The sequence below is a fragment of the Perca fluviatilis genome, chromosome 15 (assembly GCF_010015445.1).
Source record: "Perca fluviatilis chromosome 15, GENO_Pfluv_1.0, whole genome shotgun sequence".
Classification (NCBI taxonomy): Eukaryota; Metazoa; Chordata; class Actinopteri; order Perciformes; family Percidae; genus Perca; species Perca fluviatilis.
In genome coordinates, this window is record NC_053126.1 from 38495159 (window position 1) to 38639337 (window position 144179).

A 144179-nucleotide genomic window follows, 5' to 3' on the forward strand; every position below is an offset into this window, starting at 1 on the left:
AGAGTCATACACTACAGTTACAGACAATTACATAGGACTGCTCTATGTTCTCCACAAGTTCAATATACTACTGGCCACTACTCCAGTGGTTCCAAACCTGGGGTACCCCTATGCAGAGGTACTAGAGGGGGTTTTGACCGGAAGGGGAGGGGGAAAATCATCAATGACTAGACTTACTGAAATGTTATAGTAAAACCCACAGTATTAGATAGATTTACATGGGAGGCACTAATTGAAGCTCTTTGACCCTTTTTCTTATTGTATGTTATATTCTTCAAAATAAGGATTATAATGATAATTGCATCATACAGTAAGCTGCAGTTTTTAGGCAAAATGTTGAAGTCAGATAAATCAAATACTTTCATACCTGGATTACCTGGATTCAAGAAATCAGGTAAAGTGGGTACTGAAACCAAAAAAGTTTGGGAACCACTGCTTAATTGTAAAAAGGTTATAATGATGGACAACCAGTAACTGACTTACATGTACATACTGGTACCGCAGCTCTTTCACTCTATCAGAGTTCCTCTCAAATGGTACCCTGTAAATTTGCATCATTGTCATCTGATGCTTCTTCAATATCTAGTCTATTGTGGAGATGCTTATGGAGTTGACATTTTGGAATATGGCATTGTCTTGTAGGATTGCAGCGTGGATCTGTCTCAATGTGATGGCATTATTTGCAATCACCGTGTTACAGATCTCTTGTTCTTGTTGTGCATTGAGAAGTTTTCCTTTGCCAAGGTTGTCGTCCAATCCTAGACATAGAATTCAAAGGACAACACTCCAATCGTAATGTATACCTTATGTGTTCCTTACAGAATGAGTTACCAATGTAATTGTATTGTGGTTTTACCACAATTCTAATGCATCACTGCACAGTGACTGGAATACTACTGTAAACTGTATCATCAATACTGTAGAAAATAAACTATTCCATAGTTTATTTTCTACTATATTCTTCTTGTCATTTTTAGTATCATAACATCCCATTGAGGTAAGATATTACTGTAGGCCTATCACACACACACACACACACACACACACACACACACACACACACACTAAATGAATAGGTAAATGAGTAAATAAATATATTTCTTGCTCTATGCACAGTATCCTGTCCTGTACAACATATAATTCCATCATTGACTGACTACATACCTGTTTTCCCTGTGAAAGGTTTGGATAATGGAGGAGACCGTAGAGCGAGGCACATTAGGCGGCACTCAGCGACCTGCCTCCGCCATTGTGAGGCCATGGTTGATGACATGGTCTATAATTGTGGCCCGAATTTCATCCGGGACAGCATGGTGTCTTCGTGCTCCTCGTCCTCTTCCCCCTATTCCACCACCACTCACCCTTACTCCTCCTCCTCTTCTTCTTCCTCTTCCTCTTCCTCAAGCAGGCAGTTGCCCTTGTTCATTTACTTGGCCAGGTGCCTCCATGTTCAGAAATTGTACTGGTCCTTCATGGTCAAGCTCTATATATACATGTTTGGCAGCATTCACAATCATGGACAGCACCTGTCAGGTAACTAAACATACTGTTTGATTGGTCATCTGAGATGTGTCAAACTCCACCTTTGTTAGTCAAGTTCTAGTTTCACCTGGCTGTCAGTTGCTGTAATCAATTTATCAAATGTTCCAAGAGATTCATATATGGTTTTCATGGTATTATGTTCTTGACTCATTTTGACAATTGAACAGACTATTGTGCATGTGATGACTTATACAATGAAATGACGCTGACACGTTTTGGAGAGAACCATTAGACTGAGAATCAACAATCAGTTTAGATCAACAAGATCTATTCACTTGGAAATTGTGCTAAACCTAGATCCATCACTCCTGCCACAGTATCGACCATCACAGAATGCCTCTCTGCAATAAAAACCTGGATGACTGCCAACTTCCTTAAACTCAACTACAACAAATCTGAAATCATCATCATTGGTCCAAAATCACTACTCGCCTCCTCCCAAGATTTCGCTCTCCCCATCGCTGGACATACAGTCAACACCTCACTCCAGATCCGAAATCTTGGTTTCATTTTTGACCCCACACTCACTTTTAAGCCCCATATCCGTCATATCACCAAAACTGCCTTTTTCCACCTACGTAACATTGCTCGTCTTCGCCCCACCCTCTTGACATCTGCTGCTGAAACTCTCATCCATGCATTCATTACATCAAGACTTGACTACTGCAACAGCCTCCTATATGGTCTCCCTTCATCTGTTTTACAAAAACTGCAATACGTTCAAAACTCTGCTGCTCGCCTCCTCACCCACACCGGTTCAAGACAACACATCACCCCTGTCCTTCAACAGCTTCACTGGCTCCCTGTACAACAGCGCATCCATTACAAAGTTCTACTCATCACCTACAAAGCTCTCAATAATCTGGCCCCTCCATACCTCACAGACCTCTTACAGCACCATCGCCCCTCCAGACACCTTCGCTAAGCTGACTTAAACCTCCTCAAACCCATCACCAAATCAACCCACCGAACTTTGGGGGACCGAGCCTTTGCAATAGCTGCCCCCACTCTCTGGAACTCACTCCCCATCCACATCAGAAACTCGGACTCACTGAACACCTATAAAAAACTGCTCAAAACTCATTTGTTTCAATTGGCCTATCCATAATTTACAATAATCACTCATCTTGTTTGTTTGTTTGTTTCTTTTGTTTGTAAAGCGTCTTTGAGTTTCATGTAAAGCGCTATATAAAACGTATGTATTATTATTATTATTATTATTATTAAATGTAGGCTACCTGTACTTAATCATTTGAGACATTGAGACATGTACTAAGACATTTGCAATTTGATGAAATGAATGAGAAATTCAATTCTGTTGTTAACAATTGCCAAGTGGTTTGGAGGTTTGTCCATATTGTTTTGAGAATGTCAATTCTGTTTCAAGAAATGAGCCAAACCAATGGAGAAAAACTGTAAAATCTGTATTTTAAAATGTACTTGATTACATTTTGAGTGAAGGATTGTATTTCACTAAATTACAAATCTCGTCCGTTACTGAGTAAGAAAAAACAGTCGGACCTGGATGTGTCGGCGAGCGGTGAACTGAGTGGGAGACGTTAGCATGGACGTAAATGAGCTGTTATCCCTCAAAAATGACTTGACTGATGCAGAGTGCGCACCGACACCTGAAGCTTTGCTAGTTAAGCTGCAAAAGCAACAATGCATCCAGGGATGCAGCAGTCAAGACCAGCTTTGTGACAAACTACAAAATCACCAAAACAGTTTTCTGAAGGGGAGTTTATTAAAGAGTGTTTGGTGGACTCTGCTGCACTAATATGCTCAGAGAAAAAAAGAGACGTTTGAGAATGTGTCACCTGACATAAAATTAATATTGAGCAGAATTCAGTTTAGCCTATTGGTCCGGCCCTCCACAACAGTCTCTGATTCTCATGTGGCCCCTTGGGAAAATTAATTGCCCACCCCTTCCGTAGAACAACGTATGTAGGACACTGGCTAAATTTATTCACATAAATCTAATTAGCCCATATGGGCTACTTAGGTGTGTAGAAGCTAGCTGCTAGTCTGGGCTGTGAACATTCGGGTCTGTTTATATTAATATAATTAACAGTCTTTGGGTCTAACCCATTTATGGAGTCAAAACACATGATTTGGCCTTGATTTGCATTATAACTGTTTGTTTGTGAAGAAAAGAAAGATGGCCCTCAGAACTAACAATGTACGGTACTTTTACTTTCAATCGATTGTTTGAAAACATTTTATGGGATGGTCAGAACTAAAATTGCACGTTATACCTACACAGAAGTCGCAGCAGCACGCAGCTCTCAGTAAAGTTCTAAAGTTCTTGACTGCCCGGTAAAGTTGAAACAGTAAAATGGCAAATGGACAGTTTGTTATATTGTTCCTGCTGACTAGTTGTCAAATCATGGGACTGTATAACTTATTTGTGGCCAAAAAAGCCGAGGAAGTAGGTTGGTCTGTTGAATCGGCTGGGAATGCAGGAAACAAACATTCCAGTCAAATATCTGTTGGACACCATGAACTGTTTAACAAATTAATCTGACCATTCCATAAACAACGTAATGCCAAATGCAACAGGAGGAGTATTATTGGGGAAAGAAGGATACACTTTACGCTCCTGTTTTTTACAGAGAGTTTGCTTCTGTGCGGAGATGTTCACCCATGTCCTGGGCCACCCACCTGTAAAACACCTAAGTGTCCATGCCCGAACTGTGGAAAGACTGTGAGAGTGAATGCAAATGCAATTGCTTGTGATTTGTGCGATGAGTTTGTTCACATAAAATGTGCAAACATAGATTGTAAAACATACACCTTGGCCGTAAAAGCTCAGGCAAACATTCAGCTGGTGTGTAATGCCTGTTGCGTTATGGAAATGTGCTCCCCCGATATCCTGGATTATAAACGAGAGGATATATATTTTGGGGAGGAAGATAGTGTGATCACAGAAGAAACGTCCCTGGACTTTTGAAACCAAAGAGGATTACATTTTATTCATCTGAACGCAAGGAGCTTACTTCCCAAAATGGATGAAATAAGGCAGTTTACTGCAAGGACAAAAGCTGCAGTGATTGCCGTGACAGAGACATGGTTGGATAGCTTCATTGAGGATAAGGAAGTTGAATTGCCAGGCTTCTACTGTTACTGGCGAGAAGGAGGAGGGGTATGTCTGTTTATTAGGACTGATTTATCTTTTATCCCATGCCCGGAAATACAGATAGAGACACTGGAAGCTGCCTGGGTTGAAATTCGACTGCCTAAAACAAAGCCTATTGTTGTAGGCGTGTGTTATAGACCCCCAAACAAAATGATTTTTATGAATTATTAGAATCCGTAGGTATTGACAGTAATGTGTTGATGGAGAGAGAATGTATTGTTTTAGGTGATTTTAATACGAATTTGCTTATGTCCACAAAAAATGGGCTGTTGAAAAAGTTTTTACATTACTGTAAAGTGCTTGGTCTGGAGCAACTTATAATGGAGCCAACCAGAGTAGATGGGTATTCTAAATCTATTCTGGATCTGGTGTTGGTTACTGATAGAAACAATATCAGCTGCTCTGGGGTTTTGGATATTGGAATCAGTGATCATAAAGTTATTTTCTGTACTCGCAAAATTTCAAAAATTAAAATAGGATCAGGTTCTCATCATTCCTTAAAAATAAGATGTACAAGACGATATTCCAAGGAGTTATTGGAGGGTAACTGGCTGAACAGGATTGGAGTACAGTTATTAACAATAATGATGCCGGTCGGGCATGGGATTTGTTTAAGGAGAAGTTCTTAATAGTATTGGATATGGTTGCACCAATGAGAGAAATTAGAGTGAAACAGAAGAGGGCCAAATGGATGACTACTGAAATTATTGATTTAATTAGACAGAGAGACCACTATTTCAGGAAGTATAAGAAGTCAAATATGCAACCTGATTTTGATAAATATGTGTATAACCGAAACCAAGCAAGATATCATATACAGAAGGCTAAAGCTGACTACTATGCTGAAGCAGTGACAGAGAATATTCACCAACCAAAGACATTATGGAAAATTCTTAAAGAGTTAGGTGCAGGGAAAATAATTAGTAACAGCTGTAACACTGGGATTGACATTGATAATGCTATTTGCTTTGATAAAAAAGTGATATCAAATCATTTCAATATGTTTTTTACTACTGTTGCTGCCAACTTGGCTTCACATTTACCAACAGGAGCTGGAAAGTATGGGGTATCCTTCCTGAACTCCCTTTATCAAGATGTGTCACCAGATACATTCAATCTGAGTCTAGTATCTAAGGAGAGGATTATAGAAATGTTAGCTTCTTTATCTACTAATAAAGCTACTGGCATGGATCATATTCCAGCCAGATTTTTAAAGGATAGTGCTAATGCTATTGGTGAGGTTATTGCACATATCATAAATTTGTCCATACAACTAGGTAAGGTTCCAATTGAGATGAAAAGGGCCAGGGTACTCCGCTTGTTTAAGAAGAACAGTAGGACAGATATGAAAAACTATAGACCAGTGTCAATACTACCAAGTGTATCCAAAATATTGGAGAGAGTGGTTTTTGATCAAGTGGAGAGGCATTTGATCAAGAATAATCTGTTATATGACCACCAATCTGGATTTAGATCTGCTTACTCCACTGACACATGCCTCACTTATCTTTGTGATTACATCAGACAAGAAAGTGAAAAAAGTAATTATACTGGCATGGTGTTACTGGATTTACAAAAAGCATTTGACACAGTGGATCACTCTATTCTTTTATCCAAATTGCAATGCATGGGTTTTGGGAAGGCTTCTTTAAAATGGTTTAATTCATATTTATCAGAAAGAAATCAAACTTGTGATTTTGATGGAGTCCTGTCTGAACCCAAGAACATAACTTGTGGTGTACCCCAAGGCTCGATATTAGGCCCTTTGTTATTCCTAATATATGTAAATGACATGCCAGCTGCAGTCAAATGTAAGTTATTATTGTATGCCGATGATTCCTCACTACTAGTGTCTGGAAAAGACATCTACCAAATTGAAGACACTCTTAGTGGTGAGCTGCAAAATGTAAGAGAGTGGCTGATCAACAACAGACTGTCATTGCACCTAGGGAAATCTGAGTGCATCTTATTTGGCACCAAACGTAAGTTACAAAAGGCATCTGCATTAAAAGTTATATGTAATGAAAATGAAATTGAAGCAAAGAATTCTGTTACTTATCTAGGTATTATATTGGACCAAACATTGTCAGGATATTCCACTGCAGAGAAATTACTGAATAAAAGTGCCTGCAAATTAAAATTTTATACCGTAATACAAGACAGTTTGACTCCAAAATAAAAAACTCCTCGTCTCAGCACTCATTCAATGCCATTTTGACTATGCATGTTCAGCATGGTACAGTGGCCTAACGATGAAAATGAAAAACAAGATGCAGATTATGCAAAATAATATGATCCGTTTTATACTGTCTAAACCTTCTAGGTATCATGTGGGAAGAAACGAGTTTGAGAGGGTTGAGCTCCTGCCTGTTAAGCTTAGGGTTGAACAACTTAAACTCAATCATATGTACAGTATTATCAATGGTGTAGCCCCAAAGTATTTTGGATTTCAGATTTTAATGGTACATACTCAACATGCCCATGAGATTAGGGCAAGTGTCTGTTCATGTAAGGTGCCATGTGTGAATAGTGAAGCCAGAAAATCCTTTTTTTATACAGGAATTATTTTATGGAATAGTCTTCCACTTCATATCAAAATGGCAGTAATGAAAAGGGATTTTAGACATAAAGTTAGGGCCTACTTATGGAATAAAATAGATAATTAGGGGGAAATAAAATCTAGACTGGGGACAGGGTAATTTATTGTTTTGTAGTTCATGGTGTTTTAGCTGTTTTTTTGATGTGTAGTTTTATTTTTTTTGTGTTGTATGTCCTGTTCTCTTACATCAGGGACCATGTTGGAAAAAAGTGTTTCTCGCTTTTACATGTTATCCCTTGCATCCCCTTGTTGTCTTTCTATATCCATAAATAAACCACACCAAACCAAATACCTTTCTAAGGGTCTTAAATAACATGTGTGACATGTGTTATGTTGTTATTACATGTGTATACATTTGTATAGATGTTTATACCTTTGTATAGATTTTTCAATAGTTTGGGATTTATGACCCCTTGTCCTATTTTCACTATATGGGAGAGATCCCCCCCCCCCCCTGTTTTACAGTTTTTTTTTATGTAACTAAGTAACTTTTACTTAAAGTACATTTTAAATGAACTACTTATTACTTTTACTTGAGTAATTTTTCAGATAGGTATTTTTACTTGTACTTGAGTAATATTTAATCAAAGTATTGGTACTTTTACTTGAGTACAATATTTTAGTACTTTTTCCACCTCTGACCAACAACAACAACAACAACACGTTTTAACATGGATTAAACCAATCCAGATAACAACAGTCCTCCAAAGAAAAAGACATATTTAGTGGGAATGCTGTTCAACAGCATTCCAACTATTGTTATTCGGTTCTTTATATACTTCTTATTATTCCGTACGTTTTTTGGCTCTCCCTAACTTCTGCATACTTTCAGCTATTTAAACCATTCAACTTTTCAAATGTTCAGCTCTTTCAGCTAATGATGGGACTTCTTCAACTGTTTTTCTACTATTTATACTTTTTAAAATTTTAAGCTTTTTAACACTTTTTTTTAACATTGAAGTGAATGAGAGCAGCGTTCAACTCCTTAAAATCTTCTTCCGCCCCTAAATTTTCAGCTCCTTCATACTTTCACCTACAGACGCCAAACAAACTTTAAAATATTCACAACATATTCAGCTATCTGGCTTGTGCTTTTCAGTTTGATATCTTTTACAGTTTTTGTGAAAAAGCGGTTTAAGTTTAGTGATTATTTCAGGAAATTTTATCGATTAAACAGAGTGTGTATTGCGCTTGCTAGAGTGGATGATGTCATAGCTAGAGGGTGAAGCTTCGAAAAAATTATCTTAGTTCCTTGTCTGTAAACTGCTCTCACGCCCACAATATCTACTTGTCATACACAATTTATACATCAAAACGTAGGTATTTTTGTCTAGTTTCAGAAAACTTGCTCGGTTAAGCGATATGTCTTATACTTTGGGCTCAGCGAGCTTCCAAATGACGAGAGTATGAAATAATTCTCCATTGGCTCCAATGTTAAAACTCCTGGATATGTCCCAGCGAAAAACTCAGCGAACCACTTTTTTAAATCGCTGATATACTAACATTTTTACATTTATCCATATAAATTTTACACCGATACGTTCACAAAGGCCTTGTGTCTCTAACGGTCAAGTCGCTGTTTCGTTAGCATGTACTGTTGTGGATTTATTAAGGATTGTTTGAAGGGTTCTCTCACATTGTCTCTCACTCATTAGGTGTGGCGATTAATGATCAAAGGGAGGCTTTATAAAGACTGAAGGAACATTTCTTGTCTATCCTAAAGATAGCACAGTGGGTATGCTGCAGGGCTTTAGTGTGGAGGACCCAGGTTTGAATCCTGCTGTGGTACATCAATCAATGTGTCCCTGTGCAGGATGTTTTTGGACTTTTTCAACCACTCTCGCTACTTCAACTTATTCTTACGGATTTAAGCTATTCATCCAGTTTAGCAGACACACACACAAAGACACACACACACAGACACACACACCCAGACACACAGACACACAAACAGACACACACCTACACACACACACACACACACACACACACACACACACACAGATACACACACACACACACAGATACACTTACACACACACACCTACACACACACGCACATAGCCACACACATGCACACAGACAGACACACACACAGAGCCACGATCGTGCGATCGTTATCAGATCAAAGAGATGTTTATAAACATGGCCCAGGCCCTTAGTAACCATGACAACCCTTTCACAGACAGTCTACCTGATTACTTCAGGCTTGCTGTAGGAGTCAACTAACTAGACTAACTATGATCATCAGGCTAGATCATTTGCGTTCCACTTCTGTCTGTCTGTCTGTCTGTCTCCTTATCTGTCTGTCTCCCTCCCTCCTGTCTCCCTCTCTTTCTCTATGCCTCCCTCCCTCCTTTCTCTTTTCTCTGTCTTCCTCCCTCCTCTGTTCCCCTCCTTCCTTCCTTTAGTCTCCTTCCCTCTGTCTCTCCCTCCCTCTGTCTCTCCCTCCCTCCATCCTTCTCAATCTCTCTCTCCTTCCATCACTCCCTCCCTTCCTCTCTTTCACTCCCTCTCTCCCTTCCTTCTTCTGTCTCTCCCTCCAAGGTCATTTGTGATTTCATCCATGTATATAGCCCGTTTCTTTTCAGCCAATATATCCACCTCTCAGCTCTTTAGGGTCATGCTTGTTTGTTCTACCCAATGGATATGGCTGATAATAATACAAAGTCTTTAAACTTTCAGCCTTTTTATTCAATTTTAGTCAAAGTTGCTGTCTTTCTTTTCCTCTCCTCTCTTTCCTCTCTCTCTCCTTCTCTCTTTATTCTCTTTCTCTCCTCTCTCCTCTCTCTTCTCTCTTCTTGTCTCTTCTCTCCTGCTCTCCTTTCTTCTCTCTTTCTCTCCTCTCTCCTCTCGTCTCTCCTGCTCTCCTTTCTTCTCTCTTTCTCTCCTCTCTTTCCTCTTGTTCAGACCCATTCTTTTCACCTAATATATTTCACATGTCATCTCAGCTACATTGATGCTTTTTCGTGCTATGCAGTGTATATATCTGATAATAATAAAAATATTTCTTCTTTCAGCCTTTTCAACTTTCATCTTTAACAGTATTACAGTATTAATTTGTTTCATATTTCTGCATATGTGAGTCATTATCAGTTAGAAAATCTACTCAGACCTCACAATGTTCTACATATTTTGTCATTATTCAACCTTTAAAGCAAACAGTTCAGTTTAGCATAAACTTTTAACTTTTTAATGAAATTCATACTTATTAAACCGATTTCCGCTTTTTCAACTATTTTCACTACTTCAACTTCTTCTTACGGATTTAAGCTATTCAACCAGTTGATCTTTAGCAATTCAGCTATTCAGCATTCCCACGCATTTTCTGCAGGAAATGCATTTTCTAGTCATGTAAGTAGCCTCTCTGACCAGTAATTTTTAGCTGTCATCTAGCATGTTAAATTCCAACAACTGTTATTTTCGATCAGGGAGTGAACAACAAACCCTGCAGTTCATCCAGTTACGACAGGATCACTCTTTTTACGGGACACAGATATGCATCTGCTGATGGTTTTGTGTAAGTACAGTTTGTTAATTTCTAAAACTATTCTGGCAACAACTTAGCAATGGATAACTTGTGAAGCTAAAGGCACATGCACTACAGTGTGTGTGGCTTGGCTACTCTGCTTCTGTAAGAAAAATCCCTCTGTACCTTTGTTTTTAATTGTCATGAAATGGTTGGCCAAATTACCTGTTTTTGGCCCAACAGAGAGATCTTAAAAGAAATGGGAATGGAGAACACTGTCACACCATATAAGTATTGGGTGAATTTTTATTATTAGCTTGTGTGAATGGGCTACTGGAACACATGGGCTGTTTTATGGGTGTTTGTTTACTCAACACTGATGGTGTCTTTAACAATATCCAAGTTGCTTAATAAGTATTTATCAAAATGTTTCATGTGTTAACATATGCTTGTGTGAAAGTGAAACAACTTTAATTGTTTTACACAGGACCTGATCCTACCACGAACTGGAGAAGGGACAGAGGGTGGACGGGCAACACCTGGTACTTGGCCTTTCTTTGCAGCAATGCACAACATTCTGGGGCAGAGAGACTCCACCAGGCCTCTGAACATCATTTCCACAGCAGTGGACTCGGAGCCTGATGGGGCTAACACCTCCTCTACTGTACAGCTATCCACCTCCTCTACTGCACCACCATCCACTACCCCAAAGGCCAAGAAAAGAAAAAATGTTGTGGAGTACTTAAAGGTCTATACAGAGACACAAGAAAGGAGACAGATGGAGCTGGATGCCAGAGAGGAAGAGCGATAGAAGAGAAGGGAACAGCAAATTGATACTTTGATAGGTATATTTGGGGAATTGGTTAAGAAGCAAAAATAGGTTTTTGATGATGTCATCTTTAGTTGTTATATGAACCCTATGGTTTTTTTTTTTTTTTTTACATTTTTGTTGTTTCTCATTTCAAGCTCATTAAAAGTTTGAATTGTGATTTGCATTAGGTGGATTCTAAGCTTTTGTTGTAAGAATATTTGAGGGTGTACAACTGAATATTGTATGAACATGTAACTTCCTGGAAAATGTTGCATCCATCACAAGAACCACAGAACTCAGAAATATAGTCATACATAACTTTATGAGCCAAAGTATGCCATATTTATCATTGAACAGAAAAGGTTAAACACAACACAAGGTTGCTCAAAATGGCAAAACATAAAAGGGCATTTCACTCAACCCCAAACTTATATTTTGAATACAAAATGTAAAAAAAAAGGCTGCCACAGAACTGATGTCAGCCTTTACATGGCCCCAGGTTGTTGGGGTGCAGAAATCTGGGCACAAAGCCTGTCCCTGATGTGGGCTCCACTTCTCTCCTGGAACTGTTGAACTGGAGCAGGGGGGGCAGGATCCTCAGGCTGGATCTCTGGCTCTTCCAGGACATCCCCATAGTTCAGACACATATTGTGGAGGACTGCACAGGCCAGGATGATCTCTGAACAAAATGCAGGTTTAACCTCCAGTGCCTTGAACAAGGTACTCCGCCACCGTGCCTTCATCACTCCGAAGGTCCTCTCAATAATCGACCGGGCCCTGCCATGTCACATATTAAAGCACTCCTGCATCCTCCCTTGTAGTGGGTGTCTGTAGGGCGTAATAATGGTGATGGGGCGTTCGAGACATGGGTAGCCTCCATCTCCCAAAAGAAAATAACCAGGTGGGGGGTACAAAGAATGAACATAAATTTGGCTGTTTCTTAACACACATGTATCGTGAACAGAACCTCCATAACCAACGAAAATATCTATAAACCTCCCAGAGGAGTCACATATGGCCTGAACTTGCACTGAATGAAACTGCTTGTGATTAAAATAATCTTACTGATTATGCTTGGGGGGTTTTATTCCAATGTGGCAGCCATCTATGGCCCCCACAGCATTATTAAAGGCGTCATGCTGGGCTAGCTGGCCAAATGCCCTTCCAATGTCCCCCAGCATGTTAGCAGTAGGGAAGGAGATAACGTTGGCCTTACACCTACGAATGTCAAAGGCCACCCTGTGCACAATTCTACACACTGTGGACTTGGGCACATCGAAAGCCCTTGCGGCCACACGGTATGAAACACCGTTGTGCCAGCCAATAAACAAAAAGCAACACTTCGAATGTTGGCCCCCATCCATGATCCCTCCTCTGACGCAAGATGCTCAAAATGCCATGAAAGGCCTCTCTGGATAGTTGGAAATCGGGCCTCATGTCATTCTCCACATCCAGATACACCCCAATAGCTGGCATATGTTGGTTCACTCTGGCATACGGGGTGTGCTGGTAAGCCTATGAACAAAGACAAATACTATATGTAATGGTATGTTAGATTTTGTTTACATCACATCTAATTTATTAATCTCTTTAAATAAAACTAATTGTTGAACCTGTTGTCCAGCTTGTAAAACAAGAGTTTGAAAAAAGTTGGAATAGGCAGCTGTCTCCTGAGCCTCGGCCGTGTGGAAAGCAACAAACTTAAAATGAAAATTCCCAAACCGGCAAGTGTCAGCAACATCTTTGTTATTAAACGTCGCCAAGGTAACATGTGATCTCGTGAAGTGCTGTCCCAATCCCATTTATACCTATCTGAGCCCATGTGGCCTCACACACTCACTCACTTAAGTTTCACTCACTTAAGTCTGTGAGTCTTTAGTCTTTAGACATTTCAAATGTCTTGGAGGGCAGGTGCCATATTGGGAAAAGTTACTTAGCGACTTTCCAAGCCTACAGTGGTTAAAGTCACCTATTATAAAGTTTGGCGCGTCAGGGGCGATACTTTGCAGCCTTTGCACTGTTTGTACTATTAGCCTTGATGCGATATCAGCGTTCGCCCTCGGATGGATGTATACAACTGTGACAAATATTTGTGGAAACTCTCTTGGGAAGTAATAAGGACGGAGAGAGACAGACATGAGTTCGATGTCAGGGGCGCACACAGTTTCTCTGTGTTGCACCAGCTCTGATTGACATACAAGCACAGACCACCGCTGAGTGATTTTCCTGTTGCTGCCGGGTCCCTGTCAAGTCGCAACAGTACTCCAAAACCAAGATCCTGCTCCTTGAGCCACGTCTGAGTCAGTGCAATAAGGCAGGCATTCCTGTAGTCCGATACAAATCTGGCATTTGCTTGGAGTTCATCCACCTTGCTCCGGAGGGATTGTACATTGGCGAGGATTATTGAGGGGAGAGGGATCCTCCGGTGGCCCTCTCTTTTGAGCCTCTGGCGGACCCCGCTGCGGCTGCCTCTTTTCCTCGCCCTTGTTGGCCTTGTCCCCTGGGCTCCCTTGGAAGGACCATGCCTGATGATCTCCAGCGGCAAGGTTCCAGCTGGGTCCATGATCCCCCCTCCTGTATCCCGGAGTAGCAGTAGGAACTCACGATTGTAACGGAGGTGGTAATCCAAACAGAGCACCCGCGTTAGTGACCAAAAAGCGTCAGAATGAGCAGAAACCCAGTCAGTCTGAGGTGAGTCATCACGTATGAGCCAAGTTAAAAATGACAATGAACTATGTTAGTAGTCACACACAATCGTTAGAAAATAAACAAACAGAACATGCACAACTGCTGCTGCGTGTCGCCATAGAACAGCAAACAGCGAGAGCATCCAGCCAATTAACCGAGTTTGAAACTCAGTGAGCCGCTGGCAGTTTGAGAAAGACTGAAAGTTTTTCATTTTGAATTAAAAATGAGATATTTGATCAAATGTCCTCTGAGACCAGCAGGGGGCGCTCTGAGAGTTGATCATCAGCTGGTCCCCATGGTGACCGTCATCAGGGACACAAAGTCTGTCTGTGTGTTTGTGTCCCTGTGTGTGTCTCCGTCCCTGTGTCTGTGAGTGTGTCTGTGTCTGTGAGTGTGTGTGTGTGTTACCTGGTTGCCCTCGGTAACAGCAGGGTTCATGGTTAACTGGACGATGAACCAGGTTGCGTTCCTCAGGATGAACGCTGAGATCAGATTCCAGTGGATGATGTTCCTCAGACAGCGAATACTCCTGAAACACACACACACACAGGGACGGACACACACACACACAGGTACACACACACACACACACACACACACACACACACACACACACACACACACACACACACACACACAGACAGTGAGCATCAACACTACCTGTATTTTTTCACATTAAAAGTCGACCAATAGGATGGAAGAGTATTAATCACATGCATCAGGAATGATGAAAAAGAGAAAGAAGGTGACTAAAACATTATTCGTGTTATTCAGGTATTTATTACATTAATATCTGACGTTATCTCTTCAGACAGACAGACAGACAGAGAGAGATACAGACAGACAGACAGACAGACAGGCACAGAGAGATAGATACAGACAGACAGACAGACACACAGAGAGAGAGACAGAGAGACAAACATACAGACAAACAGAGACAGACAGACAGACAGACGGACACAGAGAGAGACAGACAGACAGACAGACAGACAGACAGAACAAGAGACAGACAGACAGACAGACAGGTTACCTGAGTCTGAGGAAGAGTGTGAATGCGAGCAGCAGAGCCCCGAGAGAGAAACAGTGACCGAGATAGTTGATGATCACAGCGACCTGATAATGAAGCTTACTCTTCCTCTGAACACACACACACACACACAGCAATTACTTTAGTCTGTTTATAACCCATTATCATATAAAAGTCAGAGCAAACTAAACAAAAAGAAAACAGTACCAGACACAAAACCAGGAGAACAAACTGTTTTTACTTTAATCTTCTGCCTCCTCTGACTGTAAACACACACACACACACACACAGGGACAAACACACACACAGGGACACAAAAACACAGGGACACACAACCACACAGAGGGAGACACACACACACACACACACACACACACAGAAACACACTAACACACACAAATACACACAAACAAACACAGGGACACACACACACATACACACAGGGACAAGCACACAAACACATACACACACACACACAGACACACAAACACATACACACAAACGCAAACACATCTTTCTATCTCATTAATTACGGCTCTCTGATTGGCTGGCAGCCAACTCTGCCGTCCAATCACAGGAGAGCAGGAAATAGGCGACAGATTCTCTCAGTGGGGAAGACAGGGAGACGTTAATTGTGTTGACAAATGGACACACACACACACACACACACACACACACACACACACACACACACACACACACACACACACACAAACATGCACACACACACACACTGACACACACACACACACACACACACACACACACTGTGAGGGTCCAGATGGTTCACACTGACGTTTTTTTCGCGCACTTTTGGATTGTTTAAGGTTCAACTGTTTGCTGATTAGTGTTTTTATATGTGTGTGTGTGTGTGTCTGTGTCTGTGTCTGTATGTGTGTTTATATGTGTGTGTGTCTGTGTGTATGTGTGTGTGTGTGTGTGTGTGTGTGTGTGTGTGTGTGTGTGTGTGTGTGTGTGTGTGTGTGTGTGTGTGTGTGTGTGTGTGTGTGTGTGTGTGTGTGTGTGTGTGTGTGTGTGTGCAGTCCAGCTGTGCTCAGCTGGTGGTTGTGTTGCAGCTGAAGTTGTGTTTGTGCAGATCAGACAGGAACAGAAAAGCTGTCAGAGGTTTCTCTGCATTATCAGGTTCAGACGCAGCAGCTAAGCCCAGTGACTTCTCAGATCTAATGATAGCTTCTCCAACGTTTGGCCAAGAGAAAACAGTGACAGGCACAGCATAATGTTGTTGTGGGTTTTGATGTCACATAGATTCCTTCAAACACCAACATGTCTGCCTCATGGTGACCGAGGAGTCTGTCCTGAGATGAGAGATGTTGACAAAGTCTATCTGAAACTCTGGTCACTCAGAACATGAAGTCCACAATAGTCAGAAGAGTCAGACAATTCTTCAGAACTACTACGGCCACTAGAAGGCACTGCCACTAGAAAGATAACACACGACTTACAGGAGCGTTTTCAGGGAAGGACAGACAGACAGAGAGAGACAGACACACACATTCTCTCTCTATGGTTCTGAAAGTGTTCTCTTGTCTTTTGAGGAAAATCACAAAGTTGTGTTTAAAGAGAAGCTGAACACTGACTCCACAGATAGACAGACAGACAGACAGACAGCTGAACACTGACTCCACTCTCTGACTCAGTACGTTATAGCCTGAGTGTGTTTCTGTAACAGCCAGTAATTCTTTAGACCAAAAATAATAAATCACGTTGGGATTCAGAGTCAATGTCTCATCTGGTTCATTTATCAGTATTAATATCATTTAAAGGGTCTGAAATGAGGATTTTAACCTTTGATATAAATATGAATAGTTCCCCATCTGAACAATGGTTTATGTTTGGTTAGTCCAGGCACAGAAATGACTTGATGAAGTTATAGATTAGATTTAAACGACTACCCTGCTAAGGTCAGGGCTCAGAGGTAGTCAGTCTCTGTCCTGTCTACAGAACAAAAGGTCAGGGTCAGTCTGCTAAGGTCAGGGCTCAGAGGTAGTCAGTCTGTCTACAGAACAAAAGCATCAGAAAGTGTGTCAAGCTTTAAAAGCATGTAAAACATTTAAAACATCCAGAAAACCTTCATGAAATGTCTAAAACCGTCCAAAAATCGTCCATACAGCATAAACAAACGTTTAAAACCCCTGTCAAAACAGCAGCAAAGAGTAAAACAAAATAGGTTTGGTTACCCACGGCTACTTGGCTAAGGTGGGGGCACCGTCTGGGTCATGTTTCTGTTGGTTTGAAACAGGAACCAAACAGTACTTGTGTTCCTGGAACAGCAGTTCCTTGTCTGTTAGTTCTTTACAATAAAACTGTTGTGTGAATGCTGCTGAAGTGCAGCTTCTTCATTGATCTTTCAAAAGTCAAGTGTCCAAAAGGTTTAAAGTCTGTAAGAAACTGCTGCTAGGCAACAAACAACTAAATCATTGCTCTGGCATTTTACACCATCGTCAGCATGAAGTCACAACATTACATTACATTAGATTATATGTCATTTAGCTGATGCTTTTATCCAAAGCGACTTACACTTGCTATATATGTCAGAGGCCGGACCGGACACATCTGGAACAGCTAGGGGTTAAGTGCCTTGCTCAGGGACACATTGGTTGATGTATCACAGTGGGAATCAAATCCAGATCTCCCACACTAAAGGCATGTGTCATATCTACTGCGCCATCACCACCCTGCAGATCACAATGATAACTAAAGATGCTGACTCATGGCTTTGCAGAATATTTTGTTTCTCTCTCAGGCACATAAGAAGATTCAGAGTGAAGTAATTGGATTTGACAGTCCCCAAAACCCTCCGAGGTTAAGGGGGGGACAAACCACCCATGTCCTCGGAGGGTTTGGGGGGGGGGGGTACAAACCACCCATATCCTCAGAGGGGTTGGGGGAAGGGGAACAAACCACCCATGTCCTTGTGTCGATATATGTGTTGATGATATTTTGTATATAATGCGTATTGTATGTCTTGATATTTTGTATGTAATATGCATTGTATGTGTTGATGATATTTTGTATATAATGTGTATTGTATGTGTTGATGATATTTTGTATATAATGCGTATTGTATGTGTTGATATTTTGTATATAATATGTATTGTATGTGTTGATGATATTTTGTATAAATAATGTGTATTGTATGTGTTGATATTTTTATATATAATGTATATTGTATGTGCTGATGATATTTTGTATATAATGTGTATTGTCCACTGGCCACTCTTCCACCAGCTGTAATCACTGTCTGCCTCCATGACATAAACTTGTGGATGACCAAAAAACTACCTGAAGCTGAATAGCAGTAAGACTGAGCTGCTAATGATTGGCTCCAAATCATCTCTTTCTAAAATGGAACCTTTTCACCCTTTCTGTAGATGGCAGCAATATCCCTTGCTCCAACCAGGTCAAGAGCCTTGGCGTCATACTGGACAATACACTCTCATTTAGTACGCACATAAACAGTATATTTCAAAGTGCCTTTTTCCATCTAAGGAAATTACACAACTTGACCCAGCGCTCACCCAGCAGAGTGCAGAAGTCCTTGTCAATGCATATGTGACATCCCGCCTTGACTACTGTAATTCCATCTTGTCTGGAATCCCTAATAAGCTACTCCACTGGCTCCAACTCACTCAGAATTCTGCAGCGAGGATTATAACATGCTCCAAATCCACTGGCCATGTAACACCAGTGCTTATGCAACTGCACTGGCTTCCAGTTGCCTATAGAATACGTTTCAAAATCCTGCTCCTGGTATACAAGGCCCTACACAATTATACCCCCACCTACCCCACTGACCTCCTGGAAGTTTACACCCCTGCCCGCTCACTGAGATCCTCCTCAGCAGGCCTACTGCATGTCCCTAGTGTGAATGTGTACTGTATGTGTTGATGATATTTTGTATATAATATGTATTGTACGTGTTGATGATATTTTCTATATTATGTGTATTGTATGTGTTGATATTTTGTATATAATATGTATTGTATGTGTTGATTATATTTTGTATATAATATGTATTGTATGAGTTGATGATATTTTGTATATATAATATGTATTGTATGTGTTGATGATATTTTGTATAAATAATATGTATTGTATGCGTTGATGATTCTCACCATGATGATGATCTCGGTGCACTGACTGTAGTTTCCTCGAGGAGCCCAGCTGCCGTTAGTCTGACACTCTCTGAATACCCGGTCTGAACACACACAGGGAGTATCATGGTTAGTATTTAACATTCATGTTTAGGGTACAATGGATTCACAACTAAGACCAGTTTGACTTGTTTTGCCCAGATGTATTAAAAACTTCTAATCTATGAGCCGCTCTCTACCAGAGTTAGCATTTCACAGCTGCTGGAAATCATTTATAAACACAATAAATGAAAAAGGCCCCAGAATAGGACCTTGTGGTACCCCACATTTAAAGTCCAGTTCAGAGCAAGATTTGTGTCGAGACGAGTGTAAAATTTAGTCTCCTTCTAAGTCTCTGGTTTGCTGCGTTCTGAAAGCTGCCAGTTTCCACCAATGAGACGAGACGGTGTATCATCTGCATAAAAACGACTCTCTGGACTTCTGTTCTAACTACAGATTTTCAGGCTTTTTTGTAGCTGGATATCATTTGTAACGTCTTAACATATGTATGTTAAGTACGTTAAGGCTCCAGCTCCACTGCTATGTTTTGGTTTGTGTTTAAATTTTTAGCCCAAAGTGATCTCTGTGCACCAAGTGTTTTTATCTCCAGTAGAAGAACTAATCTCTGTTTAAACTAACACGCCCCAAACCTCATATCTCATCAACATTCTGGTATACTGGACATAAACAGGAGGCAGCATGGAGACTCTGCCCACTGCTGGTAGTTACCATGGTAACGTTAGTAGCTTAAGTGTCAGAGAACGAGACGTTGTGACCAATAAGACCCAATCAGGAGGAGAAACGTTGGCGTCAGTGTCGGCGTTGCCAAAGGTCTCTGTTTGCGGACTGGAACAAAAACTCGGCCCTGGCATTTTTGGCCCAGGCGGCCCACACCCACTGTGATTGGTCAGACACATTCCCTGCAGACAGTCCTCTTAAAATATGCGTGCATTCTATGATATGAGTTGCCTAGTGTTCAGCGTTCATGTGATAGTTTTGGATCCTTCAAGAGGGGTGTCAAGATTTATCTGTTGATCTTACACTTAAATAATTCATTCATTCTTAGAGTTATGATTTGTATATTTATGGTATTTTTATATTTTTTTATTATTGATATTTGATATTGTATTGCCATTATTGTTATTATTACTATTTTGCTTAATATTGGCTTAGCAACTTTAAATTTAATTTTAACTATTGTAAGATTCATATTTTGTTGCTTTGGACAAAAGTGTCTGCCAAATACAATAACCATAACCATAACCCTTTCCCAAAGCTACAATAAAGCTGAGAGTAGTATATGCCCTGGAAAAGAGCACCAATACAAGATAAGCTAATTAAGCCATTCAAGGAACACTGATGCTTGTATCAACACTGATTTTATAGATCACACAGACTTTTCACCTACCCAACAGGCCAACCGCTAGCATTTTCAATGTAAGCTTAAACAGATAAGTTACCTGACAGCCACTAACTTTAATGTTACAGACAAACTGCTTGTTGTCGTTATGACGTGACACACACACACACACACACAGCCTCCTCCACAGAATCCGCCTGTAGATTCTTAATATTTTTCTCCTGTAATTTCTCTGCACCTCCCTTGCACTTTAGTGGTCATTTGTTCATTTTAACGGTGGATGCCAATAAAGAAAATTAACCAATGGGCCGCTGTGAATTCTTTATGGGCCGGCCCGGCCAAAAAATTAAAAAAGGCCTATTTATATTGGCAATTCGGCCCAAAAGTGCGTCGGCCCACCGGGAAAATGCCGAGTATGCCCAATGGCCAGTCCAACCCTGGTTGAGACTGAAACACAACCCCGCAGATTCCAAACCAAAATGGGTCAGAAGTGTTTCCAAATGTCTCTGGTTTAGGGGCTCGGAAACGCCAGAGCAGGGGGAATGAGGGGGAAACGTGAGGCAGGGGAATGAGAGGGGGAACACCAGAGCAGGGGGAATGAAGAGGGGAGAAAAGCCCGAGCAGGGGGAATTAGAGGGGAAATGCCAGAGCAGGGGGAATGAGAGGGGAAACACCAGAGCAGGGGGATGAGGGAGGGAGAAACACACCAGAGCAGGGGGAATGAGAGGGGAAATACCAGAGCAGGAGGAATGAAAGGGGAAACACCAGGGCAGGGGGAATGAGAGGGAAAGAAACGTAGCAGAAGATATTCCTTTTTAAACCAAAGCGTGAGCAGTGGCGATGTAGACTAAATCGTTATCTTCTATTTCCCTCTGAAATGTAGAAGACAAAGAAAGAGAAACAATGGAAATACTTAACTTAAGTATTTAAAAGCTGTCCCATATTGTAGCTGAAGAATATGAGAAGATTTAAGCCTCAGTGTTTCTGTGTGGACTGAACTAAAGCTGATTGTGTTGTAAAAAAGGGTACGTCCTGGGAAACAAGACAAATCAAAGATAGATCCTCTGAAAATAAAAAGCCATCAATGAATGAATAAATGAACTTTCAACTTAAAAGGGAGAGGATTGAAATAAAAATCAATCAACAACTGGGGAGTGACTTCAGAATGGATTGATGCGTCCAGTTTAGCTGATTAACTGAATGGATAAATACCCACACTAAGCTAGCTCATTAGCCTGTTAGCTGAGTCAATGCTAGCCAACTGCCAACTAATTAGAGGCAGCAGATCTTTATTATTTATTATTTACTTTAGGAGACACAACAGGGAACAGAAGAAACAAACCAGACAACTATGGATGTAAGGGGAGTGTGTGTCTGTGCGTGTGTGTGTGTGTGTGTGTGTGTGTGTGTGTGTGTGTGTGTGTGTGTGTGTGTGTGTGTGTGTGTGTGTGTGTGTGTGTGTGTGTGTGTGTGTGTGTGTGTGTGTTTGTTAGGGAAGGTGTTGTGCAGTAGTGTGTTATCAAAACTTAATTTGCATTATTAGACATAGTAATTTTGTGGTTAAGAATTGAGCCAAAGCAGTTCCACAGAGCACAGACGGTTTACCTAAAGACAGACATCAACATGTCTCCTAACTTTGGAGCATTATTTATCCTGACATGGAGTCCTGAGACCGTCTAGTTTCAGATGATATAACATCTTCACTATTTATCCTGACATGGACTCCTGATTTCAGATGTATGACATACACATGTCAGTTTTCATCTTTACTCTCGCTTTAAAACAGAGACTCTTCAAAGATCCAGCTCAGGGTTTAAATGTATTAAATGTTGATGAAATGGGACAAAAAGTTCAAACAAAGCAACAGAAACGGCGGAAAAAAACACAAAATGCTTAAAAAAGCAAATGAAGATCCATTACATAGGACAAGCCGATGATGATGAGGGTGATGATGATGATGATGATGAGGGGGAGTGAGACACGAGCTCCAGCTGGTTTAACAAACACACACATAGATGACTCATCAGTCAGATCAACAACTAAACCTCTAATTAAACAGGATATTTATCACCACCCACACACACAGACACACACACACACACACACAACACACACAGATGCACGCACGCACGCACACACACACACACACACACACACACACACAAACAAACACACACAACACACACAGGCACACACACACACTGCAGGCACACACACATGCACACACAGACAGACACACACACACACAAACAAACACGCACACAGACACTCCTGTAATCACTGTAATTTCTCCAGTTGGCAGGGGGTAATAAGCGTCTCGTCTCCTCCGAAAGTCGTTAAATGTCAGTGAAACCACAAAGTGTTGAGCTTTGATTGGCTAACACTTCAGTGGCAGCTTCTGATTGGTAGAGGACTGAGGAGGGATGCAGATTAGTGTTCCAGTTCAGAGTCAAACAGATAAAAGAAGATAGAAGTTACACTCCAACCCCTCCTCTAAACCCTCCAAAGATATGGGTGGTATGCCCCCCCTCCAAACCCTCCAAAGATTTGGGTGGTATGTCCCCCCCCTCTCCAAACCCTCCGAGGATATGGGTGGTTTGTTCCATAGACAGTAAAAGAAATGGATAATGTGACTCTGTACATTTCCACTGAGACGAGTGAAGTGAATTAGAAGCACTTTTCCGGTGATGTGTTACTGAGCAGCCTCCAACTGAGCTTGAAGACGTAGATGTGACGTGAGCAACATGTCTGAAAGTGTGAAGTCTTCTGGTAGCTGTGCCAAGAGAAATCTCAATCATTCCCAATCTTACAGAGACGGAGAGCGTAGGTATATGTAAGGAGATAACATAGGCACAGGCTAATAATTGGTAGTTTTAATTAGTAATTTAACTTAAACAGATAATGTAAGTCCAGACTGCCTGCGAGCTTCTCCTTTACTATACGGTAATTCCTCTACTGTGTCTCGTGGTTATGACACAATCGTTAGGCTATTTTTATAAAAACGTCTTCTAGGGAGCCATAACGTGAGATACAAGGTAATGGAGCCTTTTATACATTGTCGTGTTTCTTTAGAAATAAACAATGGACAAATAGAGTCTTTAAACGCTTCAGATGTAAAGTTATTCAATGTCAAAGTGGTGCCAAAATGAATGGCAGTCAATGGGATGCTAACGGGAGGTGATGGCTTGTTAGCATCAAAATGGTTCCATAGGAGCTAAGCTTTGTGGAGGCTGGCTTACCCCCTTGGTTTGTTCCCCGCTCACCCCCAAACCCTCCGAGGATATGGATGATTTCCACCCCCCTCTAATCCGACCCACAGGAGCATTTCATAACTCAGCGCCCCCTAGTGGTGGCAGGAAATATGTCCTCATATCTAAACCAGAGAAGGTAATGGTCGCGGTTTTAAACGTCTTGGTTAATGATGTGAAATGGTCCCAGTTTGGTTAGATTTAGACACCAAAACTACTGAGTTATGTTGATAAAAAGATGGAGGTTTGGGTATAATAAGAGGAGGAAAGATGGGTCCTTACTGGAGGTGTTGTAGTGGATGCCATTGAACTGTTCGGGACACGGTCTGGAGATCAGCTGTCCGGCTGCACTGAGAGGCCAACAGGTTCCTATCCCGTCCACCGACAGGTCACAGAACACACCTGAGCTGTTTCTGACGTAAACGTCTGGTTCAGGAACACCAATGTCCTCGCTGAAAAACAAAAATGCACTGAGACAGAGACAGGGGAAAGCTAAAACTAACTCAACTTTTCATATTGCACCTATAATAAACCACCTTAAATGAGAGAAATGTTTGTCTTCTGTCCTAACCGACAATTTGGAACCCGTCAGTTTCTCTACTATTTGACAATGTTAATGTAGATCCAGAGGACAGGAAGAGAGTCAAGAAGAGAGTCAGAAAGAGAGACAGGAAGAAAGACAGGAAGAGAGAGTGACAGGTAGAGAGACAGGAAGTTACCTGTCAGGTTGGTTGACAGCAGCATCAGTGTTTCACAGGTTAACTGCGTCGGAGAAACTCGTCCGCTCAGAAACAAACACACACACATCATCTGTAAACAGAGAGAGATTATAGTTTCATTTTCTGTAACAAACACACACACATCATCTGTAAACAGAGAGAGATTTTAGTTTCATCTTCTGTAACACCCATTATGATAAATATAGCTGCAAGCAGCAATGACCTACTTCCTGTGATTATAGCGCCCCCATAGTAGTCAAAGGTCACCAAATTTAGTTTACATCCTCGGAATTGGGTCTCGAGTCCATGTTCAAAGTTCGGTTTCGATACATGAAAGCGTTGGTGAGATATGAGCCTACTTCCTGTGATTATAGCACCAACCTAGTGGTCAAAAGACTCCAAATTGATTGTGCATCCTCAGGATGAAGGTCCCAAGTCCATGTACCAAGTTTGGTTTCGATATGTCAAAGCATTGCTGAGAAATTAGCTAATTTCCTGTAAATATAGCACCCCCACCAAATTTATTGAGATATGAGTTCACTTCCTGTTTAGCTGCTTCGCCGTCGATTTCGATTTGCTGTGACGGGCAAACGCTTTCGAATATCAATACGCAATGGAATAACGTTTGTGCGGCTTGGTCTGAAGATCATCTGTGCCAAGTTTCGTGAGAATCTGAGAAATTTAGTGACCTGTGAAAACTTTTAAGGGGTTTCTGATTAAATCCAATATGGCGGCCGGATCAATTATGTTGACATCACAAATTGGCATGTGTTGGCCTTAGGAGCTCCCACAGTATTAACAGACGCCACTAGTAAGTTTTAATTCCAAACACATCAAACGTTATAGGCCAAAATGTAATTTTGCTAATTACAGCGCCCCCTATAGGTCTAAGGTCACCAAATTTCTTGAGCCTCTTCCTAATTGGACCCTGTACCTATGTACTAAGATTGGTGTTGATAGGTGAAAGACTTGCCGAGATATGAGTTCACTTCCTGTTTGGCGGCTTCACCATTGATTTCGATTGGCTTTCAAAAATCAATACGCAATGGAATAACTTTTGTGAGGCATGGTGTGAAGATCATCTGTCCAAAGGTTCATGAAAATCGGACCAATTTTATGACCTGTGAAAATGTGGTGGATATTGACATCATGGGGTGGGTTGAGTTCAGCGTCATCCAGGGATTCCAACTATATCTCCATGTTCAAAATCAGGCATACTGTTTAAAAGTTAATCGCACAACTTTGACCCATTGGTGGCGCTAGACTCCCTGTGGTGCAGACAGACAGACAGACAGAGAGACAGACAGACAGAGAGAGAGAGAGACAGAGAGACAGACAGAGAGACAGAGAGACAGACAGACAGAGAGACAGAGAGATAGAACATCCTAACAGGAAATAGGCTGAAAATATCTGTTATATGAAAAATAAAAAAAGTTTTTCATGTTCAGAAAGTAGAAACCGTGTATTTATCTCCTGCTGCAGTTTCTCCATCTGGCTGCAGAAACGTTTAATATCTCTGACAGGAAGTGACAAGTGTGATTGTCATCTGATTCACTCAACACTGATTCATCAGATTCAGTAGCTGCAGATTAATCAGCTGCGATAATGTTTGTTACTTCAGTTAATTATTCATTAATGTTACTGATTCATCACACACACACAGAGACACACACATACACACACACAGAGAGACACACGCACACACACGCACACACACACACCCACACAGAGAGAGACACACACACACACACACACACAAACACACAGTAAATCTGTTGTTCTGCAGAGATTTACTGTGTTACGCGCTAACTAAAATAAGACACAACTGAGAGCAGCACTTGCTGGCTGATCAATTCAATTTTATTTATAGTATCAAATCATAACAAGAGTTATCTCAAGATACTTTACAGATAGAGTAGGTCTAGACCACACATTATAATTTACAGAGACCCTACAATTCCAAACTAAATACTGGAGACTTGTCTCCCCCAGCCCCTCCTCCCCAGCATTGAAGTTCACGGGGGGTTGCCAGGTTGGGAACACTAAACCCAACGACCCACAATGTCAGTGTTAGCTTGATGCTAGTCTTGCATTGCCAGACAGTGCAGCAGAGTAGCTAGATGATGCTATGCTGACGGTTATAAAAGCCCGTGCTCTCGCGGAGCCCTGTACGCGGCTGTCATCTTTTCTCGGCTAAATGTAACAATAATGGCTGCTAAAAAGACGCGACCTTGTGGAGCTTAGTGTTACCTTTTCAGCTTCCCAGCTCCGAACCGTAGTTGGGAGCGAGCTGGTTTCAACTAATAACTTGGCTCGTGGCAGGTAACTTGCGTCTAGTGGTCCGGGTTAACGGAGCCGAAGCACAAAACAGTGAGGCGGCGGTTGGTTACAGCAATGAACTCGGGCTTTATTACTCACAGTGGTACACATTCACGGGCATGAAAGGCACTTTGCCGGCTAGCGTTCGGCTGGAGTATGGACTGCGTTACCATCACCTTCGCGCCGTAGGCTCAGAATGATTCCCACGCTATACTTGGTTTTACACTACCCAGAACACACCTGCCCCACAACGTCACACAGAGACATCTTCTTTCCAACAATCCCCTAGGGGGAGACAGAGATTGCAACATTAGTATCCAAACTGACAGCCACCCTTTCTCGGGTTGACCGCACTGCAACAGCCGCTAGAAAGACCGCAACCTCACGGTAGTCTGTACCAGGCCTGGCGCAAGTGTAAAATGACTAAGGGGGCAGGTAAAAATTGCCAGGGGGCGATTTGTTTTTCATAAAGTAGGCTGAAATTAATTACAGTTTTTTTCGATTGCTAAACGACAGTGGGCACAACTGGAGTCACATGTGCAAAACTCTAACTACAGTCTGCACAGCAGCAGTTCATGTGGACCAAACTCTAGTTCATTTTTCATTGCTTGAACACAGTTTTCAAAACTCTACACACTTATCCCATGAGTTTAACCACAACGTGCACAACACTGTAGATCTACAGCACTTTGTTCAAATGCTAACACACTGCTGTCAAAACTGTAAACCACACATTCAAAACAGAATAGATTTCAGTCTGGTGCCTATCAAACACTGCTGATTGCAATTTTAGCTGAAAGCCTAAGCAGGTGTCTTGTTTTAGACTAGTTAGTGAACATATATGGTATTTATACAGAGAAAGCTCAGAAAGTCTTTTTTTGTATACAAACACCAAATAAGAATGAAACAATTCTACACTGTACTGTTTGAGAGAAACAGGTAAAAGATCAAAGATACCAATATGTCCAGGTAAGATGTCTGAGGGTTATATACACGGCCTATAAAAAGTGAAAAACACTATATCTTTACAATGGTAAAACTGTGTTCTTACTGTTTTCAAGAAGTAATGGAGGTGAAGCAATAGAAACACCACATTACAGTAATTTGTATTTAGAGATAATGCATACATCCAATGTGATGAACTTGCCACATGATGCTGGAGAGGCAGGATTAGTCACACTATTCGTTGGTACTGTTATGTACCTTCGGTTTTCCCCAGTAATTCCATAAATTACTAGAGACAAAATACTTTATTGAAGAAACTGATGATTTTCATTTCCTTCTTGTTTACCTTATGTAAAAATTGGTATGCTATACAATCTATATTTTTCCTTAAATAAACTGTTGAGTAGTTTCAAGTCACTCAAATTGTTCAAACTGTAAAGATGGAAAGTTTGTAATTTCTGTATTGGTGTTTGATGCTAGTGTTTTTACTCTCAGTGTGTTCTGAGTGACAGTGTGTTGTTATCTCGTGAGGGCGCGTACAATATACTGTTTGAGACGATGTGTTAAGAGTTGTGTTGCTTTGAATGAGTTTTGCAGGTGATGTGAACTGTTTAGCTCAGGTGACTGTAGGTAGTGCAGACTGTAGTTTGAGTTTTGCACATGTGTGACTCCAGTTGTGCCCACTGTCGTTTAGCAATCGAAAAAACTGTAAAATTTACCCAGTCTTTACCGCTGCACTTAACAGGGTCAGCACTTTCATAAAATATGGCATTTCTTGAAGCAGTTAAGTTGTCCATTTTTATCTTTTTTTTTTAATAATAAGTACCGACTTGACAAAGTAACTATTTCAAAGTCAGTTTATTAGCTTTTTCATCACAGATTTAACACACACACACACACACGGCTGTGACTGTGCTCTCCCAGTGCAAGCTCCGGTTCTAGGCGTTTCCCTTCTCGTAATGGTTGAGCCAACACTAAAGAATGAAATATTTATAATTAGTTTAGCTAGTGCAGTAAGCTAACGTTAGAAACTGCTAACGTTGCGACTTACATCTAACTAGGATATCACTACACTGTAACTGTAAGCACCTGTAAGTGGGCGGCCACCGTCATCAGATGAAGATTCCTCATCTGCTTAAAATGTAGGTCATTGATCTCTCCCGATCAGATTCTCCATCACTTCTGGAAATGCAGGCCTTGTCAAAAGACATTTAAACAATCACGTTACTAGGCTCGCTGCGGGTTCTGATCACAGCACGGCGGTTTTATAAAAGGGTTTTTAAAGTCATAGACATATTAATGAAGTGAGGGAGGGGCGCGGTCGGAGCACTCGCTCTGTGTGTCAAATATCGCTGCAGATGAGATTACATTCTTAGTAGTTAAAAGTCCCTTTGATGGAAGCCTGGGGAGACCTAGTAGTAGTGTTGTTTTGTTTGTATGTTTTGTTTCCAATTATGAGGAAGTCAAACTTCTGGTTTCTGTCATATATCTGTCCGGTGGTTGTAGTGCTTACCCGTTCCACAGTTTCCTGGGTGAAAGTCTTGTGTTTTTCTCCTTAACATCTTCAGGACATGAACACCTGTTTCCAGGGTGAAAGTTTGTGTTTTTTCTCTTTAACTTCATCAGGACACAAACACCTGTTTCCTGGGTGAAAGTCTTGTGTTTTCTCTTTAACTTCATCAGGACCACAACACCTGTTTCCTGGGTGAAAGTCTTGTGTTTTCTCCTTAACTTCTTCAGGACATGGACACCTGTTTCCTGGGTGATAGTCTTGTGTTTTCTCCTTAACGTCTTCAGGACATGAACACTTGTTTCCTGGGTGAAAAGTCTTGTGTTTTCTCCTTAACTTCTTCAGGACATGAACACCTGTTTCCTGGGTGAAAGTCTTGTGTTTTCTCCTTTAACTTCTGCAGGACATGAACACCTGTTTCCTGGGTGAAAGTCTTGTGTTTTCTCCTTATCTTCTTCAGGACATGAACACCTGTTTCCTGGGTGATAGTCTTGTGGTTTTCTCCTTAACGTCTTCAGGACATGAACACCTGTTTCCTGGGTGAAAGTCTTGTGTTTTCTCCTTAACTTCTTCAGGACATGAACACCTGTTTCCTGGGTGATAGTCTTGTGTTTTCCCTTAACTTCTTCAGGACATGAACACCTGTTTCCTGGGTGAAAGCCTTGTGTTTTCCCTTAACTTCTTCAGGACATGAACACCTGTTTCAGAGATATATGTATGAATGCTTCATGAGAACAGCCTGAATTTTAATAAAGGTCAACCCGAAGAAAGAGTCTTATTCTGACCAGTTGTACGTTGTAAAACACAGGGTAGGGAGATTACTCCGTCATTCAGCCCTCATCTCTGGAACTCTCTCCCCCAAACTGTCCCTCTATCTTCAAATCCACAGCCCAAACAGCTTTTTAAATTAACATTTCCCTCCTCACGTGTTCTTTGTTTTAGTTTTTATGTAACTGTCTGTCTTCCTGTTTTATTGACAGCTGTAAACCAAAATTGTTAGTGATATGCAAGGCGCCATAAAAATGATTTCTTCTTCTTTGACTTAATTTATTGCTGTGCATGTAAACACACAGAGGTTAGATGGGGGTGTGTTTCTGTCTCTCTGCGTGTTTACTTGTTTTACTGTCATTTCTCAGATTTGTCGTCTGTTGGTTGTCTGTTGGTCGTCTCTGTGTGTCTCAGGAAACAGAGCTCAGCTTCTGTTCTATATTTAGAAAGATGTACGATGCACACCCCCCTTCAGTTATCCATCACCTCTCTCTCTCTAACTCAGCATCTCTGCATTTCAATTCAAAGCAGCTTTATTAACACAGAAACAAACGTTTACATTTTACATTACATTACCAAAGCCATTGTGAAATAAAAACACATGTAGAACAAGAAAAGATCTATGTCAACAGAGCTGTGTAACATTGTGAACAAATATATGAACCAGTAAAGTTTAAGTAATATATATACACATCAGTGAAGATAATACTGGAAGGCAGGGTTGGTAACTATTTCCACTATACACTTCTTATATACTGTATTGTTTGAAATGGTCTTTACATTTAACCCGACAGCAATAAATACCTTCTGATAAAGATCAATCATCTATAGCTGCTGTAATCCTGTTAAAACTCCCACCAACTGCCTCACAGACCACTTTTTAGAGAGTCAATGACATGTGTCCTCGCCTGCGCCAACCACCCATTCTCTCTCCCAACTTGTAAAATACTGGTGCTTGGTCAGTGTCTCTCAGCGTAAGATACCGACATAAAATCCCCCTTTAAGCGTCTGTATGGAAGCACACCGGGCCGGCAGTAGCTGGACAACGGCGCTGTGAGATGTTGTGAGTATTAAGAAGAGACAAAGGTAGAGAGTAGTAGGTAGAGAGACAACAGTAGAGTGATATGTAGAGAGACAATAGTAGAGAGTAGTATGTAGAGAGACAACAGTAGTTAGAGTATTATGTAGAGAGACAACAGTAGAGTAGTATGTTAGAGAGCAACAGTAGAGAGTAGTATGTAGAGAGACAACAGTAGAGAGTAGTATGTAGAGAGACAACAGTAGAGTATGTATGTAGAGACAATAGTAAGAGAGTAATGTGTAGAGAGACAACAGTAGAGGTAGTATGTAGAGAGACAACAGTAGAGGTAGTATGTAGAGAGACAAGCAGTAGAAGTGTATTATGTAGAGAGACAACAGTAGAGTAGTAATGTAGAGAGACAACAGTAGGGAGTGAGTATGTAAGAGACAACAGTAGAGTGTATGTAGAGAGAATATTATGTAGAGAGACAACAGTAGAGAGTATGTAAAGAGACAACAGTAGAGTATTATGTAGAGAGACAACAGTAGTAGTATTATGTAGAGAGACAGCAGTAGAGAGTAGTATGTAGAGAGACAACAGTAGAGAGTAATGTATAGGGGACAACAGTAGGAGTGTAGTATGTAGAGAGACAGCAGTAGAGTGTGATGTAGAGAGACAACAGTAGAGTATTATGTAGAGAGACAACAGTAGAGATTAGTATGTAGAGAGACAACAGTTAGAGTATATGTAGAGACAACAGTAGAGTATTATGTAGAGGCCAACAGTGAGAGGAAATGCGTATTTTTTTTTTTTTTTTGGGGTGTGAGTGTGAGTTGCAGCGACTCAATCGTGTTGTTCCTTGAATGTGAGGTATATGGTCATCTTATTGTATCTGCATATTCCATATGATTTGTATTTAAGCTCTGGGTAACAAAGAAACCCAGATGAACTTTGGGCTACTTTCAGAAAACACATCTGGAAAAAGCATTATCAATGGGGCCCTCCAGGACAGAGACAGTTGGCATGCAGCCATTGGTCAGTTATCGATTCCACCCCAATTCATGGAATATACACATGTGGCACACACACAAAGAACTTTAAGAGTGACTTTTGAGAATCTGGGAAACTGGTCGCGCTCCGGGCTCTTCAGAGCTTGTAAATTGATGCTGAATTCCTTGTTGTAAATAAACCTCTATAATCAAGAAACAGTGAGTGGGCAGATTCCTCTCTACACAGCACGCACCATCGATACCAATTAAACAACAAATAAAAAGTCTGAAGGGAAATGTGACAGTTGAAGGTGTTTTCACTGATGATTTGTTTAACTGTTTCATTGTTTTTAACTTCAATAAATGTAACATCTTTCCAAAACCCAATGAGGAATCCTGTTAATCAATCCTGATTTCAATATTAAAGCTATAGTGTGTAGTTGCTGTCTCCCCCATGAGAAATTCTAACTTGGAGACAACACTGTCAGTGCATCCACATGATAAAAGCCTTGTGATCACGCACCCCCGCTCCAAACAGTTACTAGTAGCCGAGGAGGACACAGAGGATTAAAAACCATGATGGACTCTTCAGAAGAGGTCATTATCTTAACTTGAGTTTCTGCGCAGGAAAGTCACCGGACGCTAATCTTCTGAACATAGTCATACTGAGAAATCCAAGAGAGTTGTGTGGAGCTGATAGCCTTAATTAGCTTTGTAGAAACTCATTTGGCAATGGCTTGAATGTAAAGTTACTAGGGCTGTCAGTTTACACGTTATTACACGTACGCGTATAACCACCATTTAATGCCGAAAATTTTTTTCGCTAGCGATTAGCATTATAGACACTAGACACCCAAGAAGGATTAACATTCTTCCGGATCTAGCTAGACCGGAAGCAAAATTACAAATCCCACTATGGCCACACCAAGACCCGCCATACAAAGCAGCTCAATTGGTTGGGGTTAGGCATTTCACCTCGAGTGGTTAGGATAGCGGATTTGTCAGGGGATAGGACCTGAACAAATGGGGTTACGTTACCTTGGACGCGCCCTGGCCAATAGTATTGATTGAAGGCGCGGGCGTCGTCGGCCATAGTGGGATGTAATTTCACAGACTGGAAACAAAACAACCATCACCACACCCGTTTATATATGTCAATGCCGCGGCCGCAGGCACTTGTTTGGGCTTGCGACATGGCGAGCTAGTAGGCGGCAATCGCGCCGATTATCTTCGAGCGCGAGTAGTGACTCTACAGTCATAGTGAGAGAAACAAAGTGTCTCCTCCTGTTCTTTCTGACCACGGTGGAAACCTGTAGCAGGAAAAGTTAACCCTCTCCTTGATTTCATGTTGGTTATGGAGAAGGAGAACCAGGAAATGAGTCGGGGGAAACCATTGACATATATAAAAGGGGGAAACCATAGTCGCTATGACGACCAGCCACGCTCGCCTCAGGCGTGAGGCAGTACTATCTGCAGTGGAAAATGGAGGTAACAGTGCTACATTATGTGACAGATTATTAGTTCCAAGTGAGAATGTTAGTGTGAAATTGAACACTACGTATATGCCAATGTTGTTTTCAATAAAAAAAACATTTGCACAAAGCAAGCCGATCCACTTTTCCATGTTGATAGAGCATTAAAACGAAAAAATATAATGGGACAAAAAGAAATCAAGGGACATTTAGAATAGATAAAAATGTGTGATTAATTGAGATTAATCGTGAGTTAACTATGACATTAATGAGATTAATCACGATTAAATATTTTAATCTTTTGACAGCACTAAAAGTTACGCACTAAAACTTTAACCAAAATAGTTGTGATAATGATTTTCTCCAGAATCGAACAGCGCTGGGTTAGGGTTTAAAGGGATTAGGGTTAGTTCCACTTTGATGAGAATAAGGAGTCTGTTTCTGTTGGCCAAGTTAAGTTCCCACAGCGAGCAAACACAGAACATTAACACTGATTTAATGAAACATCTGTAAAAAGAGATATTAAAAAGAATTTTCCTTGTTCATCATGAAAGCAGTGTGAAATTTAGTTATCAAGACAAGAACGAATCGTACAAGTGCACACGCACACACACACTGACCTGACTCAGTAGTTTTTCCATCTCTGTCGTTCATTCATCCGCACTGACACGCACTGTGTGGGCATGTGGCACTCCGGCTGTCACAGCCTCGTCCCACACGCTCCGGTCCGGGGTTAAGTCCCGTGTCATGTCGGGCCGAGCCAGGACAGAGAAGAGAAAGCCGAGGTGCAGGTCCAGAGAACAGTCCACGGGTCCACAGCAGGAACACTGACACTACTGACAGAGTGGAGCAGCATTATGCTGCCGGAGGAGGCTGCAGAGAACGAGCCAATCAGAGAGAGGGAGAGAGAGAGAAAGAGAGAGAGACAGAGAGAGAGAAAGAGGGAGAGACATACAGAGACAGAGAGAGAGAAAGAGAAAGAGAAAGAGAAAGAGAAAAAGGAGAGAGAGAGAGAGAGAGAGAGAGAAAAGAGAGAGAGAGAGAGAGAAAAAAAAAAAAAAAAAAAAAAAAAAAAAAAAAAAAAAAAAAAAAAAAGAACTAACGGTTCTGTAATTCCTCCATGGGGAGACCGGACATCTGTCACACTTTCTGCTTTCATCTCAGTTTCTCTGAATATCTCACTCATTCTCCAAATTCAGTTCAGTTTATTTTGAAAAGTGGTCAGAGAAAATTAATAAAATGCACGATTATACTGTACATGGGTAAAAGAATTGGCCCAAATGTGGGCGGGGTCAAGTGAGACTTTATTTTGTGTTTGCATGTTTTGAACTGTGTGTTTTGCAGTGTCCATATTTATTCGCTTTTGCAAGTCTTTTCTGCATTTTGTTTTATTATTAATTTTATTGTGTTGCTTTAGGCAATCTAAGTGATTCCACTTGCTGTTTTTATTTATTTTTTTTAGATTTCTTTATTTAAAAAGACAGCACACATTAATCAACATGAGTATAAGGTCCAACATGTAAATGTGCCAGATTTAGCCATACAGGCTAATTTTCATTTGCAGTCCCGAGCAGGTTGATGGCTTAAAACAATGGATACACCACAACGTTACAACAAATACACATACAACAAGAAAGACATAGGCACAGACAAGCATAAATGATGCAACCCTTACTCCAGATCACGACAACTGGCAGGTTGATGGTATGAGAAATACACAGCTTCATACACAGTAGACACACATAGAAGTGCATAGACACACACCAGGACATCAACAACACATAAGCACACACAGAGACACCACCACAGGAACGAATACAAACACACTATTCTGTAATATGGCAGCATATTTGATTTGATAGTTTTGATTACGGAGTGCGTTCACACTGATGAAGTGTGGCCACATGAAGCTCAAAACGGTTAAAATGTTGAGTATGGATCACTGGATACTACTCGTCCTCAACGGCCACCCATCTTTGCTACGATATTGAGAAAGCAATTATCGTATCGTACTTTCCGTGGTGTACCTAGAGGGTTAGGTGGTTAGGATTACCCCTAACCCTAACCCCTAAACCTAATCCCCTAACCCTAACACCTAACCCACACCCATACCACCATGGAAGGATTCCACAGGAAAAGCAGAGGGAGAGGTTCAGTAGGGTCCACATCCTGGAGACCGCAGGCTGCAGAGATTACAAAAGACAGCTTTTATATCCAAATTAAATTGAATGGTCTCGTAAAGTCATCTTAATTTCTACAGCACATTTAAAACAACAGACGTTCGAGGCAGAAGGTTAAAGATCTGCCTCGATACAGAAGATGCATACCAAGTAAAATTTTATACAAAACTACTGACATGATCGAACCACAGTTAAAGAATGCACATGTTTAAACTTTAGGTTTGCACACCTCACTTTAAAGCAACACTAGAGAACTTGTCCCGCCGGTGTACCCCTACAGGTTGGAAGCGGAACCAAAACTACTGAGTTATGTTGATAAAAAGATGGAGGTTTGGGTTCAAATCAGACGTTACCACGTGACGGAACGTGATGTAGCTCCGTTTGTTAGTTAAAAAAAACCTCTCTGTTTCCTTTTCTTTTCAAATGGACAAGAACTCCGGTCTCCTGGGTGAAAGTACTGTGTTTGTTTGACCCATCCCATAGATGGCATCCTTAGTGAATAAATAGATAACTAAATGTATGAATGGAAGGGTGTGAACATTGGTTTGGTGGAGTCTAGGAACCATTTAATAGTTTGTCAGCTTGGGGAAGAAAACGTGTTTCAGTGTGGTACGGTCCTGAATCTCCCACCAGATCGTAGCAGCCAGAACATTAAATCATCTGGAAATGTCCAAAATAATGTCCCTATAGAGATTATGGCCTCTATTTTAACAATCTGAGCGCGCGGCGTGAAGCACCTGGGTGCAGGTGTGTTTGGGCGAAAAAGGGTCTGTGAGCCAGACGCATGGTTCAAAAGGGTTGTATTTAGTGTTTTCATTAATCAGAGGTGTGTTTTGGGCATAACATGCAATAAACCAATCAGTTTTCAGCTAGATGGATCTCCGTCACGGCCCGGCAGCCCACGGTGCTCCATACCTGTGGCTGGATGGAGCTCTATCAATGAGAGCTAGCTAGCCTCCTCTTAGACCTCTGAAATTCACAACAATTAAATTGAAATCGGACAAAAGTGTTAGCTAAGTTTTGTAAGGCCTTAGGGTAGCTGTGATATACATGCCGTGACAAAATTAAAAGTGTAAATATACTATAGTTATGCCGAAGTGTAGCTAGCTAGCTTTTACCCAGCATTGAAGGGATGCTAGCAGCTAACGAAACCCCTCATATTCACAAAAATGCATTAAATTGAAATCGGACACAAGTGTTAGCTTTATAAGACCTTGGGGTAGCTGTAATATAAGTGGCGTTGACGAAATTCAAACAGTAAATATACTATAGTTATGCCGGCGCCAGCCAGCTCCGTGAGGCCCCGAGCCCGGTAATCCAGTAAACCAGAAACGCTTGTTTACTGTTTGTTGCCGCTTTCTGTCGGACTGTGTGGAGCTCCTGAAGTCCAACAAGCGTCTTACCAAATTTGCAATTATCCATAAATTTTCGTAAAACTGCCCATATTTGAGCTTTATATAGTTGATTTCTCACATAAAAAGTCTCAGAAGTGAATTTAACAACGAAAAGCAGACAAACAATGTATAACATTGGCCGTCTGGTCTCCATTGTATGTGTATGTGGTTCCGCTCAACCATTCACCGCGCGCAGCTCACTTAAATATTCATGAGCATACCATATTTGGAAGAAAAGCTCTTGTTACAAATAGGGCCATATTCACAGGGTAGTTAAGGGCCCATAAAATAGCAAACGGGCAATTTTCAGCCCAATCAATTGTACATACCCCATTAGGAGACCTTAAGGAACAGTCGGAAATACCCTATATAATCATTCTATCACTCCTTTAAGATTTGTAAATATTTTACACACAGTCACAGAACGTCGTGAAACGAACCAACGTTTATGATAAAAAATCCGATAACCCCCACACACACACACACGCATGGCTGCACACACACACACACAAATACACAGACACACACACACATATACACATGTGCACACCGCAAACGCACACACACACACACACACACACACACCTCCTCCTCCTGTTCCTAATAGATGAACTGAAGAGGAGGAGAAGAAGAGGACAGCAGTATTAAACCAGTGTCTCTGCTGCTCTCTGGTGGACAGAAGTTGAACTGCAGAGAAACAAGTTTCAGATAAATTAAGTTCAATTTTTATTGAATTTCCAGAAAATCTAAATGCTATCAAACACACACACAAAGAACAAAAGCGTTCAAAAACATTAAATGTTTCTTGTAATGCATCTTAAAGTGTAGAAACTATATTGGCACAGACACTCTGCCGTGAATCTGTTGCTGCTAAAATGTTACTCAATTTCCTTTTTCTCAACGAGGCTGTTCTTCTCTGATAAGAAACATCTGTGTGGGTGTGTGTGTGTGCGTGCCTCTGTGTTGTGTGTGTGTGTCTGTGTCTGTGTGTGTGTATGTTGTGTGTGTGCGTGTGAATGTCTGTGTGTATGTCTCTGTGTGTGTGTGTGCGTGTGTGAATGTCTGTGTGTATGTCTCTGTGTGTGTGTGTATGTATGTGTGTGTGTCTATATGTGTGTCTGTGTGTATGTATGTGTGTATGTGTCTGTGTGCGTGTCTGTGTGTGTCTGTGTGTGTCTGTTTGTGTGTGTATGTCTGTGTGTGTCTGTGTGTGTGTATGTCTGTGTGTGTGTGTCTGTGTGTGTTTGCACTTTGTGTTGCATGACTTTTGTATGAAAAGTGCTAAAGAAATAAAGACTGATAGATTGTGTTTAGGGCGCAGTGACGGTCTGCGGTTGGCGAAGGCCTTATTGTAACATCTGGATGTGTACATAGTGTAAAACACTGAGTGTCAAACACTTAAGTTACTGCATTCGGGTGCCTTTTAAAAAAGTATACACAGTTCTAATTTTACATTTTGAAGGGTTAAACCAGAACCTCTCGGTTTTACATGTGGGGTACCACAAGGTTCATTTAGGGCATCTTTTTTTATTTATTGAGTTTATAAATAATTTGTCAGCAGCTGTGAAATGCAAACACTTGTTGAAGACTGAAGAATCTGTGTTACTGTTTCCTGGGGATGATGTTAGTGAGATTGAAAACACCCTTAGTAATGAATTAGAAAGTGTAAGGGAGCGGCTCAGGGATAACAAGCTTTCAATAAATTTGGGTCAAACGAGTCAATCCTGTATAGAACTAGGAAGAATCTGTTGAGAACAAAAAGATTAAAAGTCTCTTGTAATGCATCTTAAAGTGTGTTTTAGAGAAGTGTTTCATAACAGGGAACTATATTGTCACACTCTGCTAAAATGTTACTTAAGTGTGCCAGGAACTTATGTTCCTGTTTCTCACTACAAGGCAAATAATATCCTTAAGCCATCCCTGACACAGTGTCGTGTAGATTTTGTTCTGCTCGGTACAGTTGTTTGACAGGTGAACTCAGGAACAAACTGCAGGTAATGTAGCATAATTTTATTCTGTATTTATTAAATGTGAACCCATGTTAGTAGAGATGAGTTCAGAAGGGTAGTACTGCTGCCAGAGATAAAGTGCTGATGCCCACCTGGGGGCAAAACAAAGCCAAAATGTCAGATAGTTATTCAATCTGATGCATGAATTGAAGAGAGAGTCTGGGCTGTTTCTAGAGAATCTCACCTCAGAACAAAACCCACAGAGGAGGAAATTGTGGATTTGTGAAATTTTTACGTCAGTCAAACCAGGTGTATCTCCCATCTCCATGGTCAAATCAGTTCATTTCATTTAAATACCTTTAAGGAAAATTGCTTCTCGAGCGGCGTTCTTACATCTGGGTGCTCCCTGACACTTCCCTCTGCTCTCTGGATTCTACACAAGATATATTGCTATGTAGCTAGTCTATATATCGACAATGGTTCATTCACCCGAGCAATGTTTAGGGCTATAAATGTCAAGTTATAAAGGAAAAGTGGAAGGTGCAACAAGGCAGGCCTGCTTAAATAGCTAATGTTACTGTATTGTGTCAACAGTTAACTTCATTTATAATTGTATGTGGCGTTATCTTTACGGGGTGCAAATGTTCCCCCCAAAACAAGTTCCTTCCTGAGACTATTTAGCAGAGCCACCGTCGCTGCGTCTGGAGCTTAAGCGCCAAGACCATTGGGATTGGATTAAAGAAATGCAAACAAACCCTGACCATTTGTGTGAATGAGTATATGCTCATATAGCCAGACCTTCCTCCACGGCGCTGTGGAGGAGGGTCTGGCTAGTCCACACAGCATTCCTGGATGGGAGAAAAACGTGCTCTGGTTTATTGGTATTTCTTTAAACCAATCACAATCTTCTTGGGCGGTGCTAAGCTCCGGACGGAGCCACAGTGACTCAGGAAGGAACTTGTTTTGGTGGAACATGTGTACGTTCAAAAGTAGTTTTAGTCGGTGCAACAGAAAACTCAGATTGGACAGATAGTCTAGCTAGCTGTCTGGATTTCCCTGCAGAGATCTGAGGAGCAGTTAACCATAGTCCTCACAAATCCACCAGAGGTTAGAACGCCAACACAAATAAAGAGGAAGGGGACGGACATCCGATGGCAACGAGAGCAAATCCGAGAAATGAAATGTTGTCAATACAGACTAGGCAATGCAAGACTACTCTGTAGCTTAACATCGTTAAAGTAGCCTACAGCTCTAGCAGGGAAGTAGCTGTTTTTTAAAGTGGAATGAGACAAGTTTTCAACTAGCAAGATGTGTGATTATCGACTCCTTGATCATAACAAATTACTGTAACTTTTAGGAAAGGCCACCGCAATTCTCTGTTTAGATGATCAAACCTCCAGTGTTATCTAGCGTGCTAGTGAGCCATCCTCTTCCCAGAATTATGTCCGACGGCAGAACTGCATAGTGAAATGCAATCGATATGCACATAATATAACAAACAAACAACACATTTTCTTGCGATGGCCTTTCTAAAATGAGCAATAGGGAAAGTTGCAGTATCATGTTATGAACGAGGAGTTGATGAGCAGCGTAGCTAGCTAGTTGAAATACACACACTGATGATGATTAAAACACCGCAGTGGGTGCTTTATATGGGTCAGATGTGACTAAGACTTTCAGTTTGTATAAATATCTTTTTCTCTTTTGAGAGGTGATCTAAACACTTGTGGGTTGTGAAAGATGAAGATTTGACAGGCTTTGTGCAGCAGCTCTATGGAGTTCCCAGTGTGTTTTGCCCCGCCAGGTCTGCACACCAGTCACATGACTGAAAACTATGAATAAAGGCTCTGAAAAACACACTAAATCCAGCAAGAAAAGTTGCCGATGTGTGCATACACACATGTCAAAAACGAATGATAAAATTTTAAAAATCACATTTGTTTTTTTAGTTGATATTTTTAAACTTGATTCTCCTACAAAACAATTCCTTACATAGCCCCTCCTTTAACTTTCATGTAGACTAACAAGATATGGTACAAATATCTAACAAGTGGAGACATACAAAAAAGCCTCTCGGGGGTTTGCCCTAAACTCAACATGAACTCAGCCATTTTGAATTTACTGTGCAATTTTGGTAAATATTTCACCATTTCCAGGCGTTGTACTTTAATAAACTCCTCCTACAGGTTTACCCCAATCAAAGTAAAAATAATCCCCCTTGAAGGGGTTAGCCATATGTGTATTTGTTTGTGTGTACTGTGAGAGCAACAAAAAGTCCAACTCCCTTGTAAGTCAGGCTTGTGCAAAATTCTGAATTTCAGAATTGGCCTCCATTCAATTCATGAATTGGAATTTGAAGTAAATTGACTACCCCCACATTGAATTTGAATTGGAATTAGAAATGAATTTAAAAATTCCACCACTCAAACAAAACCGAAAGAATGTGTTGAAGCTCACATACTGTACATTCAGTGTTAGGAAGGTTACTTTGGAAATCTAATTGCTTACTGTTATAAGTTATCCATTGTAAATGTGGTTTGGATTACTTTATTTGGATTACTTTATCAATGTAAAGCAATTTCCTTTCAATTTGATTAGTAACTAATTTAATTACACGTTACCTCAGTAATACAACTAAATACAATTACATTAATTTAGCAATTTAATAACATCATTTCATTACACGTAACTAGTCACCCTCTCAACCCTGTATACATTCTGTTCCAGAATATAGATAATGATCAAATTCTTGAAATAAATTACCCCTCTAATGTTGTTTAATTAGTTTTGTTCCAATGTTATTTTCATTTCAAAGTAATCAAATAACACCACCACTTCATTCTGGTTTGGCTGGATGTGTAACGCGTGGTTTCACAGTCCATCAAGATTTCCTGATTTTTTTCTTCTGTAAGAAAAAGGTCCCTCAATGTAGATCACTCTTTAAGAGAACAAATATTTCTATTAATTCCACAATTGACAAGAATTGTTTTCTTGATTTACAATAAGTAATAAGTAAAAAGTGTGCTTGCATTATTTTAAACACATAAGATATCCAGTGTTTGGGGGTAACTTCTTGTAAGTAATGCCATAATATAATCACATTTGGCTGTAACAGAGTAATGTAACACATTAAGTTTGCTGTTACTGTTGTGAGTTGAAGGTGTGTTTAAGCCCTTTATGAGCTATATGACAGGCTCTTGCTGTGTTGGCGCTACAGTAATGTAATGAGTAGAGTAATGAGTTACTATCCACAGAGTATAATATAATAATACCATCAAGAGATGGTTTTCAAAATAAAAGACTGTCTGTCTGTTAACTTACTTGTAGATGCCTTTTGGAAATTTGAAGTAGCCTTTATGGAGCCACAGACTGGAACACTGCAGTGCTTGCATATGGCTCTGTCGTTTCCAGGTGTTTGTGTTGGAATTGGTTCTTCAAAATGAACTTTTACAGATGACCTTTTAGGCCTGCTATTATTTTCCATGTTGCTGTTATTACAGGTGTCAAATCTATAAACATTTAGGGCTTTTTTTCACACATACCTCGTTTGGTCCCGCACTTTCGGACTTTTAGTTTGATCCGAACCAAAATTAAAGGTGTGAAACCTCCCCGGACCACGGTCCGGATCAAAAGACCAAATTTTAGTCCGACAAAAAGAGGTGGTCTCGGTCCGGACCAAACTGAACCATGGTCCGGTTCGTTGATGTGAAAGCATTTTTTGGATGGTTTCGGACTTCGGACCAAATACAGGAAGCTCTGGCAGGCTCTCCTCGTGTTACAAGACCGGGGAAGCTCCTTTAAGGAATAGCTCGGTGCTTAGTGAGAGAGAGAGAAAAGAAAAAAAAAAAAAAAAAAAAAAAAAAAAAAAAAAAAAGGTAAAGAGAAAAAAGATGCGGCTCAAAGCAGACAGCTGTCGGCTATCAGAGCAGAGAATACATCAGCAGTTTATTTGTTAAGTGGTAGTAAATGTACAGTGTAGGTTTCAGTTTGTCTCTGAATAAATGCTCCAGAAAGAAAGTTCCCGTGTCTTGCTTCTCTACATCACAACAAAACAAAAGAGCCGCGGCAGTAGAGGAAGCAGCGGTCAGTTGAATAGCCTAAACTTCGGACCCAGAGAGAGGATACGAGAGGACGGGGAAGCCCCGTCAACAAACCAATCAGTTATAAGTATCTGGAGACGCAGCTCGCATTATGTGATGACGGCAGGACGTAGTTTTTGTCCGTATAGATCTTTGGTGCGCTTGCAAAACTGCAGTGTGAAACCAAAACTTACGGGATCAAATGTATACAATGTAACAAAAACATGAACCTTGGTACGGACCTTGGTTCGGACTTTCATGAAAACGCCTTATAATCTGAAGTTGTAAGGGACTTCTGAAACTTAAAAAAGTCCAGTGTTGACCATCAAATTGTGTAGAAAGAAGCTTTCAAACAAATGTCCACCTCAAATGTTTTTGGTAACTATTTTAAATACTTGGTTAAAGTAAAGCATTCTGGGAAATGGAGTCATGTTCCATCATGTTCCACAAAATTACAATTACAATAAATCAAACTTAATTATTTGTTTTGTGACTAGAGCTTTTAACATTCATTGTTGGGGAAAACATTTCCTGTTAATTTAATCTGTACAAGTAGTTCAAACTATCATTCATAGAATATGTAATGCAATCATATCTGACATATATTGTAAAGCTTAATTGTTAAACACTTCACTTAAATTATGTATATGAATTTCTTTGAATTTTTATTGAATTGCAATTCTGCCTCCTTTAATTCAAATTCTGCTGTAAGTGTTCTGTGACGGTAACCGAACCTCTTCCTGTTAGCAGATACACTGAGGACAGCACACAGGGTTATCACAGAAGACCACCTGGACATGGATCACCTGTTTGTGCTGCTGCTGCTGTGCAGCTCTGGTAGGACTGCTTTAAAGATGATGTGTTGTCATCATAAACTGTAAACCATAGACCAGAGCCCAGACAGGGCAGCTGGGCTGGGGGCAGCGGGACAGGGCAGCTGGGCTTGGGGCTGGCAACAGGGCAGCTGGGCTGGGGGCAGGCGACAGGGCAGTTGGGCTGGGGGCTGGCAACAGGGCAGCTGGGCTGGGGGCTGGCAAATGGAGCAGCCAGGCTGGGGGCGGCAGAGTTCAATTTAATTAAGAAAATAAACTTACAGCTCTAAGAACTAAGAAATAAGGGGACATGAATCACTGGACAATAAGAGACTTCAGAACAGACAATCATAAAGACGGGAAAAAAAAAAAGCAGGAAGCTGAACAAGACGATACAGAAAAAATTACACTTCAAAATGAAACAGGAAACTCAGGATCATGACAGCAGATTTTCTTAAGTGCTGCAGAACTCCACCTTCCCCAAACTTTCAGCTTTGTTGCTCAATGATTTCACCATAGCACATTAGATTAGGTACAGGTTAGTTAAAGATAATTACATAATGATTTCTTTAAATTCCTACCAAACAGCAGACTTGTGTTCTGTGTATTTACATGTTCATATCACCGATAGTAAACTGGTAAAATGACTCCTGAGGGAGTTCAATGAGGTTCTGAGCTGCTAAAAGTTTCTTTACAGAACAACCTGAAAGTGTTTGTTCTGTCCACCGTCGTGATCAAATAATGCTGCTTTATACTGTTGTTTACCTTCTGATTTTTTCATCAGGACTCCAGGCTGAAGGAGAACTAACAGGTACACAGAGAAATAAGAGAAATAAAGAATAATTAAAAGCAGAATCAGCGGTTTCAGTTTGATCTTCTCTTAATTCAATTCACTAATTTTTCTGACTTTCTGGTTTCTGTTTAGAGTCTGTGAGGTTGGTGGGAGGAAACAGTCGCTGTGCAGGAACACTGGAGGTGAAACATCTGGGAGAATGGAGACCAGTGGAGGGTCACAGTGCCTGGACCCTGAAGACAGTAGATTTTGTTTGCAGAAAGTTGGCCTGTGGCTCTGCTGTTTCTGTAAGGAGAGAGAGAAGAGTCCTCACACAGATCTGTGTGGAGGATCCCATATGAATGTGTTCGAATGCATCTGATCTGGGGAAGTGTGCATCATCAATTTCCCATTCCACCCTCCTGACTCTCAACTGCTCAGGTAAGCCGATCAGTGACATAATCTATGACATCATCTATGACAGTAATGTTCCCAGGTTGACACACACATGCATCAGCTAGAATGGCAGCAGACTGTCTCCAGAAGCCATGATGGAGTCTGATGAGCTGCTGGGTCAGTAAATCAGCTGCTGAATGCACCAAGATATACAGTTGTTGGGTTCCTTAGGGTACAGGTTTGATCATTGGCAAATTATCAAAGATGTTTTATCAATATCTATAAAGTTATGAATATGGTTATTAATAACTTTATCAAATCGACAAACAATCAAAAACGGGGCACCACCCTGCTAGTCAGGGACCAATAATCAACCTGTGGGTCAGTCTCATTTCTGTGTAAATCCCTTTAAAGGATTTAAAGGAAGGGGTTGATTCGAGCAACGGACCTGTTTGACCAGCAGTTGTCACAACCAGAACACAAATAATCACAAGCAACTGCTAATTAAGCATAATAAGATTTATTAACTTCACAATTATCAGTAGCTAAACAATAATTCTTCAATAATAAACTCCTATACCTTTTATAATATCACAACCAAAAACAAAGCAAAAACAAAACAGCATGGACACGTTTGTGTCGATGTGTGTGTGTGTGTGTGTGTGTGTGTGTGTGTGTGTGTGTGTGTGTGTGTGTGTGTGTGTGTGTGTTGCGAGGAGGAGGGGCCGGTGTCAAAATGTATTCCTAACTCAAAAACCAAACTGGCTGCTCCTGTGAGCTGCCCAAAACCTTCGCCCCCACGCGGCAGTAGTGGTGCTGCGTGCACGGGGAGGAGCTGAAGAAGCCCAGGGGGTTGCTAGGGCGACCCGCAGCTTAGCCGATATGGTAGCTAGTGTGTTAGCTCTATACCAACGTAAACATATCCCACGTGGTTAAAACTAGCAGCGTTAGCTCGAGAGCTAATGCTAGCTTGTGTCCGTGTGTGTGTGTGTTAGTAAGAGGAGCAGAACAAAAGAAGGAAAGAAAAGAAAAGCACTCTGATCTGAATTATCGATAATGACCCAGTTCCCCTCAGCCACTCAGGTCTGGGCTAACGTGTAGTTAGAACAGACTCTAAGACTTTTGGTTTTGCTGAGGAAAACGTCACTATAACCACTCCAGTAGGTAACAGCTGATTTTCGCGAGTTTCGCCCGACAGTAATTAAAACTCCGTGAAAGGGGTGAGGAGCGGATAGCAATTACGGTTTTAACCCAGCTACTTTAACACAACATGAATCAAACGGTATAATGATCCAAGTTATACATTCACAGAACAGATTAATAATCACATATGGATCAGTACATGATTAAATCAGATCACATTAATGGCAAACAAGTAGCGAACTCTTTGCTCATTAATAAACACACTACTTATCTCTGCCCAGACGTCCGCCTTTGCGTACGGGTGTGTTCAGTCCATTTATTCCTGGCCATAGATTCCACAGAAATGAAACAGCGGGTCTCGGGCCTCGTCCAGAGCATCGAGAAACTTCCCTCCAAAAGCAGGCAGCGAGGTGGGAAGTTTGGTCAACTTTGAGAAGAAACGTTGTTTCCTTCTCACTGCAGTTAGGAAAAACTCTGGTGCGTTTCCAAGGATCCACCGAATAAAAATCCACTTTCTCCAGAAAGTGAAAGTTTCAGGACAAGCGCTGCGTGCTACCCTCAGCAACGGGAGTTGCAAAATGGAAAACGAGGGATTTTTGGATGATCAGGCTTATTTATAGGTCAGGACCCCTTGCTGTTTTTATGGTCCCGCTGAACCAATAGAAAGACTGGAAACTCTTGACAGGGTGAAAAACTACAGTTGTGTAGTTCTTTGACTTCCTGCCAGCTGTGAAGAGTTCCCTTCTGGCTGGCACTTCGCATAGAGGTGTGAATAACCCCCGCTATGAGTTTACATGCAGGCCAAGATTCCTTTGTCTCTGAGCTCATGTGTGTCCTCTATCCAGCGGTCAGTTTAATCTGAGGCCTTTTGGTTAAAAATCAGGTTTAACCAGACTCTCGGGTCCCCAACACAGTGCTCAGCATAAGTGAATACACCCATGCTAAAGTTGACTAAAAACACTTTTCTTTGTGAATGAATAATGTTTCATAAATAAATAAATGTTCTTCCTTAAAATACAGGGGGCATAAGTGAGTACACCCCTATGTTAAATTCCCATAGAGGCAGGCAGATTTTTATTTTTAAAGGCCAGTTATTTCATGGATCCAGGATACTAAGCATCCTGATAAAGTTCCCTTGGTCTTTTGAATTAAAATACCCCCCCCCTCCACATCATCACATACCCTTCACCATACCCCCATATCATCACATACCCTTCACCATACCTACAGATTGGCAGCATGGGGTACTTTCCATAAAATCATCTCTCAATGCAAATCAAACCAGCTATTAGGCTAAATGAAATAAAACCATGCCAATCTCTAGGTGTGGTGAAGGTAACTTTAGCATGGGTGTATTCACTTATGCTGAGTACTGTATATCTGCAGATATGAAAGATACATGTCCACTGCTTCAGGAGTCCCCTGGGCCGACCAGCAACCAGCCTGAAATGACTCCTTCAAATGCAGCGAGTAATGAACAGACATGTATTTTAGGGAAACAAAACAACCGTTACACAAATGCATGGCCCTACACAGAGGCCATGACCTCAGGTCAAGACTCAGCAGTGTACTTACATCTGAAGGATGAAGGGCTCTTTTGAGGACCACCAGGTACACCTTTTAGTCAGATTGGATGGGTGGTTTGATAGGGGCATAAAGGAAGCTATCTACTAATTTCCCTACCACTCAGTCACAACTGAGGAGGTCCCTTAGCCTGGTTGACACCAGACCCTTCTCAGTTGTAACTGAGAGTGGGTCTGGGGAAGCTTCATTGACAGTTCATTTCCAAAGGGGCGTCACCAACAGACGCCGCGCAAAAGCCTCTGGACACATTGGATAGTCCTTAAACCAATCAGACCAACAATCCGGGTGCGTAGCAGCGACAGCACCATCAATAGGTTGCTGTCCTTCGATGGCCGTCAAGTTGAATGTAAACCAAAAGTTGCTTGCCGTTACTGCGCTATCATCATCATGTAAAGCCTGCCTCAACGGTTATGATTGGTGTCTTGATTTGGAAAAATTTGAAATGGGCTTGACTGGGCTCTTGGCCAGACTGACTTGCAGAGCAAATCTCAAATTTGCCGGAAGTTCATCAGGGTTTTCCCAGGCTAGAGGTCCCTCAGATTAAAGAGATGAAGCGTCTTAAAGAACCTTAACCAAGTTTAGCTCCCCTTCCATTTAATCTTCCTTAAACTCCTTCTCAGGCACGAATACCTGTTAGGCCGGGGGCTCGTCAGTATCTCCACTCCCACGTGGCTTCCTTCACCCTGGGAAAACTCCTTCAAAGGATAGAGTCCAGCCCCTGTCCATTTTAAGGCCTTGACACACCAACACGATTATCGGCCGTCGGACAGTCTGGCGAGGTCGGTGACTCGAATCTGTTTGGTGTGTTCCGTGCCGCCATCGGCCTTCATTTGGGCCGATTGACACGTTGAATCGGAAGGCGGGCAGTCGGATTCAATGACCAATGTGATTGGTGGAGTACTAACCCGGAAATGACGAGCGGGATGAGCCTGACGAATGCCTCTCTGACAAAAATCTTTTAAACTGACCTTTGTCGATCTGAAATGAAGACAGATTCAGCAACTGCATGGCCTATTTCTCACTTAAAATGTTTTCAGAAACACGTTTCGGTGAACTATTTTTGTAAAATATGAGATTGTATTCCGAAAGAGCCACCATTATGATTGCCAGACCCACTTGACTCATTCGTCCAATCAGCTGCCGGTTTCATTTTTTGGGCGACGATACAAATTAGCACTGCCCACTGTTATGGAGACGAATTACATCTCGCGCATGCGCAGAACATACTCTCAAGTCAGCGTCGCTTTGGTGTGTTCGAGGCACTTTTTTACCGAATTCAGAGAGGCAGTCAGTCCGACTGCCTTTTTCTGGGAAGGTCGGCCGTCAGGTTGGTGTGTCAGAGCCTTTAGATTTAAGGGATCATTTTCTGGATCACAGATCCTTTCAGGAAAAATAAGAAAGCGTGAAAACGTTTTTAACTTGTCTGTGTGGAGAGGAAAGATTGTGAAGTACCGGAGCAGAAGGAACAGAACAGAAGTATATGCCGATGATGATGATGTGTTATAGTTTGAAAACATGTTAAGTCTTCAGAAATGGAAAATAATAATTAGAGTGTATTACATGTAAATGTGATGTAACATTGTTGCAGTCTGTGGTTTTATAAAGATGTATTCTGCTGTGATCAGCTTCTGTTGGAACTGTGCTGAGTCCAGTTTGAAACTGAGTTGTTGTTTCATGACATCTTTTTATTTTGTGTCTGGTGTCTTTTCTCTCTATCTATGTTATCTTCTATCATTCTCCAGACTCTGTCAGGCTGGTGAATGGGACCAGTCTGTGCTCAGGCAGACTGGAGGTGAAGACTAACCCGTCTACCCAGCGCTGGTCCACAGTGTGTGAAGCTGACTTTGACCAGCAGGATGCAGAGGTGGTCTGTAGGGAGCTTGGCTGTGGGCCTCCTTCCGTCCTCCAGGGGGCACTCTATGGAGAAGTGGAGGCTCCAATGGGGACCAAAGAGTTCCAGTGTGGAGGCACTGAGTCTGCTCTCCTGGAGTGTGGAAGCTCAGGCTCAGATAGAAACACCTGCTCACCTGGAAAAGCTGTTGGACTCACCTGCCCAGGTAGAAGAGGAGCTGCAGCTTTGATTTGGTTATTTTCTCTTCTAATGAAACACTTTGTTCTTTTGCTGATGCCTCTCTGGTTTCTGTTCAGAGCCTGTCAGGTTGGTGGGAGGAGCCAGTCGCTGTACAGGAACACTGGAGCTGAAATATAAGGGAGAATGGAGACCAGTGAATGACTATTATTCTGTCCTGACCCTGAAGGAAGCAGCTGCTGCCTGCAGAGAGTTGGACTGTGGCTCTGCTCTTTCTGTAGGAAAGAGAGAGTCCTCACGCAGACCTGTGTGGTTAGTCTTGTCAAGCTGTGTTCATTCTGGATCTGCTCAGAGGGGGTGTGCAACATCATTTTACTCTTCCTTCATACAGGATCTCATCTGCTCAGGTAGGCCCATCTGATGTTAGGGATCATTTTCTAAACAGACAGATTTTTACTCTGGGTCACAGATCTTCTCAAATAAATAAGAGTGAAATGTTTGAATTTCTCTGTGGAGAGCAAACATTTGGAGTACCTGGACAGAAGGAACAGAACAGAGAAATATGCAGATGATGATGTTGAGTTATTGTTTGACATGTTAAATGTGCTAAAAAATGAAAATGTCTGTCTGTGCGTCTCTGTGTTTCCAGACCTGCTGCTTCAGCCCGACATCTCTGTGTCCTCCTCCATAGTCTGGGTCTCCGAGGAGGCCCAGCAGCAGGGATTCCAGGTGTTCTGGCACTCAAACTTCACCATTAGCTGCTCCATCCAGCCACAGTACCCAGGAGGCTCCTTCCAGCTCACCTTCACCTCCTCCAACTCAACACACAACTACACCCAGCCAGCTGTCAATCACTCTGCCCACTTCCTGTTTCTTGCTGCAAAGCCCACCCACCAAGGAAGCTACAGCTGTGTTTATCACCTCTATGTTTTCTCTCATAATTTCTTCTCTGAGAGCCGTCTGCTCTCTCTCAGCGTCATAGGTAAGCAGACTGTTTACAGGTTTGGAGAAGATGAATGGTCCAAACTGAGTGAAAATGATCAGCTGACAACATGTTTCTGGATTGACACTGTGACGAATATCATCTTGTGTCATATAATAACCATACTTATACAAAGTGTTTAAATGGCAACAATAAACAAACTGAAGGACAGAGCATGTGTGGTTTCCAGAATAACTCTGGTTCTCTGAGAACTGAGTGAGGTGTTTCACTATGAGAAGCACCTTGTTCTGACGTGACCAATCACAAAGCTCCACTGCCACCACATCTGTCCTAACATCCTTTAGCCCCCTAACTCGCCATTTTCATGTGTAGTTCCTCCACCTGACAGAAACAGGTAGGGTGGGTGCTCTGATACCTCAAACCTGTTTTATGCTTTTGCGGTGAGTGCAGTCAGGGCGGTGTGGACAGTGATTTTCCGGAACTGCAGCCTGGGGAACTGTGTGCAAAGGCCCTGATCTGAGCTGTGCACATTTAAGCTTTTGTAACCCTGACTGGGTCTCACAGAACGGGTTGCAATGATTGGCTACAGAAGAAGAACTCCATTCTTGGAGCCGCTCTGACTGCTTTGACCACTTCAGTATAAATACGGATGTACGGATGATGACGGTTCCTGGCAATCATGTGCACTGTCTACACCACTCTGACCAGGCTGACAGCGAGAAGCATGAAACCAGTCACTCAGTGCTCAGAGAACCGGGATATCATGGAAACATTTTCCAACCTCACTCACTATCTCACTGTGGGAAATATGGTCCACCCCCAAACTGCAGGAGGACCGACACCCTCCTCGTGAGTTAATACCTGCCCAGGGTGCCTAACAGCAGCACAAATATCCCCCACAGAAATGCTCCTGAGTCCATGAAGCAGTCATACCCCTGGAGGCTGTAACTCACAGCTTTTATCATCCAGCAGGAGATGCTCCACTACCCAGAGGATAGAAAGATGCTAGCCAGGTAGAAGCTTGCCTCTATGACCTCTTTACCCAACAACCAGGGTTGGACCCTGATTATATGATCAGGGTTCAACCCTTTTTGAAATTCAATCCAAGCCAGTCAACATGGGTATCTCCCTGGTCATGACAATTCAAGGAATCATCTGGGTCACAACCCAGGAGCAATGCATAACAATTACCTTAAGTGTTAGAAATGGGCGGGGCTTTACCGTCATATTCAGTGAACAGCTAACATCACATACTCCCGTCCATCTGTACAGTATATCACAAGAACTATATGTCAAGCTATAAAAGCTACTTGAAATTGTCATTGTTCAGTAGAGCGAGAAATAAATAAAGCTTATTTTATGATTGTTTCGCAGTGATTACGTTCTAAAGCACAAATAATAACCATCAAACACTTATTAGATGATTTTGTGCAGACTAGGAAGTAGGTATTATCGATTTTTGACTATTTAAGATGAGGGGAGAACATTTCTCTTTGTTAGATTTTACTAAGGGTAAAGTTGGGCTTTTCTGTTGGCTTCACGACTCATTTTCTAAAAAAAGACAGCTGGTTTTTACAGGCATTCCCTACTGCTCTGTATAGCACTCTGCAACATGCACGCCGTTCTGCTGTTGTTGAAGCTGCCTGCATGAACTCAGCGTAAAGTGCAGTAAGACAAAAATGTGTTTTTGTTTAACAAAGCGTGTGGCAGACTGCCCCACTCTCATTTCCCACCAATCACATAATTTGTCCCGCCCAGCTGTTAGCAACCCAGGTTGTGTGCAATTCACATTGAAATTGATCCTATCTTGATCCACCCCATGGCAACCTGGGTTGAGAAGGAGATTACATCGAGGAGGGTTACCCCATTCAAACACAGTCAACCTGGGTATAACCCTGATTGAGCCATCGGTATGAAAGGAGTATATAAGAAGTCCACGACACACAGAGCTGGTTGGTCTTCCTTTAGGTCTGTCTGTAGATGCATCAGGTTTGCACTGTTTTGCATGGGGCAGAGAACTTTACTCACCGATAATTCTCAGTGGTGATGATCGATTTTGTAATCGTATCGCCTGAGGCCGCATGTTATGGACACTCAAATAAAGAGAGGGGCAAAGCTGTCACCAGATCACCATCTGATCAGTCTCTCCAGGATTTGCGCGATGTCGCCACGTGCATAATTCACGCAAATTCAACCAATCACCGTGAATTTGGTGCGACTACGCAATTTTGACCAATCACCCGCAATTTTTTCGCAAATTTGAGCAATAACCGGAGTTTCCCATGACCTCAACCAATCCCAGCAGTCCCGTGCCCGAACTTTGGGTCAGTAAGTGGCTATGAGATCCACTGACCAAGCGGGGTGAGAACAGGTTGACGAATAACAGAACATCTCACATCTCATATTTACCAACAAAATGTACAGCGAATAACAACAAAACAATTAAAACTGCGCGAAGCCGCTCGGTCCTTCGTCCGTTCGCGTTACCGGTTATACGGGCGAGGCCGATGCATTCGCGACGCGGCGCCACTCCAGGCGGCAAAGTCGTCACCAATGAAAAGGGAACTCCCCGCCGAGTTCAACGATACCTCACACAAGACTCTAAGTCATACGTTTCAAACGGTTGTGAAAAAGGGCGTGGCTAAAGCATAGGGGCGGGTCCAACCATCACCAATTAAAACGGAAGTCTCTGCTGAGTTCAATGATACCACACACAAGACTCTACCTTGGATGGGTCAGCATGTATGAAAGGGGGCGTGGCTTGAACATAGGGGGCGGGCCAAACAATTACCAATGAAGAAGGAAGTCTCTGCTGAGTTCAACGATACCTCACACAAGGGTCTACATTAAACAGGTCATTAGTTATAAAGGGGGCGTGGCCTAAACATAGGGGCGGGCAAACCATCACCAATGAAGAAGGAAGTCTCTGCTGAGTTGAGTTATGAAAGGGGCGTGGCCTATGTGATTGGGCGTGGTCATATTATAGGGGCGCTCAGTATCACATGTAGACCACACATTCTAAGTTTCATGTAAATCGGATGATGTTTGTCATATAAGGCACATTTCCTGTTGCCAGTGGGCGCTATGATCAAAAGTAAATTTTGGCTTGTAGGTGTCCTCAGGCCTGGACCCTTGTCAATCGTGAGAAATTTTGGGCGAGATAACGACAACGTACACTCAAGTTACAACAACTTCTTTGTTCATCACTAAACACTCAAAATGGCCGCGCACGCCGCCCACACCGTCTGGCGAAAAGTTTTTCTTTTAATAACTTTTCATCGTTAAGGTGTTGGGATGGTAGCAGACCAAGTTTGAAGTCCATCGGATGAAATCTCTAGGAGGAGTTCGTTAAAGTATAGTACCTTGACTTTTAGGCCTACTTCCTGTTGCCACTAGGGGGCGCTATGACTTTAAGTAAATATCGGCCTTTATTTGTCCTCAGGGTTGGACTCTTATGAATCCTGAAAAGTTTCGAGAGTAATCGGGACAACGTACAGTCGAAGTTACACCCACTTCCTGTTTCGGCAGCGATACGCACAAAATGGCTGCCCGGCCACGTTACGCCCTATGACGAAAAGTGTTTCTTTTAACAACTTTTCATCTTTAACATCTTAAGATGGCACAGACCGAGTTTGAAGTTGATCGGGAGGAGTTCGTTAAAATTCGACATGTGGAAAATGGCCAAAATCGCACTAATTTCGAACTTTGAAATCAAAATGGCGGACTTCCTGTTAGGTTTAGGGTATGGCTGTAATGACGTTTTTGTACATCTTGACATGTTACATATGTGTACCAAGTTTCGTGAGTCTACGTTAAACGCACTGCAGGGGCTCAATTTTCTTAACTTTCTAGGGCGCTAGCGAGCCATTTTTGTGCGCCTATTTCCGAAACCCTTAAAATACGTAAATTTTCACCAGACTTGTGCGACCGCCAAATTTGGTGAGTTTTTGAATATGTTAAGGCCCTCAAAAAGCCAATTCATTTGACGGGAAAAGAAAGAAAGAAAGAAAGAAAGAAAGAAAGAAAGAAAGAATAATTCCTTCAGTTTCAATAGGGCCTTCACCGCTGTCGGTTCGGGCCCTAATTAAAGCTATGAGCAGCGATGGACCAGGCCCTCGCGGCTCTCGCGTGTCGGGGGTTACCAGTGGGCGCGCTCCTTGCGACTGTGCATTTGTGCGGCACTCGGCCCACACAAACCCGTCACCAATGAAAAGGGAACTCCCCCGAAGTTCAACGATACCTCACACAAGACTCTACGTCCTTAAAGGTTCATTAGCTGTGAGGGGGCGTGGCTAAAGCATAGGGGGCGGGTCCAACCATCACCAATTAAAAATGAAGCCTCTGCTGAGATGAATGATACCTCACACAAGGGTCCTACCTTAAACGGTTCAAATGTTATGAAAGGGGCGTGGCTTATGCATAGGGGCGGACCAAACCATCACCAATGAAGAAGGAAGTCTCTGCTGAGTTCAATGACACCTCACACAATACTCTACCTTAAACGGTTCAAATGTTATGAAAGGGGCGTGGCCATATTATAGGGGCGGCTCAGTATCACACGTAGACCACACATTCTGAGTTTCATGCAAATCGGATGATGTTTGTCATATAAGGCAGATTTCCTGTTGCCAGCGGGGGGCGCTATGACCAAAAGTCAATTTTGGCCTGTAGGTGTCCTCAGGCCTGGACCCTTGTCAATTGTGTCAAAGAAAGAAAGAAAGAAAGAAAGAAAGAATAATTCCTTCAGTTTCAATAGGGCCTTCGCCGCTGTCGGCGCTCGGGCCCTAATAACAATGTAAAGATCAACAAGCCACTGGCAGAAATGTTCAAATTTGATTAATTCAATAAATTATTGTTTGTCTTAAATCCATCAGCCATTTTCATATTAGACGAACATTTGCAGCATCCTGAGCCTTGTTGGTTACTAGGAAAACTCAAGAGTACTTTTATTCTCCCCGAAACAAGTTTATTTTCATTTTTAAGGAAGTATACCAAAAACAAATTACAATAGACATCACAACTTTTATTGCATTTTTTTACAAAAATTCCCGCAAAATCAGGAATTTTGGGCTGCAACAATCTCAAAAAAGGCCATGAAATACTGGAGAGACTGTCTGATGGTAAGTTGGGTCAGGGGGTGGGGGAAGACTCTGGACAGACCTGGTAATATGTCATCCAGGAGGTCTCGGAAGGTAGCAGCAGGGCACTGACGGGCCAAAGACCTGCAGTCTTTGGTGTGAAAGACGCAAAGCAGCGGGTGTGGGAGAAGTTCGGAGAAGATATGGAGAAAGACTTTCACAACTGTTGGACTCATATTGTGTGACATAATTAATATCCATGTGTTTATCAGATCCATCAGATTCAACACCTTTTATCATCAGAGTGGTCGTCCTGCTGCTGACTCTGCTGTTGGTGAACATTGCCCTTTACTTCTACTACAAGGTACAGACACTACTTGTACTGCCTGTTGTTTGGACCACTGTTTTTCAACATGGGGTCCCTGACCCTCAATAGGGGTCGCCAAAGCTTTACAGGGGCCGCAATGCCTTGTTGATTTAAGGAGGATAGAGAGAGGTTTATAAACTAAACGGTTAAAAGTTTGTAATACTATAATATATAATAACACTGCTTTAAAAATTGCTAAAAATAACAGAAAACTCATTTATCCAATTCATCATCAAATCATGCAAATTAAAACTCATCTCTGATGGAACATTCACAGAAATTAATCTGCTGATCAAAAATCCAAATCCCTAGTTTCCATCAAACTTCCTGCACTTCACTATTTGGGTTTAATCAGTGTTTATACCATTGTTATACAATATTACACTTAGTCAGTTTACTGAATGATAACAATAACCACCACCACTCCTAGTCATCCTGGACATAACATCTGCCCATACTATATATTATTTGTACATTCTGCACTAAACCATTCAGCCTTGTTTTCTTTATGCAACAGTTATGTTGTATGTATATATTTGTTTCTGTATTCATTGTTTATGTTAAATATGTTTGTTTGTTTGTTCATTAACATTCACCAAGGAAAATTCCACATCAGTGTAACTTGTATTGTGGCAATAAAGCCTTTTCTGATTCTGACATCTGTGTGCTGTAATGTGTCTCCAGGACAGCAGGGGCAGAAGCCGGAAAGACAGGAGGACATGGAGCTGGACTATTATAACCTGGGTGTCCCTGCAGCCGAAGGAGGGCCGACGGAAGAGGAAGCAGCTTGGGGAGCAGAGTAGCACCTCGACTCAAACTTGATGTCTCACATAGCCAGACATTACTCCACAGTGCAGAGGAACAGATAACGTTAGTTTGACAGGGTTTGACAGACACCCTATCTCGGTTTAAAATGACTCACCGTTTCTCGGCTACAGCCGCTGAACAGGCTACATGGTTGTTTTGCCAAAGTTAAATTGCATGTTTCCATTATGAGGAAGCCTTTTAAAATGATATCATATTAGTAAACAGAATGTGCCTTTGGAACATTGGATGAATGGTTGCTGATAATGGGCAATGTTGAATTAAAGATCAGCCACTTCTTTCTACAACATTGGAGAACCCTTTTGCAATTCTATAAGCACATGATGTAATCTGAAAACTGCTGCCCTGATTAAAAAAACAATGCAACTGATCTCAGCTGGTATTCTGTCTGGAATGGAGTGGAATGCAGGTATGAGAGGTCACTAAAGTAGTTTTCCAGATGTCTGATTTCTCGAGAATACAACTTCTGAACAACTTGCGTGTGAATGCTGTATGCTAAAAGGCAGACACTACACTGGATTATTGAATTGAATTATACCAATGTTTGAAAGATGTGGAATATATATATATGTATTTTAAAGCTGACAATAAAAACGATGGCTTCAATTTGGTAGAAGAAGCAGCTGAAGGAATATGAATGAGATGGAAACATTTAAAAAAAAAAGCTGTGTTGAATATTTTCAGAAAGGTTGGATAGGATATAAAAGTTGTATTAGGGTGTTTTCACATATAGTTCTCTCTACAATACCTCAGTCTTCTTAAACTGGTCCCACAGAAAAGGGACTCAGTTCTTTTAGTGCTCACATTGTCAGTTTACTTAAGGGGACTCTGTTCTCTTTGTGATTGGGCCTCAGGGATTAAATATACACAGGGTAAAGGCCAAATCAACCTGGAAGCATGTTGTGTCTACAATGCACAGGTGAAGAGAACCACATCACAGACTTGAAGCAAAACCGAGACAAACAGAGGGGTCTTAGTCACTCTGGAGTGTTCACATACAGTACGTGCAAAAAGTGCTGACTAATAGGTCTGATTTCTGTTGGAGCGCTGAAACGTACCAAGTGTGACAACACACTCAAACTCTGAATGGTTTAAAGATGTAAAACATTTTAATGTTTGGAGTATGAATCGGTAGATAAGAGTTCAAAATGCCTGAAAAAGCAGCTGAAGTATGAATATTTGGAAAAGTGGGAACAGGATGAAGAAGAATAGGAAAAGAAAGTTTAAATGTTTTAGAGCTAAAGCTTAAAGGACAATTCCAGTTCAAAATGAACCTAGGGGGTAATAACATACATATCAAATCAAAACTGTAACCATTTTTAACTATTATTAGTATTATTTTGTTTAGTTGTGTAGTGAGTGAAGGTGTGTGTGTATGAAGAAATGTCAATGATTTCTTTTTTTTTATGTATCTGTTTTATAATGTTCTTAGAAATGAAAAGAGTTGAGAATTAGCATTAGCTATAAACTCTATATGCGCGCGCATCAGTTACAGGCTTTGTATTGTAATGTTTGCTTGTATGGTCCCTGTTAAATAAACAAATAAATGAAATGAAAAATATATAGTGTACCGAATCGACCGTTCTCTGGTTTTGGTTCACATGTTAAATCGCTATTTTATACATGAGCAGTTGAACCACAAAACGCCATGCAACCAATAACATAGCTCAAACACAGCATTCGTTGATTCGACTGCTCGTGACTGTTTTCCAAGATGGTAAAAATGAACGCTACTGTCTTTATAATCTATCTTTTTAATAAACTGCCTGTACACTTACACAGGGCTTAAAGTGAAAAAATCCTGAGCCTGAAACTTTTTTTTGAACGGGGAGGGAGGGGGTGGGGAGTTCACAGTGTAATATTTCAATATGCACTCATTAAAGTGAGTCCTTCTGACATTACACAATAATAAAAGTCATAATTTTTCAAAACTAAAAAGTTTTGGATACATTTTTACTTCACCATATGTTAAATTAAGAGTCAATGTAGATTTACATATTGCAATAATAACATAATCCTACAATGAATCATTGTGAAAACTAAACTTTACTACTTTGGCCAGGTCATCAAAAAAGCAAATTAGTACATTCATGATTTTGTCCATGTTGATATTAGCTGCTTAATTTACATTTATTAAAAAACGTCGCATTGTTTATCTTTTCATATAGCTAGAAGTCTAAACTCTGGGACAAGGCCGTTATGTTTAATACCTGCCATGCTGATTCCAAACAGACAGCTTTATCAAGGCAGTTTGGGCTTCAGATAGCTTTTACAAAGTGGCCATCGGTAATGGCAAATCATGATCCGCTGTGAACGTGCACACACGGATTGTTTGTATCACAGTCGGTCAGTAAAGGAACAGTCGCAGTCTTAACGGTAGCGGTCGTTGCCGGTAACATACCCGTATGACAGAGTGCACGGACCGAAGCTTTGGGACTAGCAAGCTCTTTCTTACCGCTGCTGCCGTCCAGTATCTTCCTTGAACATGCGCTGCAGAAGCACCCGGCTCCCTCAGTTTGAGGCAGGAAGTGCCTAACAGCTTCCCGTCTCCACCCTTTTCCTCTTGTCCTCTATTCATGCCCAGCGCCATTTGTTTTAACTACTTTCTCAACTAAAGCGGTATCTACATGCTCCAAGTTTGATAAACTTTGCCTCCAGTTTTTCCGTTTACCACGGAGACCACACCAGCACTGCACTCTCACATTTCGGCAAAGACCCGCCCTACTTTGCATCCGATTGGCTAGAACTAGTGGAAGTTCGAGGATTGGTTAAATCCAACGCATCAAAACAAATCCCATGTGGACTTTTTAATGTATTTATTTTTCTAAAATAGTCAAACACCAGAAATCGGGCACCAGGCCCGAGTACTTAAGCCCTGCGTTAGTTAGAGCTGCGTTCCTCTCATATGATTGGTAGGTGAAATCAATTGACTCGACTTGTGTTTACATTTAGGGACCCTCATTATGCTACCTTGGAAGTGTGGTGCTATCTTGAGCCTTGTTAGTGATATAAAATAGTGATTTACCATCTGCCCCGAAACTAGCATTAGCAGCTAACCACCAGTTTGATGTAGCTTGTCGTCTACCCGTCAACTTTTTTTTTTTTCCAACGTTTTTGATGCCTTTTTTCAGTTTTAAATTGTAAAATTTTTCAGCGCTTATTTCTACATCCCATATTTCCTGATACAAAACAAAAATTGAAAACGGGTCAATGTGACCCGAAGTCAACACAAGGGTTTAAGGTCCAATGTGTAGGAATTTCTCCCATCTAGCATTGAGATCATATATCACAATCAACTCTCACTCGCCATGCAGCTCAAAGTACGTATTGCAGCTATGGTAGCCTTCACGCTTCAAAAAGCGAAGGTGTACAAAAGGCCATGTCTTTCTCTATCACTCTGCTGTCAATCAGCCGTGGTTGTTGGAGTGCAAGTCGGAGAGCCGAAAAGGAGAAAGAAAGGAGCCTGCAGCGGGCCAGAGGATAATGAACTAGTTGGGATTTGGTGTGTGCGTCCAAAGCAGCTCCAATGTTTACTCTTTTTTCTGATGACGCCGGTCTCTTCTTTTTCGGAGCGAAGAAGAAGAAGACTCCTGTTCCTGAAATTTAGATTTTGAATACGTGTGGCCCTCCATGTTTCCTTCTTCAAACTTGCCGGGGCCGGGAAGCTACGATACCCATTAGCAGCAGCTGTGAGTCGAAAACTTAAAAGGCGAAGCAGTATGCAAAATTACGAATCCCAGCTTTGGGCAGCAGAAAGTAAACAGACGCGGTGGGCGGGGTTTACACATTTTTATTGATTTATTTCCATAACGATGATAAAAGAACATAAAAACAGCTGTGATGTTGTACGAGGAGGAGGGGCGCTTCAGGGCAGCAGCAGTCTGTTTCAGCCAATCAGAGGACAGGGACGAAGGCTGGGGCGAAACTGGAGATCTGTCTGTTAGAATGTTGCCTAGCAACAGTACTCCTCAAGCCAATCAGGACAGGGGGGCGCTAAAGGATGTCGTCACTCTCCGCTGTGTGAAGCTGAGTGTCATCAGCGTCTGTCATCCGCTGCTGTCCTGACTGTCATCTACCTCCGCAGCTAGACAGGTACAGAGACAGACAGGTAGAGAGAGAGGTACAGAGACAGACAGACAGACAGACAGAGAGAGAACGTGTATAACATTTACAGTAATCATATTAAATCTTAGCAGATCATCAGGGCTTGATGTTAACACCAATTGCTGTAGGAAACATCTTGTTTGAATCAAGTTGACTGTGTGCTACAGTTAACTTGAAGAAGAACAAGCCTTTAAATATAAATGAGCACTGTACATGTGTCTAACACTGAAGTCATTAAATATTCAGCTGAGTGAAGCGGAGGACAGAGCAAAGTTTCTGCTGCAGCTGGCAGACAAAAGCCTCAAAAATAGATGGCAGTTCACGTGTTTACTCAGACTCACATCACAGTAAATCAACTCCAGCGCTGATTTATTGTGATGGGAGTCTAATTCAACATGTTTTTCCTCTATAACATGGGAACTTGAGATGTGCTGCCTTCACTTCCTGTGGTGGGACCTGTCTGTCTGATGTGCCTGTCTCACCTTCGTCCTCCGGCAGGTATCTCTTGTCGATGGCTTCTTTGATCTGGTTGTTGGCTCCTTTAGGATCCAGATCCATCGCCCAGCTGAAGTTCATCAGAGCCAGGTGGGTCTGCCCCAGCTTCTTATACACCTGAGAGACAGACAGGCAGACAGACAGACAGGTTCATCAGAGAGAAAAAAAAAAAAAAAAAGAGAGAAAAAGAGAGAGAGAGAGAGAGAGAGAGAGAGAGAGAGAGAGGTGGGTCTTCATCTCATTCTTGCCACTGTAAATGTGCTTCTATTCTTTGCATTGACTTTGTAGGTTTGCTCTGCTGCATAACTATAGTCAGTTGTAGTTAACGCTCTGCTGTAGGGGCTTCTTGTATTTCTATAAACCAATCACAGCCGGGGGAGGAGTCACATGAACAGATGACGGGTCAGACTTACCTTTCCTATGAGGAAGTAAACCAGAGACTCTTTGGGAACAATCTGTTTCAACTCCTCCAACTCCTGAAGAGCCGCCTGCAGACAGACAGGTCAGAGACAGTTCAGACAGACAGGTCAGAGAGAGAGACATAATGTGAAAACCAGTTACGTGAAATTTAATTTTTGGATTGAATTTCAACACCTTTTGGGGCTGAGATTAAGCCCCCAGGAACAGCTACTATGAGTTACCCTAACCAAGGTTATTATAGTTTAGCATTTTTCATTAGTGTTTATATTTATTTTGTTTTGACTATTGTTTTGAAATTCTGTTTAGTTTTTATTTTTGTTTAAAATGCATAGTTTTAGTTTTTATTAGTTTTAGTCTTTTTGTAATATTTAGTTTGTAATTTAGTCTTTTTTGTAATATATTTGTTGGGGATTCAAAAACGTCAGAAAAAGTATTGTGTAATAACTCAATAAAAACATCATACAATTTTAGAAATATGTATTCACAATCTATTCAACAGTAACACCAGTTCAAACAATGTACATATGAGCACAGATATGTAAACAGTCTAGACAAGACGCAGCAGTAAGTGCAAAATGCGTAAGTGACGTGTTCCAGGAAAACATAATAGCCAACTGACTAAAGAAGACAGACATCAACAGGTGTTTTGAACTTTGGTTGAGTAAAGTGGCGAACCTTTTGAAGACAATCGACTCACACAGTTGTGGAGACATCCCAGTATCAATCCACATATTAACCCTCACTTCCTCACGCTTTTAATGTTCCTGCGTATTTACTAACCAGCAGCTATCGGGTTGCCGGTGAAAGCCCGCCTGTAGTGTTCTCTGTCCTGCTGTTGTCTCCGTCATGCTGCCTGGCCCGTACCCATCCATCCATGTCCTGTATCCATCCACCCATATCCTGTACCCATACATCCATATCCTGTACCCATACATCCATGCCCTGTACCCATACATCCATATCCTGTACCCATACATCCATGCCCTGTACCCATACATTCACGCCCTGTACCCATACACCGATGCCCCTTACCCATACACCCATACCTCCGCCCTGTACCCATCCATCCACGCCCTGTATCCATACACCCATGTCCTGTACCCATCCATCCATGCCCGGTACCCATCCATCCATGCCCCGTACTCCATCCATCCACCCCTGTATCCATACACCCATGTCCTGTACCCATAATCCATGCCCTGTACCCATACATTCACGCTCCTACCCATACACCCATGCCCCTTACCCATACACCCATACCTCCACGCCTTGTACCCATCCATCACGCCCTGTATCCATACACCCATGTCCCGTACCCATCCATCCATGCCCCATCCATCCATCCACGCCTCCCATCCATCCATGCCCCGTCCCATCCATCCACGCCCTGTATCCATACACCCATGTCCTGTACCCATACATCCATGCCCCGTACCCATACATTCAACGCCCTGTACCCATACAACGATGCCCCTTACCCATACACCCATACCTCCACGCCTTGTACCCATCCATCCACGCCCTGTATCCATACACCCATGTCCTGTACCCATCCATCCATGCCCCGTACCCCATCCATCCACGCCTCTGTATCCATACACCCATGTCCTGTACCCATCCATCCATGCCCCGTACCCATCCATCCACGCTACTACCATCCATCCATGCCCGCACCACACATCCATCCACGCCCTGTATCCATACACCCATGTCCTGTACCCATCCATCCATGCCCCGTACCATTCATCCACCCCGCACGGTACCCATCCATCCACGCCCGTATCCATCCATCCACTGCACTCCATCCATCAACGCCCACCCCAATCCATCCACCGTATCCATCCATCCACGTGAACCCATACATCCATGCCCCTAAACCGGGTTAGCTTCTGTTTAGGGGACTCGTGCCTTCCTTACTTTGTTAAGGTAAGCTAGGTTAGCCTCCTTGTGGGCTTCTCAAATGTAATTTCCAATTCATGGGATTTTTCCCTTTAATTAATTGTCCACATATTTTACCACCTTCCACTGCAAGGCACTTGCTTTTATCTGACAGTCATAATTACGGGTTGAAACAATTCCTCTAATAACTTGAATAATCTCATTACAAAAATCCTTGAAGCAAAAATTCTTTGCCTCAAGCTTTGTTAAATCAATCTAACGGTGTACAGCTCACTGTGTTTCCGCACGGAGGATTATTACTAGCGCACAACTGTGTGGACACAAGACTGACGGCGCAGATTACAAATGAAGGAAGACGAAAATAGTAAAGGCTTCTGAAAATGTGTCCCCCAGAACAGACTAGTCGAATGGACCTGCTGTAAGCTTTGTACAGTCACATTTACCCTCTGGTTAGTGAACAGCTCTTTTACATAGAGCTGGGCAATATATCGATATTATATCGATATCGTGATATGAGACTAGATATCGTCTTAGAGTTTGGATATCTTAATATTGTAATATGGCATAAGTGTTGTCTTTTGCTGGTTTTAAAGGCTGCATTACAGTAAAGTGATGTACTTTTCTGAACTTACCAGACTGTTGTAACTGTTCTATTATTTGCCTTTACCCACGTAGTCATAATATCCACATTACTGGTGATTATTTATCAAAAATCTCATTGTGTAAATATTTTATGAAAGCACCCAGTGTTTCCTCTATATTGATTTGACCGTGGCGGCCCCCCACGGCAACATTTCTGCCCCCCACGGTATCAAAAATAGGGCTGCATTGTTAGAGTGCATGTCGGAGACATTTGTATGGTAGGTGCATTATTTACATGCTGGAGTAGTGACACTGCATTAAGATAATGTAATTAATAGTGGGTTTATTGTTATTTGCTACAGAATGCTTAGCGTATATGTCAAGATAAAAGTTGGATCAAAAATGTTCGGACCTGCCCCCCACTGCTAAAATAAAATCCTAAAGGAAACACTGCCACCAATTAGTCAACACTACAATATCGTTGCGGTATCGATATCGAGGTATTTGGTCAAAAATATCTTGATATTTGATTTTCTCCATATCTCCCAGCCCTACATTTACAGTGCGCTTGCAAAGTATTCCCCTTGAACGTTTCGACCTTTGCCACACATTACAGGCCTCAAACATAAAGATATAAAACTGTAATTTTTGTGAAGAATCAACAACAAGTGGGTCCCAATTATGAAGTGGAATGAAATTCATTGGCTATTTCAAACTTTTTAAAAAATAAAAAAAAAAAACTGAAAAAGTGGGCGCAAAATTATTCAGCCCCTTTACTTTAGTGCAGCAAACTCTCTCCAGAAGTTCAGTGAGGACTCGCTGAATGATCCAATGTTGACCTAAATGACTAATGATGATAAATAGAATCCAGCTGTGTGTAATCAAGTCTCCGTATAAATGCACCTGCTCTGTGATAGTCTCAGAGGTCCGTGTAAAGCGCAGAGCATCATGAAGAACAAGGAACACACCAGGCAGGTCCGACATACTGTTGGGAGAAGTTTAAAGCCGGATTTGGATACAAAAGATTTCCCAAGCTTTAAACATCCCAAGGAGCACTGTGCAAGCGATAATATTGAAATGGAAGGAGTATCAGACCACTACAAATCTACGGCGACCCGTCGTCCCTCTAAACTTTCAGCTCATACAAAGAGAAGACTGATCAGAGATGCAGCCAAGAGGCCCATGATCACTCTGGATGAACTGCAGAGATCTACAGCTGAGGTGGGAGACTCTGTCCATAGGACAACAATCAGTCTATACTGCACAAATCTGGCCTTTATGGAAGAGTGGCAAGAAGAAAGCCATTTCTTAAAGATATCCATAAAAGTGTTTTTTAAAGTTTGCCAAAAGCCACCTGGGAGACACACCAAACGTGGAAGAAGGTGCTGTGGTCAGATGAAACCAAAATCGAACTTTTGGCAACAATGCAAAACGTTATGTTTGGCGTAAAAGCAACACAGCTCATCACCCTGAACACACCATCCCCACTGTCAAACATGGTGGTGGCAGCATCATGGTTTGGGCCTGCTTTTCTTCAGCAGGGACAGGGAAGATGGTTAAAATTGATGGGAAGATGGATGGAGCCAAATACAGGACCATTCTGGAAGAAAACCTGATGGAGTCTGCAAAAGACCTGAGACTGGGACGGAGATTTGTCTTCCAACAAGACAATGATCCAAAACATAAAGCAAAATCTACAATGGAATGGTTCACAAATAAACATATCCAGGTGTTAGAATGGCCAAGTCAAAGTCCAGACCTGAATCCAATCGGAATCTGTGGAAAGAACTGAAAACTGCTGTTCACAAACGCTCTCCATCCAACCTCACTGAGCTCGAGCTGTTTTTGCAAGGAGGAATGGGCAAAAATGTCAGTCTCTCGATGTGCAAAACTGATAGAGACATACCCCAAGCTTAATTACAGCTGTAATCGCAGCAAAAGGTGGCGCTACAAAGTATTAACTTAAAGGGGGCTGAATAATTTTGCACCCCAATATTTCAGTTTTTATTTGTTTAAAAGGTTTGAAATATCCAATAAATTTCGTTCCACTTCATGATTGTGTCCCACTTGTTGTTGATTCTTCACAAAAAATTACAGTTTTATATCTTTATGTTTGAGGCCTGAAATGTGGCAAAAGGTCGAAAAGTTCAAGGGGCCGAATACTTTCGCAAGGCACGCGTACATATCCATTGCAAAGAGCCAGAGGCAAGAAGGGAAAGGGGCTGAAAAAGATTTTTTTTAAGGGTCTTGGAATATGGCAATAAAAATGTTTTGCTTTTTCTGTATATATACAAAAGACAGGTTTCCTTTTTTTAGTAAACAGCAATAATAAATATATTTACTATTGCTGTTTACTAAGTATTTCTTATCAGATTACTCGATTAATCGATGGAATAATCGGTAGAATACTCGATTACTAAAATAATCGATAGCTGCAGCCCTAGTCATAAACAAATAGGACTCTGCCGCATTCTTCCGACTTTTGGTACCACCATGATGCTAGGCGAGGGGCACGGACATGTTGTGCATAGATCAGTATAGATCAGAATAGATCAGGACTGATTACCTTGTTGTTAGTGTATGGATGTATAAATCAGAATAGATCAGGACTGATTACATTGTTGTTAGGTGTATGGATATATAGATCAGATTACCTTGTTGTTAGTGTATGGATGTATAGATCAGAATAGATCAGGAGTGATTACCTTGTACTTGTCGTTAGCGAACAGTATGGAGGCTCGGTGGAACTTGCAAAGCGGGTTTTTGGGGTCGATGCCGATCGCTCTGTTCAGAGTCTCTAAAGCTGCATCAGACTTCTTCAGCGCATGCTGCACCTACACACACACACACACACCAATTAATTAGTGTTGAACATGCTACGTGCTAAATGAGCAGCTGCTGTGGATGGAGGATGCTAACACGCTAACGTACCACTCCGATGTGACAGAGCAGCACAGAGCTCTGAGGGTTGATGCTCAACGCTTTCTTAAAGTGGATCTCTGCCAAGTTGAACTTCTCCTGTTTGTAATAAATCATCCCAAGGCCATACCTACACACACACACACACACACACACACACACACACACAAACACAAACACAAACACACACAAACACACACACACACACACACAAACACAACCACACACACACAACACAACATTAGACTGTGACAGAGATGTGGACCCTCTTTAAAATGTGATCTATTAAAAGGTGAAGTAAGGAGGAAATGAGTTCAGGGCGCTAAAGGAAATGTATGTAAGATAAGACAGCCCTTAGTTTAGATCACGATGGTGAGAGAGTGACCTACGTACAGTTCATCCATTACAAATGTTGACTGAGAAGAGCTAAGCAAAGATGAATGGATTAGCTGTCAACTATTACATTTATCTCCAACTATTTTGATAATAGATTGTCATTTTTTTCATGAAAAACGGTAAAACTTGTGTGATGTCAGCTTGTTAAATGTGAATATTTCTCTATTTACTCCATTATAAATCTATATTTAGATACATTTAATTATAGATTCAGAGATATATCTATATATGTGTGTACGTGCATTCCCAGAGGGTGCTACCCCCACCCTGGTTACCACGGTGATCGTACCATGCGTTGTAGTGCCGGTTGTTGACTCTGATGGCGTTACGGAAACAGGCGAGAGCTCGGTCCAACTCCTCCGTCAGAACAAACTCATGACCCAACAGAGTGTACGCATACGCAAAACCTGGGTCCACCTGAGAGACAGACAGGCAGGTGAGAGTCAGGTAGAGAGACAGGTGAGAGAGAGAGACAGACAAGCAGAGAGACACACACAGGTCAGAGAGACCGACAGGTGAGAGTCAGAGAGAGACAGGTAGAGAGACAGACAGACAGGTAAGAGTCAGGGTGCTTCCACACCGATAGTATGGTTGGGTGTGGAGTTGCTGCATGTTTCATGTTGTTGTGTAAGCATTCACACTTTCTCCTCCAAACCATACGACGATGTCGAGTAACATCACTCGCAAAACAAGGTCTGGAAAATAATGAAATGAGCTGCTTTGACTATGGAGACTTCCAGAACACAGGACCGAATCTTTTGTTTTTGGTCCTGCACCAGACACATCTGACCAATAAGCAGCAAAAACATTGGAAAAAGTAACAAAAAGATTGAAAAAAGCATCAAATATGCGAGGTGAAAGAAACATACCAAAACTAACCCACAATAGAAGAGTAGCGGGCCCGTCTAACCTTAGTAACCATGGAAACTGCAGCTCACCTGGATGGCTCTCTGGAAGAACTTGATGGCGATGTCGTGCTCCCTCTGCAGACTGAAGCAGTTTCCTGCTACACACCAGGCCTGCAGACAGACAGACAGCTGCTCAGATAGACATATACGTATTACAGCTACACGATGTGAGGAAAATATGTAATAACGATGTTGACTATAGCGATATAATTTCAAGATAATAAAGTTTTCTCAGTTCTGCTGCTTTCAGTAATTTGCTAAAACAAAAAGCAAATTAAACAAATATAACGTTGAATTATACATAAAAACTAGGGATGCACCGAAATACTTTTATCACCGAAACAGTACGGCCGAAAATGTTGTGATGACGCAAACAGAAACCGCGACCTGCACGTGTGTCAGTACCCGATCCACCTGCAAAGCGTCTCCTAAACAAAGATGTTGAGACGGACCACGGAGTGAAAACAATGAAAAGTGCTCTTAGTCTGTCAGCACACGTTTCAGTGAGATCTATTCGGATCCTCTGCACTTCATCACGACTGTACTTGATCCGCGTTATAAAAGACCATTACTTGGATGCGGAAATAAAGCAGCGCGCACGAGAAATGATCCAGGCCGCGATGGATGCGGAGAACCCGCGTGGAGACGGAGCAGCGCCCAGCGCAGGAGGAGATCAGAGCGCAGAAAAAAAAAGACTTTTCTCTCTGCACCAGATGAGGGGCATGCACCCTCGTTGTCTGATATGTTCAGTGAAATCCTGCAAGAAAGTGCCTCAAATAATAACAATAGGTAAGCTATTCTGTTCTTAGGCTACTGTATACTGTATGTGACTATCAGATTGTACCCATATTTCTGCTAGATATTTTTTTTATTAAACTTTAATATTAATTTATACAATTGCCATGCCTTGATTTTAGTAAAGTTAGTACACAGTCATACCAATAAATGCAATGGCACTAATAATTGGCTTAATTTCTTTCGGTGTTTCGGTCTTGGTTTCCTCTTTTTTCGGTTTTCGGTTTCGGCCAAGAATTTTCATTTCGGTGCATCACTAATAAAAACCAGCAATAAAAAAGAATATTTTTTTTCAACTAAGTCAAAAAATCTGAATGTTGCGATGTGTTTATTTTGCCAGTTGTTATTGCGATGATGATAAAAAAAACGATATACTGTGCAGCCCTATCATGAATACTGAGAGAAATAAATAAAGTACACTGGGACACTAAGGGCGTTTTCACACATCAAAGTCCGAACCAAGGTTCATGTTTTTGTTACATTGTGTATATGTATATATATGTATATATATATATATATATATATATATATAAAAAACTTTATTTACAGACTCAAGGTCCAGATATAAAAGTACACATAACATATTACAAGAAGGATACACACACCATAAAAACATACAGACATACTGTCTATCACATAGTACATAGAAGGAACATACAAAACATACATACCTACATACATATAAAGACACACAATACTTAAAACATATGCAAATGCTTGTGCCAGTGTTTCCAGAGTTTTGAAGTAAATCTGGTATCACTAAGACTGCTGCTCTCCCCTACTGACTGCTGCTCTCTGCTGCTCTCTCCTGACTGCTGCTCTCCCACTACTGCTCTCTGCTGCTCTCTCCTGACTGCTGCTCTCTCCTACTGACTGCTGCTCTCCCCTACTGACTGCTGCTCTCCCCTACTGACTGCTGCTCTCTGCTGCTCTCTCCTGACTGCTGCTCTCTGCTGCTCTCTCCTGACTGCTGCTCTCTCCCTACTGACTGCTGCTTTCCCCTACTGACTGCTGCTCTCCCCTACTGACTGCTGCTCTCCCCTACTGACTGCTGCTCTCTGCTGCTCTCTCCTACTGACTGCTGCTCTCCCCTACTGACTGCTGCTCTCCCCTACTGACTGCTGCTCTCTGCTGCTCTCTCCTACTGACTGCTGCTCTCTCCTACTGACTGCTGCTCTCTGCTGCTCTCTCCTGACTGCTGCTCTCCCCTACTGACTGATGTTGAGAAGCAAGACACGCATTTATTCAGAGACAAACGGAAACCTCCACTGTACATTTACTACCACTTAACAAATAAACTGCTGATGTATTCTCTGCTCTGATAGCTGACAGCTGTCTGCTCTGAGCACATTCACCGTCACTCTCTCTCTCTCATGTAGCCTACACACTAAGCACCGAGCTATTCCTTAAAAGGAGCTTCCCCAGTCTTGTAACACAGGGAGAGCCTGCCAGAGCTTCTTGTATTTCGTCCGAAAGTCCGAACCATCCAAAAAATGCTTTCACACTATATATGAACTGGACCATGGTTCAGTTTGGTCCGGACCGAGACCACCTCTTTTTATCGGACCAAAATTTGGTCTTTTGATCCGGACCGTGGTCAGGTTTCACACCTGTAATTTTGGTTCGGTTCAAACTTAAAAAGTCCGAAAGTCCGGACCAAATAAGGTATGTGTGAAAAGCCCTAAGGCTAACGCTGCTGCTGCTGATTCACAGTCTCTGACAAACTAAAGCTCCCGACCGCCGGATGTTTTCTAACTGGCTGGCTGCAGTGACTTCTCTGTGCGTCGGTCTGCTGTTGTCGGAGCAGTTTTTAATATTCCAAAGCAGCAGAGGACGTTGTCTTTGAAGAAGAAACAAAACCTCCTTAGGCTCAGTTTAAGGTCTCAGTCAGTCAGGGTAAGAGCCCATTTTCGGCCCGTGCAGAACCAGGGGTCTCATTTATAACGTATGCGCGCGCGCCCCCAAAATGGGGCTGAAAACGCGTGCGGCGCCACTTCCCACGCAAGGTTGTGATTTATAAAAAACAAACTTGACAGGAGAATGTGCGGTCCTCCACGCAAACTCTGACCCATGCGTATGCACATTTTGGAGACAAAATAGGAATTGGCGACGCAGATGGTGAGGTGGTGAACTAAAGTCAGACTGCAGAAAGTACATGTGGGAATAAGGGTTAGGCTACTCTTAATATGTTTAAGTATTAAAAAGTAATGCTTCACGCACATTTCTTCACACCATATGAAGATTAAATCCAGAAGTGTTATTTGCGCTTGTACTGAGTGATAATTGTTCCATAAACACCTCCAACTCAAATCTTAAATCAAAACTAATTCTTAATATTTAATCAGCGCTGTCTCGCCGTCACATTGTCCGCTACGGAGCGCAGGAGGAGATGGCCCGACTGCATGGAATGCAGAACACAGTGTAAATAACTAAATATCTGTCTTTAAAACTGTGCATATATCATCAAATGTCAAAGTCTGGAAATACAGCCGTTAAGCTCTCGCGCAATCGTTACGCTCTATGTCCTTGTTATCGGTCTAAAATTGAATACTGTTTATAACAAACCCTGCATGAAGAAAAGTGTGTTTGCTTATTACATTTCGATTTCAAATTGTATCTCGGGGTGGGGGATACCACTAGTTGTTGCTGTGATTTTAGCAAGGTGTTAACAATCACAAATTGTTGTAGACTAAACATATAAATACCGCGTGAACCCGCGTGCGTAATGCTGCATGATGGCACTGCTGGAGGACTGGAATGGAAGGATCAGGAGAAAAAGAGACTTCAGGGACCATGACGATTACTGGCTCATATGCCGATTTAAATTTCCCTAATGTAGCTGTAATAGTAATATAGCTGCGCTCTTGGATCTATGTACTGAATTGGGCCCAGTAGAGAGGGAACGCGCGGAACCGTGCCACAACCCGGTCCAAATACAGGTCCCGCCACTCTGGGTGAAACTGGCTGTTTTCAGGGGAAATGGCTGACAGCTAAGTGTTTTTTAAATAAATAATATATATAATCTTCAACTTCATCACTAAGACTTGTTTGGATATAATATATAGTTCTGTTAAATCTTATTATATACGTCTGGTATATCGGAAGCTGTCCACGAGTACCGTAATGCCTGCTGTTTTGGAAGAGGTTATTAATAAAGGTAGTCTATAGATCCAGTTTTCCTACACTATGCGCACAACAGGCCGAAATTATAATTCAATTGGCAGCAATTCCCGTGTATCTGAGAGTTTTTTTTGTTTGTTTTTTCTCCGCCAGTCGTCATGATTCGGCATGTTTCGTGTAACGGAGAACAACTGCCAGGGTCATTAACGTATCGGATCAGCATTCACGAGGTGCTTTACATTGACTATTTATGGTTAAAAATGGGCAGTACAGGGCGGGATAAGAGGTTGATCCACGACGCACCCTTGTAGTCAATCTCTGATTTATAAAGGGAACATTGCTTACAGGTTGCGCGTGTCCACGGTTTTATAAATCTGACTTTTTTTCAGCGTACGCCAATTTGGGCTTTTGGGCGCACGTACACTTATAGTAAGGATCCTACGCACAGTTTTATAAATGAGACCCCAGGACATGTGTGATTCTTACCTTGGGACAGTTCTTGTTTATGTCGGTCAGGTCTTTGGACAGGTGTAGTGCTTACCTCGGGACAGTTCTTGTCCATGTCGGTCAGGTCTTTGGACAGGGCAGACAGGGCGACGTCTTTCTGCAGGTGCCACAATGTGGTCGAATAAATCTCCATCCCTTCAACTCTGTACGACTCGATCCTGCGAACCTCGCTGAACAGACGCTCCGCCTGCCAACAAACATCATGACATCATTATTCACCTGAACAGAAACCATCTTAAGTTACCTGTGTGTACTGGGCCGTAGCGTGTGTTACCTGTGTGTACTGGGCCGTAGCGTGTGTTACCTGTGTGTACTGGGTGTGTACTGGGCCGTAGCGTGTGTTACCTGTGTGTACTGGGCTGTAGTGTGTGTTACCTGTATGTACTGGGCTGTAGTGTGTGGTAATGTGTGTTACCTGTGCAGACCTGCCAACCTTGAAAAACTTTTTTGAGAAGCAACTTACTGATTTATTGTCGGGTTCTGGTTCATGAACACGCAGCACACACCGTGGAAAAATGCCATTAAATGTCAAATCTGTATACATTTTAAACCCTAGAAAATAATTATGTTCAAGTAGGCTACTTGAATTAAATAAAACATTAATTATATTAAATACAATTAATTGGATCATAATATAATCCAATAAAATATAGTACACTGCATAATGAGCACTTCTACTTTTGGTACTTTAAGTATATTTTGATAATACTTTTGTACTATTACATAGGGAAGATGTTGAATGTAGGACTTGTAACTGACAAGTCATTTGTAACTCTACAACACTGTTTTTTCTACTTTTACTGCAATAAATGATCTGAGTAAGTCTTCCACCTCTGGAAATCACCACCAACAGTCGTGCATGAACACCTGCAGCAGTGTTTAACACTGGAAACACACAGCTCAGTTCAGTGTTTCCTTGCAGCTCTTCTACAGTAGCAGCGAACCTTTAACGTTACCTGCCGGGTCACATCGTCTCTAAACAGTCCGGCTCACAGTGAAGTCCTGCACGGATCAATAGGTGTTACAGTCCAGCGGCTGCTCGCTCTGTTTGTTATAAGACACACACCGAGCAGATTGATGCGCTCACAGAGCCAATCTTTGCAGATGTTACCGCTCGGTGTTTGGCTAGCTAATAAGCCATAAGCCTGTTAGCTTGAGCTTTGTTTGAAGGTGCCGAGTGGCCAGCCAAGGTCCGACAGACACCGAAACATTCTGCACAACCTCCGCTCAGTTTAACCGCTACGAAATCCAAGACTTTGTATACCAAATGCAAGGCTTCATTAATAATAATATAAATAATATTTCTCCAAATTTGACAGGTAGGCTACGTAAATTAATTCATTTCACAATTTCACCTTTCTACATTAAATCAGTTTACCTTTGCAAGCACCGTCCTCCCTTGGGGAAACCCATAGATATATGGGGGAAACCAACCAAACTAAAACGGGAATGAGGGAGGAATAACACTTGCATTTGATGCTTTCGTTTTACTATCAGTAGCCGATATCCCCGCTTGACATTAGAGGACATAGACCAGCATGCTTGTGGCTGCTACGCGGTTTATCCATAGGTTTTAGCCCGCCTACTACTATCAAGTGTTACCGGGATTTCCACCAGATGCGGAACGGCTGCGAAACGGCTCCGAAATGGCGGCGGAGTTATTAGGTTTCCATTAAAGTCAGTGTGTGCATTTCCACCAGTTGCATAACGGCTGCATTCCGACTCCGGCACATCTCCGGCGGTCCGCAGCCCTCCGCAGCAGATACGCAGAGCTTCTATTTTTGCCGGACAACGGAGAGCTCCGCAGCAATTCAGCACACGGCAGATAGTGCGGGACAGGAAGTCGAGCACAGAAACAAAATAAATATCTGGTTAATTTTCAAAATAAAATACACCGTGCTCCACGGGCGGATCATATTCCCTGCACTACACCTTGAAAACACAGCACAGAGTTGTTCCCCTCTACTCCTCTGGATGGAAACTAACTGGTGGTGGTTTGGTGGTTCTATTCTTCGTGACTTCAGCTGTCAGTCATGGCCGCAGCAGTTCTGCAACAAACGGACCTGGTGGGTATTGACGGACGAGCACGAGCGGAGCCGGTCCGCGCATACGCGCATGCTGTGGAAATGAGGAGTTAGACTGAGACGGCTACTGCACGTCAACGAAGTGAACTCAAAGCAGTCACCTGATTTTCGTGTAGTTTAAAGTGACAAATCATATTGCCGTATTTTGATGTCAAAATGCGCATCTACTACGCAAAATGCGTATAGTTTGGCAGGTCTGCCTGTGTGTACTCGGGCCGTGAGTGTGTGTTACCTGTGTGTACGGCGGTGAGTGTGTGTTACCTGTGTGTACTGGGCTGCAGTGTGTGGTAGTGTGTTACCTGTGTACTTGGGCCGTGGTGTGGTAGTGTGTGTTACCTGTGTGTACCCGGCCAGTTCGAAGTAGGCCCTGCCGATGTGTGTGAGGACCCAGCCGGTGTTGTAGTGCTGAGGAGGGGCGAAGTCAGGATGTTGATGGCTTCTCTGCAGTTGTACGAGCACAGCGCCTGGTAACCACGGCCCAGTTCCGCGTAGCAACGCCATCACGCTGTCTGTACACACATATTCATAAAAGACGTGATTTCCTGTCGACTTCACATAGATTTTAACAACTTCCTGCTCTGTTTAGAGCTGCAAAGATTAAAAGGATTAGTTATTAACTCTTTTTTTTATTAACCATTTACATAATCCATGAATCAGTTTGAGTCATTTTTCATGATAAAAAAAGTGAAACTTGTGTGATGTCAGCTTGTTAAATATGAATATTTTCTAGTTTCTTTTCTCCTCTGTGACAGTAAACTGAATATCTTTGATTTTGAGAAAACACTGATCCCTTTTTTTTCTTTTTTAGCATTTTCTGACATTTTAGAGAGCAAAGAACTCATCCACTCATCCAGATAATAATCCACAGATCGGTAGTTGCAGCTCTGGTTCTGACTATAGAAGCTGAAAACGTTTGAGTTGACTCTCAGCAGCACTGTAGAGAACTGCAGTATGTTATAGTGTTAGTAATAGATTACCTGCAGCAGCCCTCTGGTACTGGGGGATCTTGGTGTCTGGTAGACTCAGACTGGGATCCAGTCTCAGGATGTCCAGACTCTCGTTCAGGTTGCTGCTATTTGACGTCTTTGCTGATTTACATTTAGTTTTCCTGTTGGGGATCTTCGTAGGAAACTTCATCTTTAACTTCTTGCTGTTCTCCTGCACAGACAGAGACCAATGTTTGTAGGCAGCAGTACTTTAGTTTACTAGCATTAGTTAAGGCAGAACAGTATGTTAAGTGTCCATGTTCGGACACATTCAGTATGACCCAGTATCCAGTAGGTTTGCGGTTCTTTTCCTGGGCGACTGCCCCCATAGCGCAAACAGAATTACTGTTACACACATCTAAGAATCTACATGTGAGTTTTCATACATGTACCTGAACATTTACATGTGTAATTAGTGTCTGAAAGTGAGCTTGCTGAGAGAAAGCAGCAAGAAGGCTTGGGTATAACTTTACATTCAGAGCTTTTCCTGCATCATCTGGAGTTGTTGAAGCATGAAGATCAGAAGTACTGAAGATCAGAAGTACTGATAGTAGTAGGATGTGTTGACAGCGATGATGTTTATTTGGGAGACTTGTTAATACGGTAAATACCACGAAAACCCAGGAGCAGGTTCCTGGTTGTCATGGTGTTCCTGGCGCGAGCCAGAAAATGCGTCACCCAGCTTTCTTTTCCACCTCGAAGGCTCTGCAAGCTGCGCGCGCGTGGCCGTGCACCTCTGAGTTTTTGTAAGCAGAGCAGCTTTGCCTCTACAAACACCCTTCCGTTTGTCATGTACAGTTCACAGACATTTAAATGGCTTTAAATTCGTGCGGTGAGAGAGAGACACACACCACACATGGAAAAACGTGAGTCACAGCTAAAAGGGGGGCACAGGGCTAACCCCCGCTGTAAGCTTCCTTTAGCCCAATCTTGTAAAGAACAAAGCTAAAGTCAACGTTTAAAATATTTGTTAGAAAGTAAGAAATTAAAGGTCCCATGACATGGTGCTCTTTGGATGCTTTTATATAGGCCTTAGTGGTCCCCTAATACTGTATCTGAAGTCTCTTTTATATGGGCCTTAGTGGTCCCCTAATACTGTATCTGAAGTCTCTTTTATATAGACCTTAGTGGTCCCCTAACACTGTATCTGAAGTCTCTTTTATATAGGCCTTAGTGGTCCCCTAATACTGTATCTGAAGTCTCTTTTATATAGGCCTTAGTGGTCCCCTAATACTGTATCTGAAGTCTCTTTTATATAGACCTTAGTGGTCCCCTAATACTGTATCTGAAGTCTCTTTTATATAGACCTTAGTGGTCCCCTAATACTGTATCTGGAGTCTCTTTTATATAGACCTTAGTGGTCCCCTAATACTGTATCTGAAGTCTCTTTTATATAGGCCTTAGTGGTCCCCTAATACTGTATCTGAAGTCTCTTTTATAAAGGCCTTAGTGGTCCCCTAATACTGTATCTGGAGTCTCTTTTATATAGACCTTAGTGGTTCCCCTAATACTGTATCTGGAGTCTCTTTTATATAGACCTTAGTGGTCCCCTAATACTGTATCTGAAGTCTCTTTTATATAGACCTTAGTGGTCCCCTAATACTGTATCTGAAGTCTCTTTTATATAAACCTTAGTGGGTCCCCTAATACTGTATCATATATATGGCGAAAGTATTCGTCCCTTGAACGTTCGACCTTTTGCCACATTTCAGGCCTCAAACATAAAGATATAAAACTGTAATTTTTTGTGAAGAATCAACAACAAGTGGGTCCCAATTATGAAGTGGAACGAAATTCATTGGCTATTTCAAACTTTTTAACAAATAAAAACTGAAAAAGTGTGGGTGCAAAATTATTCAGCCCCTTTACTTTCAGTGCAGCAAACTCTCTCAGAGAGTTCAGTGAGGATCTCTGAATGATCCAATGTTGACCTAAATGACTAATGATGATAAATAGAATCCAGCTGTGTGTAATCAAGTCTCCGTATAAATGCACCTGCTCTGTGATAGTCTCAGAGGTCCGTGTAAGCGCAGCAGAGCATCATGAAGAACAAGGAACACACCAGGCAGGTCCGACATACTGTTGTGGAGAAGTTTAAAGCCGGATTTGGATACAAAAAGATTTCGCAAGCTTTAAACATCCCAAGGAGCACTGTGCAAGCGATAATATTGAAATGGAAGGAGTATCAGACCACTACAAATCTACGAAACCCGGCCGTCCCTCTAAACTTTCAGCTCATACAATGAGAAGACTGATCAGAGATGCAGCCAAGAGGCCCCATGATCACTCTGGATGAACTGCAGAGATCTACAGCTGAGGTGGGAGACTCTGTCCATAGGACAACAATCAGTCGTATACTGCACAAATCTGGCCTTTATGGAAGAGTGGCAAGAAGAAAGCCATTTCTTAAAGATATCCATAAAAAGTGTCGTTTAAAGTTTGCCAAAAGCCACCTGGGAGACACACCAAACATGTGGAAGAAGGTGCTGTGGTCAGATGAAACCAAAATCGAACTTTTTGGCAACAATGCAAAACGTTATGTTTGGCGTAAAAGCAACACAGCTCATCACCCTGAACACACCATCCCCACTGTCAAACATGGTGGTGGCAGCATCATGGTTTGGGCCTGCTTTTCTTCAGCAGGGACAGGGAAGATGGTTAAAATTGATGGGAAGATGGATGGAGCCAAATACAGGACCATTCTGGAAGAAAACCTGATGGAGTCTGCAAAAGACCTGAGACTGGGACGGAGATTTGTCTTCCAACAAGACAATGATCCAAAACATAAAGCAAAATCTACAATGGAATGGTTCACAAATAAACATATCCAGGTGTTAGAATGGCCAAGTCAAAGTCCAGACCTGAATCCAATCGAGAATCTGTGGAAAGAACTGAAAACTGCTGTTCACAAACGCTCTCCATCCAACCTCACTGAGCTCGAGCTGTTTTGCAAGGAGGAATGGGCAAAAATGTCAGTCTCCGATGTGCAAAACTGATAGAGACATACCCCAAGCGACTTAACAGCTGTAATCGCAGCAAAAGATGGCGCTACAAAGTATTAACTTAAGGGGGCTGAATAATTTTGCCGCCCACTTTTTCAGTTTTTATTTGTTAAAAAAGTTTGAAATAGCCAATGAATTTCGTTCCACTTCATAATTGGGACCCACTTGTTGTTGATTCTTCACAAAAATTACAGTTTTATATCTTTATGTTTGAGGCCTGAAATGTGGCAAAAGGTCGAAACGTTCAAGGGGCGAATACTTTCGCAAGGCACTGTAAATATAGAGGTTTGACTCCGACCGCAGCCCTTTCCTATATGACAGGCATGAAAACCGGTCAGGGGTGAAAAAGGTGAGAAGGATATTACCCCTCTAGGGGGTCCGGGGGCATGCCCCCAGAAGAAAATTTTAAATATTCCATATTTTAAAGCATCAATCTGATGCATTTTGAGATGCATTTTTGCCAACCAACAGTGTAATATTTCAATATGCACTCATTAAAGTTAATTTGACTGTCAAAACAGTTAAAGTCCTTCTGACATTACACAATAATAAAAGTCATAATTTTTAAAGACTAAAAAGTTTGATACATTTGTACTTCTTCCAACCATATATTAAATAAAGAGTCAATGTGGATTTACATATTGCAATAATATCATAATCCTACAATGAATCATTGTGAAAACAAAAATTTACTACTTTGGCCAGGTCATCATCAAAAAGCAAATTAGTACATTCATGATTTTGTCCATGCTGATATTAGTTGCTTTATTTACATTTATTAAAAACGTGGCATTGTTTATCTTTTCATATAGCTAGAAGTCTAAACTCTGGGACAAGGCCGTTATGTTTAATACCTGCCATGCTGAGTCCAAACAGACAGCTTTATCAAGGCAGTTTGGGCTTCAGATAGCTTTTACAAATCATGATCCGCTATGAACGTGCACACGTATTGTTTGTATCACGGTCGGTCAGTAAAGGAACAGTCGCAGTCTTAACGGTAGCGGTCGTTGCCGGTACGTACTGCATTATTACAGAGTGCACGGACCCGAAGCTTTGTGACCAGCATCTAATGAGTAGCAAGCCCTGTCTTACCGCTGCCCGGCGTCTTCCTTGAACATGCGCTGCAGAAGGTTGGTGGAACTCGTTTCATTGGTTGGTGGAAGTTCGATGATTGGTCAAATCCATAGACAGTATGGTTAAATCCAGCGCATTAAAACAAATCCCATGTGGACTTTTTAATTTATTTATTTTTCTAAAATAGTCATACGGCACCAGGCCCGAGTACTTACACCCCTCCTCTCCCCCTTAAAATTTTCTCATCAAATCTACACGATTCACGTAGGTCACCTATTTTGGTTTCAAAACGGGAATTTCGCGAAGGTGAGTTATTTTCATGTCTGTACATGTCATCCCCCACTCTTTCTCCCCTTTCATGTCTTCAGCTTTCCTATCAAAATAAAGGCCGAAATCTTAAAAAAAAAAAAAAAAAAAAAAAAAGAAAAAGACAGAGGGAGTGCGATGGACTGAAGCGTATGCTAGGCTACTCAGAGAGTACGGGCTGACTCATTAGCGCGTTACATATACCACACACACACACACACACACACACACACACACACACACACACACACACACACACACACATATATATATATATAAATAAATAAATAAATAAAACCATAGAACATTATCCTGAAAGTCTTACTGCAGTAAACAGTATACAGTATTACTGTATATTACTACATTAGTAATACTGTAGTAATATAAAGTAATACTGTAGTAATAGGGTTACCTTGGCAGTAGAGCTGGCACTAGTGAACAGTCTGGAGCTTCTTCTGGGCTGAACGTTTGGAGGACCAGACATACTGGGACTGAGGACCTGAGGGGAGCCACTGAGAGACAGACAGACAGGTCATCAGACAGAAGGTGTCACATTTAATAATAAACTGTAAATAAACTAAGCGACCACTGTGTGCAGGATTAATGAATAAGCAGTCAACATAAACGTTTTGCTTTACTCTCCACATTCAGGAGGAGAAGGCTGCGTTTGAAGGGAGTAACATATAGCTGTAGCACCGGAGGCGGCACTTTCAGGACCATATTTTCTGGATCGCCATTCTAGGACCCTAACTAGAAAGCGAGTGGGATTCGTAATAACGCGACAGGAACGCATTGAATTGGATAGTAAAGTTAGCTGTGAGTTAAATAACGTTAAGTGTTAAAGTTCCTAATGTTACAATTATGGTTAGCTTATGATAGCTTGCAACATAACGTTTTAGCTATATTTGGTGAGCCCAACTACAACTTACAGGTAATGACACATTCACCTGGAGGGTGGGAGGTCTGGGATTGGTTGCTATAGTTACCTGGTGTGAGCAGCGGAGGTCTGTGATTGGTTGAAGGGGATGGGGAGCACATCTCTGCTGTTTCCACTCTGACTGAAAACAGACTTTGACTGACTGATTCTGGAGACAGACTGCCAGACAGACAGACGAGATGGACAGACAGACAAGAGACAGACAGGGGAGACAAAGTGACAGATTACTAACAGGAAGTATAAAAGGACACTTCCACTTTTTATTGTGTCCGCACCACAAGAACTAGGAACAATTGTAGTTCTAGAAGTATGAATGATTGTAGTTCTAGAACTAGGAACGATTGTAGTTCTAGAACTAGCGATGCCTTGATTGATCGCCCACTGATTATTAACATTAAAAATATGCAATTGGGAGATCTACAATAATGCTTTTGTATGTATTTTGTTTGTAGATTTAAGCACGTAATGTGGAACTACAGTAAAGCCTAACTAAAGAGGTTCCACTATTTCTTCTGCGATCCGCAAGCGAAGGTGTTAAGCCAGGTATGTAACCAAACACAGGAAGGCCACAGTGTAGCTGGATGCTTTACAAAATAAAACACATTTCAAAATAAATCACCCAGGTTTATGGTGATTTGGGCTGTCTTGACTTCTCAGCTGTGTGTAGATCGAAACAGGCGATCACGCACACGGAGGGAGAGTCAGACACCCGTGATGAAAAGAAATCTGCTCTGTAGAGTGGAGAGGAGCAAGATAGCTTTGTGAGCACGTCTGGTGTGACCAGCAGGGAGTGTGGTGTGTCATAGTGTCCCTCTGCCTCTGATTGGCTTACCCTGGGATTCTTACCCTAACTCTAACCAATCCAACCAACAAAGGCGACTCGCCAATTTATGAGGACTAATGGTTAACTGCTCTTCAGATCTCTGCAGGGTAAATTGAGACAGCTACCTAGACTATCTGTCCAATCTGAGTTTTCTCTCGCATGACTATTTTGCTAGCCTGGACTCTGGTCCATTTCATTTGTACAGAGAGTCTGACCACTCTCCATTGACAAGTGCTAACTTCCTTAAAGGCAGGTACTCTGTTGAAGTTTAAAACTATTGGATCTGCCCAGAGCCACTCTGGATCTGCCATAACCAATCGCTACTGTTTGGTCGTGACGTGGGATTAGCATCGCTAGCGTTAGCCAACTCCTTCACCACTAACAGAGTGAGCTGGAAAATCTAACTTTTCCTGAACCCCGTGGGGAGGAGGGCCACAACATCATGGCCACCAACACAACTCAGCAAAGATTGTTCTTGCTCGGGCTTTAACTTCTGGATATTCAGGAGCATTGCTGCCACAACGGACTGAATGGCTTCGCTCGCATCTTTCGCCGCCGCCATTACGGAACTACAACTCAAACTAGCGCACAGGCGTCAACGTCATCGTTCTCAGCCACTCCTTCTGTTCACTGATTGGACCGCCAAATATTTGACCAGAGAAAACCCAAGAATATACCACAAACCCAGACAGAGTATTGAAGGAAAATGAAAATTGAGCGAAAGTACGAAGGAGGGCGGAGCGAGGCTACTATTTTGCTGCGGCTCTGTGTGGAGTTTAGCACCGCCCATGACGATTCTGATTGGTTTAAAGAAATGTCATTAAACCAGATCACGTTTTCCTCCCATCCCCGAATTCTATGTGGAGTAGCCAGACCCTCCTTCAGCCCGCTTTGGAGGAGGGTCTGGCAAAGCGAGACTAGTCACACTGTGGGGAGAGCAAATGATACGGCAGAAGACCAGATATATATTTTTATAATGCACCAGGTTAATGTTTACATTAAGACCTGAGAAACTGAAAAAGGTTCTTTAAAAAGGACTTTTTACTTCTGCACCCATGGTGAAAAGACAGATATTAAAAGATCCATTTCTGGACTTTAGTCATCTATATAAAGAAGTGTCAATGTGTGTGTACCTTCTTGCTGGGAGCTGTAGATTGTGTTTCCATGGTAGCTGAATAGTTCTGTAGATATGTGGGGTCTCCAGGGCTGGGCTCCAGGGGCAGGGGCAGGATCCCAAAACTACAGACGCACAGACACACAGACCTATTCTGTAAAAGTGAACTTTTCCTTCAAACCAGCATACGAAGAGTCATGTGACTGTTAAATAACTCACCTGGGCGTCAGCGGGCTGAGGGCTGCAGGGCCTCCCAGTAAACTCCGCCCACTCTTGGGCTTGTTCTGTTTAGCCAATAAGGAACCAGCTGACGCCATGGAAACCGTGTTACCCAACAGGGAGCCGGTCTCCGGGGAGATGAGGGAGGAGTCGATGTAGGATACCGACAAATCAGACGTCAGCTTTCCGTTAGATGATTCTAGATTTAAACGATTCAACTCCTGAAGACAAAAACACATTTCAGTACTGAGAACTGTGTTGTAAGTTAAGATTCAATATGATAGGCTGCCTAAATATCCCCACCAACACTGAAACCATACCACGGCAAAACATCAAGAAAGGTAAAGACAGTCCATGGAACTTAAAATTCTTTGTTCTTTAATCCTTATCTGCAAATAAACAAACAAGTTCCACAAATCCAAGGGACGGATTTGTTAATCCAGTTTGCATCTGTGAATGGAAAAGGCATTACTGGATCTCAGATCTACGCCAGGGAGAACACATAGAGGTTAAGACTAACTTTATGTCAGTCTGAAGGAAAATCAATCAGCCGTTGTCAGTCTGTTCACACAAATATAATGAGACGTCTCTCTCCCCATAAGAATATGTTTATATACGTTAACATGAGTGCCATCATCTAGTAATCTGATTACAGTTCCCTTTGTTCAGAGAGTATTAGAGGTGCGTCTGTGTTACGTACCAGTGTGTCCTGGGGCGTCTCCATGAGGGCGGTGTCTAGACGGTGGGAGGGGTTCTGGGCGGGGCTAATAGGTGGAGGGGGCGGGGCTAAAGAGTTCTGTAGAGACGACAACCTAAAGACCTGATCTGGATCTGGTTTCTCTCCTGAAACACACAGTGAGGTTAGTTAAGTGTGTGTGTGTGTGTGTGTGTGTGTGTGTGTGTGTGTGTGTTATTTTTTTTTTTGTGTGTGGAGGAGTGTGTGTATGTGTGAGTGAATGAGTGAGGGTCTGTGTGTCTTTGTGTGTATGTGTGAGAATGAGTGAGTGTCTGTGTATGTGTGTGTGTTGTGTACATGTGTGAGTGTGAGAGAGTGTGTGTGTGTGTGTGTGTGTGTGTGTGTGTGTTACCTAGGTGACAGAGGTTCTGGAAAGGCGACCAGAGGAACGGGTTGAGAGTTAAACTTCTCTGAAAACACTCGGCACCTTTAGCAACACGATCTGTCTTACTGCTCAGAGAGAGAGACAGACAGACAGACAGACAGGTGTTCAGACAGACAGACAGGGAAGGAGAGACAGATGTTCAGACAGACATACAGGGAGAGACAGACAGGTCAGTAATCAGTGGGTCTAACATCAATAACACCAGTAACAGCAGTGTTGGGATTATCCAGTAAAAATGGATCTTCATTTAAAATAGCCCAGTAGTCATGGCTGGCACATATTCAGATTACTACAATATAAACACACGTGTTACCAGATGGCTGCTGTTAAAATAAAACGCTTTACTTTAAATAGGTCTTCATAACAACACAGGAAAAGTTAGCCATGTCATATGATTGAAGAACTAAAACATATGTATACCACAAGTGTTTTTTCTGGGTCAGTAAAGCTCGGATCTATGGGAAAACGGAGGCTAGAGGGAACCATCTCTTTCATATCCAAGCTAAACTGGTTCCCTATCTAAGAATAACACCAGGCCTGTTCTGACCTGGTATTAAAATCCGATCGGAGTGATCCAATCCCAAGTGGACAGCTCTAGGTACGTGTGTTTTCAACTGTCTGTACAATATGTCTCTGTGTGTCCTACACTAATGTCCTACATTGGTGAATTTGGGGATGTTTTATGAAACAAAAAATAACGTTATTTTCAAGGCAGCAGTGCTGCAAAGAGATGGAGAGAGCCAGGGATATAGGAGCAGCAGTGTTTCCCACACAGACTATTGTGTGGCGGTGCGCCTCACTATCAACACCGGCCGCCGCACATTGCGTTTATTTATTTTTTTTGCTTTTAAATGCTATTTAAAACACGTTCTGTTGTGTGTGAATGATTATCTGATGAGCAGGTGGCACCTTGTACGGCAGCCTCGGCCACAGTGTATGAATGTGTGTGAATGGTGAATGGTTCCTGTACAATGTTAAAGCGCTTTGAGTAGTCGTTGAGACTAGAAAAGGCTATATAAGAACAGTCCATTTACATTACATTCTGCATTTCCTTTCCCTGCTCTCCTCCATCTCTCTGTCACACTTGTGACACACACACACACACACACACACACACACACACACACACACACACACACACACACACACACACACACACACACACACACACACACACACACACACACACACACACACACACACACACACAAATCATATTCGAAGTTCGTTTGTTTATTAATATTTATTAATACTATTTTGACCATTAAATGCCTTCAGTTAAAAAAAAGAAAAGAAAAGTCAGACCCTGGATTAAACACAAACATGTACACAGTATGCTTTCGACAGGAAGTTCGGAGCTTTCACCGTAGCCTACGTAAGTGGTCTGATGTTTATACTCGTGTGCTGGTGTGTGTGTGTCGAGCCGGTGTGAGGGCAGTGTTGCCAACTTAGCGACTTTTTTTCACAAGAGCGACTAGCGACAAATCTGGCGACTTTCTGTTTAAAAAAAAAAGAAGAAGTCGCCAGTAGGGGTGGGCGATATATATCGTTTACGATAATATCGTCATTGTTGTGTTAACGATGTGCAAATTGACATTATCAAGTATTTAAATTACTTAGAAAAAACACGTATTGGAACGCTACACATTCACTAATGTCAACAAAGATGGCGGCACGCAATTGTGCAGCGGCTACTAGCTCTCCTGTCGGTGTATATTTATACAAGTACAGCCACACTGAACTAATCAATATAGGACTACGATACAACACAGCTGTTACGAGAGCCTTCCAGGCGGCTCACAACATCCCGGAGGACACAGCCAGACCGGGCGCTCCAGGTTGTTGTCGGCGCTAGCACTCCGAGCTAGCTACCGGCAGGATGAGAAAATAACTACGGCAAGAGTCAGACCAGAGGCGGAGGACTGCATTTTTGTGCATAATGAATGGCGTACCAACAGCAGGATCGTTGCCCAGCACGGCTCACCTGACCTGGAGCCCTGTCAGTAATATACAGGCCATTTTATTTACCACGAAAACAGCACACTGCCGTCTACATAGCCCCCAATGCTAACGTTAGCACAAGTTTGGCTCACTGCTAACCGTGAAAGCAGCGGGGGATACATATTGTAGCAGGGGACTTTAACAAGGTGTCCTTAAAGTCTGTACTCCCCAGCTTTTTTTCCAGCATGTATATTTTGTTACTAGAGGGAAGAACACACTAGACCATGTATACTCTAACATCAAGAAAGCATACAGAACTGCTCCTCTCCCTCACCTGGGCCAGTCAGGTCACATCCAACTATTCCTGATCCCTGCATAAGTCCCAGTCAGAAGGACTATACAGCCAAGTAGAAGGACTATCTGAACCTGGCCTAACCCAGGCTAGGGCTGGGCTATAAAACGATAACGATATGTATCGCGATAGACACGTAATCAATATCAATAGAAAATGCGTTCGATAAAACGTTCGATAACTTGTTTTTCTTCTTCGGAAGAAACCAGAAGTTGCGAAGCAAGTTTGGTTGCATGAACAAAGGCACTCACTCTCTGGTAACCTAGCAACGTAGGGAGTGACACTCTAACAGCCAATCATGTAACAGTATCAAGTTTGGTTGCGCCACATCGCTCTCGCGTGTTGGATTCTAATTCTACAATAACAGAACCGGCGGCGTAGCGATAAGTGGAAAGTAAGTGCCGCGAGCGAAGCGAGGAAATTGTTGATAAAACATGGAAAAGTCAGTATGGCAGTTTTGGGGATTTTATAAGTCTGACCGTCGTCCCCACCAACACTACCGCAAACTTGTTTTACCACCGCGTCACACTTTGGAGCACAGCCGTATTCGCCAGCAATGTCCAACAACATCTGCAGCTGCTACACCTGTACGAAACAAAAGCATATGCTAGCAATCAAGCCGCCGATACTCTGCACAGCCGCAAACACATACTGCATAACACAGCAAAATTGCATTACGCTACAAGCAGCAGACCGCCACGGAGAGGTACTCTGCATCAGCCCTTACTAAACGCTACAAAGAAATAACGGAGGCAGACGTGCTGAGCACTGTTGAGAAGCCAGGTTACCAACCTAGCACTAAACCTGCAGAAAATAGTTCTTCTCAGGTTTCAGGTTTCTCTATGTTTATATTTAACACTTTGCACCATTTTATTACACCTTATTAAGCAATTCGTACTTATTCTTTCTTCACTGTGATTTTAGACTTATGTTTACATTTTAATTTTGATTTCCATGGTTGTGTTGACATTTCTGCTTTTATAACTGAGGGGATTATAATCAGAGGAAGGTTAAGTTTAAAATAAAAATGTTTAAATTTAATATATTTTTCTCCTGGTCCTTATTTTAAATAGGTCATAATAAATATCAATAATTATCAATATCGACTGATATGAAACACTTATATCGTGATACAGTTTTCAGCCATATCGCCCAGCCCTAACCCAGGCCAATCCCAGCTCCAGGACTGCTTCCAATAAGGACATGGTTGTGTGCAATATGTTACAGAACAGAGCCCTTTGTTTATTATTATAATTTACACAACTTACATTACAGCAGAGGTGAACAACTGAATGTGTACTCAGAGTTCAATGTTCCTACACTAGTTCAATTAGTGTTAGTATAGTAGTATTTTGTCTTTAAATTGTTTTTACTTGAATACTTAAATTTTAAAGAAAATAAATGAGAACTGTTTTTATTCAACATTGTGCCCATTATTATCATCAGTGATTAAGTAATCAGACTTTTAAAAACACATTTTTAAAAGGATATCGTCTAATTATCGTTATCGTCAAAATATCGAGATATTATTTTTTGTCCATATCGCCCACCCCTAGTCGCCAGTATGGTCCAGCGAGCACGTGAGGTATTTCTCTCCTGTGGCCGCCCAAACAGTCCCCTCTCTCTTCTGTTGTGTGACTGAGGAGCAGCCCCCCCTCTGTGCTCTCTCCTTATGTGCAGCAGCACTGAGCAGGCAGGTAGAAAGGGGAGAAAGGACAGGGTGCGGGGGCCGGTGTAGGTAGGAGAGACAGCGGAACGCCACGGGAGAAAGATGCCGCTGAGCTGGCCTGGCCCTGGGCGAGCCAGCCTTCTTTGAGAACTAGGGGTGAACACAACGCTACAGAGCCACGGCAGAGGGACGAGCATCCCCCGCTATGTGTAGTTACATTTTGAAATGTGTGAAAAAGCCTCGGACTCTGAATTGAAAACAACGTTTACAAGCAAACACATTTACAAAAAATAATGCCCATAACAGGTTAGAATATTAAGGACTGCCTAATATTCGTTCGAATATCATTTTGTTTTTTTATATATTCAAATGATATTCGAATAACGAAGTTCACAATATTTTCAGGCTTCAACCAGTGAAAGACATGGTCAGGGAGAGAGAAAGATAGATTTGCATCCAACAGCGTGATCCTCCACAGTTTTTGATACTTGATTGTTATGAAAATCCTCCCCCCCGCCACAAATTGCTTTGTAATCTGTGAGAGCAGGCATCACGTAGGACCACACACACACACACACACACACACACACACACACACACACACACACACACACACACACACACACACACACACACACACACACACACACACACACACACACACACACACACACACCTGGGACTTATGAATGAGTAGGGAGGCCTACGTATTTCTACTGACAGTTGAGTAGGCGGTCTTTAATGTGAACACAGGACACATTCCCGTTCTCACTGCTATTAGAATATGGACACATGGGGCTCAAACGATCCGATCTCAATGCGTCCTCAGAGTGTTTTCAACAGTACTTAGAGCTGTCCACTTGGGATCTGATCACTCAGGTGAAAACAGGGTCAGAGGTTTACCAGTAAATGTGTCCCAGTAATGACAGGGTGAAGGAGGCAGAGTCTCCAAACTCTGTGATGATGTCATCCTGACTCTTCTGTTTGTTCAGCACTCCACCAATCAGAACCTGCTCTCCTTCAGCCAGCCTGACGGACACACAGGTGGAGAGACAGACAGATGCAGAGAGAGAGACAAAGAGGTGGAGAGACGGACAGATGAAGTCACTTCTGTTGTTTCATATTGGATGGGTCTTAAAATAAAAGCTTCTTAAACAAAAAATAAAGTGTGTGTGTGTGTGTGTGTGTGTGTGTGTGTGTGTGTGTGTGCTAGCCTGACGTGGTCATACTCAGATTCTAGTCAGGATGTGAGTCTGAAACCGCTCCAATGGGCTGTGATTATGGGGCGTGTTCCAACAGAACCAGGAAAAAAAATGCCTCTGCATTCATTGGATAGACAACGGAACTCAACACTGTCTCGTCTCCATAGCAACCACTCTTTGCACAATGCATTCGTTCTAACTTCCGACTTTTAGACTTTTTTGAAGCTGGATATATCATTTGTTGCTTGTAGAATATAAATGTGGATAACGTTAGTGATAGTGACATGCTCGCTACAGTTGCGTTTCTAGAGATGAATCGCGAAAACACGTTTTATTTCTCTGATTCACGGCTTTGTTCTAGCGCGGGCCGGCCCTCTCTTCAGACTCTCTATGTCTCTCCACCATATAACACTCTCTTCAGACTCTCTATGTCTCCACCATATAACACTCTCTTCTTCAGTCTCTCTATCTCTCCACCATATAACGCTTCAGTCTCTCTCTATCTCTCTCCACCATATAACGCTCTCTCTCTTCAGTCTCTCTCTATCTCTCTCCCATATAACGCTCTCTCTCTTCAGTCTCTCTCTATCTCTCTCCACCATATAACGCTCTCTCTCTCTCTTTCCACCATATACGCTTTCTTTTAATAATTATTCTATAGCTGCTTCGGGCAGTTGTTGAGGCTCCTCCGCTGAGGATTTTAAAATGAATGCGCTGTCGATATCTTCTGCAACAGACGCGATGGTGGAATCTACACATCTCAACAAATTCAACCCAAGCGTTCTTTGGTGACGTGATTGATTCTGTTACTGTTGATCATCTGTCCGACAATCTGATTGGTCCGAACAGATCCTGTTCGTGCAATAATTGCTTCTCAACGGAGCGACTCCAGACCGAACTTCCCGACCTCGAATTTTGTGGGCGGGGCTAAGTTCGGCTGGCATCCAGGCTATGTCTGTGCAGTGTTTCCCACAGGTTGAGAGTTTACTTGTGGTGGTGGGGGGTGCAGGATGTGACTGTGCGTGATGGCTGGTTCAGTAAAAACTAGTCAAACAAAGGTTTATGAAATATTTATTGAAAACAGTGACTAGGCTACATAACATTAACAGATCATTTGGAAATAAATAACTATTTACATATTAAACATATCAGACTAAAAGATGATACAGATGAAGTGTAGCCATGATGGGCTTTGTCTTAAATCTGGTTGGTTTGTCAAATGTTCTGGTTCAGCAGATTAAATACCTGATTAGAGCCCAAATAGGTTATTATATAGAAAAAATTTAATTTGGATTTTATGTACCTGGGCAGATCTCAATCTACCTGGGCCAAGTAGAATCTACAGTATGTATGGGAAACACTGCCGTGTGTGTGTGTGTGTGTGTGTGTGTGTGTGTGTGTGTGTGTGTGTGTGTGTGTGTGTGTGTGTCTGTCGTTGTGTGTGTGAGTGTGTGTGTATCTGTCGTTGTGTGTGTGAGTGTGTGTGTCTGTGTGCGTGTGTGTGTTCTTACTTGCTGAGTTCGACGCAGCATTTTGCCAGCAGGAATCTAACCTGCGGAGTGGAGCAGCTGTGAGCCTTCAGCAGCCGGTACGCTTTATATGGCTTCCCAGAGCGGTAGTAACATGTCGCCAACAGGTAGAGGGCGTCCTCCGACCTCACTGACAGACAGACAGACAGACAGGTGTTCAGACAGACAGACAGACAGGTGTTCAGACAGACAGACAGACAGGTAGACAGACAGACAGGTGTTACCTTCAGCGTAGAGTCTCTCAGCGAGGAAAACGGCGTCCAGGAAGGCGTAGTGGTTCAGAGCCTGCCACACTGCAGCCTGAACACAGAGAGGGAGACAGGTTTATTATCAGACAGACATGCACATATTCTTCCTGAACACAGAGAGGGAGACAGGTTAATTATCAGACAGAGGGAGAGACAGACCTTATTCTGAATATCCAAACAGAATATACTGTTTCTAGAAGTGGTATGAACTCAGATTAACACATATTAGTGTCAGCGGTAAACGGACCAATCAGATAAGTTTCTACAGTCAGTCAGGATGTTTATTTACAGTAACACACTGTGTGCTACAGCTGCAAAGATTAATCAATTCATCTCCAACTATTCTGATAATCCATGAATCAGTTTGATGATAAACTTGCGTGATGTCAGCATGTTAAATATGAATGTTCTAGTCTCTTCTCTCCTCTGGGACAGAACAAGACAGAGGATGTTATGAAATCCTGCTGACACTGATGTTACAGGCCAAACTCTGGAACACAGAAATACCAGCAGCATGAACGTGTTCATCATAGTTTTCACATGACTCTCTGGGAAAGCCCACCTGAAAACCAAACTGCCCCCCCTCTGTCTGCTAACGAGGGTTAGGGTTACCATGACGACAAACTGTCTGATCAGCTTGACCAAACTGGAGATTAATGTCAGATAGTTGTTGTTCATAAAGAGAGCCCTAACCCTACCCTGGGCTGTTTCTACACAATCACACCTCAGAACCAACTCCCTGAGAGGACGTCCTGCACTATCACACAGTAGGGCTGGGCAATATATCAATATTATATCGATATCGTGATATGAGACTAGATATCGTCTTAGAGTTTGGATATCGTAATATAAGTGTTGTCTTTTACTGGTTTTAAAAGCTGCATTACGGTAAAGTGATGACATATTCTGAACTTACCAGACTGTTGTAACTGTTCTATTATTTGCCTTTTCCCCACTTGGTCATTATATCCACATTTCTGGTGATTATCAAAAATCTCATTGTGTAAATATTTTGTGAAAGCACCAATAGTCAACACTACAATATCGTTATGGTATCGATATTGAGGTATTTGGTCAAAAATATTGTGATATTTGATTTTCTCCATATCGCCCAGCCCTAACACACAGTCACACGCACCCAGCTAACCATCTCTCCATCTCCGTTCCCAGACAGTGAGAAAGGTGCCGGTGTGCAGGTGTCGAAGTTCTGATTCATGAACACGGCAGCACACACGCGGAATAAATGTGCCATTAAATGTCAAATCTGTATACATTTTAAACCCTAGAAAATAATTATGTTCAAGTAGGCTACTTGAATTAAATAAAACATTTTATTTAAATTATCGGTCATATTTAATAAAATTAATTGGATCATAATATAATCCAATAAAATAAAATATATTACACTGCATAATGAGCACTTTTACTTTTGGTACTTTAAGAATATTATGATAATACTTTTGTACTATTACATAGGGAAGATGTTGAATGCAGGACTTGTAACTGACAAGTAATTTGTAACTCTACAACACTGTTTTTTCTACTTTTACTGCAATAAATGATCTGAGTAAGTCTTCCACCTCTGGAAATCACCACCAACAGTCGTGCATGAACACCTGCAGCAGTGTTTAACACTGGAAACACACAGCTCAGTTCAGCGTTTCCTTGCAGCGAACCTTTAACGTTACCTGCCGGTCACATCGTCTCTAAACAGTCCGCTCACAGTGAAGTCCGGAACGGATCAACAGATGTTAGAGTCCGGCGGCTGCTCGCTCTGTTTGTTACGCACACCGGGCAGATTGATGCGCTCACAGAGCCAATCTTTGCAGATGTTACCGCTCGGTGTTTGGCTAGCTAATAAGCCGTTAGTCTGTTAGCTTGAGCTTTGTCTGAAGGCGCCGAACGGCCAGCCAAGGTCCGACAGACACCGACACATTCTGCACATCCTCCGCTCAGGGGGGGTACACGGGCTCTGGTCAGTTTTTACTTAGCCTACATTAGTAACAGTTAATTCTGTTACGGTATGAACTTAATCATAGGAAAGGCAAAACAATATAAGACCTTTGTAACGAAATCCAAGACTTTATAAATGCAGTGATACAGGTACCCTGCTCTGTGAGACAGGTATCAGCAGTGAGACAGGTATCAGCAGCAAGACAGGTATCAGCAAGGCCTGGCAAACTGAATTCCTTTTAAAGATCTGGGTTATTCTTATTCACTCGCTAACTGATCCAGGTGGTGCGAGTCCCTTGAGTCAGTATTGATCTATAGGCGAGCTTGATATGTTTCAGACTGTCTGCTCGACCTAATTGCATTTTAATATACTACATTAATACACCAAACCTACAGTAGGCCTAGCTAGGCTACGTGCAGAACATTGTATGTTATTTCAGAAGTGAAAGAATGGCTTTTGTTGTTGATTTGCTTTACTCTGAGCTCGAGGAGAGACTTCACTCGCTCGTCTGAATCAGATCCACTCATGACAACGTAGTCGGCTGATGTGCAGGATTGACTGACTCACACGACAACTCACAAGTCATCGACAACTCATGAGTTGTCTGCGAGGCGAGCTCGCAATGTTTCCAGCTCTGAGTCTGCAGGTCGGGAAGTTCCTATAACCTGTCTCAGACTGTCTCTCTGCTCACTCAGGCGCTTGAAGTTGACTTGTGGAGTTGTTGTCGTCTACGAAATTGTAAGTTATAGAGCCTTTGGCAGCTAAGATGGCTAGGACTAATAGTAGCTAATGTTGCAAGAGGTTTGTGTGTGGCGCGGTTATGATTTTAGATTGAATTGTAGGAGGACTCAACTGATCCGTGTTAATGATACTAGAGACTCACGACTCATTAGTTAAAGATCCCAGGAAATCATGACTCAAACAGGTTTAGTATCAGCAGTGAGACAGGTAACAGCAGCCAGCCAGCCAGCCACACACACACTCCATTTCCGTTCCCAGACAGTGAGACAGCAGCTCAGTTAGACAGGTATCAGCAGTGATACAGGTATCCTGCTCTGTGAGACAGGTAACAGCAGTGTATCCTGCTCTGTGATTGGACAGAACAGAGATTCTTTTGATCTTCTCTGTGATAAAAAAAACAAACTGCTGCTTGAACCAACAGCCAGTTAATTTATGTTGATGATGTCACAAATGTGGCAATGATGTCACTTTGGTCCAGCAGATATTCTTACTGACGTCACTGCAGTCGGTTTTAACTGTGTTTAATCTGACATGGCAGCTAACAGCTGATGGCTAACGCTCTTCATGTTACCGGCAGCTAGCTGCTGTTAGCTAGCATGTTAGCAACGAGAGGCTAACACCAGAGAGACAGCTGCGGCTGCTCTGTAGTCAGACACACTTTGATTCAATTCTCTTCTCACCGGTTTATGTTCACTTCTAACCTTTAGAGGTGAACTTCTGCTGACTGAAGCCTCTCAGCTAAACGCTAGCTCCACTGTTAGCATCTCAGCATTAGCGATGCTAATAATACAAAACTCCATTTGAGATCTGGCTGATTATTATTATTATCAGCAGAAAAACACCAGTCTCTTAAAGACCTTTAACCAACCAACACGGCCCGCTGATATATTCTGTACACACGGTTTGTTCGGGTACAATATAAACTTTAATAACAGTTTGCTGTGGTGCTAACACTGCGACCCACAGGCCAAGTTAATGTTTTTAACGTCGTATGATCTAACCTAAACACAGGTTGGGTATTCAGTCTAAGCCGAAGCGACGAGACACATAAAGCAAATCACAAAATATCACAACAATTATTCCATTTAGTTTATTTCGTAACGAAACCACCGGAAACCTAAAAACTGTTACGACCTTAGATATGTGAACTAGCATAGTGTGAAAGTCTTGAACCAAATGGCTCCAACATTGTGTTGAACCAAAGGGCCCCTGGCAGACCAAACCTCCCTGTAATTATCGGGGTTTTTAATAAAATGTCCCGTGCAACTAGCGGCGGGGGCCTGTGGCGGAGAGAGGGCTCTCACACCGCGGACTGGACCGGCCGCTGAGGCCGCCGGAACACGCTTTATAAACACATGACAACGAAGTGAAGATGTGTTTGTACCTGGACAGGTTCCTGCAGCACCGTCATTCCGCTTCCAGACTCCGTATATCTGTTCTTGTCGTCTGTTTTCCCTCTTTTCTGTCGGCTCTTTCTTTACTTCAGTCTCCAGGAGGAGCTGCGGCCGAAGATTTGAACACACCGACCGTTAGCAGCCGAGCACAGCCGAAGAATACCGAGCAGGGTGGAGGGCCGGGGTCGGAGATGACCGACAGTTAGGAGCCGAGCACAGTCGAAGAATACCGAGCAGAGTGGAGGGCCGGGGGCGGAGATGACCGACAGTTAGAAGCCAATCACAGCCGAAGAATATCGAGGAATGATTGTAGAGGAGCTAACTACTGTAGTGAGTGTGTGTGTGTGTGTGTGTGTGTGTGTGTGTGTGTGTGTGTGTGTGTGTGTGTGTGTGTGTGTGTGTGTGTGTGTGTGTGTGTGTGTGTGTGTAAATATATATTTTAGACATTTGGCGCATTGGCCTAAATCTGCTCGGTGCAAACCACTTTGAGAATATGAACTAGAATTAGATTTGAACTTATAATAATAAATGTTTTGTCAGTAATAAAATAAAGTGGTCCGTTACATCCTAGCCTCGTGAGACCGTCCCGATCTCGCGAGCTCCAGTTTTCCACTCGCAGATCAGTCTGGCATCTTGAGATAGAGAAAATTTGGAGCCGAAAAATAAATAAATAAAATAAAAATACCTCCAAAAAAAAAAAAAAAAAGTGGGTTAGGGTATAACAATGTTTATCAATAGCAACCGTTTCCAACAGCGTACCCCAATGCATGCTAATGCTTTTTCTCTGGTCCTTCGTATGTTTTTTTACAAAAACACCAAATAGGTGATAGACAGATGGTTCATCCAATCAGCTAACCAGTATTTTCGCCCCTTCCCAAAAGTTCTCCAACGGAAAGTTGATGGCCCAGATGGATATGCCGAGCAAATGCGAAGCAATCCATTTGGCGGAGTCAGGTTACATCCAGAGTGATAGAGAAAGACATGGCTCTGGTTACATCCACCCAACAAACCAAACTTAAAGAAATATAAATCTGTCTGTGTGATATTTTGTGAGAAGATATGTGTTGTGTCGATAGTTTCAGATGGATGTTGAGAACAAAGCAGAGATATATATTTTTTACTATTTAGGAAATTATTTGGATAATAATGTGTTTTCATTTTGAATCTTTTATTTGCTAGTATAATGTAAATGGTCTGAAAGAAAAACCAAAAACTCAGCAGTTTAAAACTGACATTAAATTATATTTTGAAACTATAAAAGGTGACATAGGCCTATTAGAAAGCCGTCCGGACTCTAAACATCCACAAAAGCACACAAGCTCTTTAATGTCCATTTCATGTTATTATGGGATGGGTTAGGGTCAGGGGATTCCAACAAAGATGCTAAAACATAAATGTGATATTCCTAATAATATCCCCTACCCAGAGGAACGTCTTCTTCTTCATGGACTTTAACTGCGGTTGGCATTTATAAGTGTTGCATTAGCGCTATCTACTGGAGAGAGCTGGATCTTTTTAGGGCCCGAGCACGAAAGTGCAAGGCTCCAACGGTGCCTTGCACTGAAAGTGCGAAGGAACCTATTGTTTTTCATCAGATTATTATTTTTCCGAGTCCTTTGTCGCATTTTTGAGGGCGTTAGCATGCACGAAAACTCACAAAAATTTGCACACCACAACTGGTGAAAATTGCAAAGTTCTGTAGTGCTTGGCCTCGGGTGTTGCCAGGGGGCTCCATAGCGCCCCCTAACGTGCGCCTTAATTCCGAAAAAAGTAAGAAGTTAATATACCAACTTTTGAGGGAACATAGGTCTCATCTTGAACTCCATGGAGCTATTTTTAGAAAAAATTACAAAATTTCCAAAATCTTGGTTTTCGTGCAAAAATCTTCATTATACGAACACTTGTTTGAGGACTTTAGGATGCACTAAAACTCTAAAATGTTGCAGCCATGTGCAGAATATTAAACTCTTTATCTGATACACATTTAGGCCTGGGAGTGTATGGTGCTCTATAGCGCCCCTAATTGGTTTTAGCACTTGGGCACATTTTGACGCCTCAATATATACACTCACAAAATTGGCGCCCAATAACCTGGGGCTTTGCGAGACGTGCGATTTGGCCCATACCTGTAAGCGGGCTCCATAGCGCCCCCTAATGCGTAGAAGGCCTTAACATGGACATAGTTGCTCCGATCTTCACCAAATTTAATACCCATATTGCTCTAATCATTGCAGACATATTTCCCATTTACATTCATTAGCTCCGCCCAACCGGAAGGCGGCCATTTTTAATTATGCATTTTTCAGGTGTTTTACATTCTTTCGAACTCATCCTAGGCCGTGACTTCAATCTTCTTGAATCTTTGCAGGAAGTATCTGTTGACCCTCATAATGAAAAGTGATCCAGAGAATTTTGATAGTTGAAAAAATGCGGAAGTTATAGCAACTTACTGTCTAAACAGGAAGTTGCGTTATCTTGACAACAATTATTCCGATTGCCCCGAAACTTGACAACGATGTTCCTCCTGGATGGTTTAGCAACTGTGCCAAAGTTGGCTGCAATCGGCCATTAGATGGCGCTGTTTTAATTTTCTTTTATTTAATCATCAAAATATTGATATATGGGAAACCTACTCTGTCTAACTACTCCTGAGGCGTGAGTCCAATCGGCACAAAAACTTTCTTACAGACTCGGAGGACCCTCGTGACAAAGAGTTATCAAAAGAACTGTGATAGCTAAAACAATGCGCAAGTTATGGAGAACCAACTTCCTGTAGGTGGGTGTGGAAACAGGAATGGCTGTATCTTGCCAATGGCTATTCCGATGGACACAAAACTTAAAACTGTTGTTCCTCATGTGCCAATGAGGCTGTCTGCCAAATATGGCGTCAATTGGCCTTTAGATGGCGCGGTTTTAATTTCTGTAATTAATTAGCAAATTCGCTTTGAGCAAAACCTCCTTTTTTAACTCCTCGTAGAGCGTGAGTCTGTTCTGCACAAAAATGTGCACGTAGACTCGGTGGACCCTCATGACAAAAACATATCAAAAGAATTTTGATAGCTAACACAATGCGCAAGTTACAGAGGACCAACTTCCTGTAGGGGGCTGTCGAAACAGGAAGTTGCATATCTTACCAAGACTTATTCCGATTGCCACCAAGCATGACAAAGTTGTTCCACATAGGGGCTTGACCATCCAGGCCAAATTTAGAGTGAATCGGCCATTAGATGGCGCTGTTAGAATTTTTTTTATTAATTATTCACATTGCGATATATGGGAAACCTACTTTGTCTAACTCCTCCTGGGCCGTGAGTCCAATCTGCACGAAAACTTGGATATACACTCGGGAGGACCCTCGTGACAAAAGTTATCAAAAGAATATTGATAGCTAAAACAATGTGCAAGTTATGGAGGACCAACTTCCTGTAGGTGGGAGTGGAAACAGGAATGGTTATATCTTGCCAACGGCTATTCCAATGGACACAAAACTTAAGAAAGTTGTTCCTCATGTGCCAATGAGGCTGTTTGCCAAATATGTCGTCAATTGGCCTTTAGATGGCGCTGTTTAAATTTTTTTAAATTAATTAGCTAATTTGCTTTGAGCGAAACCTACTTTTTTTAACTCCTCCTAGAGCGTGAGTCCCATCTGCACAAAAATGTGCATGTAGACTCGGTGGACCCTCATGACAAAAATATATCAAAAGAATTTTGATAGCTAACACAATGTGCAAGTTACAGAGGACCAACTTCCTGTAGGGGGCTGTCGAAACAGGAAGTTGCATATCTTACCAAGATTTATTCCCGATTGACACCAAATATGACAAAGTTGTTCCGTATAGGGGTTTGAGCATCCACGCCAAATTTATAGTGCATCGGCCATTAGATGGCGCTGTTAGAATTTATTTTATGAATTATTCACATCGCGATATATGGAAAACATACTTTGTCTAACTCCTCCTGGGCCGTGGGTCCAATCTGCATAAAAACTTGGATATAGACTCGGTTGACCCTCGTGACTAAAAGTTATCAAAAGAATTTTGATAGCTAACACAATGCGTGCGAAGGCCCTATTGAAACTGAAGGAATTATTATTATTCTTTCTTTCTTTCTTTCTTCTATTATTTTCCGTCAAATGAATTGGCTTTTTGAGGGGCTTAACATATTCAAAAACTGACCAAATTTGGCGGTCGCATCAAGTCTGGTGAAAAGTCACGTATTTTAAGGGTTTGGGAATAGGGCACAAAATGGCTCGCTCAAGCGCCCCCTAGAAAGTTAAGAAAATTGAGCCCCTGCAGTGCGTTTAACGTAGACTCACGAAACTTGGTATACATATGTACCATGTCAAGATGTACAAGAAACGTCATTACAGCCATACCCTAAACTCAACAGGAAGTCCGCCATTTTGATCTCAAAGTTCGAAATTAGTGCGATTTTGGCCATTTCCACATGTCGTACTTTTAACGAACTCCTCCTAGAGATTTAATCTGGTGGACTTCAAACTTGGTCTGTAATAACCCAACACCTTAACGATGAAAAGTTATTAAAAGAAAAACTTTTCGATCAGACGGTTTGTGCGCATGGGCGGCCATTTTGAGCGTTTAGCGATGACCAAAGAAGTTGTTGTAACTTGAGTGTAAGCGTTGTCGTTATCTGCCCGAAATTTGTCACGATGGACAAGGGTCCGGGCCTGAGGACACCTGCAGGCCAAAATTGACTTTTGGTCATAGCGTATGGGCTGAAATATGTGCCACCAGAAACTGAATTTGAATCATTTATATTTGAATTTGAATTGCTAAACTTAAATAATTGCATTGAAAAACTGAATTTGAATCACATAATTTGAAATTGTATTGTTTAATTTGAATCATTGCATTGAAAAACTGAATCTGAATAGTATAATTTGAAATTGAATTCATTCGTTTGTAACTGAATTCCAATAAAATTTGATCTTCACTGAAAATTCAACTCTCTATATATCCTCACATTCAGTTCTCACTATTCAGATTCAGATCATGAAATTCAATTTCAAGTTACTGAGACAGACATCCGGGTACTTGGAGGATGAAGGAAGAGCAATCGAGCGCAGATCGATAGGTAGAGTTCAGTGGCGCAGATACACAGGACTCCTCTTCGGCCAGCACAAACGTTTTGGAGCACAGCCTCGCCTTGACCCAGAGACTCATAGATAATATAATCTACCTGTTCACAATGTTGAAAATGTAATGCCTGGTGTTAGTAGGCCTAGGTTTATTAGTCACATTCTTCCACTTAAGTAAACTTAAAATGAACTATCGCTACTTACCTTAGCCTAGCCTACTGCATGCAAAGTAGTGTGACTATCCATATTTGAAAATACATGTTAATTAATTTAAACATTTGAATTGCATTGGTTTACTTTGTACATCAGCAAGCCTGCAATACAATGTGATGTAAGAGCCAGTCCCCTGAGTTTATACAAGATGTTTCCACATTAAAACGAGTCTATTTTTAATCAACTCTAATATCTGATCGTTTGTCTCTTTCCTTAGAGCGTTTATATACATATTAAAGTTAGTTTTGTTTGTGATTTAAAAGTGTAGCTTTATCATCATGTGCAGGAACAAACAAAACAAAGAGACTAATTAATGTGTTTATAAAAAGAATATTTATTATAATCAGTTCACAGATCTGAGTCCAAACAGAAACTGCACCCTTCTGAACTAAGAGGTTCTGCTTCAAAGTGAAGTTTAAACAGACTGAAATGTCCAGGCACTCCTATTTATTCATTCATTTCTGCATGTAGTTATTTATTTAACGAGACTTAAAATCATGTCCACAGTCCGAGTCCCGCCAGACTCCCTTTAGGAAACCTGTAATTTAAACTTCAGCAGGCTTCGACAGTCCGCTCCGCTGAGTCCTGGTTCTAGTTCTCCCGGGCTTCCCTTCCCTCCAGCTGTCCCAGCAGTACGGCCCGGGCCTCCAGCAGCGTGGTGTCGGTTTTGGCTTCCAGGAAGCGGGCAGTGAGCTCGGAAACCGGACTCTGCTGCCCCCGTTTGCTTCTCTCGGCGCGCCGGCCCCAATAGCAGTGGAACTTCCAGCCGAAATCTACATACAGGTCGTCCTGGACTACGTGGAAGATCCTGCCGATCACCACTCTGTCTTTGGCCGGTCCGATCTGGATCAGCGGGGACCCGGCGCAGCAGCGAGGCGGTGGTTTTCCTGCCCGGGGAAAGAGACGCTGCGGCCGGGCCCACGGAGCTCTCCGCCTCCCGCTGCGCCCGGAGGTTGCATGCGGGCCAAGCCCTATATCATAAAACACGTTCTCACCTGTGAACTTTTATCCCTTGCTGTTTGTTTTTGTCATTTCTTTCGTTCCAACATCCATAAACCGTTTGGCATCTTTAGTGCTAATCCTGCGCCACTCTACTGAACTCTACCTATCGATTCGACCGATTGCTCTTCCTTCATCCTCCAAGTACACGGATGTCTGTCTCAGTAACTTGAAATTGAATTTCATGATCTGAATCTGAATAGTGAGAACTGAATGTGAGGATATATAGAGAGTTGAATTTTCAGTGAAGATCAAATTTTATTGGAATTCAGTTACAAACGAATGAATTCAATTTCAAACTATTCAGATTCAGTTTTTCAATGCAATGATTCAAATTAAACAATACAATTTCAAATTGTGTGATTCAAATTCAGTTTTTCAATGCAATTATTCAAGTTTAGCAATTCAAATTCAAATATAAATGATTCAAATTCAGTTTCTGGTGGCACATATTTCAGCCCATAATAGCCCTCCCCTGGCCACAGGAAATCTGCCTTATATGACAAACATCATCCGATTTACATGAAACTTAGAATGTGTGGTCTACATGTGATACTGAGCCGCCTCCTATAATATGACCACGCCCACTTACTCAGGCCACGCCCCATTTCATAACATTTAAACCGTTTAAGCGTAGAGTCTTGTGTGAGGTGTCATTGAACTCAGCAGAGACTTCTTTCTTCATTGGTGATGGTTTGACCCGCCCCTTATGCTTAAGCCCCGCCCCTTTCTTACAATTTGAACCATTTAAGATAGACCCTTGTGTGAGGTATCAATTAACTCAGCAGTACGGTGGCTGGGAAGTGCAATGCAACATTACAAAGAATGAAACACTTTTACAAAGCTCAAGACAAATTTACATTTTGGAAAACAAATTTACATTTTAGAAAACAAATTAACATTTTTAGAAAACAAATTTACATTTTGGAAAACAAAATAACATTTTAGAAAACAAAAGGCGCAGCAGCGAGAGAGCAGAAGAGAGCAGGCAAGTGTTCATAAACTTCTGGTGTACTTACAAACTTTCCAATCCATCATTTTATGAGTGCATAACCTATTTGTACTAGTGTAGACCTTTGGTATCATTTCGGGCATTATTAGTCATTTAAGAGATACAAACGTGGGTTCCATTAGCCCCTCGCCCTAAGCTATTCCAGCTTACCGCTTACTCACACGCTTCATTCGCCCAATGTTAGACCCAGGTGAAAAAAGCTTCTGGGGGGGTGTTTGGCTCGAGGTCGTGGTGCAAAGGACCCTAGGGTAAATTACTCCGAACCATCACTTTAATTCGAGTATATTTATAGTTTGAATTTCGTCACGCCACTTACACAACATCTAACTATATGTCTTATAAACCTAACAACGGTGTCCGATTTCAATTTAATTAATTTTTGTGAAAACTAGCCATGTGTTTCGTTAGCTGTGACTGTCCCTTCAATCCTAGCTACAAATCACGGATAGTTAGCTTCCTTTTCGGCGTAATTTGAGTAGCTATATTTACAATTTGAATTTCGTCACGCCACGTATACAACATCTAACTAAATGTTTTATAAAGCTAACAACTGTGTCAGATTTCAAGTTAATGAATTTTTGTGAATTCCAGAGGAATTCTAAGAGGAGGCTAGCTAGCTAGCTCTCATTGATAGAGCTCCATCCAGCCGCAGGCTCTATCAATGAGACTCACGGACAAGCAGCGTTTATTTCCCCAATCGTTTGTTTAAATAACTCAGTACATTATAATTACACACATTAAAAGAGTAACTGGAACCTGTGGTAAGAGAATGCTGGCGTAACAGCTCGCTGACCGCGCTTTCACTCACATACACCGGGCATTTAGCTAGCAGGAAGAGGGAGTTGCAGGCCCTGGAGCTCTGTCAGGCAGAGCGCCGTTCAGTAGTCCATTAGCCCAAAACGGTGACTTTGCGGCGGGTATGGAGTGCTGTGGGTTGCCAGCCATCTGAGCTATCACAAGCGAAGGTCTGTGAAGGAAGGCAGGCCGGGCAGCGAGGCAGCTACACAGGCAGCACCGGCGCTGAACTCCGACACACAGGCGGACAAAATTTGCAATTAGACATAAATTTTTGTAAAACGGCCCGTATTTGACCTCTACATAGTTGATTTCTTGCATAAAAAAGTCTCAGAAGTGAATTTAATGGTAAAATCGCATATGAACAATGTATACAATTTCTGAGATCTGCACAACCTAGATTCAGAAGACTAACTGATCTCAGGTCAGTTTTGTAGCCTATGCAAATGTTGGGGCGTGACAAACACAGACTAGAGCCAAATGAGGAGGAGCCGCAATAGTTGACGTCAACTATGGGGCTCGTTGAGATTCGCCCGTTTTCAGAGGCAGTTTCAAATAGTGAGATTTGCAGAGAAAAGAGGTGTCAATGGGATTTAGAGGTTCTAGTTGAGGTTCTAGTTGTCCTAGTTACCCACTAAACTATTATTATTCAGCTATGACAAGGTAAAATCAGTTTTGCATTCTATCACCCCTTTAATATAATTGGTTTTGTTTTTCCACAGGAATTGAAAAATAATTGAATTGGCTTTCTTTCATTACCGGAAGAAACATCCAGGGAGTGACATGGATAAATTGCTTTGGAAATACCTTCTGTTTTAGACAGAGTGACTCTACCAAAGATAGTGAGGTCTCTGGTAAGCCAGCGACTCAAAGACTTCTTCATATCTATTAAACGGTTGGAAAAATTAACATCTTCACTTCTAATAGCATTTTAGATAAAACTATTCCTACATATTTCACTTCAGCTTTAACCTCGAATGAAGAGATGATGGAATCCGTTGATGAGTGAATGGAAAGTAGCTCACATCTTTTAATATTAAGGGTTAATCCTGAAGCTTGAGAGAAAATCGAGACTGAACCAAGGGCAACATCCACCATAAATGTATTCCTTAAAAGGATTGCTGTGTCATCTGCAAATTGACTAATTTTAAATTCCTTATCAAATATTGAGCTCCCATGTAAGTTGGGGTTGTGATTGCTGTGCATGATAAGTGATTGGGTGGCTAGAATAAACAGTTTGGGAGAAATCAGACATCCTTGCCTAATACCGCGGAGCACTTCAAACCTAGGAGTTATACCAGGATTCAGGGACACAGAACTATATATGTCAGTATACAACATCTTAATTATTTTACAAAAGTTGTTCCCAAAACCTATAAATTCTAAGATTTCAAATTAAACAGTATCAAATGAATAAAAAAATTATATAAATGAAGAAATAAATTAAAAGCATCAGTGTCAATGAGGTCTCGATAATCAAGCATGTCTAGTAGCAATCCGGTATGATTATGTATGTTTCCACCCTTCATGAAAGCTGATTGGCACTCATCAATAATATGTGATAATCCCTCATTCAGACGATTAGCATAGACAAGTGCCAGCAATTTATAAGTTTCTCTGACAAACATGATTGTAGGCTGGATTTCTGACAGCCATTCAAACGATAACAAAACAAGTGTTGAGTTTGGGTCCACTCTCTGGTTATCGATTAGAGCGTATCCTTCCTTCAAGAATGCCCGTTTACCTGTCTTTCACCCAGGGCCGGATTGGGACTCATTTTCAGCCCTGGAGTTTCATGCCTTAGACCGGCCCACTTTAGTTCACGACTGACTATATTAAAATAATGTAATTAAAAATATAAGTCTGCAATAGGCGCACTGTTCTCTACTGCCTTGTAATTCATTGTATTTTTGAAAAATATCATTTCCAAATTGGAAATGATGATACATTATATTATATTCACTATTGTTTGTAATAATAATGGGTCACTAGTAACACTTGGGCATATAAAGTTGTTATATTGTAACTAATGTGATCACTGCAAAAAAAAAATGCTTTTCTTACTTAGTATTTTTGTCTCGTTTCCAGTCCAAATATCTAAAAAAAAAATCTTACATCAAGATGCATTTACTAAACAAGTATGAAAAAACACCTCAAAATTAAGTGACTTTTTTACTTAAAACAAGCTACATTATCTGCCAATGGGGTAAGAAAAATAATTGTTTTAGATGTAGCTTGTTTTAAGAAACGACAAAAAAACAAAATCACTTAATTTTTAGGTTGTTTTGTTTTCAGAAAACAAAACAATTTCTCATGCCATTTCACTTGTCTAGTAAATGTATCTTGAATTAAGAATATTTAGATATTTGAACTGGAAACAAGTAAGATACTAAGTAAGAAAAGCATTTTTTTCAGTGATAATGTTTGCTTATTCACACACTATGGTACAACAGCAGCTTACCTGTGTCTTTCACAGTGAGAACATTCAACTGGGTCCTGGCTCTGTTTCTGACACTAAATGAAATGTTTTACATTTATTTCTCACCACAAATATCCCCTTTTTACAAAGCTTTCAAATCAAGTCAAGTCAGTTTTATTAATGTATTGCTGAATCATCAGGTATCATTAATTATCTCAGGGCATTTTTCATTGAGCAGCGTCTTCATTACTATTAGTTCTTCTGAATGACAATCCTACCTGCCTATTCTGGTGTGTTGGGCTCATGACTGGAGCTTGGTTACGTTACCGGGCCTTGCTCTTCACTGTTAGCCACAAACCGGACTAGAGGCGGCTGCTGCTGAAGAGCTACAAGAAAAAGTTTGATACATGAACGGTGGTTTGCAGAAAACGTTGTTTTGCACGGTCGCTAGCATCTTGCACTGCTCTTAACTACCTTAACGTTAGCTTACTTACCGGCCTCGTCGTCTTCATTTGTTTTTTTGAGGAAAATGTGCTCAGTTTAGAACATTTGGCCGCGTCAGTTTCCAAAGCTTTCTTCTTTTTTATTCTGGCCTTTTCAGTGCCGCCTTTGCGCTTCCTGTTATCCATTTTTATCTGACTTTTTTTATTTTGAGCAACTTGCAAGGTGCCGTGTCGGGGGCGGGGCCAGAGAGTCAAAAGATAATCACGTCATCATTAATCTGCAGGCTGCACTCTGCGAGAAAATATTAAATATAAAAGAGTGGGACTGCGGTAAAATAATAAATAAAAAAGTAGGGGCTGCTGTAAGTGCAGGCAGCCTAGGGACAGCATCCATATTTAAACCCAGTGCCATGACAACAACGGCCCTCGCGGCCAAAAAAACAGACCGGCCCACCGGGAATTTTCCCGGTGCTCCCGATTAGCCAATCCGGGCCTGCTTTCACCTGTCTTTTACCTGTCGTTTACCTGTCTTTTACCCGTCGTTTACCTGTCTTTCACCTTTCTTTACCTGTCTTTCTGGCTTCTTGGACCAGTGGCCACAGCTTCGCACGCGCCTCCCAGTCTTCTTTCGACAAGTCATATTTAAAACGTATGTGCATGTCTTTACACAGTCTTGCATCCTTCGACTTCTTCCAAACATCATCCTGCACCGTTCCCATCCCGAACTGAATGATGATTGCTATTTGAGGTGAATGGTGTCTACAGTGTCTCACAGCCGCTCCACTGACATTGGAACAACTCTTGTCAGTATCCCAATGACAACTTCCCTCGTGTCCTCTCCTTGCCTGGGACACACATTCATACGCTTTGATGAAGTATTTATTGGACTTTAACTTATCTTTGCACTTTCAGCGACTAGAGTGAAAAAACGTTACCATTGATGTTAAAATGTATACAGGTTGGCAGGACGGTCTGAAATGTGTTGCACGGTCTTTCGCTGTACGCTTTGTTGGTAAATGAGATGTTCAAGTCACACACGTCTCGCCTTCAAATCAGTGACAAGGAAATTAATTTGGTGACGTGCGTGTGTTACGTCAACCCATTCTCACTCCCATTTGGTCAGTGGCTCTCAGAGTCACATGCTGATACAAAGTCTGGCCCGGGGGACTGCTGGGATTGGTTGAAGTCGCGGGAAACTCCGGTTATTGGTCAAATTTGCAGGAAAGTTGCATTGATTGGTCAAAATTGCGAATCACACTGAATTTGCGTTAATTGTTGTGATTGCGACATCACAATTTCTGGAATGTTAATTTGTGCATTGTGTTTCACAAGTTGCAAATTGATAGGAGACTTTTTTAGCACCAAATTTATGAATCTGACACAGAGACGCGCCTGAATGCAACACAGCTTTATTTCACACGTTGACAGTATGACATCACTTCCTGTTCTCATCAGAAAACATTTCATCATCAGCAAAGAAACACTAACGCTAATGCTAATCCTAGTTAGCGGAGACAGATAACATGGAGGCCTGGGCTACAGCAAACACAGGATGTGACATCATCTACAGGGGTGGGGCTACGTGCCAGAGGGTGGAGGGGCGGGGCTACACGATGGAGGGGCGGGGCTACAGGGTGCAGTTAGCTTCTGGAGAGAGTCGACATTTCGCCACCGTCAGGTACGTCTCCACCTGCAAAACACAAACATCAGAGCTTGAATTTACATCTGAAATCGAAAACAACACATCTGTTCTCTTCACTGATTGGAGTCGCTGCAGACGGTTTGAGAAACACTGTTTGGATTTTTAATTTAAAACGTGATATTTTACCAAATCTACTGGCCAACCACCAGGCGTCGCTCTGAGAGAAAAACTGATCTAGTGGACTCAAACAGCCAATTATTGTTAGCCTGGGTGACCCCAGACCCTTCTCAGCTGTAACTGAGTGTGGGTCTATGGAAGCTTCATTCACAGCCCATTTCCAAAGGGGCGTCACCAACGGATGCCGCTCAAATGCCTCTTGGCGCAATTGGATAGTTCTTCAACCAATCAGACCAACGATCTCATCAACGCCTCAATGATTGTGATTGGTGCCTCGATTTGGAAAATTTAGAAATGGGCTTGAATGGGCTCTTGGCCAGACGGACTTGCAGAACAAATTTCAAATTTGCCAGAAGTTCGTCAGGGTTTTCCCAGGCTAAATTATTGTATTATTCTCATACCAAACAGTTAAATTCAAAAGTTTCATTCCTATAATAACAGATGGATACTTGGCATCTGTGTGTCAATACAGTATTTAGTTACAATATTAAGTTACAGTATTGTTAAAGTATCCCCCCATCCCCACCTTGTGCATGTCTTTCTTGAAGCAGGCCAGCAGTTCATAGGTTCTGCGCAGTGACTCGTCAGTGCTCAGACTTTGGTAATAGTTTCCATACGGCGCCAGCTGCAGAGCCGAGCTGTCGGGGAAAAGCTCAGCGCCGTCCTCGCTGGCCTGCAGGGTCACATGGTTAGTCACATCATCAGTCACAGCCAGACTCACATTACTGTTGCGTGTTGGTGTGTGTGTGTGTCTGTGTACGTACGTGTGTGTGTGTGTCTGTGTGTGTGTGTCTGTGTATGTATGTGTGTGTGTATGTGTGTGTGTGTGTGTGTGTTACCTTGATGAGCAGCAGGATTCCCGTCTTCAGTTCCGACAGTTTGGGGGAAATCTGGTTTCTGGAAACTGAACCTCCAGATAGAGAACGACTCGGAAACTCCCAGGACTCGACCAAACGATAGGAGATGGACAACAGCTTCAACACCTAGAACCAATCAGACAACAGTTATGTCTCTGTCTCTGTGTAAATGATAGAGTGTGGTATAGACCTACTTAATCTGTAATGTGTCCTGAGATAACTCCTGTTAGGATCTGACACTATAAATAATAATAATAATAATAATAATAATAATAATAATAATAATAATAATCTCTCACAGAGCTGCGTTGTGTCTCGTGTTTGTCGATGGGGCTGATGATGTAATCAGAGTTGCAGAAATCCTGTAGGAAGATTTTGTTGAGTTGACGCTGCTCCTCCGTCTGCAGAGAGCTCTCCTAATAAACACAAACACACAGTTATACACACAGTTATAAACACACAAATACACACAGTATACACACAGTCTGGATCAAAATAAGAACAATTTCCACCTTCCTCTCTCTGTGTGTTTCTGTTCTCAAACTTCGTTCTCTTCAGGAAACAACACCAACCTTGTAGCTAGCGAGCTACACGCTGAAATATCAAGTTATGAAGAAGATATAGATGGAGCAACAAGTCAGACCTGCTTGGTTCTTTCAGGGAATGATTGTAGAGATTTATAAAGAATATGTTTAGATCATTTCCTCTCTAACTGGGAGGTTTTATAAAGAACATGTTTAGATAATTTCCTCTCTAACTGGGAGGTTTTATAAAGAATATGTTAGATAATTTCCTCTCTAACTGGGAGGTTTTGGGACTGATTGGTGGGATTGCTGTGGATGAAGTCCACACAGAGATCCACTGGTAAGAGCCAATTAGGTTTAACCATGTATCAGCTGATTTAAATAGCTCACGTTACTGGATTGTGTCAACAGTTAACTTAATTTAATAGTGGATGAGGAGTTTTCTTTTACAGGGTGCAAATGTTCCACCAGAACCAGTTCCTTCCTAAGACTATTTAGCAGAGCCACCATCACTGCGTCTGGAGCTTAGTGCCCAAGACCATTGTGATTTGTTTAAAGATATGCCATTAAACCAGGAGAGTTTAGTCTCCTATCTCAGAATGCATCTGTGGTGTAGCCAGACCTTACTGCACAGCACTGTGGAGGTAAAGCTGGACATGAGAGACTACAGACACAGTTAGACACATTTAATGAGTTTTTTTTCCCTGCGAGCTGCCGTAGACTCACAAATTCTGAGAAGATTCTCTGAGCGAGCAGGTGGAGGTGCTGAACTCTGCTGACAGCGATGGAGAACAGACGCTGGCCGTCGGTGATTGGCTGTGAGGACACGCCCAAAGACAGCAGTGACAGCAGGAGGACAGCTGAGAGACAGACAGGTGGGGGACAGAGAGGTGAGACAGACAGACAGACAGACAGACAGCCAGACAGTTAGACAGACAGGGGAGTAGAACAGAATACAATTAAATAAAAATTAATTAATTAAATGAGTGATGTCAGTGTTTATGAAACCAGTGATCTTCATGTCTTGCCTCTTTCCATGGCTGGTTCTGGTTGAGTTCTGGTTGAGTTCTGATTGATCTGATCTGAGTTCAGTGGTTCAGCTTTCTGATGTTTCCAGCTCAGAGTTTTGTGGTTTTATAGAAGAAAACTAGATGATTAAATTCATCAACAGAAACATGAAACGAACAAACAACCACCGAGAGAGAGAGAGAGAGAGAGAGAGAGTGTGTGTGTGTGTGTGTGTGTGTGTCTGTGTGTGTGTTGACCTCTATTTAACACCTTAATAATAATATTCACAGAAAATAAAAACTCTGACGATTGAATGGATTTCCAGGTCAAAATATTCCAACGAGTCAAAGTGATGTGAGATGGAAACTTCATAATTTATTAATGTAACAACATGTTGAGAGTGACGACACTTCAGACAGAATTAAAACCTACTTACAAATAAAAAAACAATCTTTAAAATAAACAAGGTAAAATCAGTATTAGTGATTCCTTAACAAATTTACAAAATACTTCCATTAAAAACTTTATATTTAATATTCTGTTCATATAAGAACAAACAAGACTGTCCTCTAAAAAATGCCCCCAGAAGTTGTTTTGTTTAATATTTAGGTTTCTAGTAACAGCGCCCTCTAGTGACCGTAGTAGTTATGACGGGAGCAAACACTGCTTTTCTAAAACTCAAATGATGTGTTGTCATCCTTTAATGAAGGCCAACTCACAGGTTTCATTTGATATGGTCGATTACACTTCTGTGTCCATCCATCCATCCATCGTCATCCTCTTATCCGGGATGGGTTTGCCCCTGCGACCCCACCCCGGATAAGAGGATGACGCTCCAGTAGGGGACACCAAACTTCCTTTCCCGAGCCACATTAACCAGCTCCAACTGGGGTATCCCGAGGCGTTCCCAGGCTGGGTTGGAGATATAATCCCTCCACCTAGTCCTGGGTCTTCCCCGAGGCCTCCTCCCAGCAGGATGTCCCTCCACCTAGTCCTGGGTCTTCCCCGAGGCCTCCTCCCAGCTGAACGTCCCTCCACCTAGTCCTAGGTATTCCCCAAGACCTCCTCCCAGCTGGACATCCCTCCACCTAGTCCTGGGTCTTCCCCGAGGCCTCCTCCCAGCTGGACGTCCTTCCACCTAGTCCTGGGTCTTTCCCAAGGCCTCCTCCCAGCTGGACGTCCCTCCACCTAGTCCTGGGTATTCCCCAAGACCTCCTCCCAGCTGGACGTGCCTCCACCTAGTCCTGGGTCTTCTCTGAGGCCTCCTCCCAGCTGGACGTTCCTGGAACACCTCCCTAGGGAGGCGCCCAGGGGGCATCCTTACCAGATGCCCAAACCACCTCAACTGGCTCCTTTCGACGCAAAGGAGCAGCGGCTCTACTCCGAGCTCCTCACGGATGACTGAGCTTCTAATCCCTATCTCTAAGGGAGACGCCAGCCACTCTCCTGAGGAAACCCATTTCGGCCGCTTGTACCCTGGATCTTGTTCTTTTGGTCATGACCCAGCCTTCATGACCATAGGTGAGGGTAGGAACAAAAACTGACCGGTAGATCGAGAGCTTTCCCTTCTGGCTCAGCTCTCTTTTGTCCGACTTACTGCTGAGAACCCGGACAGGTCGTACAGAGATTGGACATCCCTGAAAAGGTTACCCCCATCCCATTCTTCCACAGCACCTCTCACAATAAATCCCAGAGACTCAAACCGAGGCATAAATTAGTTCGTACCAGATTTCTTGACTATAATCAGAAAAAATTTGGCATTGTTTTTTATCATATTAGATAAAACCCGTTACTATACTAGCAGTATGTACTGATTTGGCCAAAATGTAGTATGCAGTATGCATACAAAAGGTAAATCTGCAGTATGCCTGCATGGGTCCAGTCTACATCGACTACTGCGTCCCTCAATGCAAAGCACTGGAACGGTAACAACAACAACTGGAAGCTTTTTACAATTTCCGTCTCCCATTTCATTACTATATTCACTTCTGGTCAAGACGCTCCACTTCTGAGATGCTCCCGGTGTGGTATGGCACTTGGCGGAGTACGGAACAAAACTGCAGCACAGATGCCCTCAGCACAGACGCCTGGTGGAAAATCTGGGTTAGATAGATTCATTTGGCAGAATGCAGCTGACTGCAGGGCTGTAGTCAAGACCACCTTTGTCGAGTCCAAGACAAGTCCAAGACAAGGACCAGTCGAGACCAACTCAATACCGAGTCCAAAGAGGTTCGAGTCCAAGACAAGACCGAGTCCAAAAAGGTTTGAGTCTAAGTCAAGACTGAGTCCAGGACAGAAAAAAAAGTATTGTAAAGTTTACTTAACCATAACGTTAACATTAACATGAGCATTCATTTGTAAAAAGACATTACCTTTATCTTCCGCTATGTTAGCTAATGTTAACGTTAACACATAGATAAGGCTAAGCAGCTCCTAGCTCTGCAGTTAACTTACCGCAATGTATGATTCCTCTGCAGGTGTCTTACGAAGTTTGACGTTGTCCCTGGATGACTGTATCTGTGTTAGTTATTAGACTATATCAGTGGTAGTTAACAGACTGTATCAGTGTTAGTTTTCAGACTGTATCAGTAGTAGTTAACAGACTGTATCAGTGTTAGTTTTCAGACTGTATCAGTAGTAGTTAACAGACTGTATCAGTGTTAGTTTTCAGACTGTATCAGTGGTAGTTAACAGACTCTATCAGTGTTAGTTTTCAGACTGTATCAGTAGTAGTTAACAGACTCAGTGTTAGTTATCAGACTGTATCAGTGTTAGTTATCAGACTGTATCAGTGTTAGTTAACAGTTATCAGACTATATCAGTGGTAGTTAACAGACTGTATCAGTGTTAGTTTTCAGACTGTATCAGTAGTAGTTAACAGACTGTATCAGTAGTAGTTAACAGACTCTATCAGTGTTAGTTATCAGACTGTATCAGTAGTAGTTAACAGACTCTATCAGTGTTAGTTACAGTTATCAGACTGTATCAGTAGTAGTTAACAGACTGTATCAGTGTTGTTTTCAGACTGTATCAGTGGTAGTTAACAGACTCTATCAGTGTTAGTTTTCAGACTGTATCAGTAGTAGTTAACAGGCTGTATCAGTGTTGTTAACAGTTATCAGACTGTATCAGTAGTAGTTAACAGACTGTATCAGTGTTAGTTTTCAGACTGTATCAGTGGTAGTTAACAGACTCTATCAGTTTAGTTTTCAGACTGTATCAGTAGTAGTTAACAGACTCTATCAGTGTTAGTTATCAGACTGTATCAGTGTTAGTTATCAGACTGTATCAGTGTTAGTTAACAGTTATCAGACTATATCAGTGGTAGTTAACAGACTGTATCAGTGTTAGTTTTCAGACTGTATCAGTAGTAGTTAACAGACTGTATCAGTAGTAGTTAACAGACTCTATCAGTGTTAGTTATCAGACTGTATCAGTGTTAGTTATCAGACTCTATCAGTAGTAGTTATCAGACTGTATCAGTGTTAGTTATCAGACTCTATCAGTAGTAGTTATCATACTGTATCAGTGTTCGTTAACAGACTGTATCAGTGTTAGGTAACACCGAGGTTAATGAGATGAAGCTGTTTTGTCACTCTGCTGGTTAACATGCATCTGATCTCTGTGCTCGGATCAGTTTCACGGAGCGTTGAATACATTCAGTTTCCTGTGTGATGTAAATCCTCGCATCAGTCTGAATAAATTCATCACACATCTGACTCTGTTTTCTAAAAGTGTTAACATCAGCAGCATGTTTCCACTGAAACACAGAACATACACTTTAAATATTCAAACGATTCCTCACTCTTCTCCAACACATCTCCACTGATCTCTGTAGAGCTGCAACTATCGATTATTAGTCTGTGGATTATTTCCTCAATAAATAGATTAGTTGTTTGGTCTCTAAAAGGAAGTTTGGGAAACTAAATGTCATCAGTATACTCGTTTATAGTAAATATACAAAGATCAGAGATCAGATCAGATTTTAAATGTCAGATATTGGTGAAAAATGTGGATCAGTGTTTCCCAGAAAGCCCAAGATGACGTCCTCAAATGTTTTTGTTTCAAATTGTTTTGTCCACAACTCAAAGATCTTCAGTTTCCTGTCCCAGAGGAGAGAAGAAACTAGAACATATTCATTTTTAACAAGCTGACATAACAAAAGTTTACCTATTTTATCATAAATAATTACTCAAACTGATTAATCAATTATCAGAATAGTTGGAGATTCATTTAATAGTTAAAAAATAATCCAGTAATTGTTGCAGCTCTACACGACTGTTTAATAACCATTTTGGGTAAGAGATGAAAATCTTAAATGCTTCCCAGGAAAAGGAACTAAATCTAGTTTTGATCATATAAAAAAAAAAATAATAATTGAAAGATTTACTTTTTAAATTGAACTTTAAGAAATACGACAACGTATTCAAACTAAAGATAAGTTTAAGAAAACAAATTTCAGGTTAAATATAACGGATTCAGTTCTAACATTCTTTTGATTAAATTATTTATTTTGATTTTTACTTTAATATATATTTTGATGTTTAATGTCTATTCAGATTCAAATGTTAGTTTTTCTAGTTTCAGATCCTTTTAAGTTTCAGATCAAACTGAACTGGAAGAAAAGAATATGCTTTAAGGGAAAGTTTCACTGCCTGCAATGTATAAACTGGATGTTAACACTGAAACTATCCAAATTCAGAGACAGATGCACTATGAGGCGTTTCTAAAAACAAACTGCAGAGCTACATTCACACAGCTACAGACTAAAATCTTATTACAGCCAGTGTTTGTTTGGAGACATTTAGGATTCAACTTCCACTACAGGTTTCATTTTAAAGAACAGAACCTTAAAGACGCCTGAGAGGGCAGAACAGGTTTACAAATGTGCAGGTTAGGGTTAAACGTGGAAACTAGATTACGTTACAAGTCTGTAGCTGACACTATTCTCTAAAGTGACTTCCAATTAAGTGAGAGGAAGGGGAACATGTTTTTAGGGGTAGAGGAAACCAGAGCACCCCATACAGACACTGGGAGAACATGTAAACTACACACAGACATGGGGAGAACATGCAAACTACACGCAGACACTGGGAGAACATGTAAACTACACACAGACACGGGGGGAACATGCAAACTACACACAGACACAGGGAGAAAATGCAGACTACACGCAGACACAAGGAGAACATGCAGTACACGCAGACACGGTGAGAACATGCAAACTACACGCAGACACAGGGAGAACATGCAAACTACACACAGACACAGGAGAGAACATGCAAATTACACGCAGACAAAGGGAAAACATGCAAACTACACACAGACACAGAGAGAACATGCAAACTACACGCAGACACGGAGAAAACATGCAGACTACACACAGACACAGGGAGAACATGCAAACTACAGCAGACACGGAGAGAACATGCAGACTACACGCAGACACAGGGAGAACATGCAAACTACACGCAGACACGAGGAGAACATGCAGACTACAGGTAGACACGGGGAGAACATGCAAACTACACACAGACACGGAGAGAACATGCAGACTACACACAGACACGGGAAGAACATGCAAACTACACGCAGACATAAGGAGAAAATGCAGACTACACACAGACACTGGGAGAACATGAAAACTACACGCAGACATGTGGGGAACATGCAAACTACACACAGACACGGGGAGAACATGCAGACTACACACAGACACAGGGAGAACATGCAAACTACGAAGCACGGAGAGAACATGCAGAATTACATGACATAGGGAGAACATGCAAACTACACACAGACACAGGGAGAACATGCAATACAGACACGGAGAAACATGCAGACTACACGCAGACATGTGGAGAACATGCAAACTACACAGACACGGGGAGAACATGCAGACTACACGCAGACACAGGGAGAACATGCAAACTACAGCGAACACAGGAGAACATGAGGCTACAGGTAGACAGGAGAACATGCAAACTACACACAGACACGGGAGAACATGCAAACTACACACAGACACGGGGAGAACATGCAAACTACACGCAGACACGGGGAGAACATGCAAACTACACACAGACACGTGGAGAACATGCACACCACACAGACACAGGAGGAACTACTACGCAGACACAGGGAGAACATGCAGACTACACACAGACATGGGGAGAACATGCAGACTACACACACAGACACAGGGGAGAACATGCAAACTACACACAGGAAGAATTTGAAACTACACATGCAGACATGAGGAGAACATCCAAACTACACACAGACATGGGGAGAACATGCAAACTACACGCAGACATGAGGAGAACATGCAAACTACACACAGACACATGGAGAACATGCAGACTACACGCTGACAAGGGAAGAACATGCAGACTATACGTAGACATGGGGAGAACATGCAGGCTACACACAGACACATGGAGAACATGCAAACTTCACGCAGACATGGGGATAACATGCAGACTACACACAGACAATGGAGAACATGCAAACTACACACAGACACGGGGAGAACATGCAAACTAGACACAGAAACGAAGCTGATCGCAACTACCTGGACTTTCTTTGGTGGAAGCAAGGAGACTTGAACTCGCCGCCCAGCGAGTTTCGTATGAAAGTGCATCTGTTCGGTGCAGCTTCCTCTCCGGGATGTGCAAACTATGGGCTGAAACATCTAGCTAAGGAGAATCGCGACATCTACACTCAAGGCTCACGATTTGTTATGAGGGACTTTTATGTAGACGACGGGCTCATAAGTGTTGAGAACACTGAAGATGCTATTCAGCTAGCTAGGGAAGCTCGCGAATTCTGCGCCATGGGTGGGCTTTGACTACATAAGTTTGTGTCTAATGACAGAGATGTACTAGAGAGTATACCACCCTCCGAACGAGCAACCAACGTGAAGGATATGGACCTCGTGTTTGATGATTTGCCACTTGAGAGAGCTCTCGGTATTCAATGGGATGTGGAGTCTGACCGCTTCAGGCTCAACGTCAGCCTCAAGGAACAGCCTGCAACACGAAGCGGCATTTTATCTACAGTGGCTTCTCTGTACGATCCTCTTGGGTTTGTAGCGCCAGTCGTCCTCAAAGCGAAGATCATTCTTCAGGAGATGTGCAGGCTGGGACGATCCTCTCACTGACGAGCTTCACCCAAAATGGGAACAGTGGAGAAGTGATCTAGCCCATTTAGATAATGTCACTATTTCCTGTACTTACTCACCTGCTGGATTTGGAAGGGTCTCAAAGACAGAGCTGCATCACTTCTCTGATACCAATATGAAGGGTTACGGTCAGTGTTCATACCTGCGACTCCAAAACGAGGAGGGAGACATTCACTGTGCCTTAGTTGTAGGAAAATCACGTGTCTCCCCAACCAAGGTGACAACCATCCCAAGATTAGAATTGACAGCTGCAGTTATTTCTGTAAAGATAAGCAACATGCTCAAGGAGGAATTGGGATGTATTGACGCCGAGGAGTTCTTCTGGACTGACTCTAAAGTTGTCTTGGGATATATAAGAAACGAAGCACGACGATTCCACACGTTTGTGGCTAACCACGTTCAGAAGATTCAGCTCAGCCCCACAACAGTGGCGATATGTCCCAACCAATGAGAATCCTGCTGACCACGCTTCTCGGGGCTTGACTGCCAGTGAGCTTTTGACTTCTACCTGGCTCACTGGGCCCAAGTTCTTATGGGACCAGGAGATAAGGCTGGCAACAGATGAAGTACCAGAGTTAACAGTCGGAGATCCAGAGGTCAGGAGTGTTCTAGCACTCAGTACAAAAACCACAGAACATGTGAGCCTCATTGATCGCTTGTCCAAGTTCTCGTCTTGGTCACTGGCTACGCGAGCGGTTGCACGCCTTCTCAGGTGCATAAGCAAGAACAGATCAAACAGTCTCACCACTGTAACAGAACGAGAAGAGGCAGAACATTTCCTAATCAAAGATCTGCAGAAAAATGTGTATCAAGAAGAGTTAAAGCTGCTGAGCAAAGGGATCCCCCTACCACCTCACAATCCATTACATACTCTTGACGCTTTTCTCCACGACGATGGACTCCTCAGGGTGGGAGGGAGGCTGTGCAACTCCTCTCTTCCCAACTTCATCAAGCACCCTGCAATCATCCCCAAAGATCATCACATCACAAGGATGATTATTGCTTATCACCACGAAAGGATGAAACATCAAGGTAAGGGTCTTACATTAATGAAATCAGGCGCAGCGGCTATTGGATTCCAGGAATCAACCGGACAGTAGCATCCTACATTTGTCAATGCGTCACCTGTAGACGGAAGCGCAAACCTATGGAAGAGCAAAAGATGGCCGACCTACCCCCTGAACGGTTGGAACCTTCACCCCCCTTCACCTTCTGTGGCATGGACTGCTTCGGGCCATTCCTTACAAAACAAGGAAGAAAGGAGAACAAGAGATACGGCCTTCTTTTCACTTGTCTTAGCTCCCGTGCCATTCATATTGAGATGCTTGAAAACATGTCGACAAATGCCCTCATCAATGGCCTTCGATGTTTCATCGCCATACTTGGTGCCGTTCGTCAGATCAAGTCTGATCAAGGAAGCAATTTTGTTGGAGCTAAAAACGAACTCAGAGAAGCTCTAAAGGAAGTGGATGCAGACCGTCTGGCTGTATTTCTTGCCGAGAAGCAGTGCGACTTCAGCATGAACGCACCCCATTCCAACCACGCAGGAGGGGTGTGGGAAAGACAAATTAGGACAGTGAGAAGCAGTCTAAGGTCTACACTTGCCCTTTCTTCTGGTAGACTGAATGATGCTTCGCTACGGGCCTTCTTCTATGAAGCTATGGCTATAGTCAACAGTCGTCCTCTGACTGTTGACAACCTCAGTGACCCCCATAGCCTTGAACCACTCACCCCTAATCATCTTCTGACAATGAAATCTGTCCAGGCCTTACCTCCCCCAGGTGAATTCGTCAGAGAAGATGTGTATGGTAAGAAAAGATGGAGACATGTTCAATACCTCGCAGAACAGTTTTGGAGTCGCTGGCGAAAGGAATACCTTGCCAACATTGCTCTCAGACAACGCTGGCACGCTCCAAGAAGAAACCTACAAGTTGGAGATATTGTAATCATGAAAGGAGATGACGTGCATAGGAACGAGTGGAGACTGGGTAGAGTTGCAGAAGTCACTACCAACAAAGACGGACTTGTACGGAGAGTTAAGATCCGACTTGGCGACAGGAAGCTTGGCAAGAAAGTGGAGCGTCTCCACAAAGTATCAGAAGTTGAGCGCCCTGTCCAGAAGCTTGTCCTGTTCCTGGAGACTAGCTAAATCTGCTCCCTCTGCCCATAGTGTTACATAGTCATAAAGGTTTTAGGCTTAGGGAAGGTAATTCTCAGTTAAAATCATTCGTGCCTAATACAGACTGTGTACTGTGGTGGAAGTTTCCTTTGCAGCAGGGGGAAGAGTTTTCAGAGTTTAGTATAATGAAACAAATAAGACAGTCTGAGTGTCAGTTTTTGTTTCTGGAAGTTTACTACAGCCAATTCAAATTACTCTTAATTCAATTTAAATTAGAGTTTGATCTTACCCTGCTGCGTGGAATTGCTTCCGTCTTAATAGATCAGTGTTGGGTCAGTAGAGTCCTCCGTGGTTTCTGATCCTCTCTCTCTGAATGCTTTTTGGGCGAGGTAGAGGCGAAGATCGTTGGATCTCGGATCGTGAGTCCTCAGTCAACCACAGAGTCTCTTTTATCTGAGCCCTGCACATGATTCCCGTCCTCGTCGCCATTCTGTAGTGGAAGTTTCCTTTGCAGCAGGGGGAAGAGTTTTCAGAGTTTAGTAAATTGAATCAAATAAGACAGACTGAGACTAAAACCAAGTTGGGTTTTTGTATTTTATTAAAAAAGATATATTTGCAAATATAGGAGCAACATGATTTCACAAAAGGCCGCAGCCCAGTGTGGAGTCAGTTTCTCAAATGAGTGAACAGAACACCAGGCTTTTATGCATCTTCAGAGTGACACACGCACTTGGCTTATTATGACGCTATAATTTTTACATGCAATCTGATACACATGAAGACAATCAGAGAAATACAAGAGACATCTTGGAGCCATTTCGCCTCCTCCTCCCGGTACGACTTTCACCCCCCAGTTACATCTTAACTGGCATGGGAAAACTAGAGATGACCTTGTAGCCCCTATCTGTTCAGGCAAAAGTGCTTACATTATGTTCAGACTGGATGTCTCACAAGGTTAGAATCTGCATGTGGGAATGAGAAACTCTTTCAGCATTTGTGAGAGAATTAAAGTAGAAATAAAACATAAAAATACAAGGAATTATGCTTAAATGTAATTTTTGCCATTACAGTACCATTATATTATTAACTCATGATTGGTGGGAGTGTAACTGACTCTAAGGAAGGTGTATGAATAAGGTAACAACTTCAGAGCTTTATTTTATTAGCTTCCTCTTTTCATATTATGAGTCCTTTATTTTGGCGCCTCCTAGCGGAACGTTAATCTTGCATCTAAAGGGGGAGGGGGAGACTAGTTTGTAAGACACACGCATGGAAGTAAGGAGGAAAACACACGTAGCTCTGAAATCATAAAGCTCTATAAAGGGGATAATTAAGCACCTAGCTGGAACGGGATCAAGGTATTGTGTGTTTGATTTGTTAAATGTTCATGTGCAGTAATATGGAGTTTAATCTATTCCACTGTGAAGTGTTTAAATTCGTTGTTATCACTTTGTTATACGAAGTCATGCTAACATTAGCTTTTCGGCATTGTGAATACTGACAGAGGTAACGTCACGGAAATGTTTTATGAATGGTCATAGGTACGGTTAATGTGGCCTTCGGGTAATGTTTATATTTGTAAGAGCTAATTTTATGTTATTTATCTGTCCTGTAGCTCTTACGGTGTTTCATGAAAAAAAGGAAGGTATATTTGTTTTCAGAACAAGGCTGACGGCTGAACGTAAATAAAGACTTTTGGAAACATCAGTACGCTTCACCATTGTCTGGCTGGGGGTTTGCTACACATGCAGACTACACGTAGACACGGGAAGAACATGCAGACTACACACAGACACGGGGAGAACATGCAGACTACACGCAGACACGGGGAGAACATGCAGACTACACGCAGACACGAGGAGAACATACAAACTACACGCAGACACGGGGAGAACATGCAAACTACACACAGACACAGGGATAACATGCAAACTACATGTATACATGGGGAGAAAATGCAAACTAAACACAGAAATGGGAAGACATGCAAACTACATGAGGAAAGGCCCGGGACAACCTGGATTTGAACCCGGTAACTTCTAGCTAGAGGCCAGAGTGCTAACCGTTGGGTCACCATGCTACTACATGTGTATAGGTTTAAAGTAGCGGGAGTGCCGCAGTACGGGATTCAATTTCACTGTCGGTAACGTGTTCGGGACGGATCAAGCATAGAAATCAACGGGAGCGTGCGGGAGCAGGACGGAGCCGGAGATTAAATTAAGAAATTACGCTGCAATGCAGTGAGTGCGCCCAAAGATTGCGAGGCATTTCATTTTAGAAAAGAGAACCACTTACAACTCCCAATACGCTTGTTGAATACCGTGACCCGCGGCAGTCTCGATAAATTGTCACTACCTAACCCCCCCCAGCAGTGAGAGACACACGGCTCTGCAGCGCTGCATTCACACAACAACATCAGCACAGCAGAGGAGCTGCTCTCGCTCCCTCGGCCATCGCTGCAGCTGTACACAAACACACACACAGAGTCAGATAACTTTAGACAACATAGGGAATGAAACGGAAGCGGGACGGGATTCGGGAGTCTTTCTCTTGGGATTTTGCAGGACAGGATTTTTTTGGGGGGGCAGTCCCGTGATCGGGATGTGACGGGAGTATTTTCATGGGATCGGTATGCGATGGGTCACCCTCTAGTTTAAAGGTTTAAAGGTGTAAACGTGTATTAGTCTGTGTAAAGATGTATAGGTAAAAGCGTACATGTTTGAAGGCGTGTCTGAAGAACAGCAGACATATTTCAGGAGAGTTTGAAGCTTTATTCACTTTGTCTTCATTCATCATCCTCAAATATTTAATATCCATAAATCAGCAGGCGGAAACTTTGTCTCCAAGTTGATTCTTTAAAGTGACAAAAGATGAAATAACTGTTGATATTTTAACACAGATTCCTGCACAGATTACAACTAAAACTATATACTTCATCCAAAAATACATTAAATAATAAAGAAATCTAAAAGATCAACGTAAAGAAAGAAAGAAACTTCTACATCCTCAAAATGATCTTTTGTATATGAAATACTCAGAACTTGTTACTTTAAGGTCTTGACGAAGAATGTGTTGAACGAAGAATCCAAAAAACAGAGAAAGTCTTCGTTTTATATTACATAATTGGACACTTTTCATCCACTCTTTTATTCATTTCTGTTTAATTAGAGTTGATTTAATTTCTCCCATCTTCGGCTTTAACTTGGTATCTAACATCACATCCCAACCAGAGCTGGAGTTCCCACTGAAGAAGACTTCTGTCACTTCGTACCGAGCCTCAGGAAGTCATTAATGACATATTGTTATATTACAGCTGTAAAATGAGTCCAAATCTCTCTCAGTCTCCCAGTAAACATGTTCACCTGCAGGAAGTCTGCAGAGATAATGTCAAAGTGAGTTTAAATTATCCAAACTGTGTTTCAGACAGGTTTTATCAAGTGGAAACATGGCTTTAAAGCCCTCAACAAGAAACCCTTCAGTCCAGAAACCCTTCAGACCAGAAACCTTTCAGACCAGAAACCATTCAGTCCAGAAACCATTCAGACCAGAAACCATTCAGACCAGAAACCTTTCAGACCAGAAACCATTCAGACCAGAAACCTTTCAGTCCAGAAACCTTTCAGACCAGAAACCATTCAGACCAGAAGTCTTTCTGTCCAACTCTTTAACATCATCTGGAGTGTAAAGTCTTAATTTTGCTGCCATCTCCTGGTGAACCAGATCATTACAAAGCTTGAAAAGGCTGAAAATAAACTGAAGAGGGTTGTAATAAAGGTCACCCACAGACACATCTGGATCTGATCGTTTCATAAATCTGAACTGGTGACGGAGGAAGAAAGAATAACTTATATGAAGATGCTGCTCAGTTAGAAACCTGTAAAAAACGCGATACTTTATTAGGATTCAAATCACGAGCTGAAACATCTGTTCAGATTAGCAGGACTTCCACAATGTTTTTAACAAGCCACCTGGATTTTACTTTTGATACATTTAGTCATGCTTTTATTAATGTTTTTATTAACATTTTCATAAATGTTTTGTAAGGTGTCCTTGGGTGTCTTGAAAGGTGCTGACAAATAAAATGTATTATTATTATTAATCATTTTTATCTTTTGTCACACTAAGAGAAAATAATAGCCAGTTTAAAGAGGTGACAGGTTTGATTCCTTCTCTTTATAGTCTAATGGACAGAAACACAGAGAAACAACTGAAACTGTTTCTCTGAGCATGTTTAAAGAAAAGATTACCAAGCACCATGTTTCAACAATGCAACTTTAAATGTTTTTACCTTTTATGAAAGAGAAAGACAGAAAGGAGGATGTTGCCAATGCTTCCCGCCTCCTGCTTTTACATGTCAATAATTATATAATAAATAAATAAAGTTCTTAATGTTATAAATACAGCGTTGTGTATCACAGCAACATTTGGCAGCTTGCTTTAAAGCCTCTGAACCCCCACACAGCTGATTTAGGTTTAGAGGTTTCAGTTCTTTCGGCTGATTAAACTCTGCTCAGCTTGAAGTTGGCCAAAGCTTAAATGGGAATTTATCAGGTCACAAATCTTTTCTACCAATAAGAATGAAAAAAAGTAATTTGTCCCACCCTAAAAGGTGCAACAAAGCTAACAAGAGTATCGGGAAGATATCAATCAGTCTTGACATACAACTTGCATCAGTGAGTGACAGCGAACAGCATCGTAGAAACCTGTCTGGTTCCTCGCCGCTGCAACTCTTTGCTGATGATGTTCATTTTTCGTTGATTAAGCTGCAGACGAGCTACAACGCTGACTGATCCTCCAGTTAACGGCATAGATAACTGAATCATATCAGTCAGTTATGATCGCAGCATTCAGCTGTTAGTTCCTTGTTAGTTAATCAAATATCAATAAATAAATAATCAAATAAAGAGAAATTAATCTATTGATGAAATCTCTGCTTTTTGTTGATATCATCTTTCAATCTGCAGCGTAAAGAACAGAGATGTCAATTCTAAAAGGTTTTAAACCAACAATATGTAACTTTCTGCCGCTAGGGGTTTCTCAATCAAAACAATGGATGGTAATCACGGACTTTTGATGATGTTGGGAAGTTGCGTGGAATTATGGGAGTTGTAGTTTTTAGTGTTAAACACCTTCGCTGGTTAGAATGCATCTGTTCACGGACGAGTTTACCCATTCAAGGTCATTCATGTTACGTGTAGTAACGTTTATTCATTTTATTCTAATAAAATAGCTGCAGTTTCCCCCAACATAATTAAGTTTTTCTTGATTTGATTTTTATTGTTAGCTGACCAGTTAGCTAGTGAGCCAGTGTTGTATCTTGAGTTGCGATGATGTGAAGATGTGTGGAGGAGGAAATTCGCTTGACACTGTACTTGATCATAAAGGTTTTATTACATCAAGTTTTCAGCATCAATAACGAGTCCTGCAGAACCCGGAGAGTACAAAGCCAATGAACATACTCTCCTCTTGCTCTAAAAACCATAGCTTATATTGGGTATGTTTAGGTAACATGTTAGATAACATAGGATCATGTAAGTTGACATAGCAGGGGTTAGTGTCCTCCTGGGGGGCTCCCCGGCCATACATTATAGTTTGTTAACCCCTCAGCATCCAACCCTGGACCTCCTATCGAACATCCCAGCGAAATCACGCCACTGAGAGTTTAATCATTAAACCACTGCACTGCTATACTTTCTCATGAGGACTAAGCTTATTTGAGCTTTATGCAAACTTTAAATTTATAGGGCTAGATACCACACCAGCAAGCTAACATTAGCTAGCAGCTAAAACACAAAATATTTCACATATCAATGTCACCTTTTGGATGGTTTCAACAGCAGGGTGGACGGGGTTTGCTGTAATGCTAGCTAGCTACTCATCGAGGCTGAGAGATGGGTGTGGGTGGGAATTGCCGGGGGAATCTCCGGCGCGGACGGCGAGGACGGTGGATGGCCATTGTGCAGCAGCAGAACATCTCCCAGCTGCAGAATGATCTCCACTTCACTTTTCTGTAATCTTAACTTTTCGTTTTGGTGCTTAACCCACCTTTGTCGGGTTAATTTAGCTAACCGTAAAGACAGCTAAACGCGAAGGGGGGAGAAATACAGCAGGGAGGAGATTTTGGGCACGGACATCGGTAGCGCTAACGGAGATGAAGCTTCATTAAACTGCTGTTAAGTGGAGTTAAGTGCTGGCCGGGGGGCTTGCTGTAATGAAAGTGGCTGGCTTCTAGCTGACTGGGGGCTAACGGTAACTAGCCAGTTATATGTCCCGACTGAGTCTCTGCGCCGGGGGAGTGAGGCAGACAGACCGGGGTGTGCTAACTAGCTGGCTAAATTAGCATTAGATTAGTCGTCTATCTATACAGCTAATGTTAACGTTACTGGTGAACTCATTCGTGGGTTAGACCAGTGGTGTTTACCGTGGTCAAAACAATCATACTAAAAATAACTTTATGAGCATGTTGAACGATGTTGTAAACCTATAATGTTAGCCACCATGCTTTAGCATTAACGTTAGCTACTTGTTAACCAGCTCATTGTAGTAACATTAAGGGCCCTATTTTAACGATCTGAAACGCAAGTATGAAACGCCAAACGCAAGTAGCTTTGTGGGCGGATCTCTGGCACTGTTGCTATTATACCGGCGGGATGAATGACTCTTGCGCCTGACGCAAATCTAAAATGGGTTGGTCTGAAGTAGCTAGGTGTGGCTCTCGTTCCCTTTAAGAGCAGGTGCGCTTGTTCCATGGCGGACTGCTATTATGACGGCGGATTTGCCTGGCGCACGCCAGCGGGAGCTGTCCGGGATGTGGCAAAGTAATAAATGACCGTCCTAGCCGGGTGGTGATGTTGCTGCGGCCTCTCAGGCGCATCTCCTCAAGTCTGGAGAGGATTGCTGCAGCCATGGAGCGTGGGCCTCCAAACGCACCACCTGCACCTGTTATGCCCCTTCCTCCTCCCCCCACTCCATCTCCGTCCACCCGCTCCTTCAGGAGCACATCGTGCATTACTCCCGGAGCAGATTCCGCCGGAGTGTCCAATCCCACCGTAGTTCAACATCACGTCTCCTTAAGTCCTCTAATATTTCCTCATTTATGTCATCAACATATCCATGATTCATGGAAATGTTGTGTAAAACACAACAAGCCACAAAGAATGCTGCGACTTTTTGAGGATTGTACTGTAAAGTGCCTCCTGATCTATCCAAACACATGAAGCGCATTTTCAGTAATATTTTTCTTTGTAATTATGTATGATTTTCAAAAATGGGAACTGCTGTAGATGAGAGAAATGTGCTGCGTGCGTAACAACACTACATTATGGCCAAGCATTCGTCCCTAAAATAGCATCTGAATAACGCGCTACTGACTTTAGACTAGCGCCACTGACTTTAGACCAGGTTTTTCCTGGTCAGTGGCGGAATTGTTTTCTGAAACTGCAAAATAGGACCACGTAACGTTTGCGCCGGAACACGCCTCCTCTTTTCGCTGAACCGCCCCCTGGAGCGCAAATACATTCCCTAATTTACCGACGTGCGTCTGTGGAGGGAAAAGTCCGCTGTGCGTCGGGTGCAAAATAGGAATGATACATGCGTCGGTGTACAAAGGCAATTGCGCTGAGTGCAAGATAGGGCCCTAAGCTGGATCGATATTGATTTGTATCAATAAATAAGGTCTCTGTTGTATTACTGTGTTGCAAAGTGGCAATCAATCACAAAATGATGCTGCGTGGCAAAAAAAGCAGTATTATGGTTATGAGTATTTTTTTCTGTGACACCGTATGATTTACAATTACTCCTGAACATATCATCTGGGTGCCGTGTTTTGACGGAAGTTAGGAGTAACTAGAGGGTAAATTGTTATAAGACACCACTGACACGGCGACTAAACGAAACGCTCTGTGTCTGAAAATAAAATAACAGATTTCTCTGAGTTTGACATTTGATGAAAACATTTGGGATAGTGTAACACAACTCATAAAAATATATAATATAGGTATGGTCGCTTTTAGACATTTTAATGCAGAAATGTTACATATTGTATCTTTAAAACAGAATATAATAACATCGTCCATATCTTCTCATTCTTTCATATAAACTGTAACTTTATTATGTTCGATATTCTTCTTCCTGTCTGTCCTGAAGGACTCCTCTTCTTTCTGTTTTTGATCCTCTTTTTTCTGAGTTTTGATCCGAGGACAGAGTCGTACGCTGACAGACTCTGACACCCTGTATCACCATATTCATGATATTATAATATGTATGATCATAATCCTTTAACCCTAACCCATGTAGTCAGTACTGAGTAAATGTCATCAAGACCATTTGCAAAGAAAAGATACGTCACTTTCTGCGTCACGTGGTCACCTTCAGGAACATCTGATTTGAACCCAAACCTCCATCTTTTTATCAACTTACCTCAGTAGTATTGGTGTCTAAACCTAACCAAACTGGGAGCGTTTCACAACGTTAACCATGTGTTTAAAACTGCCACCGTTACCTTCTCTGGTTTAGATATGAGGACGTATTTCCTGCCACCACTACAGGGCTTAGCGCCCTGTAGTGGTGGCAGGAAATACTCCTGAAATGCTCCTGTGGGTTGGATTAGAGGGGGAGAACAAACCACCCATATCATGGGAGGGTTTGGAGTGGGGTTGTTGATGAGGTCGGAAAACGCTTGATGATGTTCTGCTCCGTCACTAAAACAGTCGTCCTAAAGTCTATTTGAGTCTTCAAAAGTTATCTTTAACCAGGTCTCATTAATGCTTTTAGACTCTGCGCTGTCATTGGCTGGCTGCTCTGTCAATCACTACTAAAGATCTTCTCAGTGTCGTATGTCTGCAGGAAACAAACATCGTTCCACAAACCAGAGCAGCAAACACAATCTGTACGCAGAGAGAAACACACGTTTCTGCGTAAGGTCTCAGTAGAGAAACCTGATGCACGATCAAAGACAGACAGGAGAAGGAAATGTTCACGTTTAACTGTCACCTAAAAAGAGACAAAAGTCCAAACCAGGAAGACAGATGAAAGGGGCCAGACTGAGGAAAAATGTCAGATAGACGGGCAGAACAGATGTCTGCAGATTAGAGAGTAAATCACCACAGTCCAGTATGAAACTGCTGATGGGAGAAGTGGGAACAGGTGACCGGAAAACAAATCAGAAATAGAGAATATATCTGAAGGTTGTGACAGACTGTTTGAATAAAGAGTTTAATTATTGCCGGAGCTTATCACTGAACAGCGTCACGTGATCTCAAATCAAAAACACTTTAGTGGTTGTAGAAGGTGGATTAAAGAAAGATCTACTAATGAACACCTGGGAAGAGGTAACAATCACCTGGTCTGGGACTAACAGAGTAGAGTCATTATATATGAAATCAATAAGTGTTATATAAGTGTTACTAATAACATGGACAAGTAGAATCCCACTGATCATGTTCAGGGTGTCAGCGAGCCTGAACTCTGTTAGAAGATTAAAACATCAGCGCAGACAGAAAATGAAAATGCAGCAATGAACATTTCCATGTCCAAAGAGCACAGAATCAGCCAACACAGTTTCAGAGAACTTGCAGCAGACTTTCAGAGTCAGCGAAGCTTGAGATCTGTGGCGTTCGCTCGGCAAACTGGACCTGGAGTCATCTCTGCTGCGATCTGTCTCTCTGTCCGTCTGAATCGGAATCGTCCTCCGACACACACTGGAGGAAAACAGGATGACACGTCATCAGACGACTGACTCCCTCAGGTTCTCATCTCGGAGGAAGTTGGTGCCATTGAGCGGAGGAGCAGCGTGGAGGATGAACTCTCTCTGAAGCGCCACCGGGCGGGGCCCCGGCTCGTCTCCATACAGCCGGCTGATTCGCTGGCAGAGCAGTCCTTCGGTCTCGGGCGGCGCCTCTCCCCGTCCGTCCGTCTTCGCTCTGTATTTGTAGGACGCCAGTTTGAGCGTCCTCTGCAGCAGGTGTTTCCTGTAGGCTCTCTGGATCACTGACGCCGCCACATCTTCCTGTTTCCTCCGCAGAGTGCTGCTGATTGGTTCATACGACACCTGCAGGGAACAACAATCATCTAGACATCAGTTTACTAAAAAACATTATAAACAATATCAGTGTCTTTTAGAATTTGACAACCTAAGTAATGGATCCTAAATATCCACTCTGTCTTTTTGTGCTCCCGAATGATAAAAAATCTCTACTTTCTATCTGGCACTGAAAAAGATAAGTTATTTTTACAAAAGTAGCTTGACAGGGTTTGAAATATTTGCAACACTTTCATAATTTCCTGGAAAAGGAAAACATACAAATTGATGGATGAACTGTTCTGATTGTTTACATGGCTGTTTTTTTTATATATATATCTATAGGCTCATATATACAGAGTTTTTCTACATTTACATTTCTATATTTTTGCGATGTATTCATTTCTTTCTCTTCCTTTCTTCTATAGTCTGTTTCCATGCTACTGTTATGTTTGTTTTATGTATGCTGATTCCTTATTTTGTTGTATGATGTAACGGAGTGAAACCTTGGAGGGGTTGTTGGCCATGAACTTCTCCTCCATGCTTGCTTTAAGAGCATCCATTCCACCGGCATCACCTAACACCTGCACACAGAATGATTTATTACAACATCACATAAAACCCAACCCAAGAGCTGCACGTAGAAAGATTTAATACGTAACATAAAACTTAGTCTATTTTCTTGACGTTCCACTTCTGGGATTGCTCTGGTGCTGCAGGAAATTCCGCTGGATGCATGTATGTCCGTTTCCTTCCGCTTTCTTTGTGTTGGAATTTTAAACTCTGGTGGATTTGTGAGGACTATGGTTAACTGCTCCTCAGATCTCTGCAGGGTAAATCCAGACAGCTAGCTAGACTATCTGAGTTTTCTCTCACACAACTATTTTATAGCGGCTCCGTGCAGAGATTAGTGCCGCCCATGACGATTGTGATTGGTTTAAAGAAATGCCGATAAACCAGAGCACGTTTTTCTCCGATCCTGGAAAGCTGTGTGGAGTAGCCAGACCCTGCTCCGCTCTGCAGCGTGTGGATGGTCTGGCAAAGCGAGACTACATAAAACTTAACCCAACAGCTGCACACAGAATGATTTATTACAGCTTCACATAAACCCAAAACCCAACACCTGCACAGATATATCATAGAATCATAGATCACAGATCACAGGTCACAGAGAGTAGCATTTTTTGGCACAGGCAAACCGGGCAGCATTTGTTCATGTCACATGGGGGGTGGGACGAGAAAAATCCTCTGCGCCGCAAAGCAGTTTTCTGTTATCATTTCACCATGTGGGGAATTGGCAAATCTGTGCCCCCCTGCAGCTGCAGGTGCCCTGCTTGCTGAGAGAGAAGAATATCGCTGCAGCCCGCGGGAATGCGGGGGACATCCGCCTTCTTGTGCACAGAAGCCGTGTGAGAAAGGAAAAGGGGATGGGGGCAGGGGGGACAGTTCACCTCTGGGTCTCGCAAGTCAAAACGGGGGACCACGAGCCTCTTTGAGCTCATCACTGTTACGCATGATAAGGTACTATCGGATATCTAGGGGCGTCATTCAATGTAGAACCGCCACTGATCATAGAATCATATAATATAGAAGGATTTCATACAACACAACCAAATGCAACCTCAGGTAAAACCTAACACAAAATAACACAACATGATATACAATATTATACTTTATAACAACATAAAACCCAATATATATATATATATATATATATATATATATACATACTATATATATAATATATATATATATATATATATATATAATATATATATATATATATATATATATATATATACATATATACATATATATATATATATATATGTATATAGTAATAATAATCTGAGTCCAGGTGGAGTTACCTGGGCGGTGAGAGCCAGCAGGATGTCCAGACAGTGGATTTTGTCTCCAGGAACCAGCGGCAAATCCATGTGGATCAGTTTGATTGTGTTTGGTTTGGAAATCCTCAGAGGATCCTTCAGAGTGTCGCAGAAATCTGACAGTTTACTGTAGAATACAGGACATTCATATTAGACACATCAGAGTCAGATGATAATATCAGCCCAGATCAATGCTTTGGCTACATCGCAGTGTAACGTATGCGGACCATTTGGCGGAGCGGATTGTGTGAGTCACAGCAAGACACTGAGCTTTTCCTTGGGATTGTTGTTGTTTCATAATTTTTTTGGAGCCGGTGTAGTATCAAATTCGGTTTCCCCTGTGAGATCTGTTACGCCTAAACCTGAACCAAACCTTAACCCTAACGCTAACTATGCATTTTAACCAGAGGGACACAGATGGGCGAGGGAACAGCCATCGACACGACACCTGGCACTGCAATGTGAAACATCAATGAAGCATCAATCTACTGTCAGCGGTTATCAAAAACACAGTTGATAGGAAACAAGAAAAAAAACAGAAAATCTAAAAACCAAACTGCCTGCATTTCCTGTCTATCGCTAGTTTAATTAAAAAGCAAAGCAGAAACAGAAAGTTGTTCCAGCCAGATCACTCAGGTCCTCCTCTGCTGTCTGTGTCCCAGATGAGAGTGACTTCTGTTTTAAACTGTGGAACTCACTAGCTCTGCCTCTTAGAAAGCTCTCTCAGGATTTTTTTTTAAACAAATAAAGACCAGTTTTTAAAAAAGTGGAATGATGTTATAGTATTTAGTAGTTTATAAGTGTAAATCATTGTTTTTATATCATCGCTAACCTAATATGGTTTGGAGGACTGGTTGCTTTTTAAACCTGGTGTTTATTTTATTTGGTTGTTGTATTTATTATATTTATTTATTGTCTTATTGTTGTAATTTTTAGTGTTGCTTAATCTTTTTTATCGTTTGTTTTTCTCATCAGTGTTTTAATCTAGTTCTGTGAAGACTCTGGGTTTTCATGAAAGGTCTTCATAAATAAAGTTACAATGAGAAAGTAATCCCTTCCGTGTAATGCGTCTGGGAATCACCTGTACTGGATGAACTGTGAAGCGTCAGGGTCGAACTTCTCCCATGTTTCATAAAACATCTCAAAGTCATCCTCGCACAGCGGGTCGCCGCTCTCCTCCGTCGCCACATTGAAGTTCTCCAGGATGATGGCGATGTACATGTTGACCACCACGAGGAAGGACATGATGATGTAGGTGGTGAAGAAGACGATGCCAATTCCCGGGCTGCCGCAGTCACCCCGCACCGTGGAGCCTGGGTTCTCCAGGTCGGGGTCGCAGTCTGGCGGTGTGTTCATGATGGGGCTCAGCAGCCCATCCCAGCCGGCCGACGTGGTGATCATAAAAAGACAGATCATGCTGTTCCCAAACGTCTCGAAGTTAAACATGTCATCGATCATCGCCTCCTTACGCACGTAGGCGAAGTTTGACATGCCGAAGATAGAGAAGATGAACATGATGAGGAAGAGTAGCAGGCCGATGTTGAAGAGTGCAGGAAGTGACATCATCAGGGCAAACAGCAGCGTCCGGATCCCCTTGGCTCCACGGATGAGACGAAGGACCCGGCCGATACGAGCCAGTCGGATCACACGGAAGAGCGTGGGCGAGACAAAATACTTCTCTATGATGTCAGCGAGGAGCAGGCCTGAAGGCAAGGAAGGAAGGAAGGTATTACACAGAAGAAACCCAGATATATCTAGTGCTGGGACGATATGCTTTTGTCCAGATTTGATTCTTTCCCGATACATGGGTGCCAATCGGATTTGTATTGTGACTTTCATTTATTGTAATTCTATAATAATTAATACTTTTTATTAAAAAAAATACAGGGACTTGAACCAGTGACCCTCAAGTTCCAAACCCAACTCCCTACAGACTGAGCTACTGCCACCCAGAAGTTACTGAGATGTGATAGTATGAAGTATCGTGATTTTCCTTTCCTTCTTTAACAAAAACATAAGTTGAATAAAACACTTCTAGAGCCATTATATCCTGAGACATTTCTAAGAATTGATAGTTTCTAAGAAGAATGACGTCACGTCAGTCAGTCAGTCTGACGTTTATTTAATTTGTGAAGAACATAAGATGGATCTTCTGCTTTTTCTGCTTTCGCTCTGTTTCCCTGGAAACAGATATGATGTAGTCGCCATTGGCGGTTCCGTATGAACAGAACATATTTAGGTCAATCATTGGAAAAAATAAATAAATAAAAAGTATTGATTCTAGTAAACAATCGGTTTTAAAAATCCTTGCAAAAAATATTGCGATACATACATGAATCAATGTTTTTTTCCCACGACCAGAAATAATTACGATTATTTTAGCCTAATCTTAATTTTTCTCATTAACAGACTAAATGTAAAGACTTGCTCCATCTGTGATCAAATTTAATACCTCGTCTCCTAAAATTCCAGACATATAAAGAGATTTCTGGTCTTTGAATACAAAGACAAGACATCAGGAACAGCAACGGCCATTTTATAAAAGAATACACTTTGTTTTCCTTCATTTGACATTTTCCACTTACATTATATATTTTTCCTTCAAATTGTACATTTTCTCTTTCTTTGGTTTTCTAAACTGTTTAGTTTTGTCCAGGCCCGTATTAAGACAATGTGGTGCCCCTGGGCACTATGCCTCAAAGCCCCACCCCCCTCCCATCCACTACCCCCTTTACTCGTGCTGTCCTCCTGGCAAAAATATCAGACATAATCAAGGGGATTTCTCAAATGTAATTTACTAACTTGTCCAACTACATATACGTAGGCATATGAGCAGTGAGCACTATATTCAAATGTCTCAATTCAAAATGTCAAATTCAAAAAGCACAGCATTCAATTCAAAATGTCAAAATCAATACACATCAGTACATCAGCCCAGCAGACAAGCCAAAAAAACTAACAAAAAACAAAACATTTTCATTATGCAAAGAGAAACAAACACTTGCTTTCCCCCTGCCAAAAATATCAGACATAATCAAGGGGATTTCTCAAATGTGATTTACTAACTTATCCAGATACATACATGTAGGCATATGTGCAGTAAGCACTATATTCAAACTTTCTCAATTCAAAATGTCTATCAATTCAAAAAGCCAAAATCCATACTGGTAGCACTTTATAATAACTATCCATAATTCATCATTTATTAAGCATTAGTTAACTATTAGTTAATGGTTTGTTCATTGTTACTTATTAATTGTTCATACATAGTTCATCATGAGTAAAGTATTTGTTCACACAGTTATAAATGTTTTTTTCATAGTAAACAAGCCTATTAGTTAATGGTTTGTTCATCATTATTAATTAATTGTTCTTACATAACTCATCATCAGTAAAGCATTTGTTCACATAGTCATAAATGGTTTGTTCATAGTAAATAAGCCAATCTTGAAAAATGTTTGTAAGTACATGATTTATACTTAGCAAATAATGAAAAAACCATTTGTAAATGAAATAATTTTCCCATCATAAACCAGTTACTATCTATTGCTAAATGCTTTGTTCATCATTTGTAAAGCACTGCTCCTATGTTAATTATCACGAATAAAGCATTTGTATACACACACATAAATGGTTTGTTCATAGTAAATAAGGCTCTCGAAAATTATGTTTATAAATAGAACTTTGACACTTTCTAAATATTGCAAAAACCATTAGTAAATTAAATAATTTTCCCTTTATAAACTATCTACAAACTTGTAGTAATTTATTTGTTTATCATTTCTAAAGCATAGTTCCTACATTCTTTCTAATCAGTAAAGCATTTGTAAATGCAGTTAGTAAATGGTTGGTCCATAGTAAGTAAGCCCATGTAAAATGTTTATCAGTATATTTTTTACTTACCAATATTTTTTTTTTTTTTAATAAGATTTTATGTAATCCATGATTAATTCATGAGTTACTACTGGTTAGTTAAGTATACTGTGTGAGCCCATCTAAAGTGAGTACTTTCTATGCTTTACAAACCATTTATAAATGACTTGCCAAGTCCAGAACCTGGACACACACATGTATTGTTCTATTTGGACATGCCTTCAGAAATATGCGTACGGATAGTTAGTGTTAATACATCTTTAACAAGCACTTACCAACATATCAATCCATGATTAACTCATGAGTTACTACTGGTTAGTTAAGTATACTGTGTGAGCCCATCTAAAGTGAGCACTTTCTATGCTTTACAAAGCATTTATAAATGAGTTGCAAAGGCTAGCAGATACAACAGAAACACAAGTCAAAAAAGTATTTGTAACCCTTATTACGATATAGTAAGAATGTACATTTATAAAATAGCTCGTAGTAGTGTTATGTAGTTGATATCAGTGTGAATTTGGACCAGAACCAGAAGAAAACTAGATTGTTAAGAGCCAGAGAATTGAACATCAATAAAGAGACTAGGAAACCAGGATAAAGTTTGAGAGGTGTATTAATATACACAGAAACATGGCATACACATATACAGATAAAACACAGGTATGAAAAATAACAACTAAAATAATAAAGTGCGCTCATAAAATAAACCCTTTTCAGTTCTATGAGCTCAATTGTTCTTTGATGACAAGAGTTCAGAGATGTTCAACGTTGGGGCCCATATGAGTTTGGTTTCTGTTTGTCCTACCACCATGAAGAAGGAATCCAGGGCAATCCGTATAAGTTCTGAGTCTTGATCCTGTAGCTGCCACCCAGCCCACTGAACTGGGAATCTCTAACCCCTGGAAGACTCTGGGATCTGAAGAGTCAATGTGATCCAATATCCGTCTCTGGACCGGACCTCCCGTGCGTAGCGCTTCTCAAATCTCCACCTCCTCCACCTGTAGATAAGGCCAAATCAGTTCTCTCAATTACTATTCAGAAATAAAATCAATTGCTTAGGCTACAATGAAAATAAAATGAAGTGATATTTCAGTTAACCCATATTGAAATATCTAAATCTCTATTCAGTTGTACAACCGTTCTCAAATGTCTTCTCTTAAGTATCCAAAGTATATAAATCCCTTTCAGGTATCAAAAGTACATTTATATTAATAGGTAACCTTTATACAAAAAATACATTTCTAATTCAAGTTTTATGGAACCTACCTTAGTAACATTAACACTATTGTTAATATAATTAAATAAATTGCATGTAAACATCTCTCAAATTGTAGGCCTATTATTTTCCCGTAACTTAAGCTACAGTGTTGTAATTTAGAGAAATTAAGACATGCGTGCTTATTTATCCCTCCCTGCACAGGTAATAGTAGAAAGAATGCACTAAAAATTAGCCTCTTTGAGTTACTTCTCCATAAACTCCAGTTAAACAATTAAACACACAACTTGTAGTAACATTCATTCAACAAATACCCACAGCTAGCAATAGTGTTGAAAAGCAACATTACTTTCCATAGGCCGGGAGCCAGGTCCACTCCTCAGGATGTTTTTTGCTACCTCTTTTTCACTATTATTTCCTATTATCTTATACCTTGGGCCATCACAAGTTGATAATGACCACCCCCAACTCGGCCCCATTTGGTCTCAGGGGCCACAAAACACCCTTTTTGGGAAAAGCTTTTGGCGGAATGATGTAATTGTGAATATTAAGGTACTGCAGCTACATAAATGGTCATATAACCTTAACATTTTGCATGGTGTATCCTGACACATAGGGGAAACTAGCAGAAAAAGATTCTGGGGATTGTTGCCTTTTTGCTGTCAAATATCAGCCTCAACATACCCCAAAAGACAAATAAATGTCTGTCCGCCTGACAAATTGTCATCAAAAGGGATCATTTTCAAGCATTTTATTATAGACATCACTGCCTCAAATGTACATTAAAAACTTCCCAAGTTTATAAGCTTCAATTTAAGTCCAAGATGACCTTTCTATCTAGAGGATTACAGCTGGTATAACCAAAGTTCTCCACTGCACCTCAAATCGAAGAAAACAGAACTTTCAAGCATTGCCATTCCATATGGGATTAAGCATATTTTTGATTTGATTTATGTAGCCTATTGTTATACTATATGAAGTGAATTACCTTACAAGTGAATAATATTAAGCCCCGTGGTGGACTGGGGTCATGGTGTAAGATAAAACAATGGTAACCAGGTTACACACATAAACACACTAACCAACCAACACAACACTAACCCAGTGGTGCAGTCTAATGTATTGTAGTTGGTATACTGGGCCTTTTTGGGGGCATATCAAAGTGTGGGGTCTGGGTGTCCCTCTCAGGGTTATTTTGAGCACCAAAGACTACTGCATTCTGATTTTATATATATACATATATATATAGATATGTATATATACATACATACATACATATATATACACACACATACAGTACAGGCCAAAAGTTTGGACACACCTTCTCATTCAATGTGTTTCTTTATTTTCATGACTATTTACATTGTAGATTCTCACTAAGGCATCAAATAAATATATACACATATTGAATAAATATGTAAAACAAAAGTAGTGAAATAACTGAAAACATGTCTTATATTTTAGATTCTTCAAAGTAGCCACCCTTTGCTTTTTGATAACTCTGCAAACCCTTGGTGCTATTTGTCAGGGTTAATTAGTGGAAGTTTTTCCCTTATTAATAAAAAAGCAAAGGGTGGCTACTTTGAATAATCTAAAATATAAGACATGTTTTCAGTTATTTCACACTTTTTTGTTAAGTACATAATTCCATATGTGTTCATTCATAGTTTTGACTCCTTCAGTGAGAATCTACAATGTTCATAGTCATGAAAATAAAAAGGAAACTCATTGAATGAGAAAGTGTGTCCAAACATTTGGCCTGTACTGTATATATGTATATGTGTGTGTGTATGTACACTTTTATGCACCAATTTATGGTGGGAATACCTTTATTTATCCTATGAGAAGGAAAACACAGATGATATTCAAAATATATCAAAAATATAATGGAATATAAAGCATACACAAACACCAGCATCCTCCCTTCACCACATTTAAGACAAATATAAGTAGCCTATTTTATTTTTTCCTTGTTGCGTTGGGGGTCAACTTTTGTGAGCCCCCTTACTGCTTTATATTCCATTATATTTTGATATATTTTGAATATCATCTGTGTTTTCCTTCTCATAGGATAAATAAAGGTATTCTCACCATAAATTGGTGCATAAAAGTGTACATACACACATACATACACACACAATATAAATACATACATACATTTATATATATATATATATATATATATATATATATATATATATATATATACACACACACACACACAAAAATACATATACACATACTTACTTACACCACACACATATACAATTAATATATATACATACATGCATGTATGCATGTATGTATGTATGTATGTATGTATGTATGTATGTATGTATGTATGTATATGTACAGTACAAAAAAATACATACAATCAGAATGCAGTAGTCTTTGGTGCTCAAAATAAACCTGGGAGAGGACACCCAGACCCCACACTTTGATATGTCCCCCCAAAAGGCCCAGTATACCAACTACAATACATTAGACTACACCACTGGGTTAGTGTGTTGGTTGGTTAGTGTGTTTATGTGTGTAACCTGGTTACCATTGTTTTATCTTACACCATGACCCCAGTCCACCTAGGGGCTTAATATTATTCACTTGTAAGGTAATTCACTTCATATAGTATAGCAATAGGCTACATAAGTAAAATCTCAACTCTTGCAAAAAATATGCTTAATTCCATATGGAATGGCAATGCGTGAGTGTTTTTTCGATTTGAGGTACAGTGGAAAACTTTGGTTATACCAGCTGTAATCCTCTAGATAGAAAGGTCATCTTGGACTTAAATTGAAGCTTATAAACTTGGGAAGTTTTTAATGTACATTTGAGGCAGTGATGTCTATAATAAAATGCTTGAAAATGATCCCTTTTGATGACAATTTGTCAGGCGGACAGACATTTTTTTGTCTTTTGGGGTATGTTGAGGCTGATATTTGACAGCAAAAAGGCAACAATCCCCAGAATCCTTTTCTGCTAGTTTCCCCTATGTGTCTGGATACACCATGCAAAATTTTAAGGTTATATGACCATTTATGTAGCTGCAGTACCTTAATATTCACAATTACATCATTCCGCCAAAAGCTTTTCCCAAAAAGGGTGTTTTGTGGCCCCTGAGACCAAACGGGGCCGAGTTGGGGGTGGTCATTATCAACTTGTGATGGCCCAAGGTATAAGATAATAGGAAATAATAATGAAAAAAAGGTAGCAAAAAACATCCTGAGGAGTGGACCTGGCTCCCGGCCTACCATAACCAATAGATAGAATCATTAGCCTTTTCACAGGAAATACACAGTACTCTGCTAGCCTTTTGTGGCTAATTACCCTATTAGCATATGAATACAGCATCTTAGCTAACCCGTTAGCTTTGCACTATTAGCAATAGACAGTATTAGCACCGTTCTCTTAATACATCCATGATTAGCACCGATTAGCATGGATGCTAGCGAACCTAGTGTTAAGGAATGACTCACCATTTTAATGGAATTCACTGCCTTTAACTCCGTGACGACAGTGGATTCAGACACAGCTCTCTTTTGTTCTATTCACAACAAGGCATAGCCAGTATTAGCTAGGATTTAATTCACTAAATGTCGTTCTTTTTCTCTTACCGAGTGAATAACGGCTGCCTACGTTCCGATGTAGCGCCAAAAGGTACGTGAGGAGACGTAAATCTAGAGATCTGACGTAGCCTAGTTGATAGCTGATTGGTCAGCTCACGGACCCGAGTTCACCCATTGGCCTATTTACAAGCCCATCAAAGCTAAGTGAAAGTTAAATCATTTTCCACAAATTTCTCCCATATCTCTTACAACTACTTTTGACCATATTTTAATAACTTGGAAAACAAAACGAATGTCTCAAAATAAAATAAAATTATATAGGGGTGTCATTATTGTTAACTTTGATGGGCTTGTAAATAAGCCAATGGGTGAACTTGGGTCTGTGAGTTGACCAATCAGCTATCAACTAGGCTTGTTTGTTGAGCTCTATATTTACGTCCCCTCACGTCCCTTTAAGCGCTGCATCGGAACGTCATATAAGCCTGTTGTTATTCACTCGGTAAGAGAAAAAGAACGACATTTAGTGAATTAAATCCTATCTAATACTGGCTATGCCTTGTTGTGAATAGAACGAAAGAGAGCTGTGCCTGAAGTTGCCTGAATCCACTGTCGTCACGGAGTTAAAGGCAGTGAATTCCATTAAAATGGTGAGTAATTCCTTAACACTAGCTATGCCTTGAGTTCGCTAGCATCCATGCTAATCGGTGCTAATCATGGATGTATTAAGAGAACAGTGCTAATACTGTCTACTGCTAATAGTGCAAAACTAACGGGTTAGCTAAGGTGCTGTATTCATATGCTAATAGGGTAATTAGCCACAAAAGGCTAGCGGAGTACTGTGTATTTCCTGTGAAAAGGCTAATGATTCTATCTATTGGTTATGGAAAGTAATGTTGCTTTTCAACACTATTGCTAGCTGTGGGTATTTGTTGAATGAATGTTAGTACAAGTTGTGTGTTTAATTGTTTAACTGGAGTTTATGGAGAAGTAACTCAAAGAGGCTAATTTTTAGTGCATTCTTTCTACTATTACCTGTGCAGGGAGGGATAAATAAGCACGCATGTCTTAATTTCTCTAAATTACAACACTGTAGCTTAAGTTACGGGAAAATAATAGGCCTACAATTTGAGAGATGTTTACATGCAATTTATGCAATTTTATTAAGAATAGTGTTAATGTTACTAAGGTAGGTTCCATAAAACTTGAATTAGAAATGTATTTTTTGTATAAAGGTTACCTATTAATATAAATGTACTTTTGATACCTGAAAGGGATTTATATACTTTGGATACTTAAGAGAAGACATTTGAGAACGGTTGTACAACTGAAGAGATTTAGATATTTCAATATGGGTTAACTGAAATATCACTTCATTTTATTTTCATTGTAGCCTAAGCAATTGATTTTATTTCTGAATAGTAATTGAGAGAACTGATTTGGCCTTATCTACAGGTGGAGGAGGTGGAGATTTGAGAAGCGCTACGCACGGGAGGTCCGGTCCAGAGACGGATATTGGATCACATTGGCCTCCCAATGTCCGATCACAGCTCAGGACTTTGCGTTGTAAGCTGGTTCTTGTTATTTAACTCTGAGTTTTTTACCAAAGAATTACAGTATTTTGTTTATAGTATTACATATTTCGAGCCTGTCCACACACTGTAGGTGGTCTTTGCTGACTCTTCAGATCCCAGAGTCTTCCAGGGGTTACAGGTTCCCAGTTCAGTGGGCTGGGTGGCAGCTACAGGATCAAGACTCAGAACTTATACGGATTGCCCTGGATTCCTTCTTCATGGTGGTAGGACAAACAGAAACCAAACTCATATGGGCCCCAACGTTGAACATCTCTGAACTCTTGTCATCAAAGAACAATTGAGCTCATAGAACTGAAAAGGGTTTTATTTTATGAGCGCACTTTATTATTTTAGTTGTTATTTTTCATACCTGTGTTTTATCTGTATATGTGTATGCCATGTTTCTGTGTATATTAATACACCTCTCAAACTTTATCCTGGTTTCCTTGTCTCTTTATTGATGTTCAATTCTCTGGCTCTTAACAATCTAGTTTTCTTCTGGTTCTGGTCCAAATTCACACTGATATCAACTACATAACACTACTACGAGCTATTTTATAAATGTACATTCTTACTATATCGTAATAAGGGTTACAAATACTTTTTTGACTTGTGTTTCTGTTGTATCTGCTAGCCTTTGCAACTCATTTATAAATGCTTTGTAAAGCATAGAAAGTGCTCACTTTAGATGGGCTCACACAGTATACTTAACTAACCAGTAGTAACTCATGAGTTAATCATGGATTGATATGTTGGTAAGTGCTTGTTAAAGATGTATTAACACTAACTATCCGTATGTATATTGCTGAAGGCATGTCCAAATAGAACAATACATGTGTGTGTCCAGGTTCTGTTAGACTTTGGAAGTCATTTCTAAATGGTTTGTAAAGCATAGAAAGTACTCACTTTAGATGGGCTCAAACAGTATACTTAACTAACCAGTAGTAACTCATGAGTTAATCATGGATTACATTATTGGTAAGTAAAAAATATACTGATAAACATTTTACATGGGCTTACTTACTATGGACCAACCATTTACTAACTGCATTTACAAATGCTTTACTGATTAGAATGAATGTAGGAACTATGCTTTAGAAATGATAAACAAATAAATTACTACTAGTTTGTAGATAGTTTATAAAGGGAAAATTATTTAATTAGGGCCCGAGCGCCGACAGCGGCGAAGGCCCTATTGAAACTGAAGGAATTATTCTTTCTTTCTTTCTTTCTTCTATTATTTTCCCGTCAAATGAATTGGCTTTTTGAGGGGCTTAATATATTCAAAAACTCACCAAATTTGGCGGTTGCATCAAGTCTGGTGAAAATTTACGTATTTTAAGGGTTGGGAATAGGCGCACAAAATGGCTCGCGTTGTCGCTAAGCCAGAAAGC

The 144179-nt window shown here is 41.6% G+C and overlaps 5 protein-coding genes, 1 long non-coding RNA gene and 2 pseudogenes across 10 annotated transcripts in view; 3 read left to right on the top strand and 5 right to left on the bottom strand.

Annotated features, from left to right (window-relative positions):
• Nucleotides 1-217, bottom strand: part of LOC120575411 — a 1977-nt gene extending 1760 nt beyond the window's left edge. The window contains exon 1 of the mRNA XM_039826198.1: nt 1-217. This exon is cut by the window's left edge and continues 113 nt beyond it. The gene's annotated coding sequence lies outside the window, so the exon portion shown is untranslated.
• LOC120575410 overlaps nt 1-34503 on the bottom strand; it is a 76866-nt pseudogene extending 42363 nt beyond the window's left edge.
• Nucleotides 34504-39259: 4756 nt separating this feature from the next.
• Nucleotides 39260-45216, top strand: LOC120575413. Its single transcript, XR_005641987.1, has 4 exons — nt 39260-39345; nt 44130-44216; nt 44976-45002; nt 45117-45216. It is a non-coding gene; the product is annotated as an uncharacterized LOC120575413 (long non-coding RNA).
• Nucleotides 45217-45325: 109 nt separating this feature from the next.
• Nucleotides 45326-57325, top strand: LOC120575340 (deleted in malignant brain tumors 1 protein-like). Its single transcript, XM_039826057.1, has 6 exons — nt 45326-45404; nt 49829-50143; nt 50235-50522; nt 50765-51097; nt 56409-56500; nt 57188-57325. The coding sequence occupies exons 1-6, from the start codon at nt 45326-45328 to the stop codon at nt 57323-57325; spliced, it is 1245 nt and encodes a 414-aa protein (XP_039681991.1).
• Nucleotides 57326-61355: 4030 nt separating this feature from the next.
• Nucleotides 61356-96362, bottom strand: LOC120575264 (cell division cycle protein 27 homolog). The gene is given in 22 exon segments (XM_039825983.1): nt 61356-61412; nt 61915-62044; nt 62341-62415; nt 67534-67662; nt 67760-67877; nt 68433-68560; nt 69082-69162; nt 73508-73660; nt 75894-75976; nt 75979-76042; nt 76044-76066; nt 76535-76715; nt 81338-81437; nt 81912-82021; nt 83819-83924; nt 84019-84239; nt 84719-84861; nt 85107-85204; nt 90005-90130; nt 91815-91962; nt 92057-92132; nt 96160-96362. Coding segments are annotated over 22 exon segments (2358 nt in total). The 5' UTR covers nt 96187-96362; the 3' UTR covers nt 61356-61374.
• Nucleotides 96363-108541: 12179 nt separating this feature from the next.
• gh1 (growth hormone 1) lies at nt 108542-111449 on the bottom strand. Its single transcript, XM_039823797.1, has 6 exons — nt 111377-111449; nt 111075-111208; nt 110124-110240; nt 109807-109950; nt 109494-109640; nt 108542-108838 (listed from the first exon to the last, which is right to left on the bottom strand). The coding sequence occupies exons 1-6, from the start codon at nt 111384-111386 to the stop codon at nt 108776-108778; spliced, it is 615 nt and encodes a 204-aa protein (XP_039679731.1). The 5' UTR covers nt 111387-111449; the 3' UTR covers nt 108542-108775.
• Nucleotides 111450-117891: 6442 nt separating this feature from the next.
• Nucleotides 117892-118518, top strand: LOC120575341 (annotated as a pseudogene).
• Nucleotides 118519-128344: 9826 nt separating this feature from the next.
• The window catches only part of scn4ab (sodium channel, voltage-gated, type IV, alpha, b), a 91888-nt gene continuing 76053 nt past the window's right edge, over nt 128345-144179 (bottom strand). For 3 of the 5 annotated variants that reach the window (XM_039825306.1, XM_039825308.1, XM_039825305.1), the window contains 4 exons: nt 133644-134265; nt 132545-132689; nt 131183-131260; nt 130383-130706 (listed from right to left, as the gene is read on the bottom strand). In XM_039825306.1, the coding sequence (XP_039681240.1) occupies nt 130383-130706; nt 131183-131260; nt 132545-132689; nt 133644-134265 (1169 nt within the window). Of the gene's footprint in view, nt 130707-131182; nt 131261-132544; nt 132690-133643; nt 134266-144179 lie in introns of all 5 variants that reach the window. The other 2 variants (XM_039825309.1, XM_039825307.1) reach the window with 1 other exon arrangement.

What these genes read in the sequence shown, in the direction of transcription:
- LOC120575340 (XM_039826057.1), top strand. Translation starts at nt 45,326, where the DNA reads ATGTGTTCGAATGCATCTGATCTGGGGAAGTGTGCATCATCAATTTCC. An exon ending in ACAGGATCTCATCTGCTCAG is followed by an intron (nt 50,523 to 50,764) that starts GTAGGCCCATCT and finishes CTGTGTTTCCAG; the next exon opens with ACCTGCTGCTTCAGCCCGAC. An exon ending in GCTCTCTCTCAGCGTCATAG is followed by an intron (nt 51,098 to 56,408) that starts GTAAGCAGACTG and finishes TGTGTTTATCAG; the next exon opens with ATCCATCAGATTCAACACCT.
- gh1 (XM_039823797.1), bottom strand. An exon ending in ACGAGACACAACGCAGCTCT is followed by an intron (nt 109,951 to 110,123) that starts GTGAGAGATTAT and finishes GATTGGTTCTAG; the next exon opens with GTGTTGAAGCTGTTGTCCAT. An exon ending in TCAAGAAAGACATGCACAAG is followed by an intron (nt 108,839 to 109,493) that starts GTGGGGATGGGG and finishes TGTGTTTTGCAG; the next exon opens with GTGGAGACGTACCTGACGGT.